Source organism: Sipha flava, unplaced genomic scaffold, assembly GCF_003268045.1.
Source record: "Sipha flava isolate LNK unplaced genomic scaffold, YSA_version1 266_pilon_pilon, whole genome shotgun sequence".
Taxonomy (NCBI): domain Eukaryota; kingdom Metazoa; phylum Arthropoda; class Insecta; order Hemiptera; family Aphididae; genus Sipha; species Sipha flava.
This window is the reverse complement of record NW_020272930.1, coordinates 10,207-151,575: the sequence shown is the minus strand read 5'-3', so window position 1 is coordinate 151,575 and position 141,369 is coordinate 10,207. Positions and strand designations below refer to the sequence as shown.

The following is a 141,369-nucleotide window of genomic DNA, read 5'->3' as shown; positions in this document are numbered from 1 at the left end:
CCCCCCCCCCCCCCCCCGTAAATCTATTCTGGATCTGCGCCTGATCAACATGCGATACGTCTGGCGATAACTGTAAGAACCTGATCAGCGATAATAATTTGAACTGTTCAAATATAGTAAATGATAAATAGGAGGTAAAGGTTTTTTCTTTGTTGCCAGATTGTTCTATATGTGTAGTTAGAAATGGGTCAAATAAGGCAATTAGCTCCAAGGACATTAAAAAATTACAATTTTGATTACAATCAATATTATTAGTTTTGTCTCTAAATGTTAATTCTCTAGAGGACAGTGTCTTAACTCTAGCAAAAACTCTCCTTAACACATTTTTCCAGTAGTTTTTTTCTCCTTTTATTTGTAATATTAAAACATTATCAATTTTTTGAGCTACTTTTCCTTTATTTTTCATAGTTAAAACATTCGTTTTGTGAGTTTGAGAATTTTTATATGGTGTATTTATTTTATCTGCATAATTCCAATCAGAAAACCCTATAGTTAAAAACACAGATGTTGAACCAAATAATTTACATGGAGTACATAATACGACAATAACTGACAGTACTCCCAGTACTTTCATAGTACACTAAGTAATTTCTCTTAACTTTTTTACCATTAAGAAGGATCATATAAAATAATTTTGATGAGCAATATAATATAGGTATTCAGCAATATTTAGCAATATTTTAACACGTTAAATGCCACAGTACTAATTATGTGCTTATATTATGTTTCCACATTAAAATTGAGTCACGGCGCCAACGGTCGACAAGGGTTTCTGAACGGAAGGTAAAATAAACGGTTAAAGAACATTATTGTTGTTCATAAATCAAAATATAATGGAACTAAACCAATTATTTAATTTAGTTTATTGGTCCTTTTATTATATTTATTATTTTCTATGAAATAATATAAACTATTAAGTTTACTGACCTTTTTCATGAAAAATGTTATAAACTTAAAAGTTCTTTAAAAAATTGATATGAGGAGTGTCATAACCTATTAAGTTCTTTGAACAATTACTAAAAAAAACGTTATAACTTATAAAGTTCTTTTAACAATTACAAGTAAAACATTATAAATTATTAAGTTCTTTGAATAATTACACGAAAAATGTAATAAGCTAACACATCGAATACGTGTCGACAGTGTTGTGCAATAGCTAAATTTAGTTAGAACTTCGTTATCTATATTAATTTATCTAGATTGTTCACGAAACGTAGTTTGAAAAATATATGAACATCATATTTTCCGATATTATTTTTAAAATTGTATAATATATTATACCATGAATTTTTGAATTATACATATATATTTAGGTACCTAGTATTATTATTGTCATTTGTCGCTAATGTGCACCACTTTTAAGAAATTAATAATATTAATTTTTTCGTTAATCGTCGACAATAGATAAGCTTTATATAATAATATTAAATAATTCAAGTCGAAGGTCTAAGTAAGAATAAACTGATAGACGATAGTACTGGGAATATTAGTATTAATCGGTATTATAATAGTTTAAAAATATCAATAACTAATAATAAGAATAAACCACCAGATCTACTCCACATTTGACAACAACCTTTATTAATTAACCACTGCAAGTTATAAATATTTCATTTATTATTATTCATTGTCTATGGAAAAAGTATCATACCATCATAATTGACTAATGACTTTATTCATAACCGTCAAAAAAATGAATCAAATGTATAAGTACAGGTAATAAAATTTTTGAATTAAAAAAAAAAAGAATTAGATATGTTGAATAATTATCCAGTAATTAAAAAAGTATTTATTAAGTACAACACAACTCTTCCTTCATCTGCACCTGTTGAGAGACTGTTTAGTGGCGCAGTACAAGTTTTAACTTCAAGGCGTGATCGCCTTGGTGATAAAACATTTGAAAAATTATTATGTTGTAGAATCATGCAATAGGTTCATAAAAAATAAAAAATTGTATTTTAAACTGGTAATTTTTTTTCTTTATAATTATTAATGTATTTTAGATATATTATTTTATTTTAAACAGACTAAAGTTAAATATTTATGTTATTATATTAAATATCAAAAATGTTTTTACTTATGATTATTTTATTTTCAAATGTTAACAAATTTATGTATAGTATTGTTTTTTTTCTTTTTAGTTTGAAATCTATTTGATATGTATCATAAATAAATGTATATGTATAATTCAACATAATAGTTTAATAAATAATAATTATATACCTTTATAGCTTATACAATGTATTCTGCTTGGGATCTATATCCACAACTAGTCTTCCTTTTCAGAAAATGGAGTAAGTATTGACATTGACACATTGTTGTTGGAATGATCATTTTAATTATTTATCAGATTTTACAAATAATTATTAGTAATTTAAACTAAAATTTTATATAGTCATTACTCATAATTGTATTAATATTTTCTACAAACCTATTATAAAAAATAAAATTTAAGAATAACATTTATAAAAAATCATCTCATTTTCATCTAGATAATATTGATTTTAACTGTATCTATATCTAGATATATTTTAATTTATCATTATCTATCTCTATCTAGATATATTTTGAGTTCATATATCTTATCTATATCTAGATACAAAAAAATTATCTAAGCACAACACTGCGTGTCGACATCGGTTCCGCACGCCGTGCACCGAGCAATTTTTATTTAAACAGGGGTGGAGTGGGAAGATTATTCAGGCCAGGAAAATAAATTTCATCCAGGCCACACATAATTTTTATCTCTTGAATAGAAATTTTATTTCATTTATTTATGTATTGAATTTAGTGTGTGAATGTGTAAAAATAATAAATATTAAAATATATTGCGTATTATATATTTTATTGATACAACTACTAAATTATTGATACAACCTTAAAACTAAGATCTAAAAAAGAAAATATATTAGCCTCAAATTTTTTTTGTATAGTATTACAATATTATTTTATGTTCTAATAAAATTAAGACTTCAACTTACAAAGGTCAAACTAATTTAGCTTTAGATAAATACCTTTTTCTCGATGGCCATTAACATGAACGTTTCTAAGTGTGCTCATTGTACTTGGTCGGTTTTTTATATATTTTAATATTAAAAATGATCTTTCACGCGCAACTTGTGTTACAGGTAATTTCTATATTATATATATATAATAAGAACTGGTATGCCAGCGTCAAAGTTGGATATGTGTTCGAAAATAAACTATATTTAATTAAGGCCTTGTAACAACAAAGACAGTTTTGATAACTTGTGCATTATTTTATTATATATGAATTTGAATTTCATTATCTTCAATATCTTCACCATCTTCATAATATTTCATATTATATTCGTTATTTTCTATTTTTTTTTTAAAACTTTACATACGGTAGAAAAATGTAATAATTCTTCACATAAACTACTTTTCATTTTATCTACATAATTTTCTTCTTCAATAAATGATTTAAGTTTCGAAGTTAATTTAGATAAAGCATCATTCGGCATTCCATTTTTGAATGATTCAAAATTGTTAGGCGATAAAAGAGAAAGATCATGGTACAATGCATCAATTTTTTTAATAATCTTGTAGTCATACTTTGTATAATAGCATAGAATACTTTATTATGTACTTCAACTTCAAATTTTTTTGCAACATTAATGATTGGTTCTTCTTTTTTTTCATAATCGCCCATCTTTTTTTTTCTTTTCAAACTGGTCTTGAATATCACACATTTCTAAATCCTTAATTTTTTCTCCGTCAGTATTTTCAGTCTCTAAATCAATTGGGCGTTTTGCCTTTTCTATGAACTTATCACATGTAATTTTTGTATTTTCCATATCTCGTTGGAGTTTCTTTATTTGTTCTAAAGTCCCTTCGACCATTTGTTAACATTTTAATAAATCTTAGCCACATGTTTGTAAATATCTGGATAAGGGGCCTATTATGGAAAGTAAACATATGTGCAATGAGAATATTTTCATACTTCAATAATGAAGATAATATACCGTCAGCTTTAGATCTAATATATCAGGTTTAAAACTTTCATTATTGGATATTTTAGATGGAGCAATAATTAACTCGGTATACAAAACATCTTAAAATGTATCATAATTACCAAATATTCTTACAAAAATATGAATCCAATTTCATACATTTTTTTCCACTCAATATTAATAACTTTTTATTTTTTTTATCTCTTTTAGCACCACCCTTTTTTATTACTATCATTCATTTCGAAAAGAAATATGAAATTAATAAGATATTTAAAACAAACCTTGTTAATACGTATGAAATATAAATATGTAGATACTCTACTAGTCCATCATACTGTATACTTAAACGATTACTGTAACACTGTAACAATATTTTGGTAATCTTATTTTAGTGTTGATATCAGGCGCGTAGCCAAGGGTGTGTTACAGGTGTATTAACATCCCCCCCCCCCTCAGCCGTGGTATACTTAATATATTTTATCAAGATATAAATGCATCATAATCCGTGATTTACACTTATTTATCAAAATGAAATATAACGATAACAATAATGTAAAGCTCTAAAGCCGGGACCCCGCATTAATTAGTAATTACTAGGTTTATGGAGCTCTAAAAAATACACAAATATACATGCAAATATGTTTCTAAAATCATTAAAATATGAATTATAATATGCATTTATATGCATTGAAAAAAAAATTACCATATAGCACACAAAATAAAACGTGGTGTCCATCGGATGTAAATGTATCTTTAAACTCTGAAACAAATCTTTGTAGTCGGCTACTCGTAGATTGTTGTACTTTCGGCATTACACAATAATAATTTTTTTTCACATGCAGTGAAAGATATTTTTCCTTTTTACGGCGCTTAAAAATACAACTGGAACACAACTGCTGAAAATCGGTTGAACGGCTTAGCAGTTATGAATATTCATCGGGATTTAGTCGTAACCACCGACGAAATAATAGATATTCTAACTTTAAAAAGTAGACGCATTAAGTTAATTTAATTAAAAATGTTTTTATTTTTTTTTGTATTTATTATAATATATATGTAAAAAATTTAAAACGTAAAGTAATCAATTTTGTGTATATAATTTTGTCAATCAATTTTGAATAACAACTCCCCCCCTTAGAAATTTCTAGCTACACGCCTGGCTGTTATCATGGCGACTATAGTATAATTTATTAGGACACCACACCACCAAAAAACACGTACAAAAACGTGTTTATGCGTTTAAATATTACGGCTTATTAGGTGGTTTTAGAGAAAAAAAACTTCGTTAATACGTCGTCCGCCCCAATAGTTATTTTTATATTTGATTGCCGTCTTATTATCTTACCCGATTCCCGATACACCGATAAATCCCGATACTGTTTATGGTGACTATCACTTATCGACCATGTATTAATGCGCCCGTAAGAATTAGATACAAATGTATAAAAGAAACGATAGAAAATTCTTGCATTATCAATTATTTTCCTATCTTTTTTTCTATTTACACTCCAGGCTAGCAGGCCATTTAGCTTCCAGGCCACCGGGATTTTTACCGGTATCCTGGGGGGCCACTCCACCCCTGTATTTAAATACTATTATTATAATAAGTATAAGTATTTATAATCAATGGTTGTACTGATATAAAAATAATAATATGACGGGAGCAGAGAGGGAGATGGGTACATTTTTACTGAAAAAATATTAATGAATTGACGTCAGTGTGTAAAGTATGAAATAAAAATTTGCCGCTCTGGGCAAGGGCCATAGCCCCTACCTAAATATGCCCAGGTATGTTTGGCAACATTGCATGGAATTTTAAGAACTTAATCATAATAGTCATAAAGGTCTTAGAATAAATTTAATAACAAATCATCTAGCCGTATATTAATTTCTACTAGTTAATAGACTATGAAAAAATAAATCAAAAATTTTAGATTGAACGTTAAAACCATAATTAATCAAAATTCACATACTTCATTGAGCTTATATTAAAAAACCAATGGCAAATGATGGTAATCTTGTTACAGAAGTAGAGGAGAAGAAATAATCGTGACTTGCTTCCACAATATATAATATGCATTAGAATAATGCGATACACATAACCGTAAGATTAACATTTTACGATTTAATGGTTAAAGGGAAATCAGAATTCTCTTTCTCCTTTGTCCTTTCTCTCTATCTCTCTCTCTCTATTCTGCGTCTCTCAACTCCTTTGTTCTTGTATATATATATATATATATATATATATATATATATATGTATTATTAATGAATTCATCTATAGAATATATTTTTGACGAATTTTGGAAATTTAAATACTTTTGAATTGAAAAGGTAAACTTCCTCAACATTATAATATAATATTATATATATATTATATACGCAATAGTGTCATGCACTAATGCATAGATCAAATACTATAACCATTTAATTTTGATGATGAAAATTTCTTAACAAATTTTTTACTATCTACTCAGATATATATATATAGAATACAAAAATACTAATTTTTATAAAAGCATAATATAGCATATTATACATTTCGTAGATTGAATTAGATATATAAATAGAGTGTCGCTGTTGTCGGCTCTTATAAAAATAAATAAGGGTGCCTTAACAGCTGTATAAAAAAAAAATGGAAAATGTAATAATATGCTAATATGCCGTCTCGTCGGCCTTTACACAATGATAAAAAACAAATATGGTCGACCAATACTCACATGTGACTATGTTGAATGGCTGATTTCATCAACGCCACCGCACCAACCATGTGATTAGACAATTACCTATGACGGTATACCGCAGTGTATAAATAAAAATAAATCACAGAATTAGTACGTTGCACCACCCAAGCACAGTCACCAACGAAAAAAACTGCAATGGTCCACAGCCCTGGACAATGAAACAATGAATGAAAAAAACCATGTTAATCACAAAGCGACCGCTGGTAAACTGAAAAAACAATGAATTACTCGCTAGACAATATCAGATTGCCTCGAACGATACTTTACCGACGGTCGATTTACAAACGAAAATGACACTATTATGGACAACGTGGTTTGAATGAAAATGGCTGCGGACGTACGAAGACTTGACAAACGAAAATGAGATGTGCACACCACGAAGACACAAACGAGAGAGAGTTGGTGCCGACGACATTTACCACGAAGGCTCTGGCCGCCGGACACCACAATGAAGATAAAATGCCTCAGTGGCACCACACAAAACTGAAAAAAATTAATGAACTTTGTAGCACTGAAAGCATGACTTGAAATTTACATGACCGACTAACATAATATAACTAACATAACCGACAAATTTTTGAAAACGTGGAATAACGACAATGTTTTCATGCGATGAAAACAACGCGAGTACGTACCCAGCCGGTCGCATACGGAGGTTTATTACCGTCGCCGACGAGGACTGCGGAAACGCAACACACCGCTACGCATCGCACGAAAATGATGACATGAAAAAAATTTACAAAAAAATATTGGCGCGAAATTCAAAGATACCTACAGCGCGAACATAGAGAATAAACTTTATTGTAAAATTTTACAATTAAATAGTTGAATAATTTTTTTCTGCTTTTCAGTATGATTTACTTTTTTTAAAAGTTTAAAATAAACGTTTTTACTTCAGTTATTTATCTAATTTTTCATAATCGTCTTTATACCATTGAAAAATATATTAGGTTTCCAAAAACGTTTCGTTATTAAATGTACTAGTATTAACTCATATATCTTCTATATTTCTTCGTATCTCCTACTTTGTACATGCATTAATTAAAATGTTATCAAAGTTTATTGAATGGGTGCTCCAAAAAGTTTTAGTATCATAAACGAATTTTAATTATGAGAAACGTTATTAAATTTGTTATTGAAATTATTCGTCTAATTGAAATTTAGGGTAAATTGAACCTGCAGCTATTATAATATTGAGCGAGTCGAATAAAAAAATTATATAACAGGTCTTTCGTGTTTTTTAAAATAGTTCGTAGTACCGGTTTCGTCATTAATTGCTCGTTTTAATTGCCTTTACGTCCGAGATAAGCAACATGTAAGATACGATCTATAATATTCATTAAATACCTTTGTGTGTTTTATATTATTTGTAAGAATAAATGATCAATGTCGTAATAAAGCATCCTTTCTCCCGAAGTATATAATATAATATGTATGGTCGTACGGGGGGCCACATTTCGCATGTTATTATAAACTCCATAGTGTATTATATGTATAATATTATGTTTATATTACTACTACTTAGTACCTATTAATATATATGTATTTTTAATCTCGCATCAGGTATGACAGTTTATGGTAAATTAAAACGATCGATTCCATTTTTTATGTCGTTTATTTATTTATTTTTTTAACAATGTAACTGGTATGGAACCAGTTAGTTCGTTCACCAGTAATAAGTTTATGGATGTATATATTTGTTATTATAGACATGTTTACAGACTTCGAAGATCAAAGGAATCGTTGAAATACGGTATTATAAAATGTTATTAACTTTATACGAATATATTATTAATGGGTAGATAAGCATTACTGTTATAACGTCATTTATGCTATGTATGGTTATTATTAGATGAGCTTTTACTACAAAATGGACGAATAGAATGCTACATAATTCATAAAAAAATAACAATTATTACTAAATATTTTATTTTTTATTATTATAACTGTACGTTTTTTATATAATAATATATATATATATATATATATATAGTTTTATGCAACACTGTGTGCATTAAATAGTGTTTAAATATTTATCTGTATACGGACTTTTCCATATATCAAAATTATTTTTACCAACGGTGTGAATCAGTGACTGCTGGCATTTGTGTGTTCTGAGAAAAAAATTACTTTTACACTATTATGTTTAGTATATTTCTTTTTTTTTGTTTATTTAACTATATATATTTTGAATAATTAATAGTATTATATTTTATTTTATGAGTACTTATAGTATTACAATGATTATTGCTCGTTTTGACTAGTTTATGTATTGAAAAATATCTATAAAAGTATAATTTTTATCAATTCTTTTCAATTGTATGTTTATTTTTTTTTATATTATTAGAATCTCCAAAATTGTTACCGTTTAGCTCGAGTCCGCTGTTTCCATGAATAAACCAATGCGTAAACGAAGAGAAAGATGCATGTAATTATACAATCTTATATTTAAGTCTTGATATACATTTTATGGCATGTGCGTTGAATTATATTAAACGAGAGTTGCATCAAATAAGTATTATAGTATAACAGGGTTATAAATAATTAAATTAAACGGTTGGGTGAGGTATTACCCGTAATTTGTTGGTAAACCCAATTGGATTTATATTTTATTAAACCAATACAAAGTATACACTATCCTGCACTCCCTCTTGAGCATTGAAATCAATTATTTTCTAAAAAGTCTATCACATTATTGTAAAAAAGGAGTGATAAACACGTCCATATGTCCATTTTGCCGTTTGTATTGGTATTATATTTTAAACTTTTAAAACACCGTAGTTTAAACTTTAAAGACAGTTGGCTAAACTCGATGAAACTAATTAATGATTAATTATTTTAGATCTATAACAATAAAGAAAGAGTTTCAAAAGAATACATTTAAGGTATAGTAGGAATATATTATAAATAATACATGTATTCCTACGAGCACAAATCTCTACAATAACTACCTTAGTTGTAGTTCGATTTTTATATTTTTTATTTTTTTATTTATAAAGAGTCCAGTTTTCTTTCCGGTAATTGTTGTAGTGTAGAATAAACAGGTTACTTGAGTTTGTAATATTACACTAGTTTATAGAACAATTAATTTCTCGTGGTTATTTTTGTATAAAATAATTTTGTTGTTATTCAAACATTTATGTATTTTTTATTAACGAAAATACGTCTACTTTGATCAGTGCCAAATATTACCAATTAGATATAAAATTAAAATAGTTATTTGATAAACATTTTAACCAATTAATCAGAAATAAAACAATGCAGTTTAGCAATACATATTTATAAATTAGGAATAAAAAAATAATTATTTAAAAGTAAAAATAAATATCAAATAATAATGCGAGAAACATTGATATTTAACTCAATATTAATTTCCAATATCAATATTAAGATCCAAAAAGTCTGTAGTGAAAACATAATATTGTTAAACAATAAACTATAAATGTAAATTTAATATACAGAATAAATATTTATGATTTAAATAATTTAATAAGTGGTGTTTACATGTTATAATTGTATAATGTACCGTAAAATGGGGTTACTTTGATAATTTTTGTTAGTTTTTTTAGTTCTATTTTTATTGAACTAATGCTATGGTAAAGAAAAATGTATTCATTAAATTGGTTTACTTCAAATATATATTTCTCTACAATAATACATAAAAAAAAAAATTTTTTTATTATCTTAACACATATATTTTTTATATTCAATGTAGCTATCAAAGTTTGACCACATATGGGGTTACTTTGATACCCCCAGTTTTTATTCATTAAATCAAATGGTTAGCTAGCCAAACTATCAATGTTGTCCGAAAAAAATTTTTTTGATAATTATTTTATGAAATATTTTAATATAAGTGAAGTGGGGTTACATTGATACATGTTTTTTTTTCTAAACAAATATACCTATTAATTCAAATGAACACATTTCTTTCAATTCCATTAAAATTTTATTAGGTAGCCAGGTAGGTAATAAAAACAAAATAATAACAATAACAATAAAATATAATATATATATAATAAATATAAATAAAATCGTTGGATGACCACACTTCTTAACATGTTTGCCATTGAATTTATTGTGCAATGTTCCATAGGAAATTTTATATGCCTTGCTGGCAGCTAATATTGAAATCTCACCATTGGCAATTTTATTTAGTGCTTCCTCTAAAATGTCATCTGAGTAATTTTTATAAGACCGACCACCAATCTTCTTTCTATATTTGCGAGCCACTAAAATATATAAATATATATAATGAACTATCTACTAAATGTAAAAGTAATGAATTAAATATGTATGCAGTGGTGTCCAACTATTTTTATAACAAGTATAACTAAAACCAACTACCAAACCAAAAACTCATTGTTAAATGTATGTATAAAATAGTTATCAAAGTTGCCCTATATGATATATCAAAGTAGCCCCATGTTAAATTTTTATATGTATTTCATTAAATTCAACATGGAATTGAACTTTGAACATTGTGTTTCGGTCTCCGTTACATTAGCATGTTATTTAGATGGTTTAAAAAATGGTGTATAAAAGTGTACTTACTTTGCGCAGATCTTAAATTATGAAAAAAAAAAAGTACTAGTTAATCATAAGATGAATAAACACTGAAAATCAAACAATCATTGATAAAAACGTATTATCAACAACATATTTGGGTTCTAGACTAGTTATACTAAACGACTAAATATTAAAAACGACAATTTGTACAGATTATTAACTATTATAATCAATGTTTTCATAACAAAACCTCAATTATCAAAGTAGCCCCGCAATATCAAAGTAACCCCATTTTACGGTATATCTGTTGTATCAGTACATGGATAAGAGAGATGTATACAACATGTTATAACTTGTAAAAATCATTTTTTTTTATCATAGGGAATACATATCGTCTGTCTATATTAAATTTACATATAAAAATACATTCTCTCAATAATGATTCGAATATGATGAATCTATGACTTATCTACTGTAAATATTAATGAAATATTATATATATGTATATAAAAAAAAATATTAAAAGAAATGATTTTCTATATTAGTGGTTGAGATTTTATAGCTGATTTTATAAGGGAGGTGATACTGGATTTTTTTTCAGGATAAGTTCTATTTATAAATGAAATAATTAATTTTAGTATTTAGTAAAATAACAATTAATACATATATATATATATATATATGTATAAATTCTTTCTAGATAACAAGTCACAATAGCCTTACGTGTTTTCTGGTTAAATAATTAAAACAATAATTTTACATTTTAATTATAAGAAGATTTCTATGAAGATGATATGTGAGTCTCCTCAGCTTTTGCTATGTATTGACCTTGTTCTTTGGGTTTTGAACACTACTTTGCAAAATAATTAATTAAATTAAATTAATGTGTGTTATCCCTAAAGGGTTGAAATGTAATATTCTAATGGTTTACTGGTGTACAGAAACAAAATAACACTTTGAATTACGTTTAAAATAATTATGTCTGAGCATAAAGTAGTAAAATTAATGTGAACAATTAATATAAAGTATTAATAATATCAGAAATTATATTATTTAAATCAGTAATTTACTAAATATGCATATCAATGATATTTATTAATTTACTGGATACACAAATGTTTCTATCGATATGTCTGAATTATTTTTGTTGGAATTTAAAAGTTACAAAAATAATTTTTATTTCTTTAGAAACTTATTGTTTTTAAGTGCGATTTGTATTTAATCGATATCTAAACACTGATTACCTTTGGGATTCAACGTATTTTAATTACTGAATAAATTTTAAATTATAAAATTTTTAAATGGATTTTCTACATTTAAAATTTAAAAATAGTTATTTAGATATTTTATAAATCACAATAATTTTTTTTAATTTTGTGGATTGAAAATCATTAGAAAATACTCTCTCTTAAATGCATGTACACACAAATAATAAATATCCTTAAGATGATCACACCGCCTTAAGAATTACTGGCACAGATACCTCAATAAAAAAAAAAAATAAATAAAAAATAAAACAAAAATACCAAATTAATTATTTAAATAAATAATTAAATAAAAATAAAACAAATAGTCTAGAATTGTGAAGTAGTGTTATTTGGATACCCCTTCAATCAAGCTGTCCAACCCTGTAATCAATTAACTATACTACTTATATAAACTAAAATGGATTGTATATATTCTTGTTTGTTTTTAATAATAAAAAAAAAAATTGAAATTATTTTTATTTATGTTTATCTAGTATTTTTAAATACAGATTAATACCTAATACTTACAATTATGAAATTTAACTGAGTAATTTATGAATTAAATATGTTTAACTTGAACGAATCATTTTTGGTAAAATATTTTTAAGGGTCGTTTAAATATTATTGTAATTATGATTAATATAATGATGTAAACGATATTGAACTAATACATAATTATTCTGTTATTATTTTTTCATTATAAAAATAGGAATTTGAAACTATTTTAATTTTTCAATGTATTGAGTTGTACTTACGTCGTTTGCGTTATACTTTAAAAGCGGTTCGTTAGTTTTAGTTGTTTGTTTCAGAGTAAAAAAAAGTACGGTCCGAAAAACACCCTAAAAAGTAGAACCATCTAGAGATGCTTTTATTTCGATTAGATCTGAATAAACCCGCAATATATAAAGCTATGTAGTTTATTCTAATTGAAATTCTTCTCGAATACAATCCTTATTTTTGGAAACCGCAAAAAAACCACATCATATGAAATTGGGGGATATTGATCTTTCTGGGCTTTAGATGTTTACATGAAAAATTTTATCTGGACGAATGGTTGTATGGAGAAAAAATTGAACATGGTCGAGTCTATATATCCTCAAGGAATCGAAGAAGCCATTATGATTATTATGTTGATTTAGTTCTAAAATAGTGGACAACAACATTTTAAATTATGATTGATAGGTTATTATACGTCGTATCACACACACACAAATATGTATACTAATATACTAGTATATATATTATACATCTATTGTACATAGATACACGTACATTATGTATTGTATATGTGTATCTGCTACATATAACTATCAAAATTGTACATCATTTTCAATTAATGAACATAATACCAAGTAATTTTTGGTGTTTATAAACTGTAAATTAAGGACAGAATATATAATTTCAATATCTAGTTATATTGTGATGTTTAATCATACAAAATATTTAGGTTTTTTTTTTATTTAATTGTAATAAATATAATTCTTTAAATTTTATAAATTTTGCTGAATTATTTTTTTAAACTTCCATATATTTAGTCAATATTTTTTAATCTGCGTATTAATTTATAAATATATTATTAAATAACCTGGCATTGCTGTAATGTGACCAACAAAGTCAAAAAAAAAAAAAAAAAAAATAGAATAAAAATCAACTTTAAATATTCTATAGTGAAGATACATCATTAAGTAAAAAAGTATACATCATTATTTATATGTATAGTAAAAAGTTTTTTTTTAAGTAATTTAAAATGTTAAATGTATTACATGTTATCATAAAGTTTTTGTAGTATTAGATTATGATTTACTCGTTTTATTTTAGTTTTATATATATTTTTTTAAAGTGTTACACAAAGTGCTATAATGAAAATAAAATAAAAATATCCTGTTATATATTTCGTCTTCGATTTATTCTATTTGTTTCAGATTCAGAAGTTATAGACAGTTTTCGTAAGAAAGACTTAATTTAAGTTTCTTGTTTTTGATTTTTATGCCCGATTTACAAAGTGTTTTGGTCTTCAAGAGCTGTGTAAATTCAAATGGAAGCTTTACAATTTGATTTAAATTCAACCTAATATAATTGGTTTTCCGATATCGTTGAGACATTAATTGTTTTTTTATAAACTAAAGGGCTTTTAAATAGATCTTGATAAAAGTCATTTTTAGGGTTTGCAGTTTTTCATTTTGATAGAAAAATCTGCGTCCTGTATATAATACAAGTTATTAAACACTCTGTGGTTTGTATAATAGGTACTTTACATAATATTTATTTTATAATTATTGTTTTAAAAATAAATCGTATTTAAAATATATTTTGTATAAAATTGGATTCTCCCGACGTGAATCTGATGCTTGTTGCCGATTCCCCCAAATATTGCGCTTTCACATGAATCGTATATGATGTGCGAATCAAAGTGAAACTGTACGAGCTGTCATCTTATGTTAAGTATGTAGATGAAGTGCGAATCAAAATATATGATATAGAACATTTAGACATGGCTATTTGGATCAAAGTGAATTAAACAACTTTAAGAATAGTCCAAAGTTAAAAAGGTAGAATCGTAATCACATTGTTTAATATGGGATTTTTCAAAATATTAATATTTTTTTTCCTTTTATATTTATTTTAAATTTAATTTAATTCAGTATTTTAACTAAACTACACGTTGTAGATTAAGTATAATACTATTTTTATTTTTGACGTCCAAATGTCACTATTCGCAAAAAACACGTTTACACGGGTCGAATCATATTGAATCTTGCTTCGTGAATTAAATCCACTCCGAGTAAACCAGGCTTATGCACGAACGGGAATTATCCGTTTCCGCCAAAATTTGAAATGATCGTTTCCGCCAACGGCCGTTTCTGCCATTTAAAAAAAAGGTATGATTCCTGCTTCCGCAAATCTACCTGCTATGGTAAAATTGTAATTATATATTTCATATAATTTGAATACTATCCATATTATTTTTAAGGTAAATAATACAAAAAATAATATTGCGTCATTTAAAATAATAATAAGTTTTCTGTTTATTCAACGTATTTTCTACAAAAATAATAACAATAATAATTTTTTCATAGCTTCTATTAAATACAATCAGTGTCTTATATTTTTTTTTTTTTTGGGGTGGTTTCCTCCATGTTATTATACCCCCCTCAATCGACTTTTAAAAAAAGACTTAATATATTGGTATTATCATTAATTGTATGAAGTACTCTTTTTATTTTATTACAAAAGAAATGGTATTATTATTTAAAGAACAAAACTGAAATTAAATTTGATTATATTTGACCACTTGTTGCGAGGTTTATTTACAATTAATTAGGGGTATCTAAAAATATTTGAATTTCACCGAGTTATTAAAATAACAAAATTACACGTAACGAAAATACAATAAACGAAAATATTTTGAACTTGTGTAGTTTATTTTTAATTCTAGTTTACAGTTTATCAGTTTAGAGTATAGAATAATAAACAAATTAAAAATAATATAATATTTACTATAAATGTATAATTATACATTTTAATAATACAGATATTTGTCAATTTATCATCCAATATTTTGTTGACCATTGTGTTAAACGTATTAGGTTATAATTTAATAACGTATGTATTAAGTACCAATTTATTCAAATAATTTAAATAATTATTAATGTGAATCAATTATAGTAATTAGAAATTATGAAGAAAAAACGATCAGTGTGTCATCAATTATAAGTTACACAATATTAATATTATTTAAAATTTTTAAAATAATATTTTAATTTTAATTATTTTAAAATAATACTAAAAAATTCAGAATAAACCAGTTATAAATTAGTTTGTAAAAGTTTATCTTATTTTATAATTTTGATCAATATGACACTTTAGTTTGCTATTTAAAAAAAAGTATTAATACAGTCGAGTCGATAGCTCGAAGTTTGATGCTCGCTTATATTTACTTTAAAAACTGTTAATTGTACAATAATGTGAATATAAGGAGTTAAATTTTAAAACTAATGTTAGTAATTAGTATTAAGCATAGGCATGCGCACGGGTATGTCTTATAGGGTTATAGCCACACCTAACACTTTTTTCTAGGTAGGTACAAGGTACTTAGGTAAAAAGGGCTAATAACTCTTTTTTTTGGAAAATCATGTTTTTTTTATCAATTTTATCAAATTACAAAAAAATAAAAATTGCCGGGACTGGCGTTCATTGATAATCAGATTGTACATCAGTTTTTCTAATAAATTTTATTTCTACTTACTGATGTTTTGTATATATATATATATATATATATTTTTTTTTTAAAGCGGGGTTTTATAAAGTGGTGGGTGATCAAAAAAAATAAAAGCTACTCCGGAAACAAGAATTTGTGCACTCCTATGGTATTAAGTAATAACCTTTAACTTGTCTTTTATATAATTACAAGAGTTGAAAATGTAGAATTACTTGACAATTCTTAATATAGTAATTTGAAAAAAGTAAGTTCAATATTTTTATACATTAGTAAATAATTCTAAAAACTTTGTTTATGAAGTTCATTAAATGTTGGACACCTACCGAAAAATCACCCAAAGTACGCTATTGAATACAATAATAAATCAAGTCACTAATTGATATGTACATAATATTGTTTCATAGTAATAATAACACTTAAAAAATCGTAATTGTTGTTAGTTTATTTAATATAATTAAAGTAGGTTTATGTTTATATATAAAAATTTGTGATTGATATGAGTTTTATGGAATACAAAATGTTCTTGTCTGCACTGTAATTTCAATATTATTGATTTATATTCAATATGTTAATTATATATATTTTATAGGAATGTGTGTGAGTTATGATTATATAACTTATGATTTATGAAACATGAAGATTTTCCTTTTTTAAAAAATATGGAATACATTGTAATAATTTTGCTATAGCAAAAATATTAAGCATATTATAATAATTTTACCATAGTATGTAGATTGGTAGAATCGGGAATCATACCTTTTTTCAAATTGATGGGAACGGTTGTTTCAAATTTAAGCGGAAACGGTACATGCCTGCACACACATGCTAATTATTGATAAGCCAGGTTTATATATTATTACGACTTTAGTCAGTTTATTTTTTTATGTGTCGTATTTTTGAGGATAATGCAGTACTATTAAATGACAAATAAGACTCATTATTTTTTTCATATATACAAAAAAAGGATACCCTATGATATTTTCAATTGTCAGTGTAAAATACTTTGACTGATTAAATGACATAAAATCGTTGATATATCTATCGTTGTTATGTCTTAAACTAATATAATGTATACACTCGATGTAAATGAGTAACAGCGTATATAACACTAAGTTAGTAAGTTAATACTTTGGTGTGAAGTTAATTGAAAAAACTTAAGCGTACATAGCTATCGTATTATATTATGTAAATTCGTTTAGTTCAATGAACATTTCAAATTTATCATTATTATATTTTTATATAAAATACGAATAACTAAAATAAAAAATATAATACAGTCTATTACGTTATATCGCATAATAACAATGTATATTTTTAAAAGGTATCGGCGGCTGTGCTATTTTTGCTTCGACAATAATTATTATTTTTTTCAGAGTGGTGCATATAATTCTATGATTTAGAAATATTTTATTCATGTGAAATATATATTTTTAATGGTGAATTTGCAATAGATAAAATTCAATTCAATTCATAAAGATGTATTTATAGTTTTAACCAATATGGTTTGTATATTTTACCTACTAAAATCCATTAGGGGGGGAAAAAAATTCCAATAAACAATAAATAATAAAAGGCTTTAATAAGATGACAATAAGACATGTGTTTTTAAAATCTTGACATCTACTATTATTTATTTATACTATAACTAAAATGAATTTATTTTCGTAAATTGATTAATACATACTTATTTATTTTTTAAGGGGTAAAAAAACTCCACGGGTTTGTTTGATGGATAAAAGCGCTAACCGAAAAAACTACCCTGGTGGTTTTTCAATTATGTTTACCTATACATACGCTACACTCCAACACAGCCTACATGATAATATATGAATTACATTTTACATTATGTATTAATACATAAATTATAATAATATGAGTTTGGATATTATAAGAAACCTAATAATATTTCCTTAAAAATACATATGCCATTTACAACTGAAGAACGTTTTTATACTTTTGAAATTATAAATTTGACGATTACAATTTTTTTTTTCATTACACATTCAGATTTATGAAAGTCGATGCACTTGATTAAATTCTGAGTTTAATGTTTAAATATTGCATATTTTAATGTAGATAAACTAAAATCTGCGTTGCGATTAACGATCGTCATTGTAGTTGAGACTGGTATGCGGGATAGTACAATACATCAGAAGACAATTATTGTTAAGATTGGACAAATAACATTGAAATATTATCTAAAAAAAAAAAAATTTTGTCATAAAAATTAGTATGCTATCAAAACATATTTTTACCTTTGGAAAGCGTTGTCTAAGGCATTAGAAAAAAAGTCATAAACTTTCTAAGTTTATGATAACTTACTGTCGAGTGCAGAATTCATATATAGCTATCCTGTTTATAGGTTCAACGTGAAATATACATGTATTTCCATCAGATATATATACATACAATACAGGAATTCGACTTGTCTCGCGTGTTATGTATACATTATGTAATATAATGGGGTTTTGATGCGAGGATGGTTTGTGTAGAATTGTATGTAAAGAGAGAACGTCGAACTAAACTTAATATTATTTGATGTACATTCAAAACGGGGGGGGGGGGGGGGGGGGGGGGAGGGGGCTGAAAAATATTGAAATGCCGGACGATTTCAAGAATACATTTTTATACAAATAATAATAATAGTAATAAACTTAACAACATACAAAACATATGTATTTTTTATATTATTATAATATAATAATGTTTATGTAATACGTAGTTTATAGATATTTTTAGGAACATTTGACCTGTTTGTAAAGTTGAAAGACCGAAAATTTGAAAAATATCAACGCGGCGTCGTGCGCACGTGAATACATACGCACGTAAAGGCACGACGATATTATATTGTTATGGATGTATGCATGGTTAGGTTATGTATTGTATTGTATTGTATTGTATATTGTAGTACAATATAGATAACACATACACGCTATTTAGTCATGTATAAAAGCATGTGTACATGTATGATCTTATAATATTTAGTGAAGTCTAAAAAACGAAAGGCCGTTAAAGATGAACATTTCTGGATGCAACCGTTTCAGGATGATCTCCTTAATACTATGATATTGCTCTTCCACGTATCGTTTTGTCAATATTTCTCGTAAACCTATATATATATATAATCAGACGTGTATAAAAGGGGAGGATTTAGGGATTAAACTCCTCCCCTGCCGAAATTCAGGAAAATTATTAAATATATTTTTATACAGTAAAAGTGGCTTATAGATTATATGAAAATGTATAACCTAAACCATCTAAAAAAAAATATATTTTTGTGTTCGCACCTGTAGATAGTTTATGTGCATATGCTTTGCAGATATGTTTCAAGTGGAAAATATGAAAATAGTCTGTTTGATACTGCTCACAGATATAATATAGGAAATATCGTTCTCGGTAAAATATCATACGAAACGAAGCAGTAATCGTTTGATCCCGATAGAATCGTGCATGGTCTGATATTGCACAGTGATATTTTCACTGTAATGTTGCCGAATACAAAGTATACTTACTATAAAGGGAGCTAGAAAAAATGAGAAATAATACTTATTTCGATATTATTTTTTATGTTCGTGATGCGCTCAATATAAACAAATATATGTTATAATATTTTTATTTTTTGTACCGTATTATACGGCAGAACGCGCTCACGACTGGCAGCACTGACTCGCACGGAATCCCTTTTTCTACATTATTCTTCTTCGCAGCCGCCGCCGCCGCCGCCGCCACCGCCGTCGTCGGACCTGTCCGTCCACCCGCGCCGTCGTACGCAGCGGCAACGGCGGCGTAACGGACCGACGGCGGCGCCAGTTCCTGTCCACCTGTCGGCCACGACAAACGCCGGTGCACGACGAACGTAGCACGCGCACACGTCTCCGAAACTCACCGAACCTGCTACACGTGGTCAGCCCAGCTCGTGCAAACGACGTGCACCACCACCGAGATTTATACGCGACACACACGACGTCGCACTAGACCCACCGACTGGATTGTTTATATCGCTATCCACCAAGCACTCCACTAGCCACGTAGACCCTCGATACCTGCGCACCACGTCCGTAGGTGTTCGATCCTGTTGACCGCGAAACGTGTCCCGTCAACTTCGTCAGCCGCGCGCGATTGCGGTCCGCGGGCCGAGCGACACACAGCGTAACGCGTCGTGCAATCATCGCGGCACCACTGCAATCGCACTATTTGCCCGTCCCGTTCTATACCGTCCGTCATGTCGCGTTCGTCGTCGAACACCACTCGACGTCGCGCCCACGCCGCTGCAGCCACCGCCGTCTTCCTGGCGTTGGCCGTAACCGCGCCGTCCGGCGTACGCGCGGGAAGCTGTCTCGAAGCGAAGCTCTGCTGTCCGGGTCGCGACTCGGCGTGCGTCGTCCAGAAAACGCCCATCAACGCCATCATCGAAGATCCCACGGACAAGCCGTGCTACTGCGACCACGCGTGCCTCAAACTTGGCGACTGTTGCGCCGACTTCAAGTCCGCTTGCGGAGGTCAGTAACATACGTGTTATACTCGCGTTACGAGTTACAGGTACCGCAGAAGAGTTTGCTGCAACCAGGGGGTCGGTGGCGTGTTTGCGATTTTTTCCCAATACCCACTTATTAATAATAATACTTATAACATTAATCTAGTAATTAAGTGTACATAATTCTAGTAATGGTGTAAACGAATTCAACTATATAGTAAGGAGAATACGTTCACTTCTCTCATATTATACACAGGGACAGCACGAGGGGAGGGCGATAGGGGCAGTTAAGATCCCGCGGTTCTGATTTAACTGAACTTAAAATATTTTATTAATAGAAATTATAATAGACTCAAAATTTATTTTTCCCAGGGCCTTGCCAACTCTGGCACCGTCACTGATTATACACTACTAGCTTAATTACCCGGCTTCACATGGAACATTATTGGTCAAGATAGATTTTAATGGATTATTACCTTACACTATTTAAAGCCAAGTTTGGTATAACTGTTGGTTATAAAACAAATAAAACGAAATTTCAAATGAATCGGTATAGTACGGTACAATAGTTTTAGTTATACGCTGAATTACCTCTGAATTTCCGTCTTTGCCGGTTCCAATATTTTTTTAATTCCATTCTTATTGCACGTATTGACCATTGGAGAAACCAACATGTCAAATTTCAATTTCATATTGTTTTAAGATTTAGCGATGATCAATGAGTAAGTGGTACTCGATGTTGCCCGTTAAGAAAATTGTGAGTGTTTAGCTCCTTTTGGGTATTACCGTAGAAGCTATGTCTTTTTAAGTAAAAATCACCAGAAATAACGGTTGAAATATTAATTTTTTACGTATTGTTATAGGTAAATATTAAATATAGTCTATCACACCTTACTGTGCCGTTAAATAAATTTATACATACTAATATCCTTATAATAATGTTTAATTTATTTAGGATCATTTTTTTAAATTTTTTTCTTTTATTTATTTTATCGATAAAAGCCTGACAATTCAAGTTTTCAATTATAAATGCTATTTATTGAAGTGCATTTAGATTACACAATATATTTTATTTTTCCTTTTCTGGTACATACACAAATAAATCAGAAGATTTTCTGATGCGTGAGCAGGCCACATATAGCTGTCCATGTGAGAAGTATGAGTTTTAAAAATACAATCCACTCACTTGTTGAAATTGTCCTTGTGCTTTGTTGATGATAATTACAAAAGCCAATCGCACTGGAAACTGCAAACTTTTCAATTCGAATGATATATATGATGGAGTCATTGGGATACGTGGCAATAGTACATCTTTGTCTTTAAATTTTCCGTTTAAAATTATGTTATACATCAACTTTTTCACTGAAACATCAATCTACCATTGCAGAGGGGTGGTGGATTGATGTTTCATAAAAGAATAATGGACACGCAAATTTTCAATTTTAGAACATGCGGCGGCATGTCTGGCAAATCAAGTGAATTTAAAAATTCAGTTGGATTTTATTTCAAGTTTAATACATCTACACCTCAATATACAGGAAAGTTATTGCAATCAATATATTGTACGGAGATAAAAAAAGAAGAGGTGAATGTCGTTTTTGGAGTACAAGATAGTCGCTTTTGAAAATTATTTTCAATAAAATCGACACGTTTACCATTTTCTAGATGTATGGAACTGAAATGTGTTATAGTGAGGTTCCTTTCCGTTTTTTCGGTTATTATAGCAACAACTAAATCAAAATTTAACAAAATTAAAAACTAAAAAGTATGTACTTTGAGTAATTTTCGAGATGCAGCAATCAGTAAGTCAATGGTGTTTGGATTTTAAATATATAGATTAAGATTTTTATAAAATTCACGTGAAACAAAAATTATGTTATAATTGGAAAATACTTATAGAAGGAGCTTGAATCGAATACGTTACTGCAATGTATGTAAGATTTTGGTCATTTTAAGCGCGTGGATATAAAAGGAGCTTGTATAGAGAGAATTTTGAGTATCCATAAGAATTTATAACTACCTTGATCCAAAGGTTTTCAGGTTTTGATTATCATTTTGCAATACACAAATAGAGGTTAAATATGTTGGTAGAATCTTTATAAGATTGGTTTAATAATAATTGTTGTCTAGCATATTATTTTCTAGTACATGTTTGGATTTAAATGTTAAACAATAAAATTCAATTTATGTATAAAAAAAAAAAAAAAATATTACACAAGAGCTAGAAATTAATTTCTTATAGATAAGCTTCCTGTAATTGTATCATCTCAATATATTTTAAATAATTATGTTTGTTTGTTAGAATGTGAGAGAAATTTCTGTTAGTCTTAAAAAGAATAAATATTTTCTGTGGAATTTATCCGATTTAGATTTCCACGGAAGGAAACAAACTTCGTCGTTATTGATTAATATGCATTGAATCGTTTAAATTTTCTTTCTATTAGTTCGCACGTATGAGTTCATAGGTGGATGTGTAAGGTTTAGAATTTGGAAAGAGGGAAAACGTTTGGTTCTATACTGGTTACTGTAACGAGGACTTATATGGTTATTTCATAATCTCTCGTCTATCGCAATAATATTTAAAAGAAAATGGAAATACAGTTAAATAGCAATATTTATCTCGGGAACTAAAAATATATTAATTAACATTTATTCTGAGCTATAATAATATTTTTGAGAAATTTTTAACAATTTTAATACGTTAAAAGCGTCTTAATACATAGTCGATTTATCGGTTTTGGAATAATTAATTTTAAGCTCGTAAATTCAATATATTTTATATAAAAATTATTTGGGTGTACTATACAGATTTTATTTAATATACCAGAACAATTTTTAACTATAAAACTTTTATTGACGTGCGCACATACTTGAATTTTTTTGTCTAATTGTATATTCGTATAAAATTGATTTACACGCGTTTGTATGGAGAGTTTCCGTAACTCGAACCGTCGTCATGATAAATTTCCCGACCGGAAGCCTTTGTATGTTATACAATTATTTAATAAATTATTATGTATTTCACATATATACAAGTAGATAGGTTAGTTGGATAGCTATATATATTTGTATACACTTTATTGTCCTTCTTGCACAAACATTTCAGTTTTTTGTTTTTGTTAAGCTCAAGTAGCCTATATGCATCTAATAAATGATTTTGTACTTAATACAGAGTTGGCTATTCAAAAAAATGTAAATGTATATTTTGAGTATAACCGCTGTTTCAAAACATCATTATTTAGATATGAAACTGAGTATTATTTTAATGTAGACTCCTATCGTTTAAAATTGGGTTCAGAATTATATTAATAAATAATTTTTCACGATTTTCATACTGAAATTGAATATTTCAAATATTATATTGATAACTTTAGAAATATTTATTTCATAGTGTTTTTAAATTGGTAGATTGAACGATTGCAGAGCACGTACAACGTAATCGCTGAAGATTTATTTTTAAATATTTCGAAGGAGTATTAGATAGGTATGGACTTTTGATTGTTTAAAATATTCATGCACTTAATAATTCTATTTATATTCATACTTAAATAAGTATTCCTATTTTTTATGTATATTTATTTTTGGTTTAAATATATACAATTTTTTTTTTTTTGATACTTATTAAAATAACAATATGTATATTAGTTAGTTTATACACAATATTCCACAACAATAAAATGTCTTTTGGTTGAATAAATAATTTAATATTTTAATTGTGAAAATTGATTTGATGTTTCGATCGGTAGAGGAATAGGGTTTCAAGCTTTGCAGTCAATTTTGGCTACTCACACTGTGAGTAAGTATACTTTTTTTAGTGTTGTGTAGTTTCGTTTTGATTTCGACGACTTTAAAAAAAAATATCATGTTAACGTTTTTCGTTTAAAAAGCTGTATTTTTTATGTAAAATTTGAATAGATTGTAAAAAGTTTTCAAACGTTAAAAATGTGTGTAAATAAAAAAAAACCGTTTTCGTTCAATTTAAATGTTTATAGATCAGCATAAAATGTACACGGGTAGGTAATAAAAATGCGAGTTTTGTAAAAATGTTTAAAATTGACCGTAATAAACATTAAAAATGAAAATGCGCAATGCATAAATTGGCCAATAAAAAAGCCCCAACTGTGTTTTATTGACGGCGTCAAATTCTTCGTACATAAATGTATGGAATAGTGCAGGTTAATCGGAACGAATTAAATTATAAAATTGGACGTTCTTATTTGAATTAATAATTTTAGTTAGTTTACTGGCATCAACTTGTAAAAAAAAAAAATTGAACGATTTTATAGAGTGTAGATATGTACACGGAATTAGTGTTCATATATACAAACCCCAATCAAATTTAAATACCATTATTATTATTATTATTTTACATAGCTGTGATATATACATAAATATACTCGTATATGTATACTTTAATCAATTACAGCAACGATAAATTATTGTTCGTTGCTTTCGAGCTGAATAACCATTCAAATTTTTAGATTTGTCCCTCGTTTTGTGTAGAATATGAAATCGACGGGCGTCACTGAGCATGATGCGTTTATACTATGCACGTGCCAGCACGATAGTAATACAATAAAAATATATTATACCCAAATAGAGCTACATGTATAATCTATGAAAGGAAGAAATACGGTAGAAAATTAATTTACCGTACACTACGTTTTATTTTTAGAGCTTTCGTTTGTAACGCATTCTTCGTATTATACGCGATAGCACCGAAGTAGATCCCCGTAGTGACGTGAATGTCGAATGTCTCCAAAAAGCTATGTGTATGATATGACATTATAAAAGGATAATGATAAGCTATAATATCTTACCTTAATGGTGAATTTTCGAAACGTTAGATCGTATAAATCTACACTACGAACACCACTAATACGATGGAAATGATTTATTAATATTATGTTCTTTAACGATGTATGATAATATAGTAATTATTATACTTATCAGCATCGTAGTGGGTGATCGAATATGTGCGTGTGTATGTAGTTTTACCCTAATCCCCACGAGTATATATAGTGGCAGTAAGAAAAAAAGGATCAGCTACAGTAATTAACTTTTTGACACGGGTCTAGTAAACATTTGTACTCGTTAGTTGCGTATTATATATATATATATATATATATAATGTAACCACAGTTTTCGTGTTTTTCAGAAATTATACACAGCATAATAAATGCGAGCTCAAAGCCAATGTAATTTATGATGGACGACTGACGGGAGATGCAGAGAATAATATTATTTCATTCAAATTTTAAACAATATACCTACACACATTAATAATACTCGGCCGTGTAGGTATATACGATGTGTGTACGAGTACCTATAAATGTTCACGAATTTAAGTCAATTAAGTGTTGCATTTATTTACTTGCAATTTACTAACTTGCACACATCTTTCGTTGTTCGATTGTTGTTTTGAACCCGTGGTAGTATTATAAGTTGACGTGGTAATATAACATCTTTATTTATTTATTTTTTTTTGTGAGATAACTTTGTCGAGATTTGAACAGTTAACGCATAAAAATAGCTATTAAATAAGTTTTAATGAGTATATTACTGTTATTAAGAATACAAATTAAACTTCTTTGGACTTAGTTGCATTTATACGCCATAGATTTTAATATTGAAATCCATATCTTGCGATTTGCATAATACATATATTATTATAAAATGACAAAAAAAAAAGCAAAATTACAATAATTTTTAACACCAATGGAATGAAAAATCTACTGTTAATGTTTTAACACGTTATTCGTTTGAAGTATTATAGAAGTATTTGGGGGACTGAATCTCTTACGCTCCTTCCTTACGAGTATAGTGACGCCTATGTGCATTTAGCTTATCATATTTTATGTCATGTTGAAATTACCTTACCCTTCCATTAAATTTAGTTGATTTTTCCTTCACTCATACGTCTATGGCATGTTTTAAAATTTGATTTTTGTTATTCCATATATTAATATTAGTTTATATTGCATTTTACATTCCCAAATTCGAATTAATTAAGATATAAATTCACAGTTTTGTTAGATTTTCTACGAAAAAAAATTCTGATAGGAATGTTAATTAGTATTTAAGTTAGTGTTGTACTCAGTTCTAAAGAGATATTCCTACTTTTAGGAATTAAATTTTTAAAAATATTAAAATATCCTTTAAAATTCTTCTAAAATATATTGTCACATCGATTATCTTACAATAAACCATTCTCATTTTATTTATTATTTTTAAGTTTTTAGCGAATTTCTAAAAAATAATACTTCATTTTATATTAATGTTTTTAATTGGTGGAAGGGGGATGATATAAAAAATCAATCATCAACATGAGTAAGTGACAAGAATACAAGTCTACAAAACGCGAGAAAATGTTCTTTACCAGATGTACAAAATACACCCCATGTAGGTTAATTGTGTTTTCGGTTATTAAGCTTAAACATCTAAAATGTACACATTTCTCAAAGATTTCTAGCGGCACTTTATCCAATAATGGGATTATGGATGATCATTGTGTTCATGTCTTTACAGCGTCGTCTTGAAAGATTATTTCAAAGTCTTCATTGCAACACTTGTATATGATGAAAACTATTTTTCTTTTTTATCTCTTGTTAGTTCACGCATATATATACCATTATACCAGTGTAATTGTATCAATCAATAAATATTATATCTTGTTAAACGTATAATGTGTTTTTAATCACAAACTTATTTCTTTAGACAATAAATGTATACATCTTGAAGATGTATGTAGTCTTCTTTCAACGCCATTGAACAATATTTACATATATTTCGATGTGTGTACGTAATGGTTATATATTTCAAAACTAGATTTTCGTTTATTTTATAATTAAATTTTTTATCTTTACTGTTCAATAGAATGGATTGATCACGTATTCTATTGTATCGTTTCGTATTTTTTTTTTTTTGTATACTTAATAGTGTATAGATCGCAGAATATATCTATATTTATATTATTCACCGTGTGTATACTCACCATATCTCTAAAACAAATACTAATAAATACATTTCTGTATTCGTTTATGAATTCAAATATTACGTTACGCCCTTGAATGGATATCTTTACACCCTAAACAAACACGTTTTTGATTTACTGAATGTCGAGCCTTTTTTTTCTTTTTCGTCTTTATTGTTGATTTTCAAAACGCATTCATTTTTTACTCCGTACTTCTTACTTCAGAATTCAATCCTCTGGAGTCTAAGTTGACAAATGTACAATGAAATGAATACATCAAATGAATAGCTTAATTTATTATTTTCACATGTTATGTGTAACGAAATTTATTAAAAACTTCTACGATTACATAAATATTTATTTTAGTTAACACAGTAAGACATCGTAAAAATACTCGTAATTCCTAAGGACATAATATCCGTTGGAAATTAAAACATTTATGGTTGCGTATGTATTATATACGTTTATATGGATAAATTTTCTGTTGGCAATGAGAACGTCTGTAAAGTTAATACGTTTTTTTTATCCTATTCTACTCTACTATTGAAATAATTTATTCAACTGAAAACTGACAGTGATTTTAACATTTTTTTTACTCTTTTTCTCTTTTAAGTTTTAATGATAATTTAATGATAAAATATTGGAACTCATGAATAACATTTTATTCAGTCATGCACTACTCAGAAAGAAAAATATATAAAATTAAAAGTTAACTAAATCAAAATACATAAAACTTACATAATTAATTATATTTAAATATCTTTATTTGTCAAATAAACTAACTGACTGTGTAATAAAGTGTTGTATATGACAAATTCATTATATTATTTATAAGAACAAACTTCATCGAGAATATTTCAAACGTATTAAGATTATGATAATGTATTATAATAAACGTAATCTAAAATTATATTTAAGTGAATTATTAAAATTAATTTATTAATATGTAAAACCATAGTAAATATTTGGTGTCGATAAAAATAAAAGATATTGTTTAAAAAAGTGTCTGTATACACAACTATTTGGGTAGTTTCACAATCGTAACATAACATACAAAATATAATATTCCTAGAATAATTAATAAACATTATAATATTAACTAAACCAATAAGAGTAATGAATATTATTTTCTTTTCAACTAAAAATTTGTATTGGACAAAAAAACAAATCGTTATTAAATAATATTTTGTAAAAATGAATGAACGTATTTAAATAATACTACAGAATGGTTAGTATTTTTTTTTTCGTGAAAATTTGTGTATTATATCTATTATACTACACGTATTGGTAGTTTATTAATAAAATACATTGTAAATGTATTTATCACATCCTATACCCACGACCTTTTACAGAACCGTGTCATCACAAATCCTTACGCTTACAATAATCATTTTAGCAGGTGTTGTCTTTTGGTCATTATTTTTGATTATTTCGTAATTTGTTTATTGTTCTCGTATAAAATTTGATATAACTTTTATTTCGTCATGGTTTTTTAATTTTTATGTATTAAAACTACTGAAAAATTATTTATTACCAAAAGTAAGATGTACATTAAAAATTTAAAGTTTAAATTTTTCAGTTATAAAAGTGATTTAAATAAAAATTAATTTTATGAAATTTAACAGACGTGTTAATCTAGAAAGAGTTCAACATAACGGAGGAAGAAAAACCTTAGACATCTTGATCTAAAATAGTATTATAGATATTTAATTGTATTTTTTATAACATTCATGATTCGATGTATTGATCGGTAAATTAATTAAAGAATCGGACGGTGGCCATCACTACCAACTAAGAAGCAAAACCCAAAATAGGTGGCTAAAACCTAGACTGCCCCAAGACATAACCCCAACGGACAACGAAGAGTCCTCATCAGAAGATGAAGAATAACCAATACTATTAATATTATATTATATTGTATTATAAAAATTATTATTATTACTACCTATTATTATTACATATAACATAAACTTAAACTTATTACCATAAACTAATATCATTATATCATTACTATCATCAATTTAAATGTGAAGGTTAGATTAAATTAAATTGTAAATATATTTGTAATAGCACCTGGTGTGCTGAAACATTTTTCTAAAGAATAAATAAAAAAAAAAAAATTAATTAATTAATAATATTATTAAAATTAACTATCAGTTTATTTAATTAATTTTTAATGAGTTAATTTTTTTAATTTCAAATCTGTTTTCAGATTTTATTGTTAGGTTAGATTATTCTTACGTTTAAAATGTATAAATAAGTAATAAGCAGGGTTAAATAATGAACTTTTCATTTGTATGTATTTTAGAATTATTATAGTCTTCCTGTTACATTCAGTGGATATATCGATTATCCATTAGCTTCTGCAGGCTTCGTGATTGGAACCTGTCTAGATGTTAATTATAGTCACTAACTCACCACTTAGATTATACTATATTACACTCCTTCTAGCACTTACCATTTATTTCTAACAGGTTTTAACTCTTCTCCCTGTTGAATCTTTTGTTGCGACGAAGGTCATCGAGAATGGAATTCCCATATCATACCATAATTTCAACTGTTACGGTCGATTTTAATTTTTCAGATCTATAATTTTTTTTATTCACTCATCATGGTATATTTATAAGTCTTATAGAAAAAAATTTATACACCATACCTTACGGAAACTGTCTATTTATCCGGTTTCCTTGCTCTGTGTTATCAACTTCTTCTTGTTTTATCGCAATGTTTTCTGATAACATGTAATAACAAATAATAGTTAAATTTCAAACAGTATAAAGTTTAAAAAAACAAACGATTATTCATCTCGTTTTTTATTTTCATTTGGTGTACGGTGTTGAAGAATTTTAAGCTAGGATTTTAAGAAACACCAAGTGAATAGATTTAAAAATAAATTTTCTATTATAACAAGATTTAAATTTACATAATGTCGTATTAGAATACCTTCATACTATTGTACAGCCACGGAATAAATAAGTATCCATATATACATTCATATTATAGCGGAATGATCCGTTGGCATGGGGATTTCGGGGGAAACGACGATGACGACAAAAGATGAAATAAATTGGAAATTTCCGGTACGCTCACTCGAAACGTGTTTAAAAACGTGACAGTTTTCCGAGTGTATCAACGGGAGTACGAGGAATTAGACAATTTTTACCATCACCAGACCGCGACAAAAACTGTGTCATACCCTTCTACGACCCTACGAGCAACACAACGATGCGGATTTAAGATAGGTATTTCGGTTTTTTATTCTCAGCTAACGCGGTGATACGAGTGAACAAGGTGAGCCCATCCGGCGTATAAATGTGTATCAACTTCCCTCTCATTCGATTCACGCCTGTGCTTTTTACAACATGATGCGCATATTCGTATACCGCGCTTACAGAGTGATATATTCGTATTTGCGAGGAAGCGAAGAACACAATATCTCTCAAATTCCATATTTACAAACGAATGAGCACGCGGAATTATAAATTAAATACGTTCGGTATATGTGTGACGCATCAGTCGCTAATCAGGGAGGAGCACGCACCCCACTTTCAAACAAACTGAACGCACGAATGACAATTATTGAACTTTGCTGTGTCACAAGGTATATGGCTGATAGAATTGGAAGTATGAACCAAACGAATGCATTTAGTTTTCTTTGATTTTTAAAATAAGACATATACACATACATCGTGTAATTTACCCTTACTACCTGTATTACGATTTCGAACACATAACATGTTAGGAATTCTTTCGTAAACTATATTGTCCGTAGAAAAAAATCGATCATTTCTCTGTGTACAGCACGGAATAGCAAAATAGTGAGGGCTGGCACGAAAAAAAAAAAAAAAATAATTTATTCGAACATTCGATAACGTTGTTGATTACTACTAGTTGCAGGCCCCGGGGGTACGTGTATACCGCGAGAACGATCCGGACCCGTTGCACTATGGTGCCCGGGACGTGGACGGTGTCTTTGTATACGATGCGCGTAAAGTGTACGCCATTCGCGAGACTTATTTCGAAACGGCACGTGCCGACGTGAAACGTTTCCATTGTGAGCGACGGCTAAATGTGCAGGAAAGCGATTCTCCGGACCGTCGGTGGCGGCGAGCTTCTGCTCGTTTTCCGCTGCGATACTGGCGTGGGGCAATAAATTTGAAGCCTCTCCCCCATACACCACTCACGTCCTCTTTCCCCAAATTACTTCAAGAGAACAAGACGACCAATTAATAATGCGAGATTCGCCTCGGCCACCACCTATTAATAACGCGCGCCACAGTGGCAGATGAGACGGGCTTTAAACGCGCTCTTCAACCCCCCCCCCCCCTCATCATCCTCGTACGCGCGCGTGGTTAACGAATAATGTGATATATTTGCGGCGCGCGGAAACTTTATCGTAGTTCATTTTTCAAACTCTAGAAAATAACGATGAAAATCATCATCACCATTATCATTATTCTTCTTCTTCTTATTATTATTATTACAATTATTATTATATTGTTTCCTATTGAACACACTTCGCTACCGATTCCACTCGTCCAGTCGACCGCGAAGTGTTCACTAAGTTCTACTTTCAGACGTCTTCGACTTCCTATCTGTTTTACTTTTTCTTCTTCCGATTATCTTTATGTAATCTATACGCAAACATGAGGTGATGGTCCAGTGTGATGCCTGTAATGAATACGGAACGGCTGTAATGTAGGACATGATATTATTAACATAACGAAAAGAGGAGCAATGATGTGTTTTGATTAGATATTAGGGCTAGATACTGGGATAATAAATCACTGGGGAAAAAGCATCATCAGTGGTGAATTAGAAAAATCGAAGAAAATATATAAGAACGTGGAAAGCGAATAGATTAAATAATGTTAGGGTAGATTATGTGTTAATTGTGGGTTTTATTATGGTTTATATAAGCCAAAACTTTCAGAGTGTAATAAGAAAATTAAAAAGATTTTTATCACCATCGTATCATGTTTTTGTGGCCAGGAGAGAAATGTAATTGTCCTAGAATATGTCTATCATTCGATCACGCCGTTTTAACTTTGTCACTGGCCGGTGTTTTGTGCTTACATCAAATACTTATATACGTATAAGCAGTCATTATTGGTAAAGGGAAGAGGGATGGAAAATAAGGGGAAAGAGCGCGCGCGCGTGCGACACATGTTGCTCCGGGTAAATCGCATTAAATAAAATCCTTAACCGAAATCTTCCTCTCTTGCTGCCACACACTCATTAGCCGTCGAATCATATATATATATTTATGTACGTGTATTTATATATATATATATATTATAAACGGTGAACGCTACGATGTCGCATACGGTTATCATAATAGTAATATAACGACTTTGAAGATTTCTTGTGACGATTAGTTTATTATTAGAGACGTTATTCATTATCAAATATGTTGAAGTAACTTAAGAGAACATTTCTACACAAAACTTTTTTTAGAATATGTTTCTATTTTACAAAAATTATCATTTTCTTCTGAGTTATCTAAAATTACTCCGGTGAGATAATTGCACCTTATGTACGTTTAAGATTTGGAAGATGTTAAGAATTTTCGATTTTAATGAATTTGGTATTAAAAATAACAATATTGTTAAAAATTTTCTATTTTTTTTTTTTTTTTTTTTTTTTTTTTTTTGATGATTTAACTCTTTTATCAAATAATAGTCACGAATGTAATTTATAGTGTAGAGTGAATGCATTATTAATTATTTTTTATATTATTATATTAGTAGCCTGCTGAAAGTATTTTTTAAGCATTTTTGAAAGCATCTTTACATTTAAAAATACATTTTAAGTAGAGTGATACTTGGAATTTTTACTGTGAATAGTAAAATGTGATATTCGATTAATATAAAAAGTTTTTATTAAAAACATTAAAAATGAACAATTCTCTGCGGACGTAAATTAATAAGTTTTGTAAAATATAAAAAATAATAATTTAGACCAATAAATACATAAATAATAACATAAATAATAAATAAAAAAAATAAATAATTCTTTTTCATTACTTTTTCTTCCTAGTCGAGCCTGAAAATATAAAAATATAAAGTTGTTGGTGTCCCATTGTATTGCCTCAATAGCGCTTCCCTAAAGTGGGCATTATGGATCTCTGGTAATGCCACTAGTTGTACATAATATATAATAATAAAAATAAAAACCAACAGAACTACAATAAAAATATTTTCATCATTTCATAAGTAATACAATAGAAAATATACAAACTAATAATAAATGATCTGAATATTGGGTGGGTTCATTAATAAATGACTAAAAAGCTTATATTAAGCTTATAATGTAAAAGTACTGATCAACAAGAACTTTACTATTGATTTGAACGGAAGGGTTGGATAATTTTTATTTTTTATTTTTTTTTATACTTATTCATTCGATAATAATAATAACAACATGTTCTATTCATTCTGATTCGTGTTTTTTTTATTATTTTTTTTTTTTATAAAAAGCTACTTTGTTGTAGTTTGTTATTATGCTCTCTCGTTATTTTAAAAATAACAACATAAAGATTTTCGTTGATTAAAATCTTTATTTTCACACTTAGGAATAATATGCATTTAGAGTTCATATAAACTTTATATAATAGTATATAGTTATATTATGTATAAACTAGAGATCTTAACACACGTGTTACTCAGTCAAATGTAAAATAAAAACGTATTACCTTATCTAAATTCTGTACAAATAATATTTTATTAAAGTTCAAGTAGTTAACATAAAATTACTTATTTTATCATTATAAAATACATGAAAAGACTGGTTTTTAACAAAGAAGAATAAAGAACCAGATATGCAACGACAGGTTAGTATATAGGTTAGTAGACAGCCTTTAGTAGAAAAGAAGAAGATCATTATAAAAAAGGATATATACTTTGGATAAACAAGTATTTCATGTGAAAAGTGAATTCCATGACACGTATGTTAATTAAGGTTTAATTTATACACTAAATCTTGATCATGATCATCTTACTTACTCGTAAATCAAAAGTATTGAAATAGTGTGGTGATAAGTGAAAGATTGGATAGAGAGACTCGCGTTAAAATATCGTAGAGGTATTCCCGATAGGCACATATAAAAACGAGATTCGTTAATTGTTATTAATATTTAAATTACTGTTTAATTATAACCTTTCATATAAATTAAATTTGTTTATTGTGATTAGTATGTGTGTTTACAGCTGGAGACGTTTTTGGATATTGACAAAAGACTAAAATACTCAGTTATCGAAATAAAAACTGAAAACCGTACTATTTATTAATTTTTGAATGAGGTACACACGATGTTTTTTCATTTACTTCATTACCTCATGGGCAAAATTATTTTATTAAATCTTATGGTTATGTGTGGAATATACGAGTTATACAGTATCGATATTTTGGAACTACATGTTATTTTACGGTTAAATCACAACAGACGTCAATAATATACTTAGCCACATATATTAGATTAAACATTAATCAAGGTAAATTTATCTTAAATATCATTAAATGTTACCATATTTTTATATATTAAATATATGTGAGTATTCTCCATTGTGAAAATTGAGTGATTTCAAACTATCTAAACACGTTGTATATATTGTATAACATGTACAAAAACATATTTCTCACGTATATACATATATCACGTACCCTGGTCTGAAGTTTTATTTTTACATTAAAATTTATTTTACACAAACATAACACGTAGCTGCCAAGTTCAATTTGTAGAAATGAAAACGAATTTTAATCGTCATTTTTTTTCATTAAAACTATGTGAAATACGCGTAGATATAAAGATAATTTGGAATGAAATATGAGTATGAGCTATAAACATATTTTCAATTATTAACATTCAAAATTCCCGATTTTTAATTTAATTTTTTTTTTTACTAATCATAGTGAAAATAGATATGTTGCATTAATTCTTTTTAATTCAGAATTTATAAAAAAATTAATAATTATATATATATATATATATATATATATATATATATATAAATTTTATGTATATTAAAATAATGATTACAACTATTTAATAGATTTAATATGTTTTTTTTTATATAACTACGAACTTAAGCAATATTATCACAAATTTTAATTTATACTATCAAATTGCTTACCTAATTACTGTAGTATGTAAACTAGTTTATTTTAATATGAAATATCTAAACGAATCAATTGTCATAACCCGAAATTTCACGGTATACAATTGAACAAGCTATATTTATATATTATAAATAAACAAACAAATAGTTTATTTCTTTGGAAACCGGTAAAAAATATAATTATACTTTAAGCCGTAGAGTATTATTATATTTGTAAAGTACAATGAGTTTAGAATTAAAAATTTATGGTCAGGTATATACAAAGTCAATAAAATCGCCACTATATTTGTTTATTTATTTATGTATTAATTGACTAGTATTAATCATTTACTAATTTTTTATTTTCATTTCATTTTTTATTATTTTATTGTCTATTTATTGTTTGATGATTTTATTTTATTTATTAATGTAATAACCGTACTTAAAAATTTAGAGAGAGACTTATATAATTTTATTAGTACTTTAAATTAAAATCCCATATAACAAGTATATGCACATGTCATGTATTGAATTTCATATTGTACAGTTAATATTATATTGACACTTATTTAACGATTATCTGTTAAAAAATAATTATGTTTTCTCTGAATGAAAGTAAAAATATTTATTATGCAGTATCATAAGAAAATTACTCGTAGAACTCATTGTCATATAACATTTTTATAATATTAATAATGAATAGTGTACAATTTTTGATTGGAATAAATCATTATACTTTTTATGACAAAATATTTATACTATAGTTTTTTGTTTGGAATATTTTAATAGTAATATGTATTTGAAAAAAAAATAAAAAAATAAATTTTAAAGTATCTTTTTTTCCTTAACAACGTTTGGTATCTTCGTTAGAGTATAATATATAAAATGGTTTCTGAGGAATATTCTTAATTAGTTTTGGCTTCATTTTCTTTATTGCTCCAAACTACTTTAAACAACAATATTTTATTAACTGAAAGTTGATTTTTGAACAGACCCAGTTTTAAGCACTGAATTCCCTTTAAATAATTAATTTACTATATTATCTTCATAACGAAATGCAATATTTGTTTCTAAAAACTTAGCCGTTATAACAATATGCGCCTTAAGGCTACTATGTAGATTATGGAGAAATTAACACTACAACACTGCCGTGAGAACGGGTGGACGACGGAGTATGAAATATTATAATTATTATTCTACATTTCGTGCGAGTTTTCAAGGAACTTACTGAAATAGTGAAGTGAGAACAACACACATTATGATGTTAAAATACATGTTGTGTATGAAGTGTATGAAACAATACACATACAACAAAAACATGATTTCGTGTTGCCAGCCATATCGATCGGTGGTTGTAAAGTTTTCATATTATTTTTTCGTCGGTTGATAAATTGTCGCCACAGAATTCGATTGCTGTCGAAAGAGTTGTGTTGACTATATTCATTGCTACCAGGTTCAAAGATATAAATGTGTTTATCACGTGGAAAATGACATACACAGGTCTTTCGTATACATTATATATATATATATATATATATATATATATATATATATATATATATATATATATAAATATATATAATCATATCAGTTAATACATGCGTACCGTGTACTTCTATAGTACCGTCTTCCAGAGTTAAAATAAAAAATTCCGTAAATCATCTAGTCAAAGATTTATATCTTAACGGGTTCGCATCTGTCGAAGACAGTGAATTGCTAGCGTTGAATTATATGTTTGGAAAATTATAAAAACAATATAACTACTCTGTCCCGGGACATTGATAAACGCCCTTGATATTGAATTTGTATATGCACTAGTAAATTTACCACACATGGATCATTTCTACCAATATATATATATATATATATATATATATATATATAAATAATATAAAAAAATACTATCGGATTTCTAATCCTGGTATTCAGCTTATATCGTTCATTAATCTTGGTTTAATGGATTATTTTTTTTTTAATTTTGAATGAAAAAAAAAAACAAAAACATGATCTAAACAATATCCAATAAACTATAATAAACAAGACTGTGTTAAAAACAAGTATGCACCTTACTAAAAATGAATTTATCCAAATGAAATCAACGAAAAATGAATAACCAGATTTCGATTTTCATATGAACAGATATGTGATGCATTAGCAATCACCATAGTTAAGACCATAACCAGCAAAGAATTTATTTTTTTTTTGCGGTGGGGGGTTAGAGTATAAATATGTTCTTTAATTACCAAATCTTAAAATTTCAAATATAATAGTCATTTAAAACCATTCAATTTTATTTTAAGAAAAAATATCGGGGAAGGGGTCTGAACCATAACTCCTCTGGTCACAGCCTTGTATATGGTATTTTATATTGTATTATTAAATTCTATCAACTGAATAAAAGCTTTAACGAAAAGCAATCACGTCTTCATTAAAATTATAAATAGTTCTCCTAGTCCGCTTTGAATCTATAACATTCAACTTATCATCACTTAATAATAATTATTATATAAGGCAACAATATATCCATCGACTCTTAAGTGGGGTCTACGAGGCTGTATACGCGTGCACGGTCATTAATTCTGGTTAGAGTCTCCATATTTATTTTTAATATACGCACGTTTCAGGGTGTCTTGAAAACGTTAAGACCAATATAAGGCTTATCTGAAAAAACTATTTATATTTTATGTGATTGCGCGGCGACAAAATGGTATACTCGTTTCATATTACTCATTTCATATAATACGCGAAGGAAAAATTGATTATTTCTTGGCGCTCTGCTTGTGACGCGGAAAATATTACATAGTTGACGTCGGAACATTTTATTGTTTCGGAGATCGTATTGTGTGTGTTGTCTGCTGGTAGAAGTTATATACAATATCGAGTGTAGTAGTGTTGCTGCTGCTGCTGTTAGCTGGCTACGCACCACTCATTGTCTTGGCACAATTTAACTTGTTGGAATGTATTTAATCGGAACAATGTTATCTTGAGATTTTACTGTACTCTCCTCGGAACACAGACGCAGGAGACGATGACATAATTTCGACATTGCGTAGTGTAGGTAAATAATGTGTGTGTGTGTGTGTGTGTGTGTGTGTGTATGCTGCAGCGAAGGCGGTTCAGGTCGTTAACGGGCTCCGACATATTCCTGGCAAAATATATTGCTATTATTGCTATTTATTTTATACCATTCTTGGTACCTGTATATTATTATTATGAAAACCTAACCTACCGCTGTATTATTGAAGGTGTCTCTATAGATCTATTACAGTATTTATTTTGGTTGTTATTGCATAATACGGTCGTTGCATTGTTATCTGTCACAATATCTTGTGCATCTTTCCAAACCGTACATTGTAATTTATAAATCTATTGCGTTTCCAACTTCTAAATCACGCATGCCACATGCCGGGTAGATCAGTATACCAGTACGTATATATATGTATAGATTTACATGTAACAATAAAAACAACGAAACGAGTGGCGCCTACTGATCTTTAGCTCTTTCGACGTACAAATACCTTTAACTGAGCGAACCTAAATTTTACCTGTAACTGGTTTAGGTTCACCCTAGCGAGCCTGAATTATTGTACTGTGATACATATATCGGGTACTCAGTGCTTGCTTTCGGTTTTCATGGTTTTATTTTCTTTGGAAAATAACATGCTGTGCATGGTGTAATGACCCCAATCCTTCGTACTACTGCAACGTGTTTAGAAAACCTCATGGTAACACTGCAGATAAGTTTAATACACAAACGCAAATACTATGTACGTTTTGCGCCCATAAAAGGTATGCGCGACCACCACTGCAGCAGATAGACGTGGATAAATTCCTGTGGATATGCCAGGTTAAAATATCTCCGGAAAAAATGCAGATGAGCGAATTCCTTTAAGACTATCAAAAAAACCAGAATTGCAAGTTCTTATGTTCGGACGATGTGCATTCTTACGGTTTACATAAAAATAAATTATGTTCATAAAAAGACGTTTTACATTTATGGAAAAACGACTTACACAGGTCTTTATTAAAATTTTATATACACTCCAGCTTCGGCATATCATTTATGTAATACGTTATTATTTTATTGTCTATAATAATTAATGGAATAACATCATATGATGGAGGAAACGCTAGGTTTTGCGAAATTCCCATTAAAATCGAGTACTTAACAACGTATTAATGACCTTTTTATTTTTGCTCATAGCGGGGTTATTGCGGTTGTATACATATAAGACACCTGTTTATTATAAGACCCTAAATACCGCACGTCTAAAGTTAACACAAATAGTGAATGTTTGCATTACTTGATGCATCTGGTTAGTTAGTAAACATCTCGTGCACTAGTGGCATATATAGGGGGACCTAGTGGGCAACAGCCCCCCGAAATGTTTTAAAAAACTTAAAAATTATTTTAAACGTATGTTATATTTTAATAGTGGTTTAAGCTTATTTAGAATTTGCGTCCAACGTCAAATAGTTTTGGGACATTCTATAAATGAAATTTAGATAACTACTGTGTCTTGTTAGTAATTCTTAGATAGCAGTGGTAAATTAACTCTGTCCATAGTAGCCCAAAAATATTTACTGTATACGCCATTGTCGTGCTCCACAAAAAAAAAACGTATAAAATAAAACGGTACGCCTGAAAATTTCAATAAACTCGAACACGTATTTTTTTCAGCGGGAATCTAAATTGTTGGTTATTCACTCGCAGCCTTGGCCCGATCGTTCGTGACATGACAATATGTTTTTACATCGTTGAAACGTTGCACCAAAAAAGTGTGTGCGAACGGGAGTCACACGTGCAGTGGGAAATCGCTTACACGTCGTCATCAAAAGCCTTAGCATCCTGCTAATTGCGATTCTATCGAAAACCGTTCGGACGCTGCCGCGCGCGTAAACGTTGAATTGTTGTAACGTTGCGTTGTTGGCCACTTTAAAAATAGTTCAAAATTAGATTAGAGGGTTCAGATGGCGGCGACGGGTTGGTACGCGGCCAACGGTAATGCTGCTCCGAGGCGCATTAATGGCATTTTGAGGGGTGGCAAAAGCTTTTGGCGGCGACAGCCCGGACGACGGTGAGTAGGTACGACGCGCAGTGTAACTGCACCGGCACATTAGTTTCCGGTGGAACGGCGGGCGCTATGGATCGGCGTCGTGGGCCCATTCATTAGCGTGGAACAACGTCACGCAGTAAGGGAGGTGCGACCACCGCAATCGCAACAGCCGTGTCGTGAACTTTAAACCATAGCCGATTCGCTTAAACGTTGCATTGCATTTACAAATTTTTCCTCCAACTTCCCGGTCCGTCGCGAACGAAGTAATAATGTATCACAACGCGCGTAGGTAAATAGGTGTAGCACACATGTAGGCTGACGGGAATATGCGAGCGCCCAGGATTGATTAATCCGCCGCCGTGTCTTCTCCTCCTTTCCCGTTTCCTCTCCCGGGGGCTCGTATCCCCGTCAATTTACGTATGTAATTATAATAATTGATACTGCACCGGTCCTTTTGTTTACCGCACAATTATTATCACTGATATTCTACGGTATACGCGTGCACTGCTGAACCGAGACGGGAAAACTGAACGCGAGAACTGTTTGACGACACGTTGGCGATGGCGGAATTGCGTTAATTGAGGCCCGTGGGCACAATTTTTTTGGGGTGGTTTTATTGTAACTGTCACCAGTTTACCGGCATTAGTACTCTTGATCGATAATTACATCGGGATTGTTGGGAGAAAAACCAACAGGCTCTCGTGTATATGATGTTTATTATTATTTCTACCTACTTCAAAACACAATATTTTATGTATATTTTATCCCCTACGAATAATAGTAATATTAACTGTGATTTATTTAAACAGTAATTTTTTTTTTGTAACAAATCATTATTTTACTACGAGGTTCGCAGAAAATCACGGTTTTACTCATATGTAGGGCTCGGAAGTTATTGCACTAAAAAGCTTTGAAAATCGATTGCATTATTGCAGTAAAAAAATACCTAAATAACACTTAAAAATTCCATTAAATTTTTTTTTTTTTTTAATAGTTTTAAGATCAAATTTTTAACTTTTAAGAAACACTAATGTTTGTATCATATGTATAGATCCGCCTATGCGCTTATGACTATATTTCAACCATATTTTCGCCCCTTACCTTACATATTATACAATAGTTTATTTCGTTCGTTTTGAAAACATTATAATTATAATGTTCAAACATTTTGTACGAGAAACTTATTTTCAACGTTTAATGGTTTCAAACGAATCTATACAGTATTTGAACAATGAATAATATAATATTTAAAACGACGCTTCGAGTAAAATAAAACTATAACTCGTATCTCCGAGAAAATATCTGGGGTCGTGATGCACCCTGCCTGCTTTCATCACCCTTTCTAAATTATGCTACACCGTTGATTACTATTATTGTTCTATCGTGACCGATCGTCGTTGAACTGTCTCGTGCACGCTGAGACATATATATATATATATATATAAGTTTATATTTATTTTTTATTTATTTTTTACCTCACACGCACTCTCGTGCGCCGACACATGCGGCACACGCGAGCGCACACGTATATATTGTATGTATATAATATTTACTGCGGACATGCCTCCAAACCGTGGTAAAAAGGACGCCGTAATTTATCATGTCAAATTCAAGTAGGTGCGGATTTATTAATGATAATTAATCGTCGAGGTTTCAGAAACACTTAAATTGATGATCTATCAAGTTTTTTTTCTTTCTATTTGGTGTTATACTAATTCGCAAAGAAGCTTTACCTTTATCATTATTATTATTACTGCATCACATTATATAATATTGGAACATAATTTGTTTATTATTTTGAATTTTATACTCGTCTGGAGATAATTGCGCAAAAAAATAGCACATTGTTAACTTAAGGCAAACAAAGGTTTTACTTCTAATTAATTCACATCTATTCAAAAACAATATTAACGATATTTCAATATTGATACTCAATACGCACGTACATTACTTCTTCTAAGACTATTTTTGCACTGTTTATCATTGGTATAATTTATCTTGCAATATTATTAAAAGTTTATTTTCACGCAAAGTAAAATACTTTTTGTATATTATTAGTACAGCGTTTGAAACAAACAAAAACATTGCTAAATAAATTTACAACGAAAAATATTTTCCTCGTAAATATTTTGATTAGAATAAACTATATGGATTTTACCTCATTTGTTTCTTAATTTCTCGTGTTTAACACTATTTTAATGGTATTAATTTTCTTAAACATTTATTTCCAACCATGGAATTCTATTGTTTGATAACTATGAATGAAAAATAGGAATTAAAAAGCTTGATTTATATCTGCAAATAAAAATTACCATTTTTTATAGTTGGTTAAAGATATTTAAATTTCTTTAGTTAATCTTAAGATGAAATTTGAGTTTTAAAGTTTTCTAAGCTAAAATAATAATGACATTTTATTTCCAAAAGAAAAAATTCTTATTTTTTAATAAATTATCTATTTTTAATGTTAAGTAAAAAACCAATTTTTTTATCTTCTAAATTAAAAAAAATGAAATATCCATGACATTACAAATTTTTTCCGGCTCACGTAAACAATCAAATTACTTAAATATATTTTACAACTAACAGCTGCACAATCTGTATAGAAAAAATATATTCTTAATTTTTTTTAAAAAGAAAACAATATTTACCACTAAATTGTATTAACATAGGACCAAATCGTCAAAACATACATAAATAAGTACTATGAAATTATTATTTTTTAAATATTATTATAAACTGTTATCAGAATCTATCGATATAACAACATATTAGAGCGTTGATAAATAATATTTAAATCGTCATCGGTAAATTCAAACACATAATATTAAGATACACCTGTATAAAATACGACATAATGGAACTATGTTTTATGTGTGCTGAATGATGATGGAGATTTAATAGCGAAATTCTCATAGTATACCTTTGAAAAGAAGGAAGAATGGTTATACATATATATATGGCAATTTCAAAAACATTTTTGACATAATACTTATAGGTTACATAAGCAATTATATTATTTCCTCTTTTCCAATAAATCCATGTCTTCATCAAAGTGCTGACGTATCAGACCCGTTGCAGACTCCATCATCAGAGCGATATATATTTAAAATGTTACTGTTGTGAACCTAATGATTATTTTAATCTAACTTAAATCCATGATATTATAGTTGACAAGATATTTCATTGATTTACATTTGATTAATTGTATTACCTGAATACCTAAATATATTTAATCAATGATATCATACGAACAACATGAATTTAATATATTCTTATTTAAGTTCAATTAAACAAATAAATAAATAGTTTAAAACCATTACGTATAATAAATTATATTGAAAATAGTTTTTAAATATTTCGCGAAAATAACAATAATATAGATATGTAATAGTGTAACAATAAAATGTAATGTAATGTTCAAAAATATTGAATGAATAAAAATTATCTTTTAATTTAGATTCCCTAAATATTATCATCATACAAAATATGAGTTGGTGAAAATATATACCATGAGAAATGTTAATTTTTTTATTACATCTATCCTTTATCATTTTTTACGAATACATCCGTGAATAAAGCTGAATATAAGGGTTAGCTTAACTTATTTTAATTTCATCTGTTTTTCATAAAAAAACGATAGACTTTAATTTTATAAAATTCATTTACTATCAATATTCAGAAATAACTTTTTAATTAGATTTTAAAATATTTATTAAATTGATAATTTACAATGAAATTAACTTCGAACCTCTTTTTGTTAACAAAATATAATTTTACAGTTTCTAATGTAAATAATTTCTATAAAACATTATCGAATCATGGTTAATAGTATAGCTGTGTAGTGTATCATTTTAATGAAATATTATTATGTGTGTGAAATAATTGAATAAACATAAAAAATTATTCCATAATATTTTATAATATAATTGATACCGAGAAAAATCTTTGTGTTATTACCAAATAAAAATTTAACATGAATGATCGGAATATTTAAGCCATGTATTTTTCCACGTAAAACTCGTTTTGTTTTATGTTTATGTACAATTATGCATATTATACAAAAATATTATTTTAAAATTCTTTGTCTCGATAGTTTCAAGTAGAGTGTCTCGATTATCCAAACTACAGAGATGTAACGATGTGATTTGAAATTAAGGAGAGGGATTGTCTTTTTGTTTTTAAAATTATGCTTCATCCAACGTCTGAGAGACCACAAAACAAAAACATTTCTTCCTCTTCTTTTGCTCGGCACTGCTTATTTGTCAAGTACCCAAACACAGAATCGTACAGAAATATTTTCATTGGTATGAAAATCGACTCCCTGTCACTTTCTCTGTTTATATATATTATTGAGACGTTTTATCTCGAATTTTTTCATATTGTATTTGTTTCTTCTGCAATCGCTGCGATGTTGAGCACATTAAATAATACTGGGTTGTTTGATCGTTCTCTATAACTGAAACCATCCTGCCGACAACAGGATCAGCCCGTTATTCTAATCGACATCACTCATTGTTTCTCCACAATACCCAAACACTTTGTACCATTATTACCCGTTAGCTCGTAACTTGTATTGTTTCGACCATTGTCCCGCACCCTAATGGTTTTTACTAGTGGTATTTCCCTATTGTTTTCGTTGGGTTTTTTTTTTATTTTTCGACAGAATGAAACATCTAATTTTTTCACCCCGAAATATGTTTAGGACTTCAAAAAACGATATTTTGAAACTGGCAGCCATAGACGTTAATATTTACAGTCTCGGACATGGTGATTCGTGAACGTGACTAGCATGTAGAGGGTTCAATGAAAAAAAAAAAAAAATTAAACAGCTAGTCACGTTGAATGTTTTAGACACACGTTTTTCAATTCTTTGAATAATATTAATTCTTCCACCTTCGGGTATGAAATATTATTTTAAATATAAACGTTGTGTAATACATTGTTGACATTGTTAAATTAATTTTATTGAGTTTCCTGTATACTATTGAAAGTTTATAAAGTAAAAATGAATTAATTTTATATATACAAGTATCATTCTAAGTTTTTTATATATTTTATTAACAAATATTAATATAATTTTAAATAGTTCATAATATTTTTAATATACAGAATTGTTTTACGAGTTTTTAAACAAAAGGAATTATACTACTTGAATGTATTTCAGTGCTTGTAGGATTTGCTGAAATTATCAATAAGATAGGGTAAAATTGTGTTTTTTTTCCATACACAAGGTTTCTTTATTTTAAAGAATATCTAAATTAACTGCATTAACTATTGATTGTGTTTGTAACTGCCGGGATAATAGCATCATATTGTTAGGAATTATTTCATTGTTTTCTTTTTGTTTTGGTGAAATTTTACATTATCTGAAATATGAGTTTTGATTGTTATTTAAACGATATCATTAAGTTTATATAATTTATAATATTTCTGTTAATTTACGAAACATATTATTTTCACTCGAGTAATGATTATTATACATTATACATATTATATCACATACATACATTTATATACAATCATACATACATACATACTAACCATTTTGTAGTTGTATATTATGAAGTGTCAAATATTTATAATACTCGCACCTACTCAGTTATTTAATAATAATTATGATTAACGGAACTATAGTGAGTTGAATGAATATGATTTATTCGTGTTTCAATGTTTGTTGTCATAAAGTAGCATCAATCTTATTTTTAAATAATTAATTATGAGAATAAAATTAGCTTATCCATTAATATTTAAATGAAAATTAGAATATCAGCGATTTCGTTTTATTTATATTATTTATATGTAAATGTATTTATATTAAATTAACATAAAAGTGCTTGTTAAATAAACCATGTCAATTAAAATCTTAAAACACGTGTATTATAATACATTACGTAAAAATGCTATGTGCACGAAATGTAATTTTAAACTTGTTAATACTTCCAAGAGTTAGTTTTACAAGATTTTATTGTAATTTCTTTTTCATTTTAGTTTTTTTTTTAAATTTGTTCACCTTCATTGGTTTTTTATTTGTTTACATTTAACGAGCAAATGGAGGCTCTTTAAGTTTTATAGTTTAATGACATTATTATATTTTATATAAGTACCTACCTAGTTTACATTTATTTTATAGCATTTTGAATCGTTAACTAACATTATAATAATATACACACCAGGTTATTCAAAGCAGTTTTATTTTAACATCAATTTCATTAAACTTATTTTGATAAAAAAAATATATATGTAGTATAGGTATTTCCAAACAACAGGATTAAAAGGCTGAGTTACGTTTTGTATCATTTATAAAATGTTTGTTTTAAAGGATTGTTATTTGTCGAAAGCCTCCAATATTATGATACGTCAACAAGGTTTAGAAACGTTGTAAACGGATTCGCATTCTGCTGTAGCATAGGATTTCAAAAATAACAGAATAAACCTCAGGATTTTGTTTTGATATTTCAACCTCCCATTCACCCTCTCGAATATTTTTAATGCCAGTTGCGTAATAGTGGTGTAACATTGACCAAAAGGGATTTAATAAAATCTCTGTATTTTAACTTGAACTTAATTAGTGTAACCGTGTTTATAGTATCTCAAACAAAAATCTTGTAGATTATAAATATAATTTGAAAAAACAATGAATCAAATAACATTTATCTATCAATATGATGATCTTAATATTCTATAAAACTAACCAAGAAATATTATGATATATATTTCCCGTAAAAAAAAAATATTATTCTAAATTCTGAAGTATACTTATTACATCTTTCATGACATATTTAGATTGTATTCTACTGATTTTACATTTACAAATTCCAAATCGTTATGTTATAAATATATGTATATGATATTACCGTATATTAAATTATTATACATATATACATATTGGAATAGAAATGTAAAATAGTATTTATAAATTAAACTGTTATTTGTTCAAATAATTTGAAAATAACAATTATTATAATCTATGTTTAGGAGTAAAAATAAAAAGTATTTAATAATGCGCGGAGGTATGCGTGCATGTATGTAAATTTTTTTAAATTTTTTACGTAACTCTATTGTTCTTCTTGGACCAATAATACAATGTACTGCACCGGCCGTAAATAAGACTATATACATTTATCGCGGGTTATTCAGACGATTACCAGATTATAATAATGTAATTATTGTCCACGACATACCGCTAATCCCAGTTTGTTCGACAGCGAAATCACACCCGGTAAATCATTTTCGTTCGCAAAGGGTCGTCCGATGTACCGCAGCTCCGGGACGACGACATGCGCACCGACATAAATCACGTGATATTTCGAACGTTCCACCCTCTATTAACTGTAAATGTATACAAAATAATACGCGACAAAGAGCACAAAACCGTGTCTATATTTTTCGTTATAAACAACATATACACACGCACGTATATATGTACACGTATAAATGATACAGGTATACGTACCTACCGGAGCATAACGTTTATAATTATTTTTATCCTCGTACGTTGTACCTGGTGCGGTTGTCTGTTCCCTCGCGCATCATGTGTAGATTCTACGGGGGTCGCGTTCTTCTTAAAAATCCCGAAACAAGACGACGTAATGCATTAGACGCACAATATAATGCACACCCGAGACATGACATGATGCCGTATCGTAGCGTGTAATCTGACTACACGATATGTATACATGTACACGTACTACACGCGCTTCGCCGAATGACTCGAAAATAGCGATCCGCGTCGTATCGTTTGTGTCTAAGGGTAGACGGACGCAGTAGACATCGCACACGTCGTTTACGGTGTTCGCTAACCGAAGTAGGCGCATTGCACGGGCACGCATGATTGGTAGAACCCCGGAGACCATCAACATTATTCGTTCTGTTGAACAAAATTACTCGACGATAAAAGAAAAAGAAGGAAAAACTTCATTTTACCTCCTACCATATATCCACGTAATGTCACGACGTAACGTGTACGGGGGAGTACATGTTACCGGAGGGAATCGTATTAGAATACGAGTAATTTCTATGGTTTTCAGACGATTGATTTCAGAACAAGTTAAATCGTGGAGGCTTTCGATTACTAGCAAATATTATTCATTTCGATGTGTCTGCGACATGTTTGTGTTCCGAGGATTTTCGTTTGAAACGTCTACGTTGGTGCACGAATTAAATCGAAACAATTATTTTCGGTGTCAATGTAAATACTGTAAAACATATTACGTACAATCGTTCTTTAATCAATACATTCTCATGGGTTTCATAAGAGTATAATTAAATATATATGGTTTTTATAATACGATATATACATAGTCTTACTTTATAAGACTGATATATTGATTTTTCGAGATTGGATAATTATTTATATATTTAAATCAACCATGATTTGGCGATTTTTATTTTTACTCGTTTCAAACGGTTTCGGTAAGGGAAAAAATATAGTTGCCAACTATATCACTTCGTTTTTCCGAAGAATCAAAAAAATAACATCAGAATTAACTAAAAACTGTAATAACTAAAGGTTTTTGGAAAAACGAATTATTTTTATCACGCAGTTCGAACTTAATGAAATATGAGTATACCTTATTATGTCCCTTAGATTTATTTTATTTTTTTTTTTTAATTTATGTAATACTTTAACCTATATGTGTATAATTTTAACGCGATCGGGTTTATTAATTATTATAATCGTATTAAAGAACTACTCTTATACTCAGATTAATAATGTTTTTGATTTATAAAAAATTAATTTAGCCACACACATTTTATTATTTCTAGATACTTATTACAAAATAATTTAAAGGGTTTTTTAAACTCAGGACACAATATAAGTTGTTTTAATGTTTTGGGATTTCACTTATTATTAAAAATTTGAGATTCTATAATTATAAGAAAAACGTGTATGTGTGTGTGTGTATATATATATATATATACAGATAACGATTTATTTTAATGTTTATATTTTCGTTTGTTAAAACACTTGTAAACACATTAAATGAGCATGTATTATATACAAATATAAAGTGCAAGTACCAAAATTAGTGCCCTAAATAACTATATAATTTTACGTTACCTGTACATTATATTCTCATAAATCTATTACAGATAAAGGTATAAATGAATTTCAGTTTGCAAAAATAACCAATGTGCTGAGTGAATTCAAAATTAGGAGCTCATAATATCACTAGTGTTGATTGCTTATTAATTAGTATAGATAATATTTCCATATAATATGTACGTATTAATACTCTCAAGCAAATTATAGAGTGATTATTGAAGATTTATTAATTCATTATAACATGAATAAAATAAAAACATAACCTTCATAATATATAATATTTCTAACTATAACATTATGACTATACACATAAACACATTAAAAATAAATTATATTTTTTAACATACACTCATAATTTCTTTCGTACTTTTTTATAAATTTAAATTTTAAGCTTTGGCGCATTATACATTTTACTATAACAATGAATAATGTTTACCTCAACTATAAATTATTAAATTTTAAATATTTATTTAGTATTCAAAGTAGAGTTGAAAATCACTACAGTCCTATAATACAAGAATAGTTTTAATTAAAAAGTCACTTAAATGTACTCGTATAACAACGTAGTGTATGAAAACATAATACACGTATACCTAAACATATAATATTAAAGAATGAATTAAACTAAAGAGAGTATAATTTATCATTGTATGATTTTTGATGTACTTAAAGATATTATAAAAGAGTGAAGAACATCAATTGACGTTCTTTTAAATTTAATTTTCAATAACTAACCTTGAGTAAAACAATATTGTTTAAAAACTGAGTGCATCAGCCTTCGTACAAAGAATTTTAGCAAAGATATTACCATAGAAATTGTATATATATATACATATAATATGTATATAATATATATATATATTATCCACAGAAAATTAAATAATGCTTCCTTATAGTATAGCTTATATCTTATATCTTATTATCTTAGAAAATTAACTCTGATTTTATAATATATATTTAAACATAAAATATATTTATAAATAGCAACCATTATATTAGTGCGTACAAATGTACAATCCCTATAAATATACAGCTAAATTATTTCTATAAAATCATCAATACTTAAAAGTGTTAGAATATATTTTAAAACCTTTTAACTACATATTAAGGTATTTATAAGTCTTAAATTTACTTAATTTTTGAATGAAATGTATCTTAGAAACTTTAACTGTTCGGTAAAAATAAAACAAACCAATTATAAAGCTACTATAAAAATTAACTATACACAGTACTTTTAATTGTTATATTACTATTGTAATAATTACATTGATGATACTTATTTACGATATGAATATAAAATTAGAATAGGTAATTCATTACTAATGTATCTCAAATAAAAGCAAAGTAGTGAAGTGGAAAAAACAATTATATTTGTATTAATATAGATATAATTTTCCCTTATTGAGTTAGTTAATCTTTTACTGAATACGAAGTATAATGAATAATGTTCATAATTAAATTATGAGACATAAAAACATCAAACTATTGTATCGAATCCGGATATAATATCAAATGAGTTTTGTTTTAAAGATACAGAACAAGTAATAGAAAATACACAACGAAGATGGTAAAATCTTTAAAATTGGTTTTGTCGATTTGAACTTTTTTTTCTTTAAATCTGTAATACACCCACAATCTAGAAGTTGATCAATTGAGACTCGAGCTGGAAATCGTAAGTATGTACATACAAGTAGAATCAATTATACATATACAATATACCTATTTCGAATCTGTGACGGATGTTCAGGATTTGAGGGATTTATTGTATACTTCCGAATAAACTGTCCGTATGGAATATTTTTTTCTTCCTATTTTATCACCTGAGGATTTTTTGTTTTATTGCTTGCCAGGTATACATTTTTTCAAATCGAAGTACGTTCACTTCTAGTGTGAAAAATTCAGATGTTTAGATGTAATTATTTTTAAATATTATAAACCATCATGTATGTAGTAGACCTTTTTACTGGCTAGTACAGAAACATGCGTTATTATTTCACAAAAAATACATATTCGTTTGATGTAGGTCTATATGAATATTACAATACCGGGCACAGCATTAAAATATTATATTTCAGGTACTATTGATGGGTAAAAATACTTACTTCGATACAAGGGTTAACACTTAGCAATCAATATTATGCAAATGTAAACTACCAATTATTGTTCATTCATGAAATCACGTTATGCCATGGTTAAATAAATGAAACAGTATAATTTAAATTAAACCATTCGACTGTCACGTATTCCTACGCACGATGCAATATACACAACTATATATGACCACGTGAATGAAGAAATTGTCTCGTGTTATCACAGTACATTGGACGTAGAAAAAAAAAAATAAAGAAATATCGTCAGCTTTGACATATTTTGTCTTATCGGTCGCAACACACTCTCCTGTAAAACCACCTAGACCAAGTATTATATAGCCCCGTAAATGGAATTGATCCTTATAAGCTCTATTGACGAATATTTATGTGAATCGAAATTAAACTTCGTATAAGAATACACGTAGATACGTGGTGGATAGTGTTACGCGTCTACTTTCGAAATTTAGTAAAAATGGGTGTGTTATTTTATATCAAGTATCGATTTTATTTCTGGGTACGAAATATCGATGTGGTCAAATAGAAACACATAAATATATTTTGTATTACTTACATCATAATCATACGTATAAACGTACACAGTATACGTACCCACGTCATTTTTGTCAATGTATTTATAATATATGTGGATTCTGTTGGTTGCACGCTGACATTTTTTTTTTTTATCATCTAAAATGTGATGGAGTAGAAGTGACACATATGCAATATAATCTATATAATAATGTGTATTACGACGACTCGGTTTACCGTTAAAGGTTGATTGCCTGAATCCCATACGACATGTAAGTTTTTTATTCGATTTTCGTTACATATTTATTCTATGACCAACCACTGTTGGTGAACCATATTATTTACTATAGTTGTAACTTAAACACAAATACGTCAAGATTGCCATTTTCGCGTTTGAAACAGTGTTCTAAATTCTGATCGTTATTATTAAATAGATACTCAGAATATCCGAACCCTCTGCATAACTGCATCTGCATTATCTATTGATATAGATGTTGTATCTTCTCTGAATTAGTTTGTACGACAAACGCTACTGGGCTGTTTCAATGAAACCAGGAACACGACAAATTGCGTTCTATAAATATATGAATAAAATATCCCTGGGACCATATTTGTATGGTAATAATATCACTTATAAAATACCTTTTTAGCATATTTTATTTGCATCTTTACAACAGTCAAATTTAACGCACGTTAAAATATAACATCGATAAAACATAACTAATGTTTCACAGATGTTTCAATGGTATGTCATTATAAATTTCGTCTAGATGTTTTAAACTACTGTTTTATAAATATTTTACTAAAATCATAAAAGACCGATAATACCATATAATATACATATATTATGCATAAATAATAAATATTTAACATTTTATAAATAATAAAAAAATTATTTATTTCATTTCAATTACAATGCGTCAACAACAAAGATATTATATGTATACAATAAAAAATTAAAAGCTTAAAATAAAAGTACATCCGTTATAGACGTAAAATCCAAGTTTACTTTTGCTATTCAACCTTTATTAGTCTTGAAATATTTTGATATTATTACATCTTTTTTTTTTTTTTAATCTAATTTTTTTTCTAAATTTTATGATTATCTTCTATTAGTTTTAATTGTTACTAAAAACAGAGATGTTGAAAATTTTAGTGGGTACTATTCGCATGATTAAAATTATGGTTTCTCAATTTTATGTGTCTAACAACAATAATGAAAACAATAATTTTTAAATAATTATTTGTCATAATATATAATACACATTTAAATATAAACTTTTAGAGTAGTTCAAGCTTTTGGATGAAGTTTGATAAAAAAAACTGTTTAAACATTTATGCTGTCAACATTACGAGTACGTGTACATACCATATTATGTTCGACAATGTCAGAGTTTAAGCGTTCCGATCAATAATTTAACAAAAGTATATAAGTAGTGCTAAGACTTACCAACGACAAAGCGTGGTCTGTTGCAAAGTTTTTATCTGACTTTGGTGAAAAAAATACTTTGTTCGCATCGAAAATATTTTTTCTTATTGTTTAAATTTAAGGAATATATAAGTAAAGGTTATCGTATTCGCATTTATTGTTACGAAAATTCTCTCTCTAGAGATTACACTTAAGTGTGTTTGACGACAATTCCTAATATTTGTTCAGTTAACAATGGAAAACTTTAAATAATAACGTTTAAAATAATTAAGAAGTTTGTAGTGTTATAAAGTTTTTCAAAAAAGTATTATACTTACGAATTGATGGAAATGGGATGAAATGAAACAAATTAATTCGTAAACACTGAACAGTCAGTATAAATAATGTGAAGAAATGAAATTAGTTCGTCTTTCTAGTTTAGATACGAGTATTGATTGAATGCACACTCGACGAAAGTTTTAATGATTGTATACTTGGCAATCGTTTTCGAAATCATAGATAGTCGACGGTTCGAATAACGAATTCAAAAAGCACGAGTATAATTCGATTCGGCGGGTCCAGAGTTGCTCATCACCATTGTCTGCAAGAAGACTTAAAAAAAAAAAAAAACGAAACGATTGCGACTGCAGAATGTTCGTGTTCATATCGAGTCGCGGACGTTTTGTTTGTACACCGCCGGCGGCCATATTAGGTAAAACAAAGCGCAGATTTATTATAGGGCCAAATGAGCTGCTACACATGCTTAAACTTGCCGCTGTGGATGTTGTACACTAGCATGTGATCGGCGCAATACGAAACAACCGTACATAAAATTGATCGTAAACGTTGCGGTATCTATCCTACCTATACCGTGCATGCGTGTACAGCAGACCTAAGGAGTCTGCGAGTAATAATGGTTTCGCCGAAGTCCATTAAAATTCAAACGCGCGTTATGGCGCGCACTCGTGTATAGCACTCGGCAGCGGTCTTTGCGCGGTACAAACGCGGCGGTTAGAGTACCACCACTACCTGTTTGTTCTCTTTCACCCCACCCATCCACGCGTCATTACTGGTCGTAAAACGAACCGCAAATATTTCCCCTACGAAGCAGTGGAAAATTCGCGAGTTAACGTCGTCGCTACGCCCTCCCCCCCCCTCGCCGCCAGCCACCGCGCTGTGGGTTCTGCACGGGTTCCCTTTTACGGGTAATAACGAGCCATAAAATGCGTGCGAAACCGAGTCAAAATGTTTTACAGTTTCGCGTACACATTTAAATAAATACGCGCATGCACAAACGTTACGTTCGAACAACACGCGGTTTGGCGCGCACTCGAGACTCCCCCCCAACCGTCCACGATGCGATGCAGTCGAATAATGCGCTGCACAATGTCCGACGGCGACGTTTATCCCTTTCACGTGCCGCACTCGAGTGTGTCCGTGTACAATCCGGGAGACGCACACGTGCACGCACCGCCGACACTGCTCTAGATGCCCTGCGATACGCGCGCACGAGACACGTTCGTCACGGGTCCGTTCACGCGTTGTCACGGTGTCGAGTCATGCGTGGTCGTGTTCATTCAGTGGCGTAGGAAGACTATTTAGCGCTCCTGGCAAACTTAGAAGTAAGGGCTTTTTAACCAATTAAAATTTGATGTTATGATATTTTTTTTTAACCTTTTATCTTATTATTTTATTTTAAGTATACAATGTATGTTAATTATATATTGTAACGAAAAAATTTCGATTTGATTGTAGGATAAAAATACGACTTTTGCACAATTTTGCGCCCCTTTGTAATCCACGCCCCTGGCGTAGGCACAGTTCATATTACCCTTGCTATGCCACTGTGTACATTGTGCGCGGCGGGGGCTCGTCTTTTACGCGCGGCTGTTAGACTTTCGAGCTTATCACTCGCTGCATGCGCCCAAACGAACGGGACCAGCAACGCTTATTGCATTTTCTCCCCCCCCCCCCCTATCGATCATACCACACAGGTAGCGTGAACCGCACGGCACGGATGATTCGTAACGCTTTTCGACGTGCCCATCCATCGACATTTGTTACAGTAATAGGTGTACGGACATCGAAATATTATGTTTTCAAAATCTGTTCACAAACATTTCTATCGACTCACTTCATTAGCTCCTCTTTATCGACACAATTGTTCATCGTGCGGCGTTGTTGCGGTGAAAAATAAAATACATTTTTTTTTTTTTTTTTACGTTTCTGACCAAACGAAGTGACAATATAAGCTTTTTTTTTCTTCGTAGGATTAAAATATGCTTCGGAAAGTAGTTAAATTATCGAATTCTATTTTAGAACTAGTCGTTAAGAAACTTCTTTCTCATCACCTTATTCTTCGATGAGAAATCAACGATATCCCATCAAACCGGATTGTGATTATCCTATTGATAACAAATAGGGTAAAAACAAGTTAAGAGGTAATGTTTTTTTTTTTTTTTTTTTAACCGTGTTCATTAAAACGTTCACCTGAATAATATGCTTGGCATAACGGCACACACGGACGTCGAACTCGTTATTATTGATAACTTTAAACTTGAAACAAGACCTAAAGCATCATTAAATACTATGTGTATTTAAATGTTCGTGCGTTAATCTCATTTGAATATAATTTCTAGAAATATATTTCACTATACGATCAAAACAGATGTTCGTGGAACAACGTTTCTGTTTTAGATTATTTACAGGTCACTTATTATTATATTTTTAAAGCTCAAAAATATGACAGTTATAATAAAAAATGTATTTAAATTATTTTTTCCGAAAAATATTAACGTTAAAAACTTGAAAATAAAACGAGCTTAAATATATGTAAAATTAAAAATATATACTTTTATCTGATGGTGTAATTTTTTATTCATGCAAATTATAAAAATTTTCTTTTATTTTAATTAAAATTAAAAAAATAATTTGTTAAACGGAATTGATAAAATTGATGGATTTTAAAAAATTACTTTTGTAACTCAAAGCTATTCTTATTATAATATAATATTAAAAACAAATTCCTTGGTTGGATGGGATACTTCAGTCGGGTGAGATACTGGTATGGGTGAATGCTGTAAATAGTATATACTGATGTATTGGTCAATTCAACTTGAAACCAATGTACAATTACTTTCCAAAAAACAATTTTGAATGAAAGAGGTGGATTAAGTTTATAATTCTAAGGCTGATTGATATAATATAATAATACTAATTTTTAATAAGATAGAGTAAACTTTAACTTAAACTGACTTTTGTAAAAAAAAAAAAAAAACGGCATCCATAATTTAAAAAATCAAAAGTTTTAAGTGCCTTTAAACAGCATCAAACTTCATTAAAATAATTCGAAACTATGAATTGTTTTTAACTGTATAGTTACACTTATAAATTATTTTGGGACATTCCAGTAATTTTTTTTTTTTTTACAACAAAAAAAATCAATTAAAAAAAATCTTGAATTCAATTTTTAAACATAAGGTATAACATTTAAAAATTTATAGCTACAACAATGTAGGGATTTTTCGTAATTTTATCATTTTGTCAAAATTTAATACTTAAACGCTGCTAATATTTATAGATTAAGCTCAATTTTTATCTTTTATAAGTAATATACGTGTATGAAATACTTATTATTAAATTTTAAGACTTTGTTATACATAAATAATTTTATCGACATTTTCGAAAAACAGCTAAAAAAACGTGAATATTTTAATTTTCTATAAATAGCTCTACAGTTTTTTTTATAAATTACACCATTAATGCCAACAGTTATATAAGCATTTAGTTAAAATATATATCTCTATCATTCTTTTAATTACAATGAAAACAAAAATTTAATTTTCTCTTATATTGGTATGGCGTAAATTTTGCTATATTTTTATAACTTTTTATTATTATTAAGAAAACTGCTGGGTAATAAAATTAAGACTCTCACTCCCAAAAATGCTAAAAAAAATATTTCCCATCAGAAATCTCTTATGATTGTGATGAATAGAAAAATTCTTCTGATTAAAATCGTTCACACATTTAATGTGTATGAAATAAAAGGTGAATATTAGTAATCACAATTTAAATCTCAGTTAATATTTTAAGCTTTTCACAAATTTTTCTCCGTTTTTTTCTTTTACTCGGAAAACTATTGAGAAATTCACGACGTAAGTACCAAGTAGAACCCTTTACTACCGTTTACATTTTATTTAGTAATGAACAGAGCAATACTGGCCGAAATCGTGTACATAAACGCACAAAATAAAACACACATTAAAAGGTTACATTCTTCGATTCAGAATTTATAATTAAACATCATCATTTTTGATTTAATTAAAAATTATCAACAAATCATAAAATTCTTGAATATCGTATTTTAATAAATAATTGCATCAAACGAATGTACTACAATAATAATTAAATATTATAATTTTAAACAAAAACTATGCAAATATGCTATTGTATATTTTAAATTTGATTGTTCATATAAAAACTTGAAAAATTATAAAACACAAGGGCCATGCTCTGCTAAATGGTTTAAAATAGGTAAATCCTGATTGTCTCGCGAACAGTTTTCCTCGTTTTTGCTATCAGAAATAAAAATTAATTAATAATATAATTTTTGGAAAATCTATAAAATTTGTTTGGTGTATCACATTATCTCACAGATATGCAACACAAAATATTCGTTAGCCGTAAAAACTTGAACAAAATTCGATATACTGATTGTTAATTTGTTAACAGTTTGACTACGGGTACTTATTAATTTTTTTGAATAACAATCTTGTTAAGAAAATGTATATTTTTTTAATTAATTTTCGTATAATATTCATAAAAGCATTATTATTTGAATGCAAAACATGCAAATGTATTTATTTATTATAATATAAAATCATCAAATAAATAATTATTTATTTATTATAATAAAACATCTATATATATTTAAAATGAATAGTAGACAACAGTTATTAATAGATAAAAAACAAATGCTTGACATTTCATGATACATGTGTTAGAGTGATATATATTTAAAAAAATCCATTCATACATAGGAGTATTAATGTCTCTGATTCTTAAACATGTATTATAAAAATATATTACTCGCGTTCAAGTATAGAAACATTAGAGCGAAATGACACGGATCTAGGTGATCAGCATATAAAAATAAGTATCAAAATTTTATTTACTCTTTATAAGTCGGAAGCTATTAATTCTACTGAGAATTGACTGTGGTCGATCTTTATCCTCCCAGTGTTTTCCGCAAAATGTGGAAAATCCATTGAACGATAAATGATTGCACATCGGTTGTAACTTGGTTTTTTTTTTTTTTTGCTGGACATCAATATTCAATTTCATTGGATTTCTTGTCTAATGCGTCGCAGTCCCTACCCATAAGTAGAACCAAAAAAAAAAAAAAAAATACTGACATTACAACGATGATAATGATGATGATAGCAAAAGTTATGGTGAATGTGATACGGTGGTAACGAGACTGATGCCAGTAGGAATGTGAGAGAGAAAGAGATGAAAAAATTTGGAATGTTTGGTGACAGATCGATTGGTGGTCATGCGCGTTAATGAAGCAAAACGAGTGAAAAAGATGAAGATGGCGGAGATGGCAAAAGAAATGTGCGAATGGTCCTAATGTATTACGTAATATATAATGCGCTACTGTGTGATGGTGGTAGTTACTGAAGCGGCTTCAACGCATGGTGGTCGTGTGTACGAGTTGCGGAAACTTAATAAGGGTTTGGCACTTTAGACAGATCGGTGGCAATTTAAAGGTTCTCCTCGTCTCCCGCTTGCGCCTACCTACCCCACTCGTACCCCTTTCGCTTCGCCGCCATCCCATCTAAAATGCTGTCAGATCGGGGTGGTCCTTCCTCCACGTACAAAAATGTCCCTCGCTTCGGATATCTACCTCTGTATGTGCGGCCAGAGTGTATACAAGGACCGCCACCGCACCACGACCATTTTATTTTCCATCCTCTCCGCTCAATTAAACGAACGCATGAGATAAATCGACTGTATATAGTTGTGTGCACGCGGAAAAAAGTAACTGCTGCAGGTTTCACCACACGAAATGCACGGAACAGCAGCGGCGAGAGTAGATCGGTTATAGCTCACGTGAGAGTGGATAGAGTGGTGATGTAGATGGATAAAAAAAAATAAAAAAATGCAAGTATCGTCTTGAATACTTCGTTTATATACTTATATAACGCACATGCACGTACTGCGGAGCACGAGTTGTCTTCTAAGTATATATATATATCAGAGTGGTGTCAAGCAAAAAATTTAACATTCAGAAAAAATTAAAACATGCACCTCTCTCCTCCATCTAAATAAGACCAATCATTATAACGTTGTTTCGAAATTAATTAATTCAACTCACCTAACTTTTAAAGGGATATCTACAAAACACTTTTTTTTCTAAATTATTTTATATCTAGTTAATAATTGTTATGCTGTTGCTAATATTTTGACATCCTTAGTACTTATCACCCAAGAAAAGATTCTTATTCACTTCCTCTTCTATCGCTAATTTATAGTATATATATATATATATATATATATACTATATATACTGCCCGTACTGGCTGCTCTTATGGGGCGGTTACTAAAATATTTAAAAGCGCCAACATTTTTGTTATTTAATCCTTCAGATTACCTTTGGTCCAATAGATTACAGTTTAAAGAATCATAATTTAGGTTTAATGCTTATCTTTACAAAAATATAAACGTTTTTCAATGATGTTTTACTAAAGACCATCGGATTATTACTTGTTAATGAGAAACAATGGATATCTCTCTAAAATCTTAATGTAGCCGTAATTTTCATGGGCACGTCGTGCATCTGCTCGGTTTCCCGGTGGGCCAGTACGGGCCTGTATATATATTTGTATATGATTATAATATACAAATATAAGGACTTATTGATCACTTGATATTGAATTGCGTCTACTATATACTACACGTGATTAATCCTTTTAATACTATTAATAATACATTTGGTCGTGAGCCATTATTATAATAATATATTACCCTTGAAAACACCGGCGAATTGTCTTGGTAAACTACGTTGTTATCGAATTATCATAGATTATTATATTATATTATATATACATATTACTCGATGATAATAATAGAAACTATTTGAATCCTGTTGAAAATCTGTACTCCGTATTACTTCATATTGTACATTAACGCGTTTTACACGATTTAATTTTGTATAGTACCTATATATGTTATTTACATTTAAAATCATATAACAAATGGCTACTGAATAATCACACAGTGTCATATAGGCAACCTAAACGTCGAGCAGTATGCTTTAATAAAAGTTGTTTTTCTCTCAACCATGAACCGCTCGATGAAATGATTAATTTATCGTTTAATGTAACGAGAAAAATATGTATTCTCTCCATATTCACAACATTTGAGATCGGATAACCGTTCAAATTATATACAAACAGTATATATAATGTTTATTATACATCTACATTCGTTATTATACTGATAATATGGTGTTCACAGGTATGATATGTATATACCAACGACTTGGAAACATTTTTATATTTTAATCGATTTCAGACCTATCTGTATTGTTTTATTATCTATTAGTTATCCATTTTCATAATTTAATATTAAATCGATACCTTTAAAAATAGAAGCTTTTACTAATTTATAGCAATAAACTATAACTAAGGCTGATTACAAACGTGAATAAATAAAATTAATGGAAAAATTTGCTGGGTAGAACGACAGCAGTAAGTATTTATATTAAATAAATTATATATACGATAATGTGAAAAAGTGTTTCCAGCGCACAAATTTATTAATGTTCGGTAGATAAGTAAGATAAGTTAGTGAAGTTAATGAACAAAAATACAACTTATTCTGTGATAAAAATGTTGGTCGTATAAATACAATATTAAACATTAATAATGTGAACTAATCAATAAATTGTTAATTTTGTAGAACTTTAATAAAAACTATTGAGTAAATGTTAAACATACTTAAATGGACTTTGCAATGGAAATAAGTTTAAAACCGTATACATAGATATAGTATATAATATTAAATATGTGTATTCTAAAGATGTGCACATATTTGTTGATTTTAACTTTATAAAATACATAGCTCATAATAAGGAACTTAAATAATTTATTACACTGTATAACATAATCTATCTATATGTAAATTACTTTATTGTTTATTAAATATTGTATTATCATGTTATAGAAAACAATACATTTATCGAATTTTGCGTCAAAAGTATTTTCAGTCAACGTTCAAACATTCATTAAAGTTAAAATTTAGACAAGCTACTTTTAACTTTATTTATAATTTTAAACACCAAATAATATTTATTTTTTAACGAAAGAATATTTATTCTGAAATGAAATACACAATAGTTCCTTTGTACTGTTTATAACAATAATAACTGGAAAACGTACACAAAACGATTAAAACCCAAATATTGTGATAGGAACTACTAAATGTTTTCTTTTGAAATCACAGAGTATAATTGACAAAAATATGTCATTGTTGTGTTATTTGAAAACGTTGGAACAGTCATTATGCCCATAAATTATTTATTGTCATTGATAAAGAAATCAATTATCGTGATTGTCGTATAGTGTTACGTACATTATTTTTACGTTCGTATCGAAGCGTAGACTACAGTAGTATCGAGATTGAAGAAATCCCAAGTGATGGCCGTGTACCTCAGTAAACTGCATTATCCATGACATATCATTATTCAATACACATGCATACGACGACAGTGAATTTCCAAAACGAACCACTAATTGTTCGATTAAAGCAGACTGTAATATATTTAACTAAACATTATAATACGGTAAATTCTTCTTGAAATCCGTTTTATTTACGGTCTTTAAACGACGATTTTAAGGATGAATAATAATAATATCAAATGATCGTATCGATTGCAATGCGTTGAGATAACATAAACATTTATGACGTTTCCCCGTTTTCTGTTTGCGTGAAGCGTGTGCCTGAGTTGGTATACGTTCGCGTACACTTATGTACAATATTATGTACGAGCGCAGTAGTGATGAAATAGGATACCTCTGATACGAAGTTCTTTGAACCGGCTTCGGAGACGAAATTTCTGAAAAGGTAAAGGAATTCTATCAAGTTTTTGTTTCTCTTTCCAACGCCGCCACCGACTGTCTTTGTCTCACCCGCAACAAGGTCGTAATCAGTCACGACCCGAATAACGATGCAATCCTTCGTCTAACGCAGTTGTCACGACGGCAACAATAATACTGCTATGTCTTGCGTTTTTCGTGGTGTATTTATTCATCATATCGTACATTAGACCGATAAGATTATGTATGTATATCATGCGTGAAACCGTAATGATTGTTGCGCACCCATGTTGTCTCGCATTTAAATAAAAATAATAAGGTTTTTATCTAATAAAAAAAATATGTATAATGCACAATACTATCAACTTTTTGACATTATATTAAACAGTTGGACGTGCCCGTCGGGTAGGGAAATAAAAACATATAATACTAATAGTAATAAAACTGAACAGCTGCAGCGTCTACGTTTTATACTCGTGCCTAATGATCTCGGGTGACACGTGGGTCTGAAACAATAGAAACTTGTTCCGGACCATAAAACGTATAAATACTACACTGAGGTCTAGTATAGCGTTAATTCTTTCGTTTAGAATTCAGGTCTTTTAGGTAATGGCGAATTTTTTAGTTTTAAAATTACGAAAAACAGAAAAATAACTTATAGTATTTCATTGTATTTATGTTTAACCTATAAGATTGGCAAAAGCTGTATTTGTGTGTATGATTTTCATAAAATAGTATCATTAAATATAATAAACATGAATGCCATGGCTTTTTGTTTAATTCTAAGATATTCGTCAACGAAAATCATTTATTTTTATTAACACTTTCAAAAAATAGTTTTAAAAACGATCCATGGCTTTTATTTATATGGCCTCATTCAGATCAGAAAAAAATAATGTTCAAATAAATATATATTTTTAAAAATTTAAAAAAAAAAACATTAACGAAAAATATACATATACGAACGAAATGAATAACACATATTGAAAAAACTGTGGTGATAATTTTTCAAGCATCAAAATACATAAAAATTATATTAATTTTTTTTTATATTTATTTAATTTAATATATTAGTAATATTGAACAGTCATAACAGTCCGGATAGTTATTGATTTAAATTATATTTGTATTATCAGTTCATTTTTCTTTATAAACAAAATATTATAATAATTTAATTATTTACTATAAGTTATAAAGCTTATGCTGTTGTAAACACGCAAGTAAAATACTAAAACGTACAACATTTTCTACGAATAAACATACAAGTGTAACCATATATGCAAGCAAATAATTATTAATTTCAACGTTTGATGTAATTGAAAAGTCCTCTATGAAAATATGATGTTGTACATGAAATATAAGATTAAATTTCACCATTTATTCCTGAAAAGTTTTCTGAACGAGATATATTTTATATACATGTATATTAAAGAAATACTTTTTTGATTTAATCGAAACGAAATTTGTACTTCGATGATTCACTTTTTGTGTACAGCTGGTTTGAAAAATATTGATTAAACGTGTACAAAACGCGTGGATAAATTTTTTACTTTTGTTACTTTGAATTATTTTTTCATAAATGTGTATCACGTTTATGAAAATATTATTGAATGATGGAATGATATTATAGTCTGGCAGAAAGGTTGACTAACAATATTAGTTGGAAAACATTTTATTTAAGACTAGTTTAAAGTTATAATAATCTTTTTAACATCGTTTGCATGAGATTATGAACCAAATTTGAACATGGTTTCTTTTATTCATAAAAACATATGTCAATATAACTTTTTATTTATAGTTTATTTTTACTTTTTATTCATACTATCTTTAGTCATTGCCCATAAGCTATTCATTTTACTTATTTTTATTATTCACATATACTTTTTTATCATTAAAAATATTTTTTTAGTTAGTAGTGTAAATAGGTACTATTGATTTTTTATTATACATAATTTTTAATTCAAATAAAATTGCATTAACTTTTCAAATTAATTCTGTAACTGGAATATGTTACTCCCGTATCATTAGTTACATACAAATTATATAACTTAAAACTCGCATTAATGTTACGTAAACCTGTATATTTTTAATTACTAAAGTAATACTGGTGAATTATTATCACGAATTCCCACTGGGAATATGTTAAATATTATATTATTACTGGAAATGTCCTATTAAATAAGTCATATTCTACAAATATTTTGCATCCATTCAATCGGACAGACTCAATTTACTAATATACTATAAGTTTTCAGGATCACATATTAAAAATTATAAAAAATTAATGAGTCGTTCAGCGTAATTGTACATTATTAACTATAAATATTAGTGTGTTATACAGCCAAAGACTCTTTAAAGTATTTATTTATAATTTGTATGTATTCTTAAATTTATGATTTTAGTAATTGTTATAATGGAAATTTACATTTTAGTATTTAATTTTACCCGGGAAAATGAAAATGCTTTATTTAATAGAAATTAGTAGGTTTATTATGACATATAATTTACAAGTAAAATAATTAAAAAAAAATGAATTTGCCTGCCCTAGCAATCTGTAAACATATGCATAGAATCTAATTATATATTCTATAAATGGCCTATTGTAAAATATTATAATTTTAAAAAAATTTAAATTTATCATAAATGATTTAAAAATTTATAAAAATTATAATTTTAAAAGGTCATTTTATAATTTATGAAATTATATTAAAAAATTATCAATATATACGAGTAGTATATCTTAGGCAATGTAATAATTTTACAACTGCTGAAAATAAATTATTACAACACTTGTGGGAATAAGTTAATCATCAGTTAAGTTTAACTACGCATTTTTTCCGCAATATAATATTATATTTTTCACGTGATACAATTTTGTAGAAAACCGATAGATTCAGATGATTAATAATTTATAAATTACAGCATTGACTATACATTTATATATATTATTACATTTTCAAAGAAATGGTCTATAAGAAGAATTATTTATTTCCCCTGTCATTAACAATTTCAGCTGTCCGAGTAAATTTTTTTTTCTATTTTCAATTCTATAATCGATGTCCCCTAAGGTAAGCACACATTTTTCGTTATTATCTATATAGGTAAATATTCCGTACACAAATATTATGAAAATTACAGAACAAGTATTGATTTTGATCTGTATTACGATATTCATAAATTTTTATAAATATTAATTGACAAAAATATGATGTAGATAATGATAAAGTTGTATACAGAAAAAGAAAATACAATACGCAGCAGCGTTTCAGTCGTATCGTTTATTTAGTTGGCTGTGAAGCGCGTATTGGCACCGTAACTGAAGGGTGAGATTGTTCAATGCTTTTGCATATCGACATGACAACGTTTCAGTAGTCAAAATTAAAATAAAAAAATTATACTTAATGTTGACTAAGTATAATGTATTCCAATATAAACTCTTATTAACTATAATTTAATGATTGGTGTTGTGTTAATTACCTAATCAAAACACTGAATATTTAAATCACATAATTGAAAAATAAATGTAACGCCAGCAAGGTATTGTATTATAATTGTATCAATTTTCATGTTCAAATATTTGGAATTTGAATTGGACTTTTGTGAAAAAAAAACATTTAATTTATTTACAAACATTTATTTACAAAGCTCATGAATAGTTCTTAAAATAATATTATCTAAAATATCAATGAAATCTAATTTAAATTAAGCCAATATAAAGTGATTTTAATTTTCTTTTCTTTTTAGTTCTATTATCAAAGATATTAAATTGAAAATTCTTAAAAATCATGAAGAATTTAAAACAAATCAGTATTATATGAATTATTTTAATAATCACATCTACTTATCCGTTAGTCCAGAATATTTTAACTACCGGTAAAACAGTATAGAAAAAATATTTTTTATTGTTAAATTTAGTTTTTATTTTACTGATAGTTTAATTCAAACAAATTGGATGTACCATGAATGTTATCTAATTGGTTTAGCTTTTTACGATTCTCAAGACTTTTTATATATCGCTTTTGATAATATAATTGAAAGGAATAAATTGTTATGTTTTAAGATGTTTTTGGAATTAAAGAATTTTGATTCATTTATTACCTTATGTTTAAATAAAAAGCTTTATTCATAAGAATGTATGAAATTTTATGTAGATTTTATGCTTATATGATTCTTAAGATCAAATTCTAATTTTACTAAGCTTGTTTAAAAATGAAGCTATACTGAGACATCATACATTGTGTATACATGTGAGATTATATAGATTATTTAGTTTATAAATAAAATTCATACATTTTTTAATATAATTTTATAAAAGTTATCAGGTTAAACTAGCCAAAAGGTTAGTACAATACACATATGGTAGTTGCCTACCAAAAAAAAAGAGATCCATATTCTTTGCATTTTTCTCGGCCCATTAAAAATTGTGGTTTTGACAACTAAGTAGGTACATAAAATAAATAATAAAAACACACTAAACAAAGGTTAATTTTATATAAGACTTTTATAAACTTTATAATGTTTTGATAAAGTTTAAGAAATAACTGATTTGAGAATCTTATAAAAATCACAGGGCAACTTTTTTATCATCATATATAATTTACGATTTATTTAGATATATTTAATATACGTTTAAAGTATTACTTGATTATACTATGAAATATTTTAAATCAAAGGAGTAACCAATCTCTACGATGATAACATAATATAGGAAAGGTTTTTGCTATAGAAATATTCTGTGTTATACTAATTGTCATCAGTCATACTGTTCACGTAGAAAATTTTCTGGTTTCGATTCATGGAAATAAATAGTTCCTAAAAACTCGTAATCATTATTTCAAGAACAATGGTGTTACATGAAAAATATGTATATCATTATTTATATGTTTAAATAAATATTTATATTTTTTTTATACACACAATTCTAAACAGAAAAAAAAACCCGTGAATATGGCCACTTTTACACTTTATGAATTATAAATTATTTTCTCGTGCAGATGAATATCTTCTGCATGTTTCAGTGATAACAGAGATTTACAATAAAGGCATGGCCTTTCAACTATTAAAAAATGTTGTATAAAAATATTATGTAAGCTGTTGGTGTGAAAAACATGAACATTATTCATTGCATAACTGCAGTAGTTGCACATGTTTAAACCATATGTAATTGTTGATAAATATATTTACAACAATTATGCAGTGAACACCATAACAAATAAAATATTTGAAATTTAAAACTATATTTTCCTTACATGATAGGATCACTAGCTAACCGATTTAACAATGGGTTGCAGATAGATGAAATAGATAAAGGCTATATAAAATATTTGAGAAATGTATACACTTTTCTATTTCTAAATTCAAAACGTTGAACTATTATAATATTTAAAACGTATGAATAGTTTGTCTACAAATGTGAGTAAATTAATTTGATTAAAAAAAAAAGAAGAATTTAATGTATACCCATACTTTACCAGGTACTTTTATATTGAACTAAATTATCTGGCTATGATTACACAAATATTTGTATGTGTATGCTTTCCATGCAATTAATTTAACAACACATACTTTTTGGAGACTAATGTTTTTCCTTGAACTTGCATTAAATATAATTTTTTATTTGTTTCACAATTGTCTTATTTTAGTATGTATGTCTTATAATATACTTTTAAAGTAACGACAACTTTTACTTTCTTTCTAACTTTTAGTATTACCATTAAAATTAAAATAATGAATATTTAATTTAAGAGTAATATCTGAGTATTTATAAATTGTTGATATTAAACAAACAGTTTATATTCATCCAAATAATTGTATTGGCTTAAAATTTAAATTGTTAAGACCGAATTATTTCTCTATGCATGAATATTATACAGTTCTATTTTGTTTATTTAAATGAATTTATATTTCGCTTTCATCTCACCGAGTATTTAAGAATAATTTGATGGTTACGATGATTATAAACATTCGATTTTTGTAAACTACTTCAAATTTTGACTTGACGTTACTATACAAAAGTGTACATTTTTGTTTTTCATAAAAATTTAACTTTATCAAAAAAACTCATGTGATTAGATTTTCTTTACAACAAGTTACTGTCTGGATTATTGACTTTGACCATTATTATAGCTTTATTATAAAATAGTGTAATAATGATATTTATCTCAAACAATAGGTACGTAATAAAATATTGTATAAAATCTACATGATCCTATATGTGGACTATTATTATTATAATACCGTGTGTTTAAATAGATTCGTATAATTTCATCTTAAGTAAGGTATCAGTTAGTATGTACCTTTAATACGCAGAAAACCGTTTTGACAATGATAAATGTGTTAATTATTCGGAGCATAATTAGGAAGTATAGAATTTATGGTAATTATATGTAACATTAACAGACCTTTACAACATAACAGTTCGTGGTATGTAAGTACAATTTTTTAGCCAAAAAAACAGATCATAAATGAATAATATATAAAAATAAAGTATACATTAATTCCAATCCCAATATATCATTCGTGGCATTTGTTTCTAAATACATTTTACTCAGTTTAATAATGAATAAATTATTTGTAAAATCAGTTGAAAACTCACAAATTCATGTATGACAATAACTAAAGCCCCAAAAATACAGTTCCAAACCACAATGAGTTAAAAAAATAATAAAACTATACGGAAATCTAAAACACGAATACATGCATATTATATAATAACTATTTACTATTATAAGTTTTAAGTATACATCAAATCCAAGTGCCCCTGTTTACGTGGCATGTATAGTTAACTCTCTTAGTCATTCCCAATTATCACGTTATTATGTTGTATTACACGACTATTGTTCCAATCATACTATGACTTTAGTGTGTGTTGGTAAGTGATTTTCAAAAATACTGATTTGTGATTTTCGTTATAAAACTAAATTCAGTGATAACTTTGATACATTTGAAAATAAACGAATACCTATTTAAACTATAGAATTGATTATTATAATATCAAATATAAATTATGCCATTCACGTTTTTTTTTTGAAACTGTCAAATTAATGGTTTATAACTCATATGTAATTATGTTATTTAACATAGAAAGAAATAGTTTAAAATCTAACAATAATAGATAATAGTTTTTATCAAAATAATCTAATTTTCCATTGAAATACGTTTAAAGTTTTTAATTTATTTTGACGTTTGTCTTTAGGAAATACATTTTTGAGCATTTTCCAAAAGGAAAAATATATCAAATAAGAAGTTTAAAAAATATAAAATATAGAAACCAACATTAGGGTTAATGCCTTACGTGAATTTTCATTGGCTGATAGAATTTCTTACAGCAGTTTTTTTTTTTTTTGGTTAAGTTCCAACTTTATATACTAATTTTTTTTTCAAGTACAATATTGTACCCAGGAATTTATTTGCCGCTATAATAATATCGCTTTATAAGAAATGTATGCCTGGTCAAAGTGTTCAAGATATCATATTTTTTTGATTGTTATTTTTTTTATAAAACAAAGAATTACTTACCATTCAATCCTAAGTTATTGTCATTTAACATTATGACGTCAGTTACACTTCATTAATATTTAGGTATGCGAATTTTGTTTAAAATATAAATAAATCGCAAATTAAATTAATTAATCGTTTAAGAAAATCCCATTATGATAGAAATTAATATTAAATTCTTAAATAAATATTTGAGCAACATTTTTGAACATAAAAAACGTATGTTTTACAAGTTGAAACTGATGAATATAATATTTATTTCACATGATATTGAAACGAATTACGAAGTGTATAATTTTTAATGTCTAAATATACAGTTAAAATCATTATTTAATTATAAGTGTAACATAATATTACATGACATCGCTGACATCAACAGTTTCAGTAGGTAATGGAAATTTGTAAATTTAACAATTCAGAACCATTCACTTAATATTCGTATATCATAAATAATAAATTAATAGGATATAATAAGGTAATTCGTCCATTGTACATAAATTTACCGATGTGCTCGTTGTACTACATGCAGATAAATATTAATTATTACATTTTTTTGATTTAGTAACGACTAAGCTTTTACTACAATTCTCTATTACTTTATTGTTGATTTATTTACATTAAATATTTTAACACGTTTATTAAAGTTCTTGGGATTTAAATAAAATTATCCGGTGGCCTTTTTCTAATGAATAAACGAGTTTTTTTCAGCACTCTTTAAGGTCTAATTAATGGCCACAAAATTATGCTACATTCTTTTCCTTGTTGTTTGATTAATTAACTCTTCTTATAAAAATATACATATATATTTACACATATACACTTCATCTGAGGCTGTTGTTGAATAAAACTGTTTATGTATCTTGTTATTTTATGCTTAATTATTTTTAACTACCGACGTCCGACGTCCTATATATATTTTGACTGATTATAATTACTTGTATACATAATCTGTAGATATAAAATAAGAAATCCTGACTGATTGATTCATAATCAACACACAGCCTTAACTATGATAGCCAAATTGAATATACTACCAAATTGAAATTTTCAGTTTATTTTAAACTTTATTTTGGGTGATTTACAATTAAAAAGACATTGCCATCGAATTACATTTAAAAGAGGTTGATTATCCAAAATTATTTTTCCGAGCGATTCTGGGAAATTCAGATAGTTCATTATAACTTATTTTGATTATTTAATAGTATTATTATATAATCGATAGTGTTCGTAAATACTTCCCCGAAACTCTTTAAAGTTATCTACGTGATGTTAAGCCTTAAAAATGTATAGGTTCTAGAAAAGTAAACATTTATTTAAAAGACAAAAGAGTCGTTTTTATTGTAGTCCTTTTGCTGTAGATTTACAACATCCGACTGTAAACGCGTAATATAAATGCAACAGGCAATGTTGGTAATAACAAAAAGGTTTTAGGTGTACTTTTTAAGACAAACTTTAGATTCTGGACTTTGGGCTGTAACTCGTATAAAATATATTAAAACTTTATCTACTTGTTCCGTAATGTGAATTGTGGGTTTCCAGTTAATTTTGACTTAAATAAAATAATATATCGATTCCTTGTGGTACCTTGTAGTCTAGAGCTGCTTAAACTGTTTATAAGAAACTTGAAAATAATTTTTGAATTATTATTTATTCCGTACGTTTGATTTTATAATAGAAATTATAAAGTAAACTAATTTTTATCAATTTTTTTACACATATTGCCATGATAGAATTGTATATTCATTTTTTATAAGTATTAATTTGGTTCCATAGCCAATTGATGCATATAATAAGAATAACGAGAGTAAAAAATGTTGTTATTTTTACGATTTAGATTTTAATCGGTGAAAGGAATCTATTCATTAGAAAATAATGTGTACTTTTTAGCTTGCCCGTATTCATTTATCGAGTTGAAGACGTGCTCTGAAAGTTCAATTTAGATTATAGTTCTTATGCATCAGTGATGGTTTATTCATTGCCACATGTGGCTTTAATCATATTTCAAAGATACAAATTATGAATAGGTTTTATGGCCTACCAGAATATCTGACATCAGAATATATATTTTTTAATTTCCTTATAGATTTTTAAAATAGTTGGAAAACAACTCGTATAATTTGTAGAACAATATATGAATATAATTAAAAATACGAGTTTATAAAATTAAAAATAATTATAATTTACAGTTCAACAAACAATATTATTTGATTTTATCAATCCGGTAATAGTATATACATAGAGTTAGTGAGGTGTGTGAAATGTATTTCCCATGTAACGTATTATACTACCGTAATCATTAAATTTATACGATTATCAGTTTAAAGGATAATATATTGCTATAGTGATTCGTGAGTCGATAAAAAATGCATATATACGTATTTATATGTATGTCTCAGTAGTGTTCCTTACTCACGATTGAGTTTTGAAATAATGAGTACGATGGAAAGAAAAAAAATATATAACGCATTCGAATGATACGGCTAACGATCATAGGGTTCACTAATAAATGAAGCACTATAGAGCACAATTATAAACTATATTATATGGTCTGCTCTGTGTGTTGTGTATGAGAGGATTCGCCAACAAAGTGTGGAAATATGTTTCGCGATAGAGGAAGTGAAGTAAGTATACTCGTCCTTCGCATTTCGGTATTTGGCCAACCAATATTATTGTCGTTTTCTCCTTTTGTTGGCCGCATTGTAATAGTTGGTCTAATAGAAATAGCCTCCTGCTTTTGCCAGATATATACCATTATTATACTTCCATTTAGCTTCTCGTACACCATTTTTTATTAATATGCCTTACAACAACATTCCACACTCCAAAAACAATTTATTTTTTCGTTATTTTATTTTGGAAGCCACTTACGGTTCAAGTGTAATGTATTTATCGGTACATACGATTTATTATATTCTGGAGATATTTAATAATTCATCTGGTTTCAATAAAAATTACAGCAATACACGGGAAATATAAAAATTAATTCTTCATCCAATTATGCGTGTATATGCGAATATTCAAGCTCAAAAAAGCATCGTAAAACTTTTTAGATGTAAAATCTATTTTATTATTTTTATTTTTATACTTATCGTATTCCTATATCTTAAATCCACAATCATTATTCTAAGTATTAAAATAATTGTGTGGGTATTGCTCTTAAAGTAATAAAAAAGTCTTACAATAATAATAAATTAACAATTATAAAACATTATAATAAGTTATTTAACGTACTATGCCCGAGTAAATCTGTTTTATTAGAAACAGAAATTTAAAAATTTAAAACAGAATTTTAACGCGAGAGGAATTACGAGTATACAATTTAGATAAAATTATATGTAGCAGACACAATCCAACATAGACAAAAACGTATACTTTTTTGTAATCATTGAATCCAGATTTCGAATTGATGTGTGTACATTATTTTAATGTAAATTTATAAATTGTACTTATAATATTTGACTTATCGATATCAATTAAAATATTTCAAGAAATTCATTTTTGTCATCCCACTTTAATTTCAAAACATTATTTGATTTTTACGATCACGTTTGGTCATATAGTTTTGGTATAATTTTGTATAAAAATTACAAGTCTACACTTTTTAATAAACTATTATAACGAATAAATGTATGCGTTTAAACGCAACTAATCCGATATTATTTATTGTCTTTATCTATTATTCTAGCATTATGTTTAGTTATTTATTTTTCATTTATTATTCTTTAGTATTCTTGTACATTTAATATTTTAATTTTTAAATTTAATAGTTACTACTAAAAGTTCTAAAAAAAACTCAACATTTTTAATTTTTATTTCCATTCACATTCACTTAAATATAATTTTATAACTTCCAATATTCCGAACATTTTTTTTTTACATGAATTGTGTAGACAGAATCCACACATTGAAATATGCAAGTAAAAATATTGCCTTTTTTTTCGTCTTTACTTTTCAAAACTCCCGGAACGATTTTATTGTTGACATTTTTAGGCTGGCAATACTTACATTTGTTTGTGAAAGATTTTTATTTCAAATTAATTTCAATCTGTCATTGTGAAGTAGCTATTTATATTCTTTGTATAAATAACAAATGTCTTTGCAGTTACACAAATTCGATTTTAAAATTGAATACAACTATTATAAAAGTAATTGCATGATAAAACGCTTACATAAATAATATTTAATAGTATAAATAGATTATTTAATTAAAATCATTAATATTAAATGTACTCTTATCACACACCTATCAAAATCGTAGCTACTCAAAAAGTTGATATTTTTGGTTAATTCTACAATTTGATACAAATTACAACAAAACAGTATTAAATCTATCTTGATTACTTTTCAAAAGATAGCAATTTAAGTACTTTTTGTTGAATAATTCATGATTACAATAAACCGTTGCAATATCGGTTACGAAAAAAGTTGTTTCTTGAGTTATTACAGTTTTGATTTAAGCGTACGATGTATGTGTGTGATTAATTTTGTAAATTTTTCATATCAGATTATTATATAACCTATGATTATACACAGTTTATTTAAAATTAGAAATATACTAAACCGATAGAAATATTACGTTTTATATTTATTTAATTTTAAATACTATCGAATATTTTATACAATTTCAAATTATGTACAATATATTATACGCTTTTTGTTATTTTGATTTTTAAAAGCGTGTACTGACAGCATATAATGGAAAACTTTATTAAACGTTATATAAAATGTAAATTTATTAATGTTGATTGCAGCAGTGGTGTTTGAGATAAAGTGCATTTTAAAAAGCAATATGATAGTAAATATTGTTTCAGAAAACCAATGATCATTTTTCAATACACTTTAGGTGCATATTATAATTGAGTATGGATTAATAATAAGAGTATATTTAATAAAAATTTTCTATTATTTATTATTGGAATAATATAGAAAATTTCAAAAAGTTCCATTCACTTAACCACTATATATGTGATGCAATAAAAATGTCAAGAAGATTTCTTGCGTAAAACGGCATTTGCATTATATCACATCATGCAATACAAATTAGTAGTCGAGCACACATTAAAGTAGCATAACCAAATCTCTCTGCCACAGGATATTAATTAGAGTATATACACAAGAACGTTTTATTTTTTGCGTCGAAATAAATCCAAATGTGAACTATGATTATTAATTTTGTACACCCCCGATTGTACATTATATTCTATAGATAGAAAATTAGGGTTAGGTATGTGTATAATATATTTTTATTATTAGCAAATGTTTACGTTGGGTCTTAGGTTAATTAATAGTGTTTGAAGTTATCCGTGGATATTCTCGAATAGATAATTTATTTTCTTAAAAAAAAAAAAAAAAACATATTCATAATAAATAAAAATAAAGTTCTAACGAGATTTAAGTGTTGAACGCTAACGCTAGAAGTAAATACGTATAATGCAGTCGGATAATGAGAATGAAGAAGGTAGACGTGTTAAAGTATAAAAGAGTAAAAAGTTTTTATCCTATCTACACCTACTGTTTTATTCACTTATCCACTTTCAGCTGTTATGAATTAATTTTGTATGATAATTTCTTCGCTTTATATACGATACTGTGTTGAATTGATTATATAATACGTCTAATCTACACAAATTTTCGATTCGTTCGATAAACTAAAGTGGTATGAAGATTCGTATACTACACACTGATGTATTATAATTCATAGTATCACTGTTAATCGCATAGATCAGTGGTGGCCAAACTTTTTTTTCCTCGGGCCATAAAAAACAACTTTTTTTTTTATTGCGGGCTATAAAAAAATGCATTCTAAATTTTTTTTTACGTAAATGCAAAATATTACAGTTATACAAATAAGTGCTGTAATATAGAAGACTTTCGCGGGCCAGATATTAAATGATGGCGGGCCGGAGTTGGCCCGCGGGCCGTAGTTTGTACACCACTGGCATAGATAAAGCTAACACATAAAATATTAATACGCTTACTTGATAAAATACATTTCAACGCCTCTTTTAGTTACTGATAAGTTAATCGTTTCAATGGATAGTCCTGTTTATGCGTAATCTTTACTGTAATATATTTACCATTTAAATGCATACTTAATACATAAAATAGTTTTTATTAAAAAATATAAATATATAACGTTACCGAATACAAAATTTAAACGGGAAATATAGGTTGTGTTTATTGTTATTAATCAGTCTGCTTATCATAATATAATTCTATGAATTTGACAGGAAAAAATCTATTTAGAGCAGATTATTTTATACACTATTTTAGCATGTATATTGTTCTAACATATATTATTATACTCGTATTGTTATAAAATGAAAAGGATCATATTTTAATATAGGAACAAATAAAAATGAGAAACCCGCTAAAATATATTTATTATTAATAGACCTCTGCACTTATAAATAACTGTAATATGCATTCTAAATATGCTCTATAATACTCTAAATATTAAATTGGATCAATAGATAAAAATATGCAATTTCATAAACATCTAAGCCCTAATTATTAATAACTTCGAATCGTGAAAAATATTATTTTAATCACACATTATTAGTGATCTCTAATCCGAATTATATACCTATATTGATAAAATAATTATTATCTACACTCTACAGTGTAGATTAATACGTAAAATGTAGAGTCTACACTATTAATTTTAATATTTAACATTTTTTTTTATATTATAGTATCATTAGATTAATCAGTATTAAAAATTCAATTAATGTTTTGTATGTAATATTACTTCTGTAGAAATGTAGACATGATTCATTCATATAAGAAAAAAAAAAAAAACGTATAATTCGGAATAGAAAATTTATATATTTAAAAAATATTTATATAAATTATAACATAATAAATCACCTATATCACGCTTACTAGTTTATATATTTATTTTTTGTCAACATTTACGATACTTTAATAATTTTTCTTCTGCATATGACATATAATCAAGCATGGGCAAGTTAATAATACTTTTTAACTCAGTTAAGTTAAGTTAATTGAGTTCACTTTCAATTAAGTTAATTTACATGAGAATCACATCAATTAAGTTTAAAATGTTGTTAACGTAACTTAATTTCAGTTAATAAGTTATGTTAATTAAAAAAAAAATAAATACATTAAGCGTTAATATAAGCAATATATATATTAATTTACAGCAGATCTGAATTATAATTATTAAATTAAAAAGATAATGAAAATGCATAAAAAATCTCATTTTAAAATATTTTTTATTTAACCCTAATCAGACTAGAAAAATATACATTTCTTCGTTTGAATTGTTTTGATGTACTCAAATGTCAGATTTACCTTAAAGAATATGCTATTTTATTCATTTTTTATAGAAATCACAATTGAAAAATGTAATTAAAAAAAATAATATTTTTAATGTTCAATAATAATATGAAAACTAAAAAGAATCACTGCAGCTGAAAATGTTACTATACAATAAGATGATACAGTAGATACAAAACATTAAAATAAATTTATAAATTTATTGACTTAATTAAAATAAAAACAAATAAGACAGTACAACGGATAGGGTCAATCAAGTTATCTAATAAATCCCAGAGAGTTATCTCAACATTTTGGTCATCTATTAATAATATAACAATATATTACCTAAATTAATTTATTCACTATTTCACCATATTAAAAATATTTCTGAGATTCATAGAACTTATTTGGATATTTATTGTCCATGTTCAATTGTATGACTTGTATAATGTTGCAATCAATACTTAAAAATTATGCTGTATTACACAGACATGCACATAGAAAACGATATATATTATAAGTAGAATTATCACTAAAGACCGGATTTAATTCATATTGCAACTTTTTATTGATACCAGGTAAATAAAATCTGATGAGATATGTATACGAATCGAATTAATTATAGTCTTCCTATTTAATTTAATAACGCAATTTTTCACAATTTTCAATAGTTTTGCAATTTTTGCAATTATCGCTATTTTTGTATACTTCACGTGATAAAATATACAAATTATTATTTCTAAAGTAATTTTAAAATAAAGATATAACTACGACGTAAATGTTTAAATGCATTTAAATGAATTTTAGCGTTTTTTAAAATTATATTTTTCTGAGCTATCTACATTTTAATTTTAGAAGAATCAAATAATCAATTACTTAATAGTTTGAACATATTTTGTGACGATAAATATTCCCGGCCCAATAGGAAAATAGTTGAAGATAAATTAAAATATGTCTAAAAAAATGATATATTTTGTAAATATTATATTAATGTGCATATTATTATTAAAGTAAGTAATTAATGAATATATTTGATATGATTTTACTATATAATTTTAACATATTTATATTGCAATTTCGATAAATTTTTATTGTAATTTTGGCATCTTTTTATAGTAATTTTAAGATATTTTTAATGCAATTATATCCGGTCTTTAGTTATCATTGATCAGTGTTGTGTGTAGGCAGTGTTAGTCCTATGCACTAGGTTGTAGGGGTACACAAATTTAATATTATTATCAATTATGGAATAATTCTAATAATAATTTTATTCTTTAACCAATGATAATATGGACCTATTTATGTAATATAGATATATGGCCACTTTTTATGACAATGTAATTCATAGTAATGTAATTCATGAACGGAATGGCTATTCTTACTTAGGTAATAATCTTTTGACGGTCATCTACTTTTTCCAAGACCTGTTTAGTTAATTAGACCTATTAGTTAATACCATGATCAATATAATGTTTTAACTAAAAATAAAGATACAAAATTCTTCGGAGCCCTTTAGATTGTATTTTTGATATTTTTCTAAATTTCATTAATTTGTTATCGAACAAACAATAACGATATACACGGTATTTGACAAAAATATTTTTTTGATCTTGAAAATCAAAATTAACTTAATTGGGATAAATGAAAAAGTAATGCGTTATTTTAAGTTAATCTGTAAGAAAATAAGTTAAGTTAATTTTTCAGTTATGAAATAAGTTATGTTAATAAGTTAAATTAATTTAACTTTTAACTTATTAACTCGTTAATGCCCAGGCTTGCAAATAATCAATCACTTTTAAATACTTAGACATTTTTAAGATTTTATTTTTAAGGTATTCTAGAGTGTAAACATAAATTTTGATGTTAAAATCTTAGTATCTTATATACTTTGTATATTATAGGTGTTCGTTAATTTAGTGATGCACTTCAAGATACACTTAATGTTAAATTATTCAATCGTCACTAAATACATTCACTTTAAAATTTATTTATTCGATTTAACATGAAAGTTTTCCCACTTAACGATGCGTGAATTACTAAATAATAATAATTTCTCTTCACTGACTTAAATGTTGTTAGTAAAACGCACACGATCAACTAGTTATAATAACTTTTAAAGATTTTAAATATCTTAACTGTATATATTTTTAACATCCTATCAGATTTCTTTATATTATTTAGAATATTTATTTAAAATTGCATTGGTATATAAAAAAAAACACATGTGATCAATTCAAAATTACGAACAGTAAATAAAAATAAAATTAAGCTATTTTTTCTTTATATTCCAGTGATTGATTGTGTGATGTCGGAGTGGGAACCTTGGAGTGAGTGCGATACGGAGTGTGGTAGTGGCATGATGACAAGAAAAAGACAAGTGTTGAAGTCCCCGGTGAACGGTGGCAAACACTGTCCTTCAATGGTTCAGAAGAGGGCGTGCATGGGAACCAGATGCCCAAATTATCCCGGAAGTGCACTTAAAGGTAATAGCGTTTTCTTTGTTTATCGAATTAATAAAAATAAAAAGATAAAATAGTTATCAAAAATAATGAATAAAGCATGACTAATAACTAATAAGTAATGATACATCATTATCATAAATCTAAGTATTGTATTAAAGCATATTAAAAAAAATCCTACTCGAAAAAAATAATTTCCTTAGTGAATCATTTAACATCCTAAAATAAATTATTTCACGAGTGTCAATTGCAGTTAAAGAATTAAAATTGTTGTGATTGTTAAGCAATATCTAATACGGTTCATGTTCTGTTATAATTTCAAGTACTTTTACCCATACTTTAGACTATTGACTATTGAGTTTTATATATTTTCTTGCTTATTATGGCATATATAATATATCGACACACCTACGAGAGAAATTCAAAAAATGACTAATTGGATATCAGAGACAACGAATGTGCGTATTAATGCCGCTCCAACACCTTAAATCATATATCATTAATAATGATTCATTATTAATATAAAACATTATTTTGCTTAATACTCTTGTTTCGACCAACTTCAATTTGATGTGATTGCATATTTACTATGGTTGTAAAACTCTTTTTTTATCATTTCTCTTATTCAATTTGTTTCGATTCCGATTCAATAGATTTTATACGAGTACACCGGCAAATGAATACATAAATCTTTTTAAATGCATATTTTATCAAAATTTTGAACAACGGTGGTTAAGTAGATAATATTTAAAATGCTTGAAAGTTCAAATATTGTATATATATTCCACTATACATACAAAAATTAGATTCAATGTTATAATGTGAAATAATGGAACAATCTAGAAGCCCCTGATTGTTTCTCAATTATACTTTTCAGCGTCAAGCAGTCTTCAATGCTGTAAAATTGCATATTCTCATCGCCGTATTAGAATACAACACAAATGTCTATGACCTCGAAACTAATTTCACTAATAGGATAATAACTTTGATTACGTTATAAATTAATTATGAGTGTTGTATTACTTCTCTCTTTTTGACGTACATTACCATTGATAAACAACTGATTAAATTACAATGGTCAATTTTGTTTATTATGTACAAAATGTCATAATCTGATTAGAATGTTGTTTCAACACTAATCTATTAGACATAAATTTAACTTAATTGTTATTATATATATATATTTTTAATTTTATTATTAAAAAATAATTAAAAACTGCGAAGCAGCATTTACATCTTTTGTGATACATAAAATTCTGTGCATCACACATTCATGAGTTAATATGTCAATCATTTAGATTTGGTGAACAAATAAATCATTATTACCATTGTAATTAATTAATAAATTATACATGTGTATTTATATGATCCATAATTATTATTTAATAGTATATAATGATCTTATTATTTAAAATACACAGTGAAATAATCAAATCTTTTTACAAAAGCAGAACACGTAAACTACTTTATTGTACTTACTTTGTTATTAATACGTACTTTGTTGGTTACAATCATATTGTGTTGTTAATATCTTATATTTTTGACATTTTCATAAAAATTATATTTTAGATGTTTGATAATATTATGAAACGATTATCATGCATATTTTATAAAGTTAGTATTTGCAACAAAAAATACTAGGTACTTTATCGTAATAATGTTTGAAATCGAAGGTCTCGAATTTCTGTTTTTCAATTTGGGTTGTTGTTAGACTATTAATAAAACAAAAAAAAAAATAATAATTTAAGTCAACGAGCACATTTATTTAAAAAAAAAATATGTTATGATAAATTTTCAACAAAGCAATTAGGTAACATAATATCTAATGAACTTTATATAAGTAGTTTTATTATAAGATAAAATTTAATTTAATAATTTATTCATATGTCATGTCTGTGATAAATGTATATCCTATAATTTCATTTAAACTATTACATTTACATATATAAATGGATAAAATAAAACTGTTAAAACTGTACGAGTTTTTTTTTATAAATATGTAGTAAGACAGACTTGATATAATTATTATTTTTTTTCTTTGTCTTTTACTTCATTTTCTTCTTTACTATTAAAATAAAAGAAACGTTGACATATTTATAAATTATAAAATAAAATTATACATGCTGTCTCTTCTACTGATTATTTCAAACTTTTATAACTTTTAAATAATCATTAAATGAAAACGAAAATGCTTGTACACCATTGTGGTCATAGTTTTTAATATATTTTCTTAATAACGAAATTCACCATTGTTGTTTGCATAATGCCGAAATGTCGCATCTTTGCAACCATTCCCCGACTGACTCTTCCGTAATAATAAATACAATTTTCTAACGTCTTTTTGGCGTAGTGCTGTATTCTTAACCACAACAAATATTTATGTATCATATCAAATAAAAATAAAAATGCATGTCGCAGTTATATTTTCTTAGAGTGTTGTTTATTTTCTGAGATAACGGTACTTGGGCTATGTTTTAATTTATTGTCTGGCTGTTGAGATGAAAATTTTTTTATCAAGCAAAAAGTCGAAGCTCATTATTCACAAGTATCTTAAACGTAAACATTAACTATAAGAAGGGAAAAATATTATAATTTCTCATTGTCCGAAATCATAGACATCATTACATCAATAATAATTCAACTGTCCAACTAGATTGCTGCGTTTCATGCATTGCATACGTGAAATTATCTTATACCTATATTGTTATTATTTCGAGTATAATGATTTTTATTTTTTTTATGAATTTGAATTTTAAATGAATGTTTCACTTAACATCGACTGTGTTTAATTTTATTATTTTTAAAATGCTCTTTAAATGAAAATCGTTCGTGTTGATAAAATAATACAAATTATATTGAAATAGAATAATATGCCCTTTTATTATTCAATCTGTAGAGTAATAAATGTATTCTACTTCAATGTAGTTATATTAAAATGGTATTATCGTCATTGAACTCATTAAACACAAACTATTACACAAAACAAGCTTAAAAAAAAAAAAAATCACCAACAAATTCAAGATGATTGTAAACTGATAAAATTTCTTAAGTAAAATTTGATACATAAAAAACGATCTGAATAATCATGAAGTTTATCCTGTGGCAAAACTGAATAATATTTCGGTTGAAACGAGTTTTCCTACAATTCAACTAAAAACAAGTAATTCACTAGCAAACATTTAATTTATATTTTTTCAGCTCATTATAATCTATATATATATATACACACGGCGGTATAAAGATAAAGATAAAAGTACCAGACATAAAATACTGTGAAAATTTAAATTTACGTAAACCAGTAACATTTTATCTGCACTATCGATATTTTCTATCTAAGTCTGTAATTATTGTTTTAACTCGGAAACAAAACTAAACGAATTACGAATTACTTATTATTATTTTTTAATTTTGGTTTGTAAATTTTTGTATTTATATAAAATTATAAGGGATTCAAAGATTTTATAGTGAAATTAATACATTTTGGTTATAAATGCAGAATACATAATGTTCTAATAATTTTGTCATCGTTGATATTGGCTTCCTAATTAATATAAATCAATACTAAACGTAAATTAACCCCGTGCTGTTAGAACTCTGTGGTAAAAAAATAAAAATAAATGGAATGAAAATATACCGGGTTACTGTGGATAATGATCCGCAACTAAAAGAAAAAAAAATACAGAGTAGTTCTGTATGAATCGAATCTGAAAGTAACAAAAAAAAAAACAAAATTAGCAATATAAAAGTTTTTAAGTCAGAGTGGAACTTAAAATAACTATAAGAAAATTGTCAATGAATCATATGTTCTTTCGTTTGAAGAAGTTTTCGATTTATAAAAGTTTCAGATTAAATGAATTAACTGTATAAAGTTTCAACGTTAAAATTAAAAACCATTTGTGGTCATTTCTAGGTATAATACACAGCAATAATTTTATATTTTGAACCGTAATTCTTATAAATACGTATAATACAAAAAAAAATAAAAAAAACGATAATTTAATAACTAAGAGTAGTATTACATATCTAATTATTTTTTAGTGTTAATTCGACTTATATTTTTCTACATCATAGTATAATTAAAAAGTTGAATCAAAGTTCATTGATTAATAATCATATAATTATATATATTAAAATAATATATATATTAAATAATCATATAATTTTAACTTTATAAAAATAACCGTCAGGCACACTATATCTCAAATTTGTTTTCAGTTGTTGTAAATTCCGTATTGTCAAAAGTTACAGTAAACAGTAAACATATGTACCTACTTAAAAGCATATCTCTAGTTGAATTTGCCCACATCAATTATAAATATTCTGAGTACACTATTGACATTTGGTTTTCATTTTTCATTTAACGAAATAACATTCAATATAATAGAATTAAATATTTATAGATAATAAAATATATTATAATATAGTTATTTTAAAAATGTTTAAGTTTAATGTTAGAAAGTACAAATAAACATATTGAAAAATTAATTAAAATAAAAAAGAGATTTCACTTATCAGGTGACGAATGTGCACATTATTGTGTCGAATATTCGATTAAATTGAAAGTAATTACAATTTTTGAAAATTAACTTGAAAATGTGTATAGTTGATATCTAAAGTAGTTCAAAGTTTATTTACATACCATTCAAAGGCTAAGCAGTGTCATTATTTAATTTATAAATAGAGTACATTAATTTAGTCCCATGACAGTGGTCCTCAACCGTCTTTCATTCATGTAACCTTTAACCACTAAAATCAAACACTTTGTCAACCTTACATTAAAATAATTAACAATCTCAATTATATATTTTAAAATAATTCAAGCTAATAATTGACGAACTATAATAATACATAAATACTGTAAACTTACTGATTAGTTTTATTTATTTAATTAATTTTTTTTATTTTATTATTTTTTTTTAAATATATTTTAAATATATTAGATAATCGATAACGCAGCATGGACGCAAGTAAAATTACTGGATATACTTATGAGACCTAAATATTGAATATAAATATTATAAAACTATGAACTTCGAGGTATGCTATTTACATGAAAGTAGCAGCAAAAATATGATTATATTCGAAAAAATATTTTTTCCTCTTCCTATTGATATTTCGTGACATCCCTACACTGGATCAATGTCACTCCAGTTGAGAACCACTGCCATAGAACTGAAAATAAGACTAAATAAATGTTGGTTCTTAAGAAACATCTAGGTAACTGAGATTTGAAGATAAGCATAATTTTAACTTCTACTAGATTTTAATGATTTTTAAAAATTAAAAACATTCAAATATTAATATAATTAGCCACATTTTTACGAATCAAGTTTTGAATAGTATATTACAAATACATAAATACATAATATTTTGTCATTAACAATAAAATTGTTTTGAAAAATGTATTTTTAAGTACTACATGAATAACAATTTACTTCAACGCTTTTAAAAGTACCTAATTTTAATTAAAAGTATTTTTGGTATGCTTTTGGAAATGGAATATAAACAATTATCATTCTGATATCTTTCATAAATCGTAGTAAAATTAATGAAAGTTGTATAAAAATAAATGTTATTGAGAAAAATACTGTTTGGGGGAAATTTATAAAAAAAGGTAAATAATATACTATAAAAACATTATTACGTGTGATTGTATTATAATATTATTAAATGTAATGAACTATACCGTGTGTTCACCAATTTAGGGTACACTGAATTTCTCAGCCATATTATGTTGGAATAAATAGAAATTTTTTTTACAAGCTAGTGGTATATAAATACACATTTTCAGATAAATTTCAAATTTTTAAATCTCTCGGTATGCGCATGCGCAATGCAACTTATTTCTTTTTTAATAGTAACCGGTATTTTTGACATCGAATTCGGATAGACTGAATTTTTTTAAGTCATTTTGATGAATTAACCATGACTCTAAAATCAAAATTGACTGAATGAGAGTCATTTAAATTTTAATAAATAATACATTCTATAATTCATTATAAAATGCATAAAACTATTTATAATTATTTATTGTTGGTTACTTTTTGAATATTTTTACGTATTTTTTTTTTTTATTTTTTTTTTTATTTTATACGTTTTATAAACAAGATTAACATAATATGGATATACAATTATTTAATTAAAATTGATTACATGGTTTTATGCATTTTATAATGAATTGTAAAAATGCATTATTTATTAAAATTTAAATGGCTTTCATTCAATTAATTTTGATTTTAGAGCCATGGTTAATTGATCAAAATGACTTGAAAAAATTCAGTCTATCCAAATTTGGTATCAAAAATATCAGTTGCTATTAAAAAAAAAAAAAAAATATGTTGCATTGCGCATACGCGTATCGAGAGAGTTAAAAATTTAAAATTTATCTGAAAATGTGTATTTACCACTAGCTTGTAAAAAAAAAATTCGATTTATTCCAACATGATCCGGCTAAGAAATTCAGAGTTCCTTAAATTGGTGAATACACGGTATATAATATTTTTATAAATTTCTATGATTTAATAGTACAAATTTTAGAATACATTGATTGACGATAGAGAAATTCGTTAAATATTGTATGAAAATGGATCAGAAGTACAAAATTTGTAATTCTTAAAAGTGCCGATTATTTTTATGAAATGTATACAGACTTATACAAACGAATGTATTCTTTTGAAAATAATTTATGATAGTAAAACTTAAGCTTCACAAAGAAAAAGCAAATAATGGTATACAACAATAATATTATCTTTACGACCTAATAGATCACAAAGTCATAGCTACAGTTCTCTGTTCTCACTAATAATTTTATGTCAAAACCCTATTAAGTCGTCGGTTGATTTCATTTTAAATAATTTTTAAGTATTTTGAAAACATTTTCAGGTCCACAGATTTAAACAATCAGAATCAGGTTTCATGTTCATTAGTGATGTAATCTGATAGCCTTTCAGTGTAAAAAAACTCAAGAAATTCTTTAATATTTCATTTAGGACACAACGAAATAATATTACAGTTTAAACTTTTCCTTATTATCTGTATAGCTTTATTAGAACAATATTCATTGCTTTAACCAAAATCAACAAAGCTAATATTATACTTAACGTATGATGTATTGCAATATGTTTGCTCAAATATTTAACAAGCGGTATATAATAATGTGTATCTTTATCATGTATATGGTCAAGCTTCGTTGGAGAAAAAAAATAAAATCCCGATTAAGTTACTTGCAATAGCCTAAATATTAAATTGTTATAAAATATATTCAGTTATAAATATTAATAACGAATGTCATAGTTTGATCACAAATCATGCGATTTGGACAAAATTATTAAAAAAAAAATTAAAATATAATTCATTGTATACTTCAACCTGATAAAATTTCTTAATGCATAAAATTATATTTGCCTTTATAATATTATTATGTCTAAAACTAGCTGTAGATTATACTAGAATTACCATAGTTTGTATGTAATCTTTATCATTTAAATGATGTTAATATTAAATAATTCTGTGGACAAACTAAAAACTATTTTTTATAAATATAACACATAGCACAATATTACGAGTATGTTATATGTCTACTGATTTTTAAAATTACTAATTACTAAACTACTCAATTACTAAATTAAATATAGAAATTACTGACATATTTTCAGAATCTTTCTTATGTTTTTTCTATATATTTTTTTTAACAAGTGTTAGATTGCAATAATAAATCTATAAAATTATAAATATTAAATAATTAATAAATATTCAAACCATATTTTTTTTTGGAGTTATTAATTAGACTAACTATTAAAAAGAACTGTTTTAACTATAAAAATCGTATTAGTGTACGAGGATTTACTATGTAAATTACCATATTCCCAACGTCTGTTCAATTATATATAACTCAGTTAAAATTAACTAAATTTTATTGAATTCAAATTTAATAATTAACTATCTTAATTACTTGTATATGTATTAGTTCATCTCTAATTATTGGATAATGATAATAGATTATTATTGTTAGTTTGGTGTACATAATATAAATGTTTAGTACAAAAATATTTAAAATACTTATTATGTGAATTATGATAAATATAATTATGTATTGAAGATAATCCAAATTATATTTTTTTAATAATTTCATTTGATTTATATCTTCATAGTATTCGGAGTCACTCAGTTTATAAGATAATAATATACCATGTAAAACAAAAGAATCATAAACATTTAAGGAATTGTTTTTGTTATATTTCAGAGACTGCCATGTTGCTGCCTGCGTCTCTGGCATCCAACCGCTTGACTAATGAGTCCCAAGATATACGTCACAATTTAAAGTACCGCCTATCAAAGGATCCAGTCGATTTAGATTCAAAGGAGTAAGTGTATAATTATTTTCTACGTTATGGGTTGACATGAACTAAATAGATAACTGAAATAAAATAATTAACTTGATGTCGGATGAAGATAAAGACGTTAAGTTTCGTTTGCGACCCTATAAGTGTTAGATCCTAACACAGGTACTCTATAAAATCTACAATATTCATAAGTGTGTGTAATTTGTATTTACACACACACATACATAAATACATTATTTAAAGACATTGTTAATACATAAATAATACGTATACATAAAAATATATTAATATATAAGCTCCGTGAATACACAATTTGAGACGAAGATGTGTGATGATACTATGATATTCAGTAATGAGAGGTGACCAGACAAGGGGGATAATTGTATCAAAACCTGGGATGAATAATATTCAAATTTCGAGCACACCTTTATCATAAAATTGTTACTAAGGACATAAGATACTTCTCTACAACATCATAATGTATATACACTATACATTTATGATTTTATATATATAAAAACTCTGAAAACATCCATTTCCTGTTAATTTTAGAGTAGTTCTAACATGAAAATAAAATGTTAGTAATCTAGTTTGGCTTATAATACATTTAATAAATATAATATAATTATAATTAATTACATATATAAATATTAATATTTAATAAATAAAAAAAGTATTATAAAAAGGATTTTTTTAAATTCAAGTTAAAAATAATTTAATTTCTTGTATCAAATAATTCAATTTAATTTTAATTATAATATTTGAAAATTATTATTTTCTTTTAAAAATAATAAAAGTTTTCAACCCTCAAACGCACATCAGTTTTCTGACTAATATTTATAAAAATTAAAATATTTTATTTTTAGGTATAAAGGACAAATATATATAATATACATGTGTCATGTTTTATAAATTTCAGTTAAAAGTTTTACTAACAATGGTTTTTTATTTCAAAATACAGCAGTGTATAAAATACATTTTAAATAAGTCTATATTATGTGTAGAAATAGATGGAAAATTCTTAGTGAATATTTTTTTTATGCATATTTAAAAGGGTTTTGGATGTATTTATATAAGCACATTTAACCATTTAATTCAGTGGTAGAGATTCTAAAATTTAAAAATTTTAAATATACAAGGTTAATCAAACTAAATCAATTATTTTTAATTACTGAGATATTATATTTACATATACTCAGTTAACGTGTGAAATACAAATAATAACACCTTTAAATCATCAATATTTTTAACAAAAAATAGAAAAAATTATTTTTATTCGCACTCAGTACATGAGTATACTCGAATTACGTGTTATATTATTTCTCAGATATCACTTTGTTTACGAAAAGTAGGTCGGATTCATTAATATTTAAAGAATGAGCGATAAAGCGTATAGAATTTCAAAAGCAAGTTAAATTTTATAGCTATAGATTTACTTTCAATATAATATATTTTTTTTTTTACATAGTAATGTTATACTCATTATATAAGTTCTTATTGTTAAAAATAAAAAATAATGATTAATAGTTGTGAATTATTATTCGTAACAAAATAACTTTCTTTGATTCGTTTTTATAATACAATAATTAATTGGTTGCAACTTTAAAATTATAGTACTCCCTCATATCATCAACATTCAAATATATAAGCTAAAACCGTAAAGTAACCTTTTCTGTTAATAGTACTTGTTTAAAGTGAGATAATATGCATTCCTGGTATTAACCTCATTTTCACTAGCTAATAATTTTTATTTTAATTTTTAATGGTAGTAAATGTTTATTACATTTAGTTTTCGTGATCAAACTCTATTGGCAATATATTTTAATAAATATTATCTATTTACTCGTTTTTATAAATATAGTAAGACCTCGATAAATTAAACTCTATAAGTCGAATTTTCGATAACTCGAAGGAACGTCTTGTGGAAACGGAGGATCCTACACTTCAACATAAAATTATTTATTATATTGCCTATTAGGATATACTTTCTCGATAGTTCGAATTCTGATAACTTGAAATAATTTGTGTCGAATTGTGGCTTTTTATTTGAATTATTAAAAATTACCGGAATTATATCATACACTGAAGTAGCAAGGAGAATCAGATAGTGATGACAATGTGAAATCACCTATAACTTTTTTTGTCCAGACATGTACGCAAATTTTTCTATAACTCGAAATAATTATTTTATCTATAACCAAGTCGATTTGTGGAGGTTCCACTATGATTAATATAAATCATTATAACCATAGTTAATTTTTAGAAAGTATTTTAAAAAAGTGAACTAATATTATTTTATACAAATAACTATATCACCGATATTATTTATTATCATTAATGTTTATATTTGGACATCAATATGTTGTTTTTATTCATCCATCAATCAAAAAGGATTTTCATAGATAATTCAGCACAGAATTATATTCTCAAACATTATTATAATACTTCAGTTTTAATTGATATATTATTGGTATGCATGCAATTTTTCATTAGTATATAATTTTCATGCTTCCAATTGAATTTTTTTTTTTTTTTTATGTAATAAATAGTAATAGATGAAATGGAACTCGGTCAGTCAAAAACTATTATTGATCCATCTCTCGTCCTTCCTCGATTAGAATTTTGATTTTATCACATTTTAAAAATCGAAAATACGATCACTCGTAAATTAAACTAAGCAATCGGTGACATTGTAAATGACCACACATCCGTTTAAATTAATTTAACGTGATTGATTACCGACGCATATAATGTCTAATTAATTATCCGTATGTAAATGAACCCCTGAATAATCGTAACTATTACCGTTAATACCTTTGTTACCCTATTGACTATTTCGGCATAACGATATTGGACGTCGTATACACGATAAATATATATATATTATATTTAATATTATATATACGCTGATTTGTGTTGTGTGGACCGAACGCATTATAGACACGCGTACGGTATACTATTAGTGTATTCCTCTATATAATAATATAAACCGTCGGCACTTAACCTCGTCGACCGAGTCCAATATTACGCGTATATCTATAAGATATAAGCTATCTACATGACTTATTCGTTACACAAAATGGTATCTTGAAGCTAAATAACATTCTTAACCTTTGAAAACCCGTGTTCTTAAATGTACACCAGCTGTTAGACTCTTGAAACCTCTATTGTTTGAGTTGCTTTATACAAAACAATATATTACACATTCTCGCACACATACATAATGTATACACATGTATTAACGGAATATTTTAACTTGTACTACGTTTCATTTATACACGTGCACGCATGCGTGGAACACAATAACAAAGGTACCCGTTGAATGTCGTTTCACAAGTTCACGGTATAAAGCAATATCAAAATATAATGTCTCTCCGGTTTTTCAATTCAAAGAATTCATTAAAACCTCGGAAGAAGGTTTCCACATAGTATTTAATTAATGTACTTGGCTATATACTTTGTATGCGTGCCTTTATGTGCGTTGTGGATGTATGCGAAAATTACAAGCACCGATGACCTTTTCAATAGATACTTGTTATGGAGGTTGTCGGTCGGTAAAAGCTGTTTACACGTCGAAGCTTTTGTGTTTAAGTCAATGCATGAAATTAATGTGGGTATAGTAGCGAGTGATGCGCGACGGATTTGAACTAAAGCTGAATAGGCGATAAAAAGTAAAAAACGTGTGTATGTTTTATAAAAATATATATTATATTTGTGTGTGTGTGTGTGTGTGTGTGTGTGTGTGTGTGTATTATATGGGTTCATTTTTTATTTTTCTGAGCTTGCCTTTTAAACCAGCGCAGGCTTAACAAAAAGTACTCAAAGCTATGTAAACATTATGCGTCAAGATTTCCCGTTGAAAACATGGGGTTTTCTGGGGAACGAAATAGCGAGTAAAGCTTCTCGTAATATTGAAAGTCCCGCACATTAGCCCTTTTATAAACACCATAGAATTTTCGTTTCCATACAACAAATATCGAATCGAAAATTGTGATATCATGTAAGCGAAAATTGATGTGTTCAGTCATACAATATGCTTTAATGCTGTGTAAGAGACGAATTGACAATTTTCCCACTGCGGAGTACAATGATATAAGCTGATTTTTGAAATATTATTTTTACTAGATATTTTATTTAAACCCTTTCGACAGTTGTTTATTTTATCCTCCCCACTCCTCAAAAAACATTCAGTTTTGTAAGTCAATAACTTTTCTTATTGTACATTTGTATTATATTACAGTAAACATGTACATTGTAAATGCATAACTTTTAATATATCATTTTTACTAATAGATCGGATATATTTAATATTATCATTATGCTATAAAATAAAACCCAGAAATTTTAATGACGTATTTTATTCTTTTAGTTTATTAAATGAATGCATTTAACTGCTTATTATTTATTTAATTTGTATTAATTTTTAAGAGTGACACATAAATTCATTGTTTCTATCGATAATGACGAGAGTTAGGATGTTGATGACTTTTGAATTTTTTTTCCTTTGATTTATATAATGGTATCTTAGCTAAAAATTTGTTTCATGCTCCTTTGATGCAGAATATTTTAATTTAATTTTGCATTTTTAGGTATTTTTAGCTATAAATGCTTCTTTTTATTTTTAAACATGATTTTTCAACATTTTTAAGTCATTTTTTTCATGTTTTAGAAATTTTTTTGTAATTTTTGTACAATGTGGGGACATTTTTCTCAAATTTTAGATTTCAATGAAAATTTATATAACATTCATATAAAAATCATTTTAATATTATTATTGTGGAGTTTATTTTAATATAATTTTTTTATTTATATTTTACTTTTTAATTTATTTTTAATAATCTTATATAATGCTTAAAATATAAATATACATTTTTACATTACATAAAAAATGTATACTATTGTTTATTAATATCATGGTTAATATTTTAAATTACTAGTACCTATACCCATTATCGCACCAATATCTCTAATAAAAAATAATATTTATAAATAAATTTTTTTCACTTATTTAGATCATTTTTAAGTTAATTTTTTTAAGTTTATAGAGTATTTTTTCCTTTTTTATAGGACATTTTTTCATTTTCGTAGAGAATTTTCGTATGTGTTTTAGAACACTCCTATGACCAATATAATTATCATCTATAAATTTATATAATTAAATTTTTATTTTAAAATTTAAGTATAAAAATAAAACTGAATAATAAATTACAAGCAATCTTATTCATCATTCATTATAATAAAGGATAATTTTTTTTAATATAAATTTAAATCTATCATCAATCAGGTCAAAGAAAAACTTTTGAAAAACGTATGATAAAAATTAAATTTCTAATTTCAAGTATAATTGTGATTGTAATTTAAAATTAAACTATTAACTCATCAATAAATGTAAATATTATTTTAATTTTCTAGGTAACAATGTCCATGATTAATTAAAATTTTTGATATACTATATTTATATATTTTACTACGTAATATATTGTTTCGTAATTAATACTTTTTAACTACTATCAATCATTTTTGTTTATAATTAACACTCTTGATTCCATGTATTGTCTTCATTTTTCACGAGCGAGTGGAAGTATTTTATCTCTGGTCAGTCTTTGAAATATTATTTATTATTGACATCATTATTCGATGAATATTATTTCGTTCATTTTTTTTCAATCTTTTAATTTTTTAATTAAAATACATTTTTCCACAAACGAAAAGGTGTTATTTCGATACTTTTAGAATTTAACTTATTTATTAGCGTGAAATATAATATACTAAATGGAAAAAATAATGATTTTAAGGGAAAACGCATTTATAGTGCCAAAAATACTGATTATTTTGTAGCAACAAAAAATATTATTTTTTTTTTAAATTAGATACTTGATGTATATAGGTAATTTATTATAAAAGCTTTAAATATGACCAAATCTTCACCTGTTAGAATCTAATCTTATAAAGTAGCTACTTCCTATAATATTTTCTTATTAGACTCACCAAACCGGATTCGATTTTCACTTTGATATAATTATACTTAAAAAATATAGGTGCTTCACATACATTTTGTTTTATAATTTATAGCAATACGATGTTATTCCCATGAATAATTTATAATAAACTTACAATATCGTTTAATAGACTGGTTCGTATACAATAAATTAATAACATAGTGGTAAACTACTATGCTATAATGCATTTTTTATTAATAGCAATGACATAACATTATATTAATTATGAAATAAAAATTAATAAATCATTTAAATAATTTTAACAAAAATGCATAAAAAATGTACATTATTTTTTAAAAGTTAATTAGATTTCTAAAGTACCTAAATAATAATAAAAAATTATTTTAATTTTGTTGGGTATTTTACAGTTAAATAGCAGACATTATTCACACTTTTAATAAGCTACTCAGCTCATAATTTCTACTGTGTCAGGACATTAATTCGAAATTTTTATCTTGTTTCTAAAAATGATTCTCAGCGAATGTGCACATTTTTCAAGTTTTACAAACAAATTTAATAAAAATAAATTAAGTTACCAAATGGAAAATTAGCGTTTACTTGGAAACTGTATGAATTTTGTCAAGTAGAAATAAACAAAAATGTTGTTAAAATTTAAGTATATTTTGCCACAACAATACAGATATTCAATACTATATATAACAAATAATGAATATATGAAAACCATAATTTTCCACGAAATAATACATTTTTTTTTTCAAAGCATTTATAGCAGTTATGATTAAATTTTAATATGGCATTTTACTCCCATATTTTTGAATAATTATGCGGAACGTAAATACCTACTTAGATTTAATTTTTTTCAATAATAATTATTTACTATATTATTTTACTATTTACATTTTTTTATAATTATATTTAATTTAATAATCATTCATGTTTATATCTTTTGAACAATTATTATAGTTAAAATGTATGTAATTATAACAATGCATTTTTGGGTATACACCACGTGTAGCCGTATAGGATGAACTATAATTTTCTGTAGAAAAAAATATCGAAATCTTCGATATTTGGAAAAGAATGCAAACTATAAAACTCAATTTCACGTCCTACCATACTAAACAGTACACTTGATGACACTTTACAAAGAAAAGCACTTATACTACCCATTATACCCATCACAACTTTTGAGTTCAAAACAAAAAGTATGAAATTCTTTATTTACACACCTTTTTGATAAATAGTATCCCTCTGGAATTAATAATAAATAATCAACCGAATTCTTACAACAGTTATAACCACCTTTTTTTTCACGCCTAAGAAAAAAATATTCACAATTTTTATCTATATATTTTGAGGTCATATATTTAATATTTTTATTGTAAATTAATGTGGGTAGTGATTGTATAAATATTGCAATAACGATCATAAGTATATTAAAAATTATAATTATAAGTATGTAATATATTTACTTTTTATTACATATACAAGTTAAAAAATAATATCCTTGGAATTTGATGAAAATACGTCGAAGAAAATATTTATCAAATACTAATACGATTTCAATAGTGTATTATATACGCTACACTGATATTATATAATAATATAATTGATCCGCAAATCGTAATAATGTGTAATAATAATATTGAAATGGTAATGTCAACAGTACATCACTAGATTATAATATTATTGCGTTACTTTAATATACGTGGTACACGTATGTGTGCTGAGTGGCATTATCTTGTTGTACCAATGAATATCATTATCATAATACTTTAAAGGGTCGAAGAAACCTATGAATGTAAAATTAGCATGTTCAAGTTACAATAGGTTTGTATACCGATGTCACTTTAACGTTATACTTCAAGGGATGAAAGCGATATTTTCGCGCGGAATATGATGTAGATAATATACAAATACATACACGTGTTTTACATACACAACTTACGTTTTACCAATACGAACGTGTAATATATGATGTACCCGATGTACCGAAGTGCATAGTGTATGGTACAATTAATTAGTTATGATAAGTTATAGCATAACCGTTGCGATAGTGTTTGTACAATATTGTTATGTCGTGTTCCAGGTACTGCGTTCTTTTCGAAGTGATGAAAGCGACCAAGGCCTGCAGAAAAGTGTCCGAATACTCATTGCTCCGGGAAGGTAAGGCTCGACCTTAAAAACCCTCTAATTATACTCGAGTTTACACCTGCCCTCGAACCTCCCCCCCCTCCGACCCGTTCTCGGCCACAACAGCGGGCACTCTGCGCGACTGAACTTGTTGGGACGAAATAAATTAACTTGAGACAGTGTACAGGATATACGCGCGTAAGTAGTGCGTGCAGTGTGTACAGACACACCCGGTCACCGGGTACGTATTGTACACTGTACCTGTCACGTTCGAGTAATATATGAACTCGGTGTTACTGTGGCGCAAAATAAATTTTTCATACGCAACAAATAGACGTTTTATCGTTTTTTTTTTTTTTACGCGTCTGATATGATGATTTCCGTATCCGTTCAATGGGAAATCAGCGATGTGATGGCACCGGGTTAATCGTAACATTATGTACATACATGTATGTAAATATATATATTTATATATATGTCAAGCTTTTAATTCATGTGTCAATATTCAATTATCAGATTTCAGCCGTCGTCCGTTATAATCATTATTTTTATCATTCATCATTATTCGTACAAGTCACATAATATTTATAATCGAATCATATACGTGTAAGTATACACGCGCGCGCATGCAATAGATGAATACCTGTGCTTGTTACGATTTCAGTTGGTAATCGACGTTTATATTTCAATAATAAAATAAAGCGTAAACGTTCGAAAATGCGGGATGCGTTTACGTACGCAATATCATTTTAGCTCACATCAATAACACGTGATCGCATTTTACGTTACTACTCTGATGTCTACGTGTAGATGATTAATTGTTTATTCGCGAGAAACCTATAAAATAATATTTGCAAACAAAATTAAATTCCTTTTGAATTCTTTTTCCAGTCAATTTTTAATTCAACCTGTTTTGAAGGTATATAAAGGTATATAATAAATATTAAAAAAAATTACTTTTACATTTTATAATAAAATCAATGATTATACTATATAATAATATCATAATGAGCCAAATCTAAACTTACGATATTTTTGAAACTTTGACTTGATAATATTTTAATTCAATAAATCATTAGTTCAATATGACAATATATATTATTTAGATTTAAGACGTACTTGAAATATTTAAAAATCATGGTACCATAAAAATTGACTAGAATTTCTATAGTTATTTAGAATAATATCTTCCGTCAAAAGGTTTATTAATTCTTTTACGTTAAGGTAATATAGTATACAATTTATGTGTTTCTTCCATTATGGAAGAGGTTTTTTATTACCATTGTCAAAATAACAAATTTAAAGAAAAATTCATAGTAGATATATATATATATATATATATATAAATTGTAGCGGACCCTTATAATTAATATTATTTTGAAATCATCTCACTTTATACTATATATGACATACATCATATTAAAAAATATTTTATACCTAGTAAGTATCATAATGGAAAGTTATTATTTCTTAGTGATGTAATGCAAACAATATTTAAATCAAATAAATATTTATTTTATCCTTATACAGCAAAAGGAACAATTAATAATTTTTTATCATAAGAAATATATACCTAAAATAATCAGATAAATTTAATATATTACTCAATTCTTAAAATAACCCTTCCTCTCGTACTGACTATTCAATATAAATTATATTTGTTTATAATTTTTAAATATTTATAATAAATTCTATAGTCACTAGCTGCTAATTTTATAATATTATAAAATTATATAAGCTTAATTAAATCTACTTTCATTTAAGTATTTCTATTCAACTGTATTTGATAAACATTTCCTAATAAAATAAGAATTTATTGAAGATATTAAAATTAATGATATAATTTTCCGTCTCATTATTCGTTTACCAACATTGCATATTCAAGCCTTTTATCTTATTATCATAAAATACTTTGAAATATGTATTTCTGAGCTAATTTTAAAAATCTAATCTAACATATAACATTTAAATATTTCTACCTAACTTGAATAGTATATACATATTATACTTAAGGCATTTAAAACCATTTCACTACCCAAAATATGCAACAAAAAAATATGTAAGCATTCTAAATTATTAAATCAAATGTATATTTATTCATTTACTGACATTCGTAAATATTTCAATGTGTACTTAATTCAAACTGCAATTTATATTATTGAAAAATTGATCCAAAAAAACATAGTATAGTATAGTATATACCCATGGGAAACTGTTTGCGGTGTGTCTAAAATTTTGTACGTACGTAGGTGTAAGGTATACTCGTACATGCATTTCAATGATGTGTACAAGTTGATTTGTCTATTTTATCTTTTCGCCATCATTAGTCGATCCCCCTTGCGCATGTTCACATATTTACTAGTATACTGGGCAACACTTACATGTTTTCTAATAGCAGTGTAACTTAGGGACCAAATTCATTCGCACTGCAGGAGACTCTTTAAATATTCTATTAAATACATTAAGTATTAATGTTCCGAAAACATGTATACACAAAATATGCACCTATATGGTGGTGTGTAAATGTGCTCTATACGCGTTATATATTTACGTTACATTTTTTTTTTTTTTTTTTTGTCAGCTCAGAACTTATTTGTAGTTACAAATTGCACTGTAATGAATATTATTGAGTCATTGATTAGGTTTTTTTTTTTTTCAATTCGAACGCCAACAGTCGTAAATGCGATAATTTTGAAATATACGTTTTCGGAACCGTAAAACTCAGAGAGAAAAACGCATACTCGTATACAATACGTTGAAAAAACGAATTCTGAAACTCTAACGAGTATCATAAAATTATCTCCTCATCCATTTATGAGACCCAAAGTCTATATACCCGCAATTAATCATAATTTTTCTATGTGGATTTGTTTTCCCAATAACACGAGCACAACATGGTTAACAAGTATTAACATATTAAACTATAATCAGTAAAAATCTCTACAAATATTTATTTTTTACTGATCTAAATATTTTATCAGCTCATATTTTATCGTTATGATCAACTTTTGAATAGATCAATAATTAAATGGATAACACTAGAAATTTGCACTACATAAACCGTCCGCTCTTTCCACTTAAATATATTTTTTAACCTTATGGATAAAGAATCAAAAATATTTATATTATATGAATGTCTTTCTCCAATTATTGGTAATATTTATAATAATTTTAACAAAAAGGAATTTTTGTTGCCATTTTCATAGATATTCGTAGTACCTTTGATTCGGTTAATATTTCTACTTAAGTCTCAAAGCTTTCCACCTATCATCTACTTTCCATCTTCTGTAATATAATTTATCTGTTTTCACATAGAAATCATTATTTAATTTCTCCTTATGGGATACGATGTTCACGTACCACTTTTTATGGTCTTCCACTAGGTAGTTGTTAAGACCTATACTCTTTAATGGGTATATGAGTTTTATTGCAAATTACCTTTAAGGTATTGGCTATAAATGTTTTATTTACGCGAATTGTGTAGTTGTTTTCTCTTCAAATAAGTTCCTAAACATTGCTATAGTTTGCCTTAACCAGACTCTCAAAAAACTTAAAAAAAATTTCAATAATTTATCTTTCTCAGTTGCTTATGATAAATGCAAGTCTGTAATATTTACTAAACGCAAATACGTGGATCCTTCATTATATTTTGATAATAATACCATTCCTTTTTTTTGATAATACCACCTATTTAGATATTATTCTTGACTCCAAACTGCGTTGGCTACCACACATTGTTTCAGTCATCTCCTTTGACTTTTGTTGGGCTGACTTCCTTAGAGTAATTACTAGTACCTAATTGGGCTCTCATCCTACTACTCTTTTATAAGTTTATAAATCTATTATACGTTCCATATTCGATTAAGATTCTCTTTAGTTCTGCAGCTTTTTCCAACTGGAAAAGACTCAACAAAATTCAAATTTCTTGTCTATGAAATTTTATTGGCTATGTTAAATCATCCCTTCTACCACGAACTGAAGTTAAATCTTTGTGCCCTCCTTTCAACATCAAATGTCGATGGCTTACATATAGGTTTCTCTTAAAATCTTTATCTCATTCTTATTGCTCTACTTTTAACACCTTTTATTCCTTGTTTTTAACTTGGCATTATATCTCTCAATCTCTTCCGGTCCTATCATTGACACCAAATCATCTCTCATTTCCATCATTATATTATAACTATTACGAAACTTTCTATGTATAAGTAAGCATATAAAGCCCTCCTGAATTTAACGATTGTTCACGTAATTGATCAAAGGCAATCTCCTAAATAATTAAAGTTTACTTCTCCAGTGGTTATTAATAATCTTTTTTCGGATTTCATAGTAAGTAATTTCCAAAACTTTATTGTGGTTTACGCGGATCATTCCATTTCTCTTCTTTCAGCTGAATACTCCTTCTATACTCCCGAATCACACATATCATTTATAAGTAATTTAACCTCTTCTTCTTCGTATTTCACATCCGAGTGTTTTGCCATTATAGAAGCACTGAATATTATCTCAACTTTCAATTATAAAAAGGTTTTAATTACATCAGATTCATTGTCATATCTCCAATCTCATAATTCCTTTTCTTTTAATTATCATATTTCTCTTTTTGTTCTTCGGATAAATTCTATCCTATTTAGCCTAAGTCAATTAGATTTTAATATTCAATTTATTTGGCTTCCCAGCCATTTGAATATAATTGAATGTCTCATGACAATGAGATTGCCGACAATTTAGCCAAAATGTTCCCTAATTTTACTGGTCCTTTTTTTCTTTCCTATCCCTTAGTCTGACTTTACTCTATAACTACAATGTCACGTTTTTAAACTTTGATTTGTATATTGGAATAATTTACCTGCAAACTTTGTCTCTAGGCTCAAATATATAGTCCCTACCATCTGTTATGATACCTCTACATTCTCATTCCCATAAATTCAATTTAAATGATTCCCCATTCTGTACCCTGCATACGGAAAAAAGTGTTTGCGATCTTTCACATATTCTCTTTAATTATCTTGTACTCTCTACTAAACGTTTGAATTTGATTTCCTCACTCAATTCCTTAAGCATCTCCTTTAATTTCTTCTCTGTCCTAAACTGTCCGAACTGGTTGTTAATTTAATTTTCCCGTTTATTAAGGAGACTGGCTTTATTATTTAAAGATCTCCCTTATCTTTATTGTATAATTTATCTATTTATTATTATCTTGTTTATAACTATTACGAAACTTTCTATGTATGAGTAAGCATATAAAGCTTTCCTGAATTTAACGAATGTACACGTAGTTGATCGAAGGCAATCTCCTAAATAATTAAAGTTTACTTCTTATAATTATAATTATTGCCTTAATCATTTTTTTGTATATATCGTTTATCAATATTTTAAATATTTTTTATTATACCTTAAGATATATATTGTAACTGTTATTAAATAACTATAAATTAAATATCTAATAAAATATCTTAAAAAAAACGAAAGTAAGTGGTAAAAACAGAATTGGGGAAATTAAATATAATTCTTAAATAATTAACAAGGCAGTCAATGCTCATTACTATATAACAATAACTATATAGAATACTATATAGAACAATACTATATAGAATTGAAAAAACAAAATATTTAAATTCTAAAAAAAAGTACTTTACCTGACCTATAGTTGTTTAGATGACTAGATAATAACGAAAATAGAACTTGACAATTCATACATGGATTCTGCTATATAATATAAACAAGCAATTTTGATAATTCGTTAATGCAACCTTTTATAAAAATAAGGAGGATGAAATAGTGAGCGCTTTAGTTAGTCGCAGCTACTATAATTAGAGATGTGGTTAAACACCATTCAAGTTTTAAGCAGCTAAGCTACATTCCTAAAATCTACGTACATAATATATTCTAATCATCCGGTAAATCAAAAAAACCCACGACTCCCTATAACTATAAAAATCATCCAATTGCTATGACTCAAAATCCTTCGATTATAACGTACGTGGGATAAATCCTCTTTGATCTCAACACTGTTTACTTTTCCCACCAGTTATACACCAGACTTTATACCATTGAGATCATATATATGAGTTCAATAAAAGAATAAAAAAAACTATAAATATATTAAAACCAATAAAATACTCTAAATAAAAAGTTAATATTGACATTTTTGCCCTTGACATTTTTAAAATTACTTTCGTCATCGGAATTAATATAAATATAACATGTAATGAAACTTTTAGATAATTTGAAAACCATTTTTAGTATTAAGATAAAGAATAATTGATACATATATTTAACAATCATAAATAAAAATTATAAAAAAATGTAATTAACATACAAATAAGAATATAATGTGTTCGTAATTTTTTTCTTATTTTGAAAAATTAGCTTTTCAGATTGTTAAAACTCGTTTTTGGCCTCATAGGAGCAATAGACTTTGTCCATGTAGTTATGTATGAAAAATTTATCGAGGTTTAGGTCGTCTCTGGAGTTATCAGACACAACATATTATTATAATTATCATTATTAACATTATGTTTTTTTTTCCTCGTGCAGGTGAACGCGTGTGCGTACGCTGCGATACGCAGGCGATGCGCCAGTCGTTGGGTTTCCGTTGTCCGGGTCATGGGACGATGGATCGAGCGACGAGATGGACTGTACTCTCGGCACCTCATTGTCATGGCAAATGGGTTCGTCTTGAGTCCGCAGGACAAAAGGACGGGCACTCGTGTCCCATGTGTAAAAAAGGAGCGCAGTTCGTGTTCGTGTAAGCAGTAGCAGCAACAACCGCCGCCGCTCACCTCTAAAAATGCTACCCCTTTTCTCCACTCGCCACGGGCAAATATATATCATTACTATTATTATACTCCATTCTGCCATCGGTCCTGTCATCCACACCGTTCGCACTGCAGCGTCCTTAAAACTTCCGTCGAGCCATTACCCCGGATGAATACGTCTCTGACCAAGTAATATCATCGTGTAATAACAAAAATACAATAAGTTTATACAAGCATAATATTACATAAGTTTTTCGGACCATAACATAATATTATATATATATATATATATATAATCTATTCGTATTATATAAGTCTCTATTATTTTCGGATGCAATATGTTCGTACATATCCATGAGCGATTTTTTTCACCTCATTATATCCGTTCAATAACCTATATTATCAATAAAATGTATACTCAATTATAAATTATATTATTAAAAATTATATTCTGAATATTTTAATTTTTTTTTTTTTTACTGTAGAAGTTATAATATTTTAAAAGAAGTGTTACACTCGTAAAATTTGTAAATATGATATTATTATAACATAGTAATATAATTAAGTATAATTTTCAATTCAACATAATTTCACAACTATCATTAGTATAAATTAAATATTTATTTAACATATTATAGATTAAAAATTTTTTTTTTGCATTTTTCCGTTTTTCTTTTAACTACACGCATATTATGTTTAGTTATTACTATTATTTTTTTTTTTTTATTATTATCATTACCTATATTTTTTCCACTTAATTTTAATTTTTTGCAAATAATAATTTTCAATGTATTGTAATTCTTTGTAATAATATGACACAAAAAAAATTGATTTGATAAAAATATGAATAACTGTATTTAATAAAATCTATGTGGATTATTTCCAACATTTCTAAAATAATTTTTTTTGAGAGTTACATATACTTTGCTTTAATTTAACCTATTTTATACTAAAACGATTAACAATTATTATTTTCTGATAATATTCAGTTATATTTTAAAAACAAAAAAAAACACTAAAATTATCAATTTTTAATTATTTGAAATTTAGTCTATTATAATAATTATATTGAACTTCATCAAAATTAATTACAACGTGTAATTAAAGAAATATGTACTTATTATAAACAATCAATGCGTTTTTAATACTCTAGTCGTTCAAAAAATAATATTATTTAAAAACTATTTTAAAATTACTGTCTATACTCAATTCTATATTAAGTTATACATAGTAAATAAGTATATATATCAACTTTTAGAATTATTTTTGTTAATTTTTTTTGTGGATACATGAGTATATAATAGTATGTTCTAATAATAATACAAATATGAAATTACTTTAACCGTTAATACATTTTTACGTTTAGTTCAAAGCTAATTATGTTATATTTTCGTAACTATATTTTAACAATGAGATTTTTATTCATATTCAAACTTTAGTGATGTGGGTTCTAACTATTAAAACTATATCTAGGTCGATCACAAATTCTGTGATTATCTTGGACGAAGATATTTATCAAATAATTGTTATTTAAAACTTAGAATTTAATTATAACAATTGGACAAATAGGTAAGTATTTGAGTACACTTTTGATTATTGGATTTAAAATATGTTGACTGATGATTTGACTTTATTATCTTAATTACTATTTCCAAACAATAAATAATTTGTATAATTAATATTAATATAAATAATAATATTTCTTTTTTCTTTTTTTTAAACTATTTCTTTAATATTTACGTAGAGTTATACTACATAGGTAATATAGTTATTTAACATGTTAACATATAACATATAGTTAACATATATTTAACATGTTTATGAAATTAAAATATAATATCATTGTAGGTTTATATATTTCTATCAATAAATAGGTTTAATAAACCAATAATATTATTCTAGTGTTCATGTTAAAAAAATTCCATTCGTTTTTTATATGTATTCCTAATATTATTATTATTATTATTATTAGTATATATATATATATATATACAATATAAATTATTAGTAATTTAGTTATAATTAGTAAGTCAATCCTTTGTTTAATTAATCATATGATAAATTAATGAAATCTGAAAAATATTACCATATAACACGAAAATATTTCTCAAACACTTCTCAAAATTTTCTGTAGAAAAAAAATCTTCATACAAAATATATGTATTGTTCAATCTTTTAATAATTTTCACGTGTTTATTTTCATTCGGGAAAAAACATTCTTTTTAAATCTTAGAAAAAAAACATAGACTTCTAACACAGTCCACAGATATTTTCGAATATTCTGCATCAAATTAAATTACATATCATCCCAACACATTCCACTCATATTATATAATATAAACAATATAAAATAAATATTTTTATATTTTTATTTATAATTATGGTACAACCGATATGAAAATATCTATTAAAACTACGACTATAATAAAATGTATTTATATGTTACGGCGAAAAACGTAACTTCATATACCAATTTCAAATCAATAAGTTATTTTTTTTTTTTTTTTAAAAAGTCTAAAAACAAATTCAAGCGACAGTTAAAAAAAATAAAATATTACTAAGAATTTAATTATAAAACGATGTGATAGGTAGTACAATAATTGTACTATATAATATAATTATTATATTAAATTTTCATAGTAATATGTTAAACAAACTCGAAAGAATCAAAGAGCACAAACATTTTTACTTTGATCAGTTACTATAAAAGTAAATAGTGGCACATTTTAATTGTAATCTGCTATAGATTTACAAGGATATTGTTAGAAATTACAAGAAATTAAAGATAAAAATAACGTTATTTATTTCATATATTGATTATAATTGTTGTAACGACTTGATTTTTTCAAGATACATTATACAAGATACATTATATATATATATATTATAGATGATTATCAAAGTAAAGTGTTGATATACAATGTTTGCTGATTTTCCTTCTGCAATATACTTTTATTATAATGCATATTGTAACATCAACAACATCCACGTTTAATGGACTACATACATTTTTTGTTTTCATTAAATTAATTTATTCACAATCGCCTAATGCATTTAATTAGAAATGCTTCTTAAAAGAAAATGCGTAATTTGAAAGTGGTTTCTTCATTAAAAATAAACTTGTTTGTCTTTCTTTTTTTGCCTAATCAAGCCTAAAAAAAAAATTACCAAATGCCTATTCATGTAAAACCTCTTTAAGTAGCGCTCGTTTTCTTCCATCTATCCCTTACCATTTAAAAAAAAAATACAGGCGAATATTCATTATTCGTCCTATGCTCCAAATGCGTAAATAATATATTCTGTTCGTATATATATTCTTATAGTTTTTATTTAAATATTTTGATTGGATAATTTTTGTTTATTGATTACATAATTATATTGCATGGTCACCCATTTGTAATTATAATATTATACCACAAAAAACATAAGTCAGAAAAATATTATTTTCAATTTTACAAGCCTTTTTAATTTTCACTTATATCATTTGTTTCAATGATTAATAAACTATGTGGATAATCTTCAAAAAACGTATCAATTGAAAAATAACATTTTTTTATGTTTAAAAGTGGTGTTCTCACCAAGTAGCAGGTAACATAATATTCGAATGATTAAATATTTAACATGTTTATTATTGAGTTAACTTTAATTTATACAAAATAAATTATTATATATAATAATTTCATTAAATATTAAATGAAACGTACTTAATTTTTATTGAACTGAACAAAACAGATTATTGTATTTTATGTAATATAAAATTAATCAAATCGAATATAAAAATCAAAATTATAGGGAGATAAATATTAAATAATATTTACCTTCTATAGAAAATTGTACAAATTGCAAAATTTTTGAGGATTATGTCTTCTCTCCCGAAATTATTTATATTACATGGCTGAATGGTTCTCTTTTTATTTATGTTTTTTAATTAGTAAAATGGGATGATGTTTTTAAGTATAAGAATATTATATAGTTTATCTTATAGTATTTTCAATCATCACTAGTTTCATTATTCATAAGACAAGACTTTTTATTAATCTTTGTGATAAAATAATAATTTAACAACTTTAATAAACCACTTAAACTGTAAAAAAGGATTTTTAAAAAAAATATTCATAACACTAACAAATGGATTTATTTAAGACGTAAACTATTACATTAAAGAAAATTTCAATAATATAACAAGAACTGAGATTAAATATGATTCTTTAAATAGGTATATTTTGATGTAATAACTTTAAATTACATTCATAGACAAGACTTAGCTGGTATTCATATACAGTATACAATGTACGATGTAACGTATACTATACATATACAGAAATATAATGAAAACCAAATATCAATCTTATAAGTGCAATATTTCATTGGGAATTCTATCTATTTGATTAGATTACTATTAATTTTTTAATTATCTAATAACGTAATAACAGCGTTTAACAGGTATGACATAAATTCCCGTAAATAGTGTTGCCCACTCAAAATAACGTATAGTTGATATGATGACATATTCTATGCAGAATGTATATTCTGAAATCGAAAGATTATGTACTTGAAGTATATCCTTACAACGTACTAAAAACAAAGTTTGTTTCAGAATTTACAAAAATAAAACGACTATCACCACTTCGTCGAACAACTATCTCATAGTAGTAATACTATAAGATCTTGAGCTAAACTTCAAAGAGACAATTAAACCTTTAATTTGATCCCACACTTTTAAAACGAATTATCCTCCATTCGAAAATTATGTATAGGTCGTAAATACCTTCTGACTAATAGCCTAAATCCAACCAACCGTTCCTACAATCAGTGTTGTATAAATATAATTAATAAATTATCTAGATAAGATAATAGATAATTGACATTAAATTTATCTAGATGAGATAAATAGATTACACTTAAAATATTTATCTAGATCAGGGATTCCCAACCGCTGTGCTGCGGCACATAAGTGTGCCGTGAAATTATTCAGGTGTGCCGTATAATTTTTGTAATTTTAGAATTTTTTAAGCATAACTAAATATAATAATCAAAATTATAATTTATATTTATGATAGTATTGACTTCAAAATTCCCTTGAAAATAAAAAATGATAAAAATGTCCTGATAAAATAGCTATAATATTATATGGGATCCGATACTACCCGATACAGATATTACAAGCAGTTGCGTTGACTTTTATTACATACTAAAATGACTACATAAAACCATAGCCGGTGCTCATTATATTGAAAATTGAGCGCGTGTAATTGTTACGCATTATACTGTATAAGTGTTTTGATCAAGAAATATTGTAAGTTAAATTTAAAAAAAGCGTAAATTAACGGATGGCAGTGATGTTAGTCAAAATGACAACAATTTAAATATTGAAATTAATATTAAGCAATCAGCTTTAATAAGTGATAAAAGTTTAAATTTAAAAATTAAACGTAAATATGTTGATTATTATTTATGTTTTGGATTTACGTGAAAAAGTGACATTGATTATCCTTTAACAGTTTGTATCGTTTCAACTGTTTCACCCGTAATAGAAGAATTATGTAAAAAAACACCAGTCTCAAATGTCAAATTAAATTTGTATTATATATATTATGTTAATATAATTATATTATAATACATTATATATAATTATGACATTATGTATATTCATTATTATTTATTTAAGTGTGTCGTGAAAATTTTTAAAATGATCAAGTATGATGTTAAGTAAAAAAAAGTTGGGAATCCCTGATCTAGATAATGGATAAAAAATAAATACATTTATCTACATATAAATAATAAATATCAAATAATAAAATAATAAAAAATAAAACAAAAATTAAAAATTATTAAATGTTTTTTTTTTCATTTATTTAAAATATTTCAGCACATTACTCGTACTATTACAATTACAATTATTAAATGTTTAATACTCGTAAATTAATATGTACATAAATAAACAAATCATTTTTATATAGAAATTAATAAATAAAAGTTTAGCTTGGAGTATTATTATATTTTTAGTGTACGACCGGTTTTAAATTAAAAACTCATCGTCAAGTATATACAAAGTCAATAAAATCGCGATTCATTTTAATATTTTTTCATATCCAGTCGCAATTGTATTGACTTTGACACACCTGACGATGAATTTTTAAATCGAAACCGGTCGTACTTTAAAAATATAATGATACTCCAGGCTAAGCTTTCATTTATTTATTTATTTATTAATACTATATATTATATATTGTAGAACTGAGGATAGAAATAGTATTTTAACTCAATAATTGTAATAACTATATTATTTATTATTAAAACGGTATAACTTGAAACTCAATTATCTGTTTAGAGCCGTTTTAACAATTCGCTGACAATTTATTTCCAATGATTGAAATCATCTTAAAAAATGTAACACTTAATATGTTATTTTTTTTTTTTTTTTTTTTTATAAACTGTCGTAATAATTTTTGATGATAGATCTTGAATATCTGGTTCGCGTTCGCGTTTAAATGGCCCAGGATTGTCAACTTCAAATTCATTGTCATCAAAATGTCTTTTATGTGGAAGAAAAAATGTTATAAATGAATTCATTTTCAATTAATGAGTTGAAATATATTGTAGTATCACATGTTCGTAGATTAAAAAACTTACTAAATGACACAATATGTATAAACAAGATAACAACATTAAACTTTGATAATGGCAAATACGGAAGAAAAATAACTAGGTATATTTGATACAGATAATAACTACTCATTAACAAGTATGTGTATTTGAACAAGTAAAAATAGCGCCACAGTGGATTCTGTTTTCTCCGTAATTTTGTGTACGTATTTACATAAAACCTATTATATCTATATGAACACAATTAAGTGACTAGGTGTAATTTATAGCTAAAATTGTTTTTCTTCTATATCGTATCGTCGTCGAGCCAACGTTCGTACTCCGCGTAGAACATAATTATTCTATTATCGTAATAATTTCGTAAATATTATTATTAAAAAACTAGCTGATGCTCCAATAATAGTAATTAAATAGCACGGTGAATGTTGAGGATTTAAAATAAAATTGTGTCAATAATTTCAAAATCATTGACTGATTACCTAGATGACTATTTTCAGATAGTCAATTTATTTATCTTTGTAAGATGAAAAGATAACTATATTTTATCTAGATAATGCATAAAACTGCCTACAATGTATAATATAATTTCGTATTTCGAATCCGTAAAAAGTTTCAAATGGCCTTTATAAAGAGGAAATATATTGTTTTATTGTTTATGACAAATTTGTTGAGGCTTTGGAACGTGATAGTAAAGAGGATAACTTTTATAACAACAGCAATTCCAAAACGAAAGTTTTCGGCCTAGTCGTCAATCCAGCGGACATCTGGTACCTAAAAACTTTCAGTCTGATAAAATCTAAACTTATTCGTGTACATTAAAATTCATGTAATGAAATCTAAGTACCAACGATTAGTGATTCAATACTTATTTGAACACTCAAAAATGATTACTTTAAATCAAATTTACTGTACATTTTAACTGTATGTCTTGAAATGCAATTGATTTTAAAATCTATTTGGCTTTAGTATAATATATTAATCTGAGCGATGAAGGTGTGTTTCGAAATACAAATTGGCTTCGTTACGTAGAATCGCGAATAATGTAGTACATCCAATGACAAACTTTTTAATAGTTTGGTGTTAAAATAAAGTTATACTTGAATATTTTACTTATTTAAACTAATGTGTCACAACTATATATTATATATCAGTATAAACATTAAACTTAGTTGTTATAACAAATAACAAATACATAAACTTTTATATTTGAATATTTCTTAATAACTTAATGTATTCTAATCGTATAATGTTGATTTATAAAATAATATAAATTGATTAATAATCTCATTAGAATTTTTTCAACGATTAAGTAATTTATTTTCTATAGTTACTGTAGCTCTTGAATAAATTAGTCAAAAATTATAATTATATATCCTAATAATTATATAATTATATGTCATTTCAAAAATGTTCATAAAGATTCCTTGTTTAATATACATGTAAAATATGACACAACCGATTTATTAGTTACAATGATTATAAACGTTCAAATTTATACTTCGATATATGGGTTATATTATATTATATTATTATAAGTTGACGTGATTTAAAAAAATAACTGTTGTGACGTCTCGGCCCCGTTTCGCTCGTTAGATGGTTCCTAGGGAACACTTATCGCATGATGGCGCCGTAGTAATGGGCTCCACGAGGGCGAGCGTACGTCGACAGGCACCCCGACCTACCGACTTACAGTCGAGACATTTCTGTAGGAGCTGTAAGATTTTATCCTACACATCATAATCCTAGACAAAGATGCATAGGTCGAAATAAGAAGAAAATAGGTATAATAAATAAAAAATAACCACTGGTTTTTGGGGTAAAGAAAAGAGTTTTATTATTTTGTTTTGCCTTTTATTTTATTTAAAGGGGAGAAAAATTAAGTTTAATTTAATACCGAAGAAAAAAACTAAATGGTATAAAAATTCGGTGATAATATCAAAAGAGAGAAAATATAAGGGGTCAATATAATAAAATACAAATAAGTTATAATAATGAACATTTCATGACCGAGACACAAATCGCCATATCAAATATACAAAATATAATAATAAGTAAATAAAATAGTAAATAAATAAATATTGCCGCCCAAGGCGTCATGCAAAAGGGTCATAATATTATTTACCGTTCGGAAGAGGAATTTTCCAACGACGGAGATGGATTGACTTTAGCCACACATCCTGAGATTTGAAAAAACAGCCAACAATCTTCTGAGTTCACAGGAGCGCCACTGAGGCTGCTGGGCTGACGAAGGTATTGGTGGTTGGACAGTCATGGGCCAAGTCCCCGTTCTCCGAAGCTTAGCTGTCCACGGAGACTTGAACGATGTTTTTTTTTTTTTAATATAATTTGATTGGCCGGTAATATTTATCAATGAGGTACTAACGGAGGGAAGCGAGCAGCAACATTATTTGCAAGCCGTGGCTGTGCATTGGAGCAATATAATAATAATAATAATAATAATAATAATAGTAATAATAATAATCAGCGCATAGGTATTCGCAACGCACACAACTTTACGTAAAGATTCTTGAACGTTACACTGTATTCATTTAATTAACAATATTTTCATAGACTACCAACTGTAGGCGCGGCAAGTGCCCAACAATTTTATAGGGCTGGCTTGTTCGCCTTAATTATTATACAAAGATTGGATATAATAAGTGGACTGTATAATAAAAATATAGTATAATAATAATAATAATAATAATAATAATAATAATAAATGCAAGGTGGCCCTACAGCGGCACAACGAAAATATAAATTACACAATAAAATAAATAAATCAACAATGTGTGGCCCACACGGCGCACACTAATAATAAATAATAAATAAATACAATGTGATAGACCCGTCGGTCTTCAAATAATATAAAAAATAATGGTGCACCACCTACCTCGTGCAGTTATGATGTGTTGCAATGCCGGAATCCGTAATTAATAATAAAATTAATACAATAAAAAATACAAGTGATTCCGCACACTACAACACAACGCTAACTGCACCACGACTCTGCTGCAACCGGACCATACAACACAATATACCCACGTTAAATCACTAAACAATGCAGTCAATGGTAACAAATTGAACACCCTAGAGGGACAAAACAAATTAATGATGGGCAAATATTATGCGCGATAGTTACCAATGACTGATTCACAACAAAACTGATAAGACAAAAACGTGGTATAACAAAATGGCTGCACACAGGAACAAACGACAAACGGGTATTAACACTACGGCGGAGACGAACAGAGAGAGAGACGGTGCCGGCGACATTTTCCACGAAGGCTAGGGCCGCCGGACACCACAAAATGAAGATAAATGTCTCAGTGCCACCACACTAAACCAAAAAACACGAGAACTTATGAAACTTTGTGGCACTGAGAACATGACTTTTACTTTTACAAAAACATAACCGAAAACCTTTGAAAACGTGGAAATAACGACACTTTGATGCGATGATAACAGCGCGATTGCGTAACTGGCCGGTCGCACATGGAGGCTTATCGCCGCCGCCGACGAGGGCCTCGGATAAGCAACGCACCGCTACGCATCGCACGAAAATGATAACATAAATGACAAACAAATGAATTAATACAACATAAAAAAAACATAATATAGACAGTACATTCAGACTCAAACACCAACAATCGTTATAAATTACGAAGGTGTGTAATTTGATTAGATGTAATACTGATTGTAGGTACTAATAGTTTATAATTTGCATAAAATTAAATACTGAATAAAATTATCAGTTTTAAACTTGATATTAATTAGAATATACAGTAAACAAACATTTTTCCTTGTAGTTTTTCGTGGCTTCAAAAAAATAATACTCTGTTAATAGTAATAATTTTATTACTGGTATACCAATAAATTATATACAATTTAATAGGTCCACGTTCTAAATTGTGTATTTCGGGGAGAACGATTCCGCAAAATTATGTAGATTTTGATTTTGAACGCAGCTTTGCGTACCATTCGTTAAACATTTTTGGTTAATGAGTAAATGAGTAATTTGTCAAATATATGTGGCGTACCTTTGTAAAATGTTAACATTATTAACATATTGAAAAACGTTTAACGGATGTTTCAACAACGCTGAATTTAAAATCATGCAGAATCGGGTATGTTATGAATATAAATAACAATTTACACGATTTTACAGACTCATTTAGTAGCCGTTTATTTATTAAGTAAAAAATAATTTATAAAGAAAAGTTTCAGATTTTGATATAATCAATTTGTAACAACACATTTTATAACTTTCTCTAAAAATGTATCATGATTCGTTTTCCACATTTTAAATTTACAATTGAGTAAAAACATATTTAAATTAAAAGTAAAAAGTTAAACAAAAAGTAACAAATTGTTATAACAATTTACCAAACAACAATATTATTTAATTTAAGTGTTTTCATTGAACGGTCCTATATGTTCATATTCATAGACGAAACTAGAAATTTCAATATTAAGATTAGGGCAACTTCTAAATTCTCAAGAAGATCAACATTTTTTTTATGAATAATAATAAATAATATAAAGATTATCTTAGGAAGAAATAATTTAAAGCCTATCAATTCTTGAAATTGTCTATGGTCAAAAGGCTTTTGATAATTCGCGTAGTATATGTTTAGATAGTTATACTTATTATGTCGAAGATTTATTTTAACAATGTTATGAATTAATTATAATAGTATCCAAGTTTAATTACTAGTCAAAATAAAATAATAAATAATTAAAATAAAATGTTTTTTTTTTTGTAAATCTCTTTATTTATTTATAACATAATCAAAAGATAAATATTTAAAATGTAAGTAAAATACAATATACAATATAAATTTAAAAAAATATTCAATTATTTAATGTAACAAACATAACCTATAATAAAAATTAAAAAAGGGATAATATATATAACTACTCGTATATATTAAGTTATATAAATGCAACTTATTAGTTTACCTTAATAGTTTGTTTATTAATGTTTATTTCCCACATTCATTGTATTTTTATCAACGGTAATACTTTTTACAGTTTCGTAGTCTAGAACTAAATAAGTATCTGTATTTTGGGGTCATATTCATATAGCATGTCTCCAATAAAATGTGTGACCATGCGATCAAACTTCAATCTCTCTTTCATCTTTAAGTGTGTAACTTTATAAGACCTTATGCAGCTGACTAATGCATTCGACAATCTAAACGACAAAAGACTACCGGTCACCTAATACGTTTAGACTACAACTTCGATCTGACACAGCAAGTCGGAAAGTTGCCAGTTGATGTAGCAAATCTTCTATCATCAATACATTCATATCAAAATGATCTCATTATTTTTAATATTTTTTGGGTGTACCACAATAATCTTCGGTTATTTTTGCTGTTTACAGGCTTATGTTAAACAAATCTCTAAGCGTGAAACGTTATGTGAATATTCTACAGTATTAGAATTTTAAATTTTAAAAGGAAAGAGTTTTGTTTGTGTTTTATCTCCCATCAATAACCAAATTGTATAATATTTCATCAAATCATATACTTCTATACATTTTAGAATGTAAAATAATATTTTGGTAATACAGTTATGATTTATCCTCCGCTACATAATCAGTTATATTCATTCAATGTTTTCAATGTTGTCTCCAAATATTTTGCTAAGTATATTATAAATCTCCATTCATCATTGATTGTTTGGTAGTTTTATGAACTTCTTAAAAAAAAAAAAAAACACAAAAGTAACTAATTAATTGGTTAGAATTGGTAATCTAGGCCTTTCAGTGTTTAATATCATGGACAATTTATAATTTTATAATTTTAAAACCTATAGTTAGACTCTTTGGTCAAAAGTTTCTCAAAAATTAAAACTATAGCAGTGAATGATGGAAAATATTTTGCATTTTAAAATGAGTAGTATAATAAATATTTAATTGATGAAACGTTATGAAATTACATATAGGTCTTGATCCTTTATTGTTGTCATTGTTAGCTATCTAAATACACATAACTATTTGAACTACACTGATCAAGTATAACAAATATTAATTTAATAAAAGAAAAAAAACGTATATTGAATATTTGTCCATAATTTAAAACATCCTAGTAAATACTCTTTTTAAAGCCAATGGCCCCAGCCGCCGAATCTGTTAAAAAAAAAAAAAAAAAAATTAACCATCTTAAACTATAAAAGTAAACATACTATAGTACGATTACAAGTACATACTACTTTCCTCGACTCAAACATTGCTCATATGTATAAAATACCGTTAGTTTTTTTGATTTTTAACTGCTGTTGTTTATCCAATTTCGTTATATATAAACCTTATGGAAAACATGAGAATCTCGTTGTTAACATTATATTGTATATTTACTCACATTATTTGACTGGACTTATCACTCCGGAACCTGTATAAACAAATCGTTTTCTTTTAAATCTGATATCGTTTCTCTATCAAATATTTTTATAGGTACTCAAATTGTTTACGTTTATTGACTATCCGTTTATTTACGAGCTCTTGAAAGTATTTCTTGGGAGAATTTTCTCAAAAGCGACGAGATTATCTGGTACTAAGATTTAATTTCCGGTGAACACAACTTCATCCTTAAATCATATTTCTATGAAAATGTCAGCACATTGAAGTCGCGTTGCGGTGACGGCAATGACGGTGTCAGTGGCATCGTGTACAAAAACCACTTTAATAAAATATCGTCGCGTCACACGATTCGGGGCACGTGATAAGAGCCCCCTCTCTCGCTACCACCAACAATAGTACTTACAAAGCGTGCTGCAGCATTAGTAGACATAAAAAAAAATGTACTTTACATGTTACCTATATACATATATGTGTGTAGGAGTCCCATACGCTATTGATTCCGTCCCCAATCAACGGTGGTTATATCAAGTAGTTCTATATTGTTCTCAGATTATAATCGTTAATTACTATCGTCTCGTATGCATATATATGTGTAATACTGTGATATATATACCACGTATATACATATACACATATATGAGTGTGTGTATGTCCTGTATGACATGTATTGAATACGCATAAATAATAAAGTTCTGTGCAGGGCTGATGCAGTTGTACGTTCATTAAGCGTACAATTTAGACGATGTATTATGTACCAAACAATGCAGAAGGGACTTACACACGCTGTTTAATTTCAGATGCTTTTGTTCCGCCAAAATACCTGTTCATCAGCAAAATCAAGAGGAACCATTAGTAACCGTCAAAAGTTCACGGTACAATTGAGTTGAGATTAAATGCACCAGGAAATAGTAGTTATCGGTGATTAAGCAAATCGTACTTTGCACCGGATTTTTAATGAACGCTCTGCCAATATTGACACACACCACGGCTACACACCTTATTAGGTTAACACTAGAGTCAGTGACGAATCCACGGGGGAGGGAGAGTTTTGCTCCCCCCACACCAAAAAAAAAATCAGGGAAAATATATATTAAGAATCAATAATTTTATGAATTACGAAAAAGATTTCATTTTTTTAAAAAGTATGAAGGAAAGTATATAATTTGTATTTTTTATTCATATAAGAAATTAGTTGTCTTAGAATTTAATTAATGTATTATATTACTTAATATTATCTTAATTCATTATTTTATATAACCTAATATAATTTTACAATTAAATTAAAAAATTTGCATTATATTTTTCTTGGTTTTTTGAAAAGTTCTTCAAAAACCTCATTAGCTGATACATTTATAGATTTATAAATATTCATAGAATTTAGACCGTTGAGCCTTTCTTAACCTGTTATATTTCGCAGGTAGGTTTTGATAATTTTTAAACATGAGAAGCTTTGTTCAGGTGTAGCTATTGAAACAGACAAGAGTGCCACTATATGTAAAATTTTGAAAAAATTACCAAAAGATGTTTTTTTCACTATTTGCAATGCTTCAAAAACATTTTGAAAATTCTTGTTTGAAATTCGATGTTTCCACATTTTTAACTCCGCAAAAAAGTTTTGTTTTGAACAATCAACTTTTTTTTCATAGAATGTGAATAATTCTTCAGCCTTTTTTTCGTCAAAGTCATACTTTAGAAATAAAACACAAAAATTATCTAAAACTGATTTATGATCTAAAAACCGACTTTAAAATGAGTAATATATGTGTTAAAAAAAGAATGTAAAAAGAAATGCGATAGTATGCCTCGGCATCTCCGGTTTTCAAATTAAAACGATTCATTTGGCGATTATTGTACCGTGGTACTTTAATTTCTATACCTAAGTTGGAACATACTTCTTTGCATATTCTAAAAGTAGATGAAAGCTTTTTAGTAACTTGTTGCATTTCTTCAAATTCCTTTAAAGCGTCGTTTGCTAATCTCATTGCTTCTAAAAGATCTTGATTAGGCGATTGTAATTGGCGGCTCAGAAGTAGCGGTAAATGTAAGTTGCGTCCCAAAAAAAAAGATTCCGATAACAACATACGCAATTTGCGGCCCGGTATTTCTCAAGTACATACGTAAGTTACGGCCTGTGTTTCTGTCATGTATACGATTACGTTAAGACTGAAAATCCGTAAAACTAACATTTATAATGTTTTTATTGATGGCTGGGTAATAACGACTCATATCAAAATAATATATCCGGTTGTCTATTTGCTAAATTTTACTGTAATAACATTATACACGACGAACATATATTAGTTCACCGATAACCGTTCTATACAAGTGCACGTGGAGATTTTTGAAAATTAACGTGATAAATAATGAAATAAATAATAGAATGCAGAGTGAAAAAAATTAATCATTAAAAGTGATTGTTGGTCATAAGTTTCGTTTTCACAAGTTTTTAATAAATTATGTTGAACGTTGGTTTTACATCGTCAAAACGTATAAGTGCGTTGCAAAATTAAATAGTCATATTAATACTGAAATTGAAATTTTTAATGAACATAATCATAAGCCATCTATATCTGATAAAATGGGAAGAAAAATATTGGTTGTAAATTGGTAATATACATTTTAAAATAAAAATATCCAGGACGCAATTTACCAATGCACAAAAAATACACGGGACGCAATTTACATATACCCAAAAAATACTCGGCATACAATTTACATCAAAAAGGTGCATTGAGACGCAACTTACAGTCCCCCCAGAAATAAAATCACTATGTGTACGGATAATAACGATAAAGCAAGAAATTTGAAGTTCTGCGCTGAAATTGTAGTTAAAAGCTGAAAAGCTGAAGATTAAGTCTCTGGATCATTCCAAGTTATTATTTCTTCAAATCCTTTAATTATTAACGCATGTAATTCAATATACGTAGATACAGCTTTATGGCTTTCTGCCCATCTTGTTGGGCATTTAGACTTAAGCCTCTGCTTTCGTCTTTCACTTTTTGTTTTTATGATTTCGCTTTTTAACACTTCTAATCTCTTCGGCCAACGAAAAAAGTTGTGTAGGGATCAAATAGTTCCCAGAGCATTCCTAATACCAACAACTTCGCAAAATAAATTAATCACTAGGTTTAAGCTATGGGCTACACAATGTACATATAAAATTCTTGAGATTCATTAACATTCCTATTTATGTACCTTATAGTCAAGTTGTGGTAAATGTCAATAATTTCATTTTAAAATGTCTTGTTGATAGACATTGCATTTTGAGCAGAAAAAGTAAGATGTCGTAGTTCATCATCTACTTCAGCATGGTATCGTAAAATCGCTCGAAAATTTCCCTCGTTAGATATTGGATTTTCCTGCAAAGTTTCCGATTGTCGTCCATCATCTCTGTACCCATGATGTGCGATGCCTTGCTTGCCACACAAAATTATCGCTTTGACTAAAAGCATTAATCTTTTAATGGTATCACTCTTTGATTTTCCTTATTGTTTATCAAATTGAACATCTATTGGTCTTTTTTTCCATGTGCGATATCACGTACATTTTCAACACCAAGCACGTTTTTTTTTTTTTGGTAGTCAAGTTCCGCGTGGTCTTAAAAATCTTCTAGTGCCTTTTTCAAATTTTGGAAAGGGTTTTTTAACCAATTTTCCTAATGCTGTTTCTTTTTTCCCACCATGTTTAATGCCGTGTGCCACACAATACATATAAAAAACATCATCATCTTTCGCAGAATATGCTAGCCAACTAAAACATGTAAACCAACTGTACTGAAATTTTAAATTTCTTGAACCTGATCACGGAAACTCGAATGTAACAGGAAGTTTTTATACGTTTTCAACAATGTCTAAAATATTTTCCGGTTTTTATTCAAACTGCCATCCAATTCTTCCAATGTTAAATTATGAGATCACAGTATCACATTTTGACTAACTTCTCACTATTTGAACTACTAGAAGAAGTTGTTTCATTGATAAGATTCTGAGATAAAATTTCATTTGAAATCATCAAAAGTTAACTATTAAAATTTTAAAATGCTTATTTACAAAAAATTATGGTTTTAATGACTCGGAATATTTATAATCGTTAATTATTCAACTATTGAAATCCGTAGAAATAATTTAGAGAATATACTATCAAAAATCATTTTTCTGATTCATATATCAAAATATTCAAAAAAATGGGATCGACAACGAGGTAAACGGAACTATACAATTACATCGTAACAGGGGCGGCTCCAGGGGAGAATAGAGCCGTGACTCCCCCCCAAGCCCGTACCGAATTTATAAAAAAATTTATATTGTTAACAAAAATGCATATTATAATATAGACAGTTATACGACACGCACAAGTATGTAGATAGAGCCACAGAGGTATGATATGTATACGATGTACTTACTATCTATATTATGAAGAATCAAAAATGCTATAAATAAACTATATTAATATAAAATATACTATGGTATGATATTATGCTGTGGTGTACAAAGAAAATATTTTCGGGAGGAGCTACTATGGACAGAGTTAAATTACCACTGCTATCTAAAAATTACTAACAAGACACAGTAGGTACTCGTACTTATCTACATTTCATTTACAGAATGTCCCAAAATGATTTAACGTTGGACGCAAGTTCTAAATAAGCATAAAGCACCATTAAAATATAACAAACGTTTAAAATAATTTTTAAGTTTTTTAAAATATTTTGGGGAGCAGCTGTAGCCCACTAGGCCCCTCTTATATACACCAATGATTTTATTGTTATTTTATTATGTTCAAAACATGAATTGCGTAATGCACATTTCTATACGGACTAAATTGTTCTTTTATTTTTGTTATTTTTGTTATAAGATTTTGTAAAATTATAACTTGCCCCCCCCCCCATAACCAAGGCTCTGGAGCCACCCCTGTATCGTAAAATGAATCGTAACGATTTTGTTCCTCTACCATGCGAAGCTATCACGTCCGATGTGAGACCGAATGCCCCACCGCATATAAAATGCGTATTGTTTTTTCAGTTCCGATCGTCGTTGCGCTTCCGAATGCCGTTACAGTTCTTATGCGATCTCGAATACGGAAACATGGCACTTATTAGTGTTTTGTGTCATCTGCCCAAATTTTGGACCGCGATGACAGAGAACGTCTATGATAAATACGGTTAAATTTCTCGATTCACGCGAGATGCCGAGGATAGTCGATCTACTTATGTTTTCACACGTGCCTCACGCTTTTTCCACTTTAACTCGCCGTGGTTTCGCGTATCGAAGATGCATTGCCGGAACACTACGATGGCGACGACGAGACGGTCAACAGATCCGCACTGATCGTCTTCACTGCCCAGCGGCCATAGCCGACACTGGCACACAAATGGACAAAATGTCCGCGACTGTCACCGCTACCATCGGAAATTCAGTCGACCGCACTCGAATAGCCACTCGTGACGTCGCGTGTGGCCATTTCGAAGTATCATACGCGAACAGATGCACGCGGCGAGCCCGGCCACTATAGTCACTAGGTCGCTATAGCGATGTCGTGTCCGATGACGAGACCGTTTACGTGGACGGATCCACTCAGGCCGACGTGGTCATATGCCACATCGCGTCATGCATCGACGTCGAATACGTGAACAGTCCCGCAGGGATGTGTAACGTGGTGGTGGGGAAAAGGGCACGGACGATAGCCGACGAAATGGCACAAATGGTCGACGCAGATAAAGCCGTGGGAGTGCCTGCACTGCAGGTTACAAGAGCCCTGTTACCTGCACCGACGGCCAATAGCACGAAACCCGGCTCGTTAAAAGCTGATTCCCAGGTTTGCACGATTATAGTATCAACCAATTTAGAGCAGATTTCTAGTAATTATTTTTTCCCGCGATAAATTTTCGACGTGAAAAAAAGAAAAAAAACCATTATCTAAAAAAAACTTATAAAATAACGGTAAAAATTTATGTGGAGGAGGCCATTTTATCGATGTATACGCGTCTTTCTTTGAGTAGTGGCTCTTCATATCAATGAGCAACAATATGTGTCCCATATTTCCAGGATGTCTTGTTTGAAATTATGATAAGTGTTTACTCTATTAATCCCTTTGGTTGAACCTGGTCGATTGCAGTTTCCTTTTTACGACCGACCCGAGAGAAGAAACTACCACCACTATCACCAACCCTATTTAATGAGTAATCTTATTGAATATTTATAAGAATATTTGTTGAAGTATAATGTAAAGTAGCGAACATTAAAAAAAAAAAAAACATTTAAAATCGTAATACCAACGTACGTGTAAAAGGTCGATCGAAAGCATATGCACGATCGTTCACTTACATTCTTAAATATTAAACCAATTAAATTGTTATTCTCTCAGGAGTCGATGTTAAATCGAACCCATAAATATTGGAAACGGCAGTTCTCACTATTTTCAAAGTTTGACGAGGTAATTATGCTCGATAAAGGTAAATTATAATATAACATAAGCGAATATATTTTCTAACGATGTGAATCTTTTCCACGCAATTACGCAGCAAGTATGTACTGCGTTTGCAGAACTGTAAAGAATATTATTAAAAAGTATTTAAGTAAGTACTCAAATACATTTTTTTTCAAGCATTTAAGATACTACTCAAATACTTTAATTGTATAGTATTTCAAATACTTTAAAAAAGTCTTTGGAATACTTTACAAAAAAAAATATTATATATTTGGAGTAATTAGGCCATGGTAAACTAACATTTTGCAGAGAAATAGTCGAAAGAGATGCATTATGCGGTTCTGAATCACTTTCGTCATCAGTATTATAGCTAGAATTACTCATATTAAAACTTGAAGTAATTGTAGTAGCCAGTAGGTTATAAACACAACTACACAAGTCTTTAAATTAATAAATAAAAACGGTGTAGGCTTACAGCTATACATATAATGATTTATAAGAAAATCTATGTTATTCTCGTAATCCCGTATAACCAGACAGATATCGTATCTGATAGAGTTGGGGGTATTTTTGGTATACCGGTGAATCACCTGTATTTCGATTTACCGATATTTATAAATATCGGCATCTTATACTAACCGGTATATCGATTTTTCGATATTTACCGAATAGTCGGTTGAAAGAATATATATACCGAATGTATGATATAGTATATACATCGAATGTACGGTATTTACCGTTTTATTATTATCTACCGTGGATCGGTAATTATTATCATAAGACAAAATTCAAAAATAATAAATATGAAAATTTACTACACTATTTATACAGCAAGCCGCAAGGGTGTATGGCGTATAATAAAAGTACATTTAGAGGATAGTTGATAGCGCAAAATGAATTAAACGTTTATTAAACGGCATTATATTTTATACTTTTATAGTATTTATTATGAAATATTCATGTAGACCGGTAAACGTACAGACTATAAAGTAGAGACCATAGGTGATAAATATACTTAAATAACGTATTAGTTATTACACGGAAAAAACAAAACAGTTCAACCCACTATTAAAATAGTATATTTAATAGTATTTTATAATTGCTATAGGGATAGCTATAATATTAGTGAGATTTACTATAATGTTTTAGTTAAGTTATTATAGTCATTGTTACTAGTAAATAAAGTAATTTTTACTACAATTTTATAGTTCACTGTATATTTTTATTTGGTTGTCCAAACAGTATTTATAGTAGTACACACTAAAATTTCTAATAATTAGAACTGGAAGGTTTAGTTCATATCACTGCAGTAGAAATTTAATTTACTATAATAAACAGTTTATTGAGCTATAACTCGTAATAACTACTACTGTAAAATTATGTATTCGTAACCAAGTTTTATACTTAAATATTTTATATATTTAGCAGTACCTGCTGTCATATACAGTAATTTTTACTATAAAATTACAATATTTTATTCATTCAAATTGTACCTAATATAGTTGCTATTTTTTTGACTAGTACATGATTTTACCTATAAAATTTTAAAAGAACGTTGTTAAATATAGTAACCAAATATAATTTCGTTTTTGTAATTACAATATTTATTTATTTTTTTTTTTTTCATTTGTGTAACAAATTTACTGGTTATTTGGTGACCAATTAAAATAACTACGTATCAAAGATTTTGTATATAGTTATTATTCCAAAAACAAATAACAATAGGAGATATCATAGATTAAATATACAATATATTATATTATGTGGACATAATAATAATAATAATAATAATTAATTGTAAGTGGTGGAGTATTTAATTGTTCCAAGTTTCATCTTGGTGCCTTGCCATGTGCGACGTGGTGCATTCTCATTAAACAAATAGTATAGATTTTTTTACAATAAATAATATAGAAAAAAAAAAAATGTATAAAATGAATATTTAATATAATTAGGACAGCTTTTTAATAATATTGTTTTTAAATATCATACTAGTTATTACATTGTGTAGTCTTGGCGACAAAAATATAAATAACATAAATATAATATGGGTAGTACAATAATAAAAAAATTTGGTTATTTAAATTTTTATCAATATATTTCCATCATTAATGGTGAACAGGAAAACTGTTTTCTATGTCTTTAAATTTTATAAAATTTAACTTGTTGGTCAATATTACTTAAAATGCTCCAAAATGCTCATTATAAAAAATGGTTTTATATAAAACATATATAATAAATGGTTCGTTTTTGACAATGAAAATACTTTTAATAAACCCAAATAATGATAACATATCGTTGTTTTCATCACATACCTTTAGAATAACAGACATACTCTTGGAGTTATATAAAAGCCCATTAATTTTTACCCATGAAACAAAAAATGTAACGTCGCGGTTATTTAAATCATATGGACCTGAATACTGAACTGAAACAATTGAATCGACAAAATCTTGGTTATCATTAATTAGAATATCAATTTTATTTCGGGAATAACTGTGTCACTATACCATTTACAAATCATACTTAAAGCTAATGATTGTAAATTTTTTAAATCATCATACTTAGGAAACCACTTTTTTTGGATAAGTAAGGTAAGAGAGGATATGAGAATTCATTCTTAACCCCCCACCATCTACCACCAAGTTTCTAAACGTAATTCAAGCATTTTAGTATAGTTGTAAAAATATTTATTAATATATCTATATCTATATCTATTCTATACTACTATATAAAATTAAGTCGCTTTTTTTTTGTTCGGGATAAACTCTGAAACTACATATTGGATCGTCATGCAGTTTTTTTAAATTAAAGAGGACATCACAGAGAAGGTTTTAGGCGTACATTTAGTCCGATAAAGTTAATAAATAATTAGTTATTAGTTATCTATATATATATATATATATATAAATGGTGCCAAAAATGTATAACATTTCATCAATTGAGAACGGCTGGGCCGATTTAGCTCAAATTTTTTTTAATCGTTTGTAATTGCCAGGAGAAGGTTTTTACGAAAATTTTTTTTGGAAAAGTGCTATTGTTTAATAAATCATAGTTTAATTTAATAATTTTTGACCCGGTCGATAACTGCACAATTGAAAATGAATTATTAAATAAAACTATTAAAAAACTATAAAAAAAACTATTTAAAAACTATTAATTTTATTTTTGGTAGTAAATGACGGATATTGCATAAATATTAAACAAAAAGATCCCGCAACAGGTGCCAAAATAAATAAGAATGTTAGTTCAAAAATTATTATGCATATCGGTTGATGATTAGACGCGATCAGGACAAAATTATTCTACGATATCATGAGCTTCGTCAACAATTCATGGTCGAAATGTATGTAAAGATATAGAGCGAACGATTTTGATACTTGCGATTTAATCAAAAAAAGCTGCGTATAGAAGATTCTCAAAACAATTGTTAGATATTGGAGATGGGAAAGTTACTACAGATGAAACGGAATGTATAAAATTACCGACCGATTTCTGCACAATCATTTATTCGCAAGATGCTCTCATTGACTAGATATTTTCCAATGTACACAGACAATACACAAATCATGAGTGGCTGGCAGAAAGAGGAATTTTAGTAGTAAAAAATGTGGACGTCAACGAATTGAATCTCAAGATAAACATTTATTACCAGGAGACATGGTGTAATACAAATCTATAGATATAGTTTGCTATGCTACTGAAGCTGTAAATTATCTAACAGTTTTTAAACTCATTGGACTTACCAGATATGCCACCGCATAATTTACAATTGAAGGTTTGTTCTCCGGTTATTTTGCTTCATAATTTGACCTACCACAGTTGTACAACGACACGCGATAAGTTGTTAAAAAATTAATGAAAAATGTTATCGAAGCCATAATTTTAAATGGCAAATTCCGAGGTGAAAATATATTATTACCGCGAATCTCTATTGTACCCACAGATGTGCCAATACAATTTAAACGCCTTAAATTTCCAATTAGATTGGCATTTGCAATGACTATCAATAAGTTTCAAAGCCAAATAATATCTGTAGCTTAGATTTTAGCACATCATATTTTTCATACGGATAATTATACGTGGTGTGCTCTCGAGCCATCCAGTTTGTGTTGGCGAAAGATGGAATAACAAAAAATATTGTACACTCTGTTGCATTAAGGGATATATATTGTTTTTTACTAATATTGTCATAATTAGCGATATATATAATTTTAATGGATCAATTTTAATAAATTATTAAAAAAATAAATGTTTGATGTTTTTTCATTTTTATATTTCGTCACCATTCATAGCACTCCATATCTATTCCTTACATCCTTATCCTTACCCATATTCTTACATGCCTATATTTAATTAGTTATTTTTTTCTAGCAAAATATTCTCTAGAAATAATTTATATGACAAAACAACGTTTGTCGGGTCAGCTAGTAATTTATAATAATAATAATAATTTTGGTTTCAGTGTTCAGTCACTTGCTCCACTCTGACAGCTGCATTCTCTTAGGTGAATTTCTGGCAAATTCAGTTATTATTTCACTTTCATCAAATTGCTCTTTTTTATTTATATTATCCATAGCTAACCCATTCAGTCTGTTTTCCGACATGGTGCTTTTTAAAAAAAATTTTAAGCGATTAAGTGCTGAAAACGTTCTTTCCGGAGTGAAAGAGGTAACTGGTAACGTGGCGAATAATTGTAAAAGTATTTTAATGTTAGATCGAAGATTGGTGCGATGAGAGAGTGAATCAAGAGCAGAATTCGGTTTTGGAATAGTATTTTGACTCCATTGTTGCCTCCATATGAACAGGTCAGCTCTGATTGTAGATGAGGTATCATCATGGAGATCTTGGACATATATTTTAGCAGCTTTTATAATATTTTTATCGTCATACATATTTAAATTAGCCGGAATAAGTCCTTCAAGTGGCATAACATCAATATGCCTTTGATTAAAATGAGCATTGATTCTATTAAATAGTCAAGATACATTATACATATAAACACGGCACGGCCCATGGGGGAGGCTATAGCCCCCTTAGCCCCCCCTTGGCTACGCCACTGTTAATTAGTAAAAACTGGGAAAGTGATCGCCGCGCTCATACGCGCCTGTGTTACAAATATACACGCGCCTACTGACGGGTTAAATTGAAGATCAGAAATTATTAGTAAGTATATTTAATATGTATAATAAAGTAAATGTAATTTGTTAAGCATTTGACATACCTTAATAGTATTGTATAAACAAGAAAAAGTATTGTTTTTTGAGTGATGTGATAAATAAAAATAAGTTTCCAATTCATGTAATTGTTGTATTTTAATATTTATTACATTTATAAGTATAATATTTATTAAGTTATTTAAGTTTTAGTGATGTATGTGTAAGTTGGGGCAAGGTGGTCCATGTTACACAAGGATGAAACTTAGTAGATTGTACATACCTAGTAAAATTAGTTTAAAATACATCATTACCTATTTGTTTTTACTAGTGTATAATTTGAATTATATAAGTATAATATAATATTGTTGGCTTGATTATATTAAGTTATCTACTTATTGATTTTTTTTTTTTTTATAAAATAATGTATTTATAATTTTTCTTTTAAAGAAATGGTTGGACAAAAAAAGAAAATTGGAGCAAGACCATACAAAACATATAATGAAGAAACACTTCAAAGAGCAGTACTTTTTGTAAAATCTCATAAACTGACTAAACGTTAAGCATCTGAAGAGTTTGGCATTTCTAAATCCACAATTCACCGCAAACGCCATGATCAAAATTTATCATCAGTTGAAAGACCCTGTGTTTTGAACTATAACGAAGAACAGGATTTAGTCAAAGGTCTTATTGTAGCTAGTAAATGGGGATTTCCATTAATCTCACATGACATTTCTCATAATTTATGTGAAATTTAAAATGTTTAAAATGTTGTTAATGGGAATTACATCTGAAAATATTATAAAATCAAGACTGATTATGTATTGCTATTCTCATTGTTAAAATATGTTAATTAATTATAATTTAAAATAAGTATTCTGATTTAATAGTAGACTGATATAACATAAGTCATAATGTATTACCTACATACCTAGGGTTTTTAATTTGTATAAACATTGTTTTGTTTTCAACTATAAAAATGTAATTAATGTGAAATATATAAATCTATAATTCAATTGTTTTTTAAATTTATTTTTAATTAGTGTACATTTTTTCAAAAATAAATACAAAATGTTTTTCTAATTTAAAAAAATTCAAGGAATCTTTTAAAAATATTATTTTTTTGCCCCAAATAAGTCTTAGTAAAGGAAACTTGGTTTTTGTATGATAATTATATGTTTGCCCCAAGTTAAACTTTTATGGTACAACTTGGGACAAGCATAAAAAATAAAAAATAAATATACAGGAGTTTAAGAAAAAAACTCAAATCAATAATATTTTCATAAAACAAAGTAAGACCCAGATTTTTTGTAATTACATGAAATTCCCTAACTTAAATAGTTTTTAAGTTACCTACAATCAAAATTTTATAGTGCCCCAAGTAACACCATTTGACGGAATATTAAAATGACTAAATAAATAATTTAGGCATTCGGCCTCATAAGAACATAAAAAACAGTTATCCATCATAACACTAAGATATTAAAAAATAATTATTATAAATTATCAAATTTGGTATATAATATAGATGACAACATTTAAAAATATTTACATAATAAAGAAAGATTGTAGATAGGGCACAAGAAAGCACATCATAGATATCATTTAGATAAGGTTTCTATTCTGTGGTATTGGTATTATTTAATAAAATGTTTACAACAGCTATTAGATTACAAACTAAATAATAATTAATTTAACAATGTAGGTAAATAGTCTAAGAAATGATGGCTTATACTAGTTATAGCTTGAGTGTATAGTGTAAATGTATCTACTTAATTTATATTTTAGTGTTATTTTATGTTTTAAATGTTAAGCATTAGGTATTGGGATTTTATGTTTTCTGTTGTTTTATTAAAACTATAAATACTTGTGTACCTATAAGAAATATTTTAATTTTGAGACAAAATATTAGATAAATACAAAATAAAATATTTAAAACTTACTGTGTTATTGACTATCACAGCACTAGCTTGTTCTAATTTTGATGATTTCCACATACAATATTTAACTGTTTTTTGATTGTCCTCATTGGCAGTCTTCTTTGGAATTTTAATATTCACTGTTTGAATAGGTAAAGAAGTATTTGAATAGTTACTAAATCATCATCACCTAAAACAAATTACAGATAAGTACTAACCTTTCTGTTTACCAACTCCAATTTTATTTTTATTAATAATGTTATGTTAACAGTTATGTAAACAACTTGCCTAATTTAGCAGGTGATATAATTTTTTTAATTATGTTTTGTTCAAACACATTTAAGTTTAATTGTCTTTTAAAATATGTTTTCAACTTATTTTTGAATACATCAAATTTTTGTAAAAGATATTGGTCCTTTGATGGTAATAAATGAGAAAAATCTATATCAATCTAAGAAAAATCATTGTGTATATTTCTAATTATTTATTTGAAAAAAAAAATTAATTTTATTATTAAGAATTATGTATTTGAAAGCAATAAATTAATTTATTTTTATTTTAATATTAATTAAATATACTGCAATTCAAACATTTTTTAAATCTATTATGACATAAGGACACATTTTGTAGTTTGTGTGACTATACTTACAAGTATGTGACTTGTTGCCTTTTTTAAAGCTGGATATTTACGAATAGCATTTTCGTTGATTTGCTTTGTATTTCTATAACGAGCAGTTTCAGCCCATAACTGGTGTAAAATGATTTCTGGTTCTATATTATGCTTTAGCCAATTTATTGAATCTAAAATATCTATTTAATATAGGTATGCAATAAGTATTAATAAATAAGAATTACAAATTAATATTATAATAAATATCTAATTCTAATGTCAATTTCACATTATAAGAATCATATTTTATTAAAAATAAAAAATTAAAAATAATTAATAGATACCTTCTTCATTGATAAAAACTTCATTGTCCTTATTATGTTTTTTATTACTTTGAAAATGTATTTTCTTTATCTCCTTTTTTAAATTACAATATTTGTCATACAATTTTCCTCAATTAGGACTCACTTTATTACCTTCTTTATAATAAGGGATGAAATAAACATATTTATTTTCTGAAGGAAAGAATTCTTCTATACCTATTGAGTATGAAAACCCCTTTTTATTTATTATAGTTTTTAACAAACCATATACTTAGTATAAAACTTATACAATATTTACCTACTACATTATTAAAAATAAATTTCTATATAGAGTTATAGTTGTGGAGTTGAAAATAAAATAAATTAAAAAACATCTTAGATACAAAATAATTTTAAATGTTTTTACAGTGCCTAATATATTTTGTTTATAATGATTAATTGTTAATGAAATATATACACACATGCATCTGCATCTAACCCACATGCATCATTCTTTAAATGTCAAAATACCTATATGTAATGTTACGAATATCTACCATTTGCAATTTTCGAAAATTGTGTTTTCCCAATTTTATTTGCACCTTTAGTTTTAAAAAGTTCATCTTTTATTAATATTCCACAAAGTCGGTTTCTCATTTTTGAATTTAATGACCCATATGACTTGAAGTGTTGTAGTATAAGGAGACCATCTGGTATTGCTCCAATGTTTTTTTAATAAAATGATCTATAATTTAATTTATTTTCGTTATCATATAGAATTATTGAATATTTTGCAAATAACTTTTACTATTACTCGAATTCACATCGATGGTTGGTGGATTATCAACATTAGAAACTTCAGACTCTGCTCTAGTCGTTGAAAAATTTTCAAAAATATCTGAAATAAATTTCTTAGGTTGCGGCTTATCTATATATTATGATATAGTTAATATACAATTATGTACGATTTTATTTCTATAAAACCAAGTGTTTATCAAATAAGTGATTATTAATAAATTATGTTGTACCTGACTGATTAGTATCTTGTTGAATAATATTTAAAGTATCAATTGCATTATTTGAAATGGCTTTGCAGTTACATTGTAATATGATACATCTATATAATATAATTTGATTTTAATTGTGTTATAATATACAAAATATATTTTAATTAGGTACCTACTATAATTTTATTGTCAGTCTGGCTCACCTGGCTATCCAGGAATTTTTATAGGTACTAATTGTTTTGATAATTAAGGAGCCTAACACCAAATTTAAACATTGAAATACCACAAAAAATTGGTCATTTTCTTGACATAAATAAATATTAAATTGAAATTATTCACCTACATACTAATATAATATATTTTGTATTGGTTATTTGCATTAAATTTATACTCTTTTTTGTACTCAGTCAAATTCTAAAATTTAAAGTAATATTCAAAATCAAATAAAAAACTGATAGATTTGAACAATTAATATACCTAAGTTTTGTTTAAATTAATACATTTTCAAATTTTTATTGTAACTAGCAAAAGAAGTAATAAAGTGTTTAAATTAAAAGATCACTAATAATGTATTAACTTATGAATTAATTAAGAAAATTGACTAACTATTTTAATTAAATTGTTTCTTAAAGAATATAAACTATTTAATTAATTAATAACATTAGTAAATAGTAATGTAGATAACACAGGCTGTAATTGTAATGATAAATTTCAGAAATTTTTAAAATATTAATATTAGTTATACTGAACATATTTTCAAGCAGGTATAATTCATTTTAATTTAATAATTTATTTTATTTTAATTAATTATGTTTGTTGTAGTTCTTTATTATAATGTATTTAAATAGTGAGCTCAATCACAAGCCAGACCAACACTGACCTAAACTTATGTTAATCTTTTTTTTTTAAATTACCTTTTTCATCTGTCACAACAGTCATGTTCATCATTGATTCAAATGTCAATAATTTTTAATTTTTTAAAATAAAAAAATTGTTTTGAGTATTGCAAGTAAAAAAAAAAAAAAAAAAACATTTAATAATTGAGATCAAATAAAATAAATATAATATACATTAAGATTTGCACTTACTGAACTTAGTATTTTTAGTTTTTCCAACTCATTAATAAACTTTGCTCTTTGGACAATTTTGGGAATTAAATCTTTCAACATTAACTCAGTTAATATCATCAAAACTGTTTTATTAATTTCTCCCTCTAAAAACATATAATAATACATAGGTATCTCTCCTAAAATGGTTTATTTATCACCAAAAATAAATGTATGATAAATAAAATCGATTTTGAATAAATAAAAATAATAATGTAACAAATATTTATTTATTTAGTTAAAATTTGAATTTTAAAAATAGAAAATAACTAAATAAATAGAGATAAAATCTAAAAAAAATGCTTTGGGGGATATACTAGTAATATATACTCTTTAAAGCGTATTAATCTAATGTTATCATAAGTTATACCTTCTAATTTTATTTGAAAAAAATTACTAAAATGTTTTGTCATTGATGATGAAATTTAACTCCCTACGTTTAATAAATTTTAATACAATTTTTTTTTAATATTCAGTTAATTTATATCAAAATTGATCTTGAGTTTTGAAAAATATTTGTTTGACAAAAATTGTTTTTAAAAAATCGATTCATCATTTATTTGATGAATATTTATTCCACTATTTAAATATTTTGGAAAAATAAAGTTTCATTAAAAAAAAACGCACGTTGCCTACAAATTTCTAAGTTAAATATATCAAATTATAATATCATCAAAAGTGATTAAAACATTAGAAGGTCTAAATCAATCAAATAAATGGATATTTTTAATCTGTATTCAGTCATTTTTTTTATTTTTATTTTAATTTGCTTTTGTTCGCTCATTACAGCAACATTCAGTCATAAAATGGCCTTATATTATATTAATTGCGAAGACAACATACTGAGTATAATGGTTTTATATTTATATATATTTTTTTAAACTGTTCTTTTCTTATTATATTTTTACTTTACCTTCAAATTTATTCACTAAATGTTGAAACCCAATATAATTTAACCAGTTTTTGATAAATTCATCCATATTTAAGTAGGTATCTAATATAACAATTATTCAATAAATTATATTAAATCGATTTATTTTTATAGGTAGTAACTTATAATTTATAAATAATATCTATATATAGTATGGCTCAGAAGTCCCGTGCTACCCTTATAATTTCTGGGCGGTATATCAATATTTTTGAATGTAGTTTTTTAGAGATTAATTATTACATAAATTACAATTTAATGCCATTAATTAAAAAAAAAATTAAATTTTTGTTCAATCAGCTTTATATTCTACTATTATCCGAGACCAAAAAAATTTATTTTTTGATGAGAAATAAGTGTTAGAGAAAATTTAAAATATTCAAAATTTCTTTTCACAAAAATATTTTTTTATATTATTATTAATCTATATTTAAATTTACATAAAGTTTGTATAAAAAAAAGTTTTATAGGGCCTTTTTGGAAAATTTTGGAAAAACTATTGAGAATTTCAAAAATTACTTTCAAAAAGTACCATATAGGAGCATATTCTGATTCAAAAAGTTACTTATGTAAACTCTCAGGCAAGCATTTCTATAGGAAAAAGTGTTAACAAAAAATATTAATAATAATATCTAAGTAAATAAACATCATATATAGTAAAACTATATTTATATTTCGCTCCACTCAGAACCTTAAAGTAATATTTTTTCATGTATAATTTCAACGATAAACACGACATAAATTGTATACTTTACATCTACTAAGTATAAATATTTAAAAATTTAAATTTAACTGCTTTTAAAAAATTGTTTCCTGATTTAAGTAGGTAGGTATCTAAGATATTATAGACCTATACAATTCGGTAATTAATTTATATTTAATAAACTTTATAACTATAAGTCGATATTTATTTAAATAATTTGAACAAAACTCGAAAATAACTGTATACATTAATAATATACTACATATTCAGTATATAGTGTAAAAAACTTACTTTTTTTACTTGAATCCGTTGAAACTTAAAGAGCTATAGAGCGTCAAACTTCCTTGTAGAAGTGTCGCAAAGTATGATAAATAAATGACTGAAATAAGGGTAATGGTGACCACCATCCATTAGCTGATAATATGTTTTGCAAGAGACAAAATTCTTAAGAATTTTTATTTCATGCCGCGCGTGTTGCCTCGTGCCTTATTTTACCTTTGTGTTTACGACTCGCGCATGTTTAGTTTTCGCCGAATTATATTTCGACAGCTCGACTTATAATATTTTATAGCAATTTGATCTATTGCTATAGTATTCAATTATTTGGGCTATAAAATATAGTTGATTTAAACATATGAAAAAAAAAACTATAAAATATAGTAATATTCACTATTGAAATCAACTATTTTTTTATAGTCTTAATAACTATACTGTTTTAGTCATTCCACCGATAAAATAGTGATTCTTACTACATTTTCCGTGACTATAAAATTTTAGTAATTTTTTTTTTCCGTGTACCAGGGCTCGAGAGTTAAAGTATTTGCTTATTTTTATGGATTGACTTAAAATGTAGCAGAGTGTTATAGAAACAGTGCCGGATTACCCATGAGGCAGAGTAGGCGCCCGCCTTAGTGCCTCGCTCGTTTAAGGGGCTCTGTGAAAACGAAAAACTATATTTTTTTTTAATTCAGTTATATCTGTATTATATTGACGGGAAAAAAGCCATTATAAAATATAATATATGTTAAGTTATAGGTGTTAAGCCGCGTCCAGACCAAGAAACATTTGTCGCAAACATGTGTTATCGACAAAAATTAAAACTGTTTCTAAATGTTGTCACCGACAATTGTGTCAGCAACATTGTTGTCGACAAGTTTTTGTTTTTCATCCGAGGGGAAAAAATTCGATAAAGTTTATAAACATTGTCGCTGACGATGAATTGACACGTCTAGACTGGTCAAATTATGTCGATAAACATTTAGTAAATGCATCATATTTTATTTATTTATTTGGTTTTCGTTCAGTTTTGCCTCGTCCACTATACGTAGTGCATATTATTATTTTATTTTATTATCATTTTTACTCCAATATATTATATTATATTAAATTCTCCAGATAGACCAATGTCATCACATTTAAGATCAGTCATTAAATCATTACCACTATATTTTTGCTTTGCTAAGAGACTAGGACGAACCCAATATCTCTTTTTAGAAGCCTTTTTTGCTTCTAAACTAAAAATTACACAAGTACATGCGGCAATTGCCACGTCATTCTCGTTCCAGATTTTGTCCAAGATTAAAATGTTTATCAAATATGTTGCTTTGGTGTGGACGCGCTTGTTTATAAATTTTGTCGGTGACATTTAAAGAAACATTTTGATACCGACATTGGAGACAAAGTCGGCAACAAATGTTTCTTAGTCTGGATGCGGCTTTATATGCAGAAATAATAATAAAATTATTTTGAAAAAGATTAAAACAATTTAATAAAGACGATTTTATTTACTAACAATAGTCGGTGGTTATAATTAAAGCTGTTTATTTTAAATGTTGGATGGTAATGATAAAGATGTATATAAAAAATAATTTTGTAGGGCCAAAACTTGTAATCGCCTAAGGGCCCACGAATGTTTAATCCGGCACTGTATAGAAGTGTATATCAAGTTATAACACGTAGAATTATGAAATTTTTAAAGTGCCTTTTTTTGCTTATTTCAGCAATTTTTAAATAAAATGCTTATTTCCAGTTTTTTTGATTATTATTGTTTATTTGACCAGTTTTTTTTAAGTTTTTATAGTTTTCTCCTTCAAAGTCGTTTTTGATAGAATTAAAAATAAAAATAATTCTTATCTACGTTGTTACGTAGTTCGTTGCCATCCAAGAGGTATCGTTGTAGGGTTAACAAAGATATTCCAACACTGAAAATAGAACTGAGTGTTAAACGTCAGAATAATAAAAAACAAAAATAACAGTTTACATTTTATTTTTAAGAAAAATCCTTTAGAAAATCTATAAAATCCTTTGTAAAATCTTAAAGTCTTGAAAGTGCAGATTTTTTTGATTTTAATTTTTTAGCTAGAATTTTATAGTTTTTTTTTTTTCGAATAAATATTTTTGATTAATTTTAAATTTTTTAAATGTTTATTTTAGTGCTTATAATGATGTTTTTAATTACTTTTTAAGCGCTCAATTTAATGATTTTAAGTCCCAAGCCCTGGTTATTACTAATCAGTTAGTACTATACATTTAATTGATTAAATTAAAATTGTCTTAATTTGTGTTTAACTATTTGTAGAAAATAATACAAAAAAAAAAAAAAAAAAAAAAAGAGAGGAATATAAATATAATTTACATTTCAATTTTTAACTTGTCATTATATCTAATATATAGGCAATTCTTTTTATTGAAAAACTATTAATATAATGAAATTACAAATTTTGAGTTTAGACTGTTTTTATTGTTTATAATTTATATAACACTTTTTAGTTTTAATCCTTATTATATAATATGTTTAATATGTTTCTGGGAAACACATAAAATGATATGCATACTTTTTTGTGGGTTGCACTCTTTAAAAGTTAATATATTTTATTTAAAATGATCCTGGTGCTAAGGAATGAAAAACTTACTATAAACAATGAGAGTGGGACACCAAATTTCACCAACTTATCTTAAATTATATTATCTGCTTATCATAAGATAAATCACTGAAAAGACAATTGGGCACATAATGAGAGCTTCTATTCTTGGGAGCATAAATAATAATACAATTATTATTATTATTATTATTATTATTATTATTATTACTATTATGCTCTCAAACTCTCAAACGATACTCACGCACGAGGAATACCAGTTTAAACTTCAAAATCAGTGAAACTGGATAATCCATGTGACTAAAGAATACTTTCAGTGTATATACTTATAAATCGATAACACATATACTAATTTTGTTTTCTCTTTCCTAGCGTTAAATAAACAACAAAAAAACAAGCGTCTTCGTATAAAGAACAAGTTCAAGTACAAGACGTATTTAAATAAGGTTGTCCGATTTTTAGAAACTTATTATGAATCAGATTATTGAATCTATTAGGCATAATGTAAGCTAAAAGAACGAGGAATAACAGGTCCGTAATGTAACGTTACATCAGCACCCCACTTTTTGTACAGTTGACTTATGGCTTCCAAAATGGTACCAATGATTGTTATTTCATTTGTACACATTTGTAATCCTGGTATAAACATTTGTAGGTGTACATATGATGACACGAAGCTCAAAGTCAAACCGTCAAAAACATCAGTTAAAACAGATGTAGAATTTTTAGCTTATACTTTATAATAATTTAAGTACATAATTATTTATAAAATAAATGTATTTTCAAATCGTTGGTACCATTTTGGAGGCCATAAGTCTACATAAACATATTTAAATAAAATCATTTTTTATTGTGTAAAATTTATCTTAATAGGTAGGTCATTATATCAATATTATAGATAAGATATATTATGCGTAACTAGATTTATTTAAGGTATTACATTAAATCTGAAAATATACAAATGTACTTGTGTGAATATTGTTTTTTGAGTTACGAAGATACATTATCAGTTAAACAATAATTTGATCAGGTACCTACCTACTTATAAAGTTCCATTGAGGCCGTTCGAAATTATTTTGCCCGGACTGAGCTATAAAGCTAGTCCAACACTGGCCCCACGTAACTCAATGTTTCCGACACCAAAAACATGTATGTACTCCCACTCATAACATGACGACAATAAAACCGCGTCACCCCTTATTATATCAAGTCATATTGGTCATTCATATAGGTATAAGTGTAGTAGCAGTTACAACAACTTGACTATTTGTTTTGAAATATTTTCTACGTTATAACGTATTTTTTACGAATATTTTTACACATCTATTATGTTCATAATAAAAAACACCGTATATCATATTATAATATATAGGTATTAGGTACACAATATAACCAACGCGATGACGCAATGTATTTTATATGTGTTTCTTTACCCTGTATACCTACACGCCAATCAGTAGTAGGGATGAAACTATGCTGGGAGAAAATAAGGCAAGCGGCACTCGCCACAATAGATATATAAACTATTTCGAGGTATGCGATTCTCTCGTGGGCGGGAATATATTTCATAGACAAGTACAATGGCGTAATTATGGGGGGGGTATGGGGATTATCCCCTCCAGACGCTTTTTTTTTAGAATAACTATAATTAAATTCCCGTAAGCACTAAGCTCTAAAAGATTTTAAGATAAGAAATAGAATTCATAGATATTAACGTAGTTGAGATTTTTTTTTTATTTTACTAATATAAAACTATGATAGCTAATCAATTACAATATATGACAAGAAAATTGTATAGCTTACAGTTAAAATATCACACTGATAAATCTAAATTTCATAACTCTTGCTTAGTGTTTAAAGCATGCAATATTTCACAAAGACGTGAAACATTGAAATTTTTTCTAATACAAATTTTATTATTGTTTACAAATTAATTTTTGGGGCATTTGGGGAGGTGTACAAATGTGTATACCAGGATTATAAATGTGTACAAATGAAATAACAATCGTTGGTACCATTTTGGAAGCCATAAGTCAACTGTACAAAAAGTGGGGTGCTGATGTAACGTTACATTAGCACCACCGCGGAAATTTGGTTTTTTGGGGCATTTGGGGAGGTGTACAAATGTTTATATCAGGATTACAAATGTGTACAAATGAAATAACAATTGTTGGTATATTTTTTTTTTAAAATTTTGAATATGGTGGTGCTAATGTAACGGACCTAGGAATAACATATTTTGTTATTATTATTAATCAAAAACAATTTTTTTTCTAGATCGTTTTCGTCCTACCAAAAATACAAAAGTTATTAGAACTCGGCTATTAGTACTTTTACAAATTTTCAATTTTGGACACAAAATATTCACTAAAAAATTTGTGTTTATGAATGTTACTCGATTTTTTTTTTTCGTTACCGAAATGAAACATTTTTCCTATTTATTTATTTATTTATTTATTTTTTTTTTTGAGTAATAAACTATTTTTGTTAAACTAATGTGTTTGTATTTGGAATTTCTATTTATTATACTGCTGTATCTTAGATCATTTGATGGTGTATGCTTTTTGTCAATAAAACGGAGAAAAACTGTAAAAAACTTAAAATTTCAACCGTCATCACAATAGCGCGGATTTATATGCATTAATAACCAACCAAATATGCGCTAAGAAATCTCTTACATGCCCAAGTATATGTAATAATGTATTAAAATATATATTATAGAAAAAATATATGCAATCAAAATTTAGAAGAAAAAAAAATTTAATTTTTAAGCATTTAATTAAAATAATACATAACCTACTTACTGGCCTACTGACCGAAAAAAATTACCTGATCTAATTAACTTCTATGTAATGAAAGGAGTTTCGTCAAATTAAACAGAAGTAAAAGGTCTAATAGAGCTATCGTCAGATCACGTCCTCGTGCTTCTTTCATTAAGCTTCAATGTAATTTTAAAACAAAAAAAAAAATTTCCACAACAAATAAAAGATCAAATTAGGATCTATTCAAAAGTACTCTCAAAAAAACGATAACTCTTTCGACTCAATTAAAAACAATATCCGATATTGAAACTACGATAAAAAAATTTACCAACGACATAATTAATGCAGTGCAAATAGCAGCTCCGATGATTAGAAATGGTAGTCGTCAGATAACGCTTATAAAGTCTTGGGGACGCTATTTTTTTAAAGTAAACAGAGTCCCCTTCTTTAATTTTGCCAAGTCAAGCACTGATTATTAAACATATGCTACTTTTAATCGTAATAATAATATAATCGTATAACAAACTTTATTACGTCTTAGTATTCTTACAACCATAACGTATCGTTAATTTTTTTTCTAATGGCGCGTTTTGGATGGCCTTCGCTACCGTCGGACCGCTAATGTTGCGAACCACGGTGGTCGTTGCAACGCTGAGCCCCGGCGATTACTCGTTGAACGTCATGATCTACATGCTCGCCT

General features: G+C 27.3%; 2 protein-coding genes and 2 long non-coding RNA genes across 4 annotated transcripts; 1 reads left to right on the top strand and 3 right to left on the bottom strand.

Moving 5' to 3' along the window:
* Positions 1-10,703: 10,703 nt before the first annotated feature.
* LOC112685118 lies at positions 10,704-11,345 on the bottom strand. The gene is made up of 2 exons (XR_003148758.1): positions 11,272-11,345; positions 10,704-10,949 (listed from the first exon to the last, which is right to left on the bottom strand). It is a non-coding gene; the product is annotated as an uncharacterized LOC112685118 (long non-coding RNA).
* A 9,138-nt stretch (positions 11,346-20,483) lies between these two features.
* LOC112685119 (somatomedin-B and thrombospondin type-1 domain-containing protein) lies at positions 20,484-104,311 on the top strand. Its single transcript, XM_025556902.1, has 5 exons — positions 20,484-21,191; positions 80,541-80,732; positions 88,951-89,071; positions 97,100-97,176; positions 103,681-104,311. The coding sequence occupies exons 1-5, from the start codon at positions 20,915-20,917 to the stop codon at positions 103,893-103,895; spliced, it is 882 nt and encodes a 293-aa protein (XP_025412687.1). The 5' UTR covers positions 20,484-20,914; the 3' UTR covers positions 103,896-104,311.
* A 27,122-nt stretch (positions 104,312-131,433) lies between these two features.
* Positions 131,434-132,173, bottom strand: LOC112685129. The gene is made up of 3 exons (XR_003148760.1): positions 132,099-132,173; positions 131,842-132,029; positions 131,434-131,521 (listed from the first exon to the last, which is right to left on the bottom strand). It is a non-coding gene; the product is annotated as an uncharacterized LOC112685129 (long non-coding RNA).
* Positions 132,174-132,537: 364 nt separating this feature from the next.
* Positions 132,538-134,380, bottom strand: LOC112685125 (the record flags this gene model as incomplete). The annotated part of the gene is made up of 3 exons (XM_025556908.1): positions 132,538-132,546; positions 133,380-133,504; positions 134,311-134,380. Coding segments are annotated over 3 exons (204 nt in total), but the record flags the coding sequence as incomplete, so codon positions are not given.
* Positions 134,381-141,369: the final 6,989 nt, after the last annotated feature.

Excerpts from the sequence above, each read along its gene's own strand:
- LOC112685119 (XM_025556902.1), top strand. The coding sequence starts at position 20,915 with ATGTCGCGTTCGTCGTCGAACACCACTCGACGTCGCGCCCACGCCGCT. Across the intron at positions 21,192-80,540 it reads CTTCAAGTCCGCTTGCGGAG|TGATTGATTGTGTGATGTCG; the intron begins GTCAGTAACATA and ends TTTATATTCCAG. Across the intron at positions 80,733-88,950 it reads TCCCGGAAGTGCACTTAAAG|AGACTGCCATGTTGCTGCCT; the intron begins GTAATAGCGTTT and ends GTTATATTTCAG.